This window comes from Diceros bicornis, chromosome 14, assembly GCF_020826845.1.
Source record: "Diceros bicornis minor isolate mBicDic1 chromosome 14, mDicBic1.mat.cur, whole genome shotgun sequence".
NCBI lineage: Eukaryota > Metazoa > Chordata > Mammalia > Perissodactyla > Rhinocerotidae > Diceros > Diceros bicornis.
Genome location: NC_080753.1, coordinates 29,304,614 through 29,436,195, shown reverse-complemented (window position 1 = coordinate 29,436,195; position 131,582 = coordinate 29,304,614). Strand labels below are relative to the sequence as shown.

At 48.6% G+C, this 131,582-nt stretch overlaps 4 protein-coding genes across 9 annotated transcripts in view; all 4 read left to right on the top strand.

The window, feature by feature from the left end:
• Positions 1-4,307, top strand: part of DEF6 (DEF6 guanine nucleotide exchange factor) — a 20,227-nt gene extending 15,920 nt beyond the window's left edge. The window contains exons 7-11 of the mRNA XM_058554529.1: positions 111-409; positions 1,484-1,650; positions 1,760-1,958; positions 3,434-3,524; positions 3,727-4,307. Of these exons, the coding sequence (XP_058410512.1) occupies positions 111-409; positions 1,484-1,650; positions 1,760-1,958; positions 3,434-3,524; positions 3,727-3,947 (977 nt within the window). The 3' untranslated portion in view covers positions 3,948-4,307. The remainder of the gene's footprint in view (positions 1-110; positions 410-1,483; positions 1,651-1,759; positions 1,959-3,433; positions 3,525-3,726) is intronic.
• Positions 4,308-14,155: 9,848 nt separating this feature from the next.
• PPARD (peroxisome proliferator activated receptor delta) lies at positions 14,156-90,738 on the top strand. Of its 5 annotated transcripts, XM_058554524.1 has the most exons (9): positions 14,170-14,262; positions 16,570-16,677; positions 18,287-18,370; positions 74,991-75,221; positions 84,143-84,297; positions 85,060-85,198; positions 86,809-87,011; positions 87,190-87,640; positions 88,422-90,738. In XM_058554524.1, exons 4-9 carry the CDS (start codon positions 75,092-75,094, stop codon positions 88,667-88,669), a joined length of 1,326 nt encoding a protein of 441 aa, XP_058410507.1. In that variant the 5' UTR covers positions 14,170-14,262; positions 16,570-16,677; positions 18,287-18,370; positions 74,991-75,091; the 3' UTR covers positions 88,670-90,738. The 5 variants fall into 5 exon arrangements, with proteins under 5 accessions (XP_058410508.1, XP_058410507.1, XP_058410510.1 ...); XM_058554525.1 differs by lacking the exon at positions 16,570-16,677 and having other exon boundaries at positions 14,156-14,262; XM_058554527.1 differs by lacking the exon at positions 18,287-18,370.
• Positions 90,739-110,587: 19,849 nt separating this feature from the next.
• FANCE (FA complementation group E) lies at positions 110,588-122,028 on the top strand. 2 transcript variants are annotated; one of them, XM_058554519.1, is made up of 10 exons: positions 110,588-110,999; positions 113,591-114,203; positions 114,771-114,815; positions 115,390-115,458; positions 115,752-115,895; positions 116,327-116,450; positions 116,671-116,749; positions 118,045-118,111; positions 119,509-119,634; positions 121,462-122,028. In XM_058554519.1, exons 1-10 carry the CDS (start codon positions 110,752-110,754, stop codon positions 121,561-121,563), a joined length of 1,617 nt encoding a protein of 538 aa, XP_058410502.1. In that variant the 5' UTR covers positions 110,588-110,751; the 3' UTR covers positions 121,564-122,028. The 2 variants fall into 2 exon arrangements, with proteins under 2 accessions (XP_058410502.1, XP_058410503.1); XM_058554520.1 differs by lacking the exon at positions 110,588-110,999 and adding an exon at positions 111,019-111,093.
• Positions 122,029-125,025: 2,997 nt separating this feature from the next.
• RPL10A (ribosomal protein L10a) lies at positions 125,026-127,917 on the top strand. Its single transcript, XM_058554521.1, has 6 exons — positions 125,026-125,045; positions 125,385-125,459; positions 125,548-125,628; positions 125,890-126,038; positions 126,937-127,109; positions 127,714-127,917. The coding sequence occupies exons 1-6, from the start codon at positions 125,041-125,043 to the stop codon at positions 127,882-127,884; spliced, it is 654 nt and encodes a 217-aa protein (XP_058410504.1). The 5' UTR covers positions 125,026-125,040; the 3' UTR covers positions 127,885-127,917.
• The last annotated feature ends 3,665 nt before the right edge of the window (positions 127,918-131,582 follow it).

The window sequence follows — 131,582 nt, the reverse complement described above, 5'->3', positions numbered from 1 at the left end:
TAGAGACTGGACTCGAGCAACTCCTAAGGCCCCTTTCTGGCGGTGGGCCACCTCGAGGTCTCCCCTGCCCCCAGCTACCCGCTGCTGACGCCCTCCCGTGCCCTCCGCAGCCATCCAGACGGCGATCCGGCTGCAGGCCGAGGGGAAGACGTCGCTGCACAAGGACCTGAAGCAGAAGCGGCGCGAGCAGCGGGAGCAGCGGGAGAGGCGCCGGGCAGCCAAGGAGGAGGAGCTGCTGAGGTTGCAGCAGCTGCAGGAGGAGAAGGAGCGGAAGCTCCAGGAGCTGGAGCTGCTGCAGGAGGCGCAGCGGCAGGCCGAGCGCCTGCTGCAGGAGGAAGAGGAGCGGCGCCGCAGCCAGCACCGCGAGCTGCAGCAGGCGCTCGAGGGCCAATTGCGCGAGGCGGAGCAGGTGGGGCCCGCACCCGGGGCAGAGGCGGTGGGCGGAGCGATACTGACAGGCCAGGCCTGGGAACAGAGGGCCTGGGGGCGGGGCCTGGGCCGAGGGCGGAGCCTGTGGCAAAGGCGCGTGTGTGGAGGCGGGGCTTGGAATGAGGGACTGCTGGGACAAAAGCCGTGGGCGTGAAAGATAGGTGTGGGACCCGGCCTATGCCAGTGGCGGGACCTGTGCAATAAGGAAGGGGTGGGAGGTGCAGGAACCTGGCCAAGGGATGGCTTGAGATGAGAGACGGTGTGGGGCGGGGCCTGAGCCGCCGGATGGGTGGGGCCAGAGCTGAGTGCTGGGTGTAGAGTGGGGCCTGGTTCCGAGACCTTGGCTGGGGGCGGGCCTTCGACAGACGAGCCGCAAAAGAACTCGGGATTGGGGATGGGTTTGGACTAAAACTGGACTCGGTTGGACTAGAGTTGATCTGAGTTTACAGTGAAACCAGTTTGAGGAATACAGGATGGGAGGAAGGTGGGAAGAATGTGGAGGCAGACTAGGCCTGTAGAGGCAATTAGATTTAGGATTTAAGAGATCTAGAGATCTCTTTAGAGATCCGGAGTTAGGAGACATGTGGATTGAATCCCAGCTCTGCCTCTTAGGAGCCCTGTGATCTCAGGCAAGTTAGCCTCTTAGCAAGTTACTGTGCCTCAATTACATATCAGTGACATGTTGATGCTAACAGAACTTTGCTCATAGAGGTATGGTGAGGATCAAATGAGGAAACATTTTTAGTTGTTATAACAATTATTTTAGTCACTCCCTTTCTAGTACCAGCCATAATAATGATTGTTAAGGCTGGTACTAGAAAGGGGGTGACTTGAGCCCCTTTCCACCGTGTAACATCTGTTCGCTGATCATTGTCTGACCTAGTCAGGCTCTCAGAAAGGAATCAGATCAGGAAACCCTGACATGAAGGAACCCTCCAGACCCTCACCCAGAGATAGCTATTTGGGCCAGCCTAGCAGAGCCCTGGGAAAGGGCAGCGTACCTGCCACCTCCCTCTGCCTTGCCCCCATTGACCCGGCTGTGCGTCCCGCACAGGCCCGGGCCTCCATGCAGGCTGAGATGGAGCTGAAGAAGGAGGAGGCTGCCCGGCAGCGACAGCGCATCCAGGAGCTGGAGGAGATGCAGCAGAGGCTTCAGGAGGCCCTGCAACTGGAGGTGAAAGCTCGGCGGGACGAGGAGGCGGTGCGCCTCGCCCAGACCAGGTAGGACTGAGGGGCCCCTTCTGGTTCCCCTCCCTGACTTCCCTACCGTCCCATTGCTGAGCACCTGCAAGGTGCGTTGGCTCTGGAGATGACAGTGCACGCCCGGCAGACTGCTGGAGGAGGAGGAGGAGAAGCTGAAGCAGCTGCTGCAGCTGAAGGAGGAGCAGGAGCGCTACATTGAGCGGGCGCAGCAGGAGAAGCAAGAGCTGCAGCAGGAGATGGCGCTGCAGAGCCGCTCCCTGCAGCAGGCGCAGCAGCAGCTGGAGGAGGTGCGGCAGAACAGGCAGAGGGCCGACGAGGACGTGGAGGTGAGGTCTGGAGTGGGAGATGATGGAGGCTGGCGGGGTCAGCGTGTTAACGTGCAGACTCTGGAGCCTTCCCTCAAACCCTGGCTGTATCATCTCCTGGCTGTGGGACCTCGGGCAAATTGCTGAACCTCTCTGAGTTTCAAGTCCCTCATCTGGGAAAGGGGACTGATCATAGCATTGTTGATTAGACAGACATAGCATTGAAGATTAGACAAGATAATACGTGATATTTAGTATGTAGTGAGCGCTGAAGAAACATTAGCTGCTATTTTTATCATTATTATTAATCTGGGCAAAATTTTTCCTCCTCTTCTAAGCCCCTATCTTGCTATCCCTGTCCTTTGGCTTCACTCCTTGGAGCCCAAATCTCCATAGAAGAGAGGTTCCTTTTTTAAAAAAAATTTTTTTTTCTTTTTTGTGAGGAAGATCAGCCCTGAGCTAACATCTGCCAATCCTCCTCTTTTTGCTGAGAAAGACTGGCCCTGGGCTAACATCCGTGCCCATCTTCCTCTACTTTATATGGGACGCTGCCACAGCATGGCTTGACAAGCAGTGTGTCAGTGCGTGCCCGGGATCCGAACCTGCGAACCCCAGGCCACCGAGGTGGAGCATGCACACTTAACCACTAAGCCACTGGGCCGGCCCTAAAAAAATTTTTTTAATGTTTTGTTTAGTAATATTGATTATTTTATTTTGCTTTGTTGGCTTACACAGTCATTGTAAAAAATTCAAACACACAAAGACATGACATAGAAAGAGAAAGTTCCTCTATGATTCCCCCACCCTACAACCACTGCTAATGACTGGGTGAACACTGGAGCAGAGGTTTGTGCATTAGGTCCTGGAGAGGGGGTGTGGTGCAGTGGTTTAGAGCTCAGTGTGTGTCCCTGGGCAAGTCACTGACCCTCTTTTGCACTTGTTTGTTGTTAACTTTTGCTCTGGAGGTTAAATAAGATAATAAATATATTTAGCACCTCTTGGCTGCTTAGTGAATGGAAACTATACTTATGATTTTTTTTTGGTGAGGAAGAGTTTCTCTGAGCTAACATCTGTTGCCAATCTTCCTCTTTTTTAGCTTGAGGGAGATTAGCCCTGAGCTAACATCTGTGTCAATCGTCCTCTATTTTGTATGTGGGTTGCTGCCACAGCATGGCCTGCCAAATGGTGTAGGTCGGCACCCAGGATCCAAACCCGTGAACCTGGGCTGCCGCAGTGAGCACGCAGGACTCAACCACTACATCACGGGGCCGGCCCTAATTATGATTATTTTTGACTCTTTGGGGGTTCACGACTCCCCTGAACTTGGTTGCCAAGTCTATTTTATGAACATACTCTTTATGAACATACATGAGTTTTTCTGGGGAGATGATCAATAGACTTTGTCAGATTCTAAGGGGCCTGTGAACGGGAAAAGGTCAAGACACCCTGTCTTGAGTGGTGACTCTGACCCACTCCCCCTGGCCCTGCCCCCACAGGCTGCCCAGCGGAAGTTGCGCCAGGCCAGCACCAATGTGAAACACTGGAATGTCCAGGTGAACCGGCTCATGCATCCAATTGAGCCTGGAGGTGAGAAGGGGTAGACCCTGGAGCTTTCCGTGGAGTGGGGAGGGAGGGAGCAGGGAGAAAGGGGTACCTCCACATCTACAGAGCCAGCCTAGGACTGAAGGTCAGGAGGTTGTCCCTCCCCCCCAGGGCTGAGGCAAGGCCCCTCAACCTCTCTCCTGCGCAGTGCCTGTCTCCTTACTCATGCCTGCCTTTTCTCTGCCAGACAAACGGCCCACCACCAGCAGCTCCTTCACCGGCTTCCAGCCCTCTCTACTTGCCCGCCGTGACTCCTCCCTAAAGCGCCTGACCCGCTGGGGATCCCAGGGCAACAGGACGCCCTCGCCCAGCAGCAGTGAACAGAAGTCCCTCAATGGTGGGGATGAGGCTCCCGTCTCGGCTTCCAGCCCTCAGGAAGATAAACTGGACCCAGCACCAGAAAATTAGCCTCTGCTAGCCCCTTTTCCCCCAACCTCATGCCCACCAGGACCTGGCCACAGCTGGCCTGTGGGTGACACCAGCCCCTGCAGAAGAAGGAGCTGAGGTCCTGGTGCCAGGGACCCAGGGCCTCCAACCATTAAACAGTCCAGAATGGAACCTTCATTTTTCGCACCAGCCCCAGGCCCCAGACCACTGAGGCTGTCTGGGATATTGATCCTTGAGAACTTGACCTGGTGCCTTAACTCTAAGGACCCTGTGCCCTGGACTGGGAAAGACAGTAAACAAGCAAGCCAGGGGCCATCTGCCCCTAGACTGCCACCAAGTTGTGGAGGCACATTCCCAAATAAAAACTGCTCTTGGAATGAATTATTGGTCAGTCTGCTGTCCATCTCTCCTGTCATTTCCTCTCTTCCTCCCTCAAGTCCAGTGATAGGTCCCAGAAGGAGTAAGGTGTAGTGCAGTGGCTGGGAAAGGACACTCTGCCACTTACTAACTAGGTGACTTTGGTCAGTCTTCTTCACCTCTCTGTGCTTTAGTTCCTGTGTTGATAAAATCAGGATAATATTACCTACCTCATAGGGTTCTTGTGAGGATTAAATGCTTGGCACATGAGCAATCACTATTATTTGTATCACCCAAAAGTGTTTATTGAGTATCTAGTCTATGCCTTGAAGTTTCCCAGGTTGTTTAATTCTCATGGCAACCCTGAGAGGGGATATTATTATTATTATTCTCATTTTACATGTGGAGAAACTGAGGCTCAGAGAGGTCAGGTAACTTGCCCAGAACCTTCCAAACTTGCTTCTCTTCCCATATTATCTGACTCACTGATCTTATTACCTAAGACAGAGATCTGGGAATGTAGGATGACTTGCTCCCTCCATCTCATCTCCATGCAAAACCCATCATCAAATCCAGTAGACTCTCTTTCATACTCTCACATCTATCCCTCCCTCTCGATCCCCATGGCTACTACCATGGCTAAGGCCTTTGTATCCTCTACCTGCATGTGCCTCTTTGACTCCTTCTCCATCTTGCCCCATATCTAATCAGTTTCCAAGTCTGATTGATTGGATTTTCTTGGTCACTGTCAAATCTACCCCCTTGGGGCCATGTCTCATGGCCACTGCCTTACTCTGGCCCTCATCATTCCCAACTGTATAAGAGCAATAACCGGGTGTCCTTGGTAACTCTTCTCCCTATAGCTGCCTGAATGGGTTTTCTAAAATACAGATCTGTTCTTGACTCTTCCCACTTTCCAGTCTCTCAGTGGTACCCTGGACAGTCAAGTTCACATTCCCGTATGTGGCATACGAGACTCGTGATGATCTGGCCCAGGAGGGCCTCCTATGCTTCTGCTTTATGGATTTACTAGCGGTTCCCTCCTTTTTCTTCCTTGGGGCTTGCACACTGGCTGTCCTTTCCACCTTACTTCACGTAACAGCCGCTCGAGTTCCTTGAGAGCAGGGATATATCTTCTTCAACTTATGTCGCCAGTGCCTAGCACAGTGCTTGGCTCTTAGTAGGCATGCAACAAATGTTTGTTGAATGAATTCATGAAGGAACAAATTCTAAAATGAATGAGCATCACCCAGCTTAAAAGTGATGAAGTAGCTAAGATTCAAACTCAAGTCCATTCATTTATTCAACAAATTATTTATTAAGCTCCTATGTCACGTATTGTGCTAGGTGCTGGCTATATGGCACAGAACAAAACAGACAGGGTCCCTGCCCTCCTGGAGCTTATGTGCTATCTGATATCAAAGTTCATATCTTTTGCAAGTACACCAAACTTTATTGCAGGGAACTTCATTATTTAAAGTGTCATGATGGGCCGGCCTGGTGGCATAGCAGTTAAGTTTGCACTCTCTGCTTCGGCGGCCCAGGGTTCAGAGGTTCGGATCCCTGGCGCAGACTGATGCACCGCTTGCCAAGCCATGCTGTGGCGGCATCCCATGTAAAGTAGAGGAAGATGGTCACGGATGTTAGCCCAGGGCCAATCTTCCTCAGCAAAAAAGAGGAGGATTGGCAACAGGTGTTAGTTTAGGGCTACTCTTCCTTAGCAAAAAAAAATAAATAAATAAAAATATATAAATAAAGTGTCATGATGGGGCTGACTGGTGGCGTAGTGTTTAAGTTCGCGTGCTCCGCTTCAGTGGCCCGGGGTTCACAGGCTTGAATGCCGGGCGCAGAGGCACGCACCGCTCATCAAGCCATGCTGTGGCAGCATCCCACATACGAAATAGAGGAAGATGGGCCCAGATGTTAGCTCAGGGCCAATCTTCCTCACCAAAAAGGAAAAAAAAAAGTGTCATGAAACAAAGCTGCAAGTATAACTTGATACATATTTCAGGGATGGGGAGTGAGGTTCAAACTCTAAGTGCAGTAGGAATTCAGAAAAAAGGGAAGCATTGGGTAGGAGCTGGCATTTGAGATGGCCCTTAAAATTTTTAATAAATAAGAAAGGATAGTAGGAGAACATGGGGACAACACAAGTAGAAAGAAGCATAATACATTTATGGGCACAAGAAGTTTGGACTTTGGATATTGGATGAGAGGATCAATGGTCCTCTAATTGGAGTGGGGTATCTCTAGGGTACAAGTTTTAAGAAAATCAATTTGTAGATCCTCAATTCCCAAGTGTTCTCTATACTGTAGGAGATCAAGATTTCGTCACCCTGAAATCTATCTCTTTACCTTGATTGTTTTCTCTGAGGGACATTTGACCTCCCCCACTAACTGCGTAAAGAATTTGACATGGTGGCTCCTTCCTGGAACAGATCTTCTATCATGATGGCTGTAAAGATAATGTAGGATAAATGTTACAATAGGAAAGGCACCAACAAGCCCATCTTATCGGAAGTTCTGTCTCTCTGGCCACATTCTCTGGATGGCCCTGCAAGGAGTTGCCAGACAAACATTTACATTTATAAGGGAAATCTCCATTTGTAAAGGTATCTCCCTCTCTGTTTTGGGAAGAGGGGGGGATGGCCTCATTTTTAGAAGCTTATCAATGTGGAAGGTGAGGCCTTAAATCTGCATAATAACCTTACTCTTGTTTACTGTGCTTTAGTGGTAATCTCCTGTGACTCCCCCCCCCCACCCCCAGCAACATCCTCCTTTGTCATTGGCTGAACAGGGTATTTAAGACGAGAATTTCTGCTATTGTGTTGAGAAACGCAGTGTCCCTGCTTTCTCCCATGTATACATGTTATTAAACTTGGTATTATTTTCTCCTGCTAACCTGTCTTGTTAATTATTTGGCCAGCCATAAGAACCTTAAGGGAAAGGGCAGAGGGAGATTCTCCCTCTTCCCCCGACAATACCAAATCTGCTTTCCTCTTTTGCAATTTCTCCTTCCCTGCTTTCAGTAACAAGGCTCACCACTCACCATCCACCATCTTTCAATAGTGGACAACCCAGAGGGGTAAAACTCCTGGAACACTGTTGAAATGCTGGTGTAGGACTGTGGGTGCTGAGAAAGTGAATGGCTGAAAAGCTGGGCAACAAATTCTTTTTGTTTTCAAGTTAGAAGTTTTCCAAATCTTTGCTTTCAAAACGTGGAAGGACTTAAATCACATTGTCAGCTGAAAAAATCATTAACAATATTTTTTTATAATAGATCTCTGTGATTTTTTTTGGCAAACAACTCAGAATTAGATGCCATTGCTACTGTATATCAAAACTCTCTCAATTCTCATCTACTTACTTATGTGAAGAAAGTTTCTCAGCTTAAAAATGAAAAAATAGGACTAGAATTGATGCTGAATGCTATCTCATTCTAGTGTCGGAAGAGAGGGAGAATCTCCGTCTGCCCTTTTCCTTAAGGTTCTTATGGCTGGCCAAATAATTAACAAGACAGGTTAGCAGGAGAAAATAATACCAAGTTTAATAACATGTATACATGGGAGAAAGCAGGGACACTGCGTTTCTCAACACAGTAGCAGAAATTCTTGTCTTAAATACCATGTTCAACCAAAGACAAAGGAGGATGTTGGGGGTGGGGGTGTCAGTTACAGGAGATTATCACTAAAGCACTGTAAACAAGAGGAAAGTTTATTATGCAGTTTTAAGGCCTCACCTTCCACATTGATAAGTTTCTAGAAATGAGGTCATCCCCCCTCTTCCCAATACAGAGAGGGAGATACCTTTACAAATGGAGACTTCTCTTGTAAATGATTGGCAGCTCCTCGCAGGGCCATCCAGAGAATGTGACCAGAGAGACAGAACTTCCGATAAGATGGGCTTGTTGGTGCCTTTTCTATTGTAACCTCTATCCTACATTATCTTTATAGCCGTCATGATAATAACTCCTTCCTGAAACAGATCTTTTGTTTTAAATTCTTTAGGCACTTTGGGAGGGGAAACTCAAATATTCTTCCTGAGTTCTCTGAGTCCTTCTTGTCTTCAGCTGGAAATAATCCGCATACCAGAGTGGTGCCTCCTGGGCTAGCTTGCCCTGAGCACCATCACTAGCAATAAGTGATATTCAACTACAAACATGAACTACCTGGGGGAAAAAAGTAGCTCATCCATTTCGTTAAGAAATACATTTCCAATGTATTTTTTGTGTTTATGTATAATATTTATAAAAATCATAATATTCATGTTGTTTTGATCAATTGGATATTACTAATATTTATAATGGCCACTCAAATCAGAAGAAAATGTCTCATTTAGAGCTTTATAGTTACATAACACAAAAATTTTTTGAATTTCAACTTATATATGTATTTTGGCTGCAGAGATGTATGATATGATGATCAATAAAAGACTTTCCAGCATATATGTTACATTAAGATTAGATTTTTGAGGGGAAAGGGGAATGGAAACACAAATACAAGGAGAAAAGAGAAAATGTAAAATGTTTGACTGCTAAAGAAGAGTTTGTTCATGTATTTTGTGTGTGTGTGTGTGAGGAAGATCAGCCCTGAGCTAACATCCGTGCTAATCCTCCTCTTTTTGCTGAGGAAGACCCGCTCTGAGCTAACATCTATTGCCAATCTTCCTTCTTTTTTTTTTTTTCCCCTTTTTCTCCCCAAAGCCCCAGTAGGTAGTTGTACATCCTTCTAGTTGCTGTATGTGGGACGCGGCCTCAGCATGGCTGGAGAAGCAGTGCGTTGGTGCGCGCCCGGGATCTGAACCCAGGCCGCCAGCAGCGGAGCGCCGGCACTTAACCGCTAAGCCACGGGGCCGGCCCATGTTCATGTATTTTTTTTTTTAATATAATTTTATTTATTTATTTTTTTCCCCCAAAGCCCCAGTAGATAGTTGTATGTCATAGTTGCACATCCTTCTAGTTGCTGTATGTGGGACGCGGCCTCAGCATGGCCGGAGAAGCAGTGCATTGGTGCGCGCCCGGGATCCGAACCTGGGTCGCCAGCAGCAGAGCGGGCTCACTTAACCGCTAAGCCATGGGGCCGGCCCTGTTCATGTATTTTTAAGATGAATGATGGTGAGCGTCAAATCACTCTGGGATTTAAGTCTTATTTGATACATTTAAAAGGGTAATATAGCAGTTTTATATTAAAATGTATTTATAAAAGAGTAGAAATTACATCCATCCTCTGCAACTACTAAGTTTTAAACTAATGATGAAAAGTATTAGATGTCACCTTAAAGATGTGCAAGGAGCTGTATAGTTCTTATATATTTTTTTAGGAGTAGGGGGGCAAAAAATGAAGGACCTACTATGAAGGACCCATACTAGAAAGGTAGAACGAGGCCTCATTAGAGACATTCTTGGAAGCTAGGTAGACTTTAGACTTGAAGTGGCAAGCCAACCAACCCCTAAGCCTGTTGCCTCACCCGTAATGGGGACCCGTAAATGGGGTCCATTTCAAGCTTTTATTTTTTTATTTTTATTTTTTTAATAAATTTTTTTTAATTTATTTTTTCCCCCAAAGCCCCAGTAGATAGTTGCATGTCATAGCTGCACATCCTTCCAGTCGCTGCATGTGGGAGGCGGCCTCAGCATGGCCGGAGAAGCGGTGCGTCCGTGCGCGCCCGGGATCCGGACCCCAGGCCGCCAGCAGCAGAGCGCGCACACTTAACCGCTAAGCCACGGGGCCGGCTCCACTTCAAGCTTTTAAATGTTCCATGATGGGACACAGGGAGGCGCTGACGGTTGGGGTGTGAGCTAGTGAAAGGAAGATCACCCTGATGCCTGGATGCAATGCACAGTGAGACTGGCACGAGAAGCTGTCAGTCTTGGAGGACATTACTAGGGGGCAGGAGAAGATAGTTTCCAGTCTTTCAATACCAGGATTAGAAAGCAACCCCTCTGGGGGCCGGCCAGGTGGCGTAGTGGTTAAGTGCGCGGGCTCGGCATCCCCGGCCGGAGGTTCGCAAGTCAGGACCCGGGCGCGCACCTACGCCCTGCTGGTCAAGCCATGCTGTGGCAGCGTCCCATATAAAGTACAGGAAGATGGGCATGGATGCTGGCCCAGGGCCAATCTTCCTCAGCAAAAAGAGGATTGGCAACAGATTTTAGCTCAGGGCTCATCTTCCTCACACACACACAAAAAGTAACTCCTCTGTCCTTTCCAACATCCTGAACAAAGAAGAATGGATGCAATCTCCGATGCCCTCAGAGATACCCATAAACTCTGGGGGTCAAGTGGAAAGCACAGCCGTTGTGGTCCCAGGTCATCCGCCTGTGGATTGAAGGTGAGGAAGGCTGGGGAAGTGGGGCGACCGGCTGGAGGGCAAGAGGCTTGTCGCAAACTGTTGCCGGGATATGCAAGGAGCCTCCTCCTCAAGCACAGCGTCTACCCAGGCAGAAGAGGAGTCAGCTGCAAGTTGCCTCTCCGGCTCCTGCCGTAGGTGAGACCTGGATGAGGAGGCTGATTTCGGGAGGCTGAGCAGGTCGCCACCTGCTGGCGGGAGCCTGAAATGGCTGTGGAGGAGGTTGGAATCTAATTCAAAGTAGATTTAGCCTTACCCCACACTGTAAGTTATCGTTCAAGTTACACTGTAATTGGGCATCAGAGCAGGTTTGGGCAGCTGAGCTTGCTGGCTGCTTTGGCAAGGGTTGCAGAGGCTTGGCAGGGACCAACTTTTCCCACTTGGAGCTGTGCCTGTGGGCAAATCTGGTCAAAATGAAGATTGGGGGAAGCTGTATTAGTCTGGGTTTTTGATTCAAGTAACAGAAACTGATTTAAGTAAAAAAAAAGAATTTATTGGGGCCGGCCTGGTGGCATAGCGGTTAAGTTCGGGCACTCTGCTTCCGGGGCCTGCGGACTGCAGGTTCCGACCCCGGGCGCAAACACACGCACCGCTTCTCAAGCCATGCTGTGGCAGCGTCCCATATACAGTAGAGGAAGATGGGCACAGATGTTAGCCCAGGGCCGGTCTTCCTCAGCAAAAAGAGGAGGATTGGCAACAGATGTTAGCTCAGGGCTAATCTTCCTCCTCCTGCACCCCACTCCCAAAAAGGAATTTATTAATAGAGTATAGAGGAGCTGCTTAAATAATTGGGAGGACGAGAGAGCCAGCTTGGAGGCTGTATAGTCAGGAACGACACCCCAAATCAGGGCACACAACAGTTCTTATGAAGACACCCCAGCTGCCACCTCTGGGTATAGATGCTGCTGTTTCCATGGCTAATATCACCAGTGCTGGATGCTGCTCCTACAACTGCTGCTTCTTACAACCGGAAATCAGGTGGAGCTGCTGCTCTGTCACTTACCTGAATGAATTATGTGTGGTCCCTAGGTCTTCCTCTTCCCGGCATCTGATTGGTGGAGCCTGGTCATGTGGCTATGCTCTCGCTGCAAAGGAGGCCGGAAGCAAACGCCTGACATTTTCAGCCTCTACAGTGGAAGAAGAGTTTGGGGAATTGGGAGATTCCCCAAATATAGGAAGGGGATTCCAAAGTTAGATGGCTCAAAGCAAGGAAAGCCTTGAAGGAGATGGATATACATAAAATGGCACATTCTGAAGCCAGCAATCTGGGTGGTAAAGGAAACCATAATCATTTTATGTGAGGAACTAGGGATGTTGTAGCTTGAAGAAGAAAAAATATAAGAGAATGGGGGGGTCAAACATCAGAAGGGCTTCTGTATGGAAAACAATGTCACTTAGTTTACCTCCAAGGGATAGAACTAAGACTATTGAATAGGAGCACCAGAGGATATAAATTTTTGTTCAATATAAGGAAGACTTTTCTTTTTTGTTCTTAAAAAACAAACCATATTTTCATTATGAAAAAAGTTCAGAATAAAAATATAGAAAGATAATTACTCACAGAACCACAACCCAAAGATATGTGCTTATAACATTAGTCAGTTTCCTTCCAGTTTTTAATGCTAAATGTTGTTTTCCAAATGGTATACATATTTATATATTCTATACATATCGTCAGATTCTGCCTTTTTCCACTGAATATCAGATCATAACATTTTTTTCATATTTTCACCAACTCTTTGTAGGCATCGTTTTTAATGGCTGCATAATATTCCATCAGGAGCATACAGCATAATTTACCTAAACATTTCTCTGTTGTTGGACAGTTAGGTTATCTCCAGTTTTTTGTAGTTTTAAATAATAATGCAATGAGAAATGGAATTATGGGGTCTGAGCATTAAATATATTTATTAAATGTTATATTAAATATTATATATATCATTTTTAATATAAAAACGAAATGAAGTGAAATATGTAATATCCTAGTGCTCCCAGAATTTCTTTTAGGGAGGGAGCTGTCTTTATTAGGGGAAATAAGCCCCTTAGGGGAGAAAGTGCTTCAGGGCATGAGTGCTGGCAGGAACCCTAGCAATAAAGAGAAACAGTTAAGATGTCTCTTTCCGCCTGGAAAGCAAGAGGAATTTGTTTTTTCTCCAGAGAGAATGGGATAAAAGAAAGAACGGTGGGGCAGGGAGGAGAGTTAGTGATTTGGAAAAGGCCGGTCCCTAAGGAGTGAAGCGCCAATTAGAAAACTTCACTGGGGGGTGTGGAAAGGACTTTAAAGAATGTCTGATGTGTGAGTTTAAGCTGTTTGCAATGCATCGTGTGACTCTGCCCCAGGGCCCAGATCATCATAATGTCTTCTATATCCATGAATGTTTGGTGTGGGAAGAGGCGTGGGCAGTGCTCAGGAAGGGCTGAGTTTCATCTCTACATTTCCGAACTGTGGAACTGCAACAGCCCAGCCTGGCAGAATCAGGAGCCCAGAGGCAGAGATGTTTAGGAGAATAAAAATCCCCAGAAATTTGCAGAAATCTTAGGGGAGGCTTTGACTTCCACAATCCATTCTTATTTCAATCTCAAAGGGCAAGGAGGTTGATGTCTGAATTACAAAAGTAATGCAAATTCATTTCAAGTAGTAGGAAAAAAAGAGAAGCAGAAAAAAAAATTCACTCTAGTTCTACCGTCCAGATATCTGAGAGCGTGACCTGAGGAGTGGTATGCGCGCAAGAGGTGAGAAGTAATCTTTACTTTAAAGATGGTGGAAAGGAGGGAGTTACCCATTGATCATACACCTGTGAGTCAGGTTTTGTTCATCGCCAGATGACAAACCCAGCTGCTAAGTGCCTTTTTATGATATATCTGAAGGGACAGGTTGGAGTAACAGGTCCCTTCCAGGTCCTAACGACCTGGGTTAAGAAGCGAGAACAGAATTTTCTGCAAAAGTACGGAAGATGCTCCACTGGAGGATTGCACCATTTAGGTGGGCAATCGTATTAGATAAGTACATGGGAAGATAGGTAAGAAGTCCAGAACCATAAACTTCTAGTTGCAAAAGCCTCTTGAGGGAGGAAAGCTCTTTTATTAAAATTACAGGCAGCGCGGTCTCCTCCAGTGGAGTCTGGAGACCCGGGTTCTAGCCTCATCACTGCTTCTCAGTGCAAGTCACGCACCTTCTCTGGGACTGTTTCTTCACTGGAAGGATGAGGAGGCTCGATTAGATGACCTCTAAGTTCCCTTCTAGCTTTAAATTTCCTGTTGTGATACTTGCCAGACTTGTTTTACTGGCCCCAGCGCTCCCTCCCAGCTCCTCCGTCAGCCGCCGCGCCCGCATCCGGCACCAGAGGGCGCTGCAGGCGGGCCAAGGGCAGTGTGCGGTGGGCGGAGTGGCAGAATCAGGGGTCTCCAGGAGGCACGGTGATTGGCCGCGGCCGGGCGGAAAGGGGCGTGGAGGAGGTGGGGCGAGCTGCGCGGTGACGTCGCGCTGGCGGGGCGGGGCCGGGGCTGGGCCGCGCAGCGTGTGACGCCGCGGCGGTCGCGGAGCTGGGATTAATGGGAAAAGTTTTGGCAGCAGCCGGAGGGTCCTGCGGAGCCTGCGGGACGGCGGAGGTGGCGTGGGAGGTGGCCAGGACAGGTCCGTCCGGGTCGGGGGAAGCGGGTAGGCGAGCAGCAGAGGGAAGCGGTGGGCCCGGGCTGAGGCGGCCACCAGGGCTGAGGCGCAAGGCCCGGCGGGGAGTGGGGTGGGGGAGAGGCAGGGGTCCGGACCGAGCCGCTGCCGCTTCCCGGCGCTCCGACCGGAGCCGGTCAGCGCTCGTCCGTTGCTGTCCTGGTGCCCCGCCCCGCTGCCCCTGCGCCCCCGGCCGTTTGGACCCCCATCGCTGTTTGTCCTCCCCCAGGCGACTCTGTGCCCCCTCTTGGGCCTCGTGGCTCCATCATCTCCCACCTCTGTGTTCTGAGAGCCGGGTCTTAGGCTCGGGGTCCTCTCCCACTCCCCTTGCCTCTGACCTCTTCCTTCATCTCTTCTCTGGTGTCCCCAAATCCATTGCCCTGTCTACCCAGGGTCTCCTTGGGGATCTTCTCTGGCCCCCTCGTTATCCTTGTGTCCTGCCTTCGTCCTCCCATCCTTGCCCTCTCAGTCTTTGCTGTCTTTTCCCATCCCTGTCCCCTCCTTCCCCCCCGTTGCCTGACCCCTCTCGGTATTACCGCTCCCCATCGTCTTCCTCGCAGTGGTATTAGGCTTTTTCAGCCCCTTGCCTGCAGTCCCTGTCTACCTCAGCCGCTCCTGTCCTGGCTCCTCCCGGAGGTCGTGTTTTTGCCCCTTCTTCTGATTTCCTTGTTATCAGCCCTATCCCCTGCATTCCTGTCACCCACCTCCCCTTCCCTCCCAGTTGCTTGTCTCTGCTTCAGGGAGAAGCATTAGCTCCACACGCTTCTCTGCTTTCCCTTGGCTTGCAGTTGAGAAGCCCGTGGGGTGGGGTAGGGTGGGGTGGAGATGTTCAGCTTCTGATTGAAGTAAGGGGCTGAATGTGGTAAATAGCAGGTATGTCTGTGTGGGGGAATTTGGTGGGGTGTTGCATCAGGAATGATGTCCAATTTGTAGACCATTCTTCCGATCACAGCTTTAATACTTCCCCTTTATGGGTCTGTTGATTTCCAGGAACTCTTAGGGAGAGACCGGCTGCTGAGTTGGGTGTGTGCCAGGGGTAGAGCTGGAGGCCTCGTCCAACTCTTTTCCCCTTCCAGGAAACAGGGCTCTGTGTCTTTCCTCTCTGGATGTTTCGAATACATTTAAACCCTGATACCTTAGTCTGTCTCAGCACTCATTCCCACCCTCCACCCTATGCCCCATCCCCAAGAGCTAAGAGAAGTCTCCAGAAGCTATGCCCCAGAGAATGCCTTTGGTCCTCAACCGTTTTCCTCTGTACTAGCTCCAGAACATTTTTTTCCTTTTGAGTTTTGAAATAGATTGCCAGCTGATAGCCCTGGGGCTGGCAGGTGTCTGTCCCTTTTATTATTGGTGGCTTGCACCAGGTGCTGATTTTCCCTTGTGCATCTCTGACCACTGAATGTGTCAGGGCCTCTTATGTCAGTCACTGGGTAGGTTCTCTTGAAGGTTCTCCCTCTTTTTCCCTTGGGAGCTTAATTTCCTGTGGATCCAAGAGGGAGGATGACACGGAAGTTCTGTTCCCTTTGCCCAGGTGTATCATGGGGCGTCAGGTCGATATCTGCCTGGGCAGGTTGTGGGGCTGCATTAGTTAGTCCGTGTGAGGAACCTGAGTTGCTTCCAGTCACGGAGATCATCCTCTCTGGGGCTGGAGAGCCCACCACCTTTGTGATGTGTCTGGGTGTTTAATCTTCTTGCCAGGCAGAAAGTTCTTTTCAGATGCCTTCAATTTGAGCTCCTTTATTTGGCGCAGGTCCCCTAGAGAGATCTTCAGGAAATAACATATCCTCTGTTTCTGCCCAATCTGATCTTGGAGGATTCTGACAGCGTGACCCACTCTCAAGTTTAGAATTGAAGGCCTGTTGTTTCACCTGGCTCTGGGTTTCTAGGTCTCCTCTTTTGAGGATCGTGCTCTCTGTCTTTGAGCCAGAATTGCACACAGAATTGGCAACCTTCAGGAGCTGTGGTGGAGAGCCAACTGAACCAGCTAGACCAGACTTTAAAGTTTTGGAATACTCTTATGCACTGAGCCTTGTCTGTGAAAGGAATAGGATCATGGATGGCTGAGCCAGTCCCCTCTCTACTCACCCCTGAGCCCCATCCTAAGCAGCACTTGAGGGGGATTTGGGTAGAATGGACCAAAAGGAGTTTTAATAGGTCATTCTGATGAAGTTCAGGGTGTGTGTTTGGTGGTAATTTAGTTCAGTCTCTGGCTGCCCAGGACTTCACCTGACTCGTGAGCAGTTTGCTTCTCTTCTGTCTTTGCTTACCCGTTAGGAGTACTCTCCACTGAGGCGGCGAGTGAGAAGGGCTTGAGAAGAGGTCAAGCCCAGTGCTTGTGGAGCAGCTTGGGCACCAGCAGCCCTGGCCGGATAGTTTCTTGCGGTTTGTCAACTCCCTTGTCTTCTGCATAGGTGGTGATGATTGTCGGTTACCAAGTTCCCATTCAGTGATTTTTGCAGCGCCTGGGTCAGCCCGCCTCTCTTTTTCAAAGGTGTGGGCAGATAGGCCCCTGATGTTACTCTACGGATGGTGTAGCCCATCAACTCCTTAGTTTAACAAACCGCTCTTCTGTTTGGCTGCCTTTCTCCTTGCCTCTCCACCACTGCTTGCCTCCATCTTTGGGGTATGCCTCAGCCCACTCAAGAATAATTGCCTTATTCAACCTTCTAGCACACCTGTGGTCCTTCAGGTCCCTTCCCCAAGGTGAGAGGACAGCCAGTGTGGGGCACTGGCCTGGGAAGCTAGCAGGCCTCTGGATACAATGCAACTGTCCTGGCTGTTGTGCGGCTGTTCTCAGAGCCTGTAGATCCTGGCATGTCCTGGGACAGTGCAGCTCCAGTCTCTCAGGAGGAATTGGACCTGTCCCTTCTAAAGGCTTCAGCTGTATCCTGTCACCAAGAACCACCTCCTTGGGTGTTCCCTACCAGGCTGGGAAGCTAAACTGGGGCCCTCCTTCACTCCCTTGGTAGGTCCTGGAAGTGCCAGGAGCTGCCCCACTGCTCAACATTGTCCACGATGGGAACACTCTCTTCTTCCTCCCTACCCAGTATCTCCATGGACTTTGCTCTGCCAGGCTCTTGCTTGTGTCGTGTCAGAAGTTCTGTGCGTGATGCCCTTGTCTGTGCCATGTTGTCCCAGATTGCCCATTGGCTGCTTCTTGCAGATGGTTTGATGCCCCTGAGCATTTTTCTGTGCCTTTGGATCTAGGAGGAGGAGCTCCTTGCAGCAACTGGCTCCCACGGCATCAGAGGAGAGCTGGGCACTTGCTTGAGCTTGGCAGGGAGGAAATGGCTCCTTGCATCAGGTTTCAGACATGTAGGTCTTCTTCCTTGGCAGATGATTCCTGGCCTTCATAACTCAGAGGCTGGTGATTAGGGTGTGACTCCAGTCCTGTCTCCATGGGGCTTTGGTCAAGGAATCAAGCATGACTCAGGGCATCTCCATTTGTGAGCTGCCACCCATGGTGGGTGTTGGGCTCCAGCTCCTTCACCTTGCCAGCTCCTTCTGCCCTACCCTAGTAAGATCAGCAAAGCCATTGTCTGCATACTTGAAAATGAAGAGACTACTTCCAGGATTGGGAAATATTTGCTGACTCAGGCTCAGAATAACAACATCTCAGGGTGTGTGTGTGAGGGACAGAGGAAGAGCCAGTTTGTCTTAGGAGCACTCTTTGAGCCCTAGTGTTTTTTTGTTTTTTTTAATTTTTTAAATATATTTATTGTTTTTCCCCCAAAGCTCCAGTAGATAGTTGTATGTCATAGCTGCACATCCTTCCTGTTGTTGTATGTGGGACACGACCTCAACATGGCCGGAGAAGTGGTGCTTCAGTGCGCACCTGGGATCCAAACCCGGGCCGCCAGCAGTGGAGTACATGCACTTAACCGCTAAGCCACGGGGCCGGCCTTAGTGTTTAATTATAACTTATTAGAGCTGCTTTTCTGACCCCTGGTGCCTCTCGGCTAAAGATGTTGGGTTTTTTTCAATCCTGCAGTGTTGCGTGGTGTTTTGGGCATGCACGTGGTACTCACGCAGTGGCTTCTGCTCGCCAACAGATGAGGACAGATGCACCAAAGAGGTAATCCCATTTTCCTTACCCAGAGGCCTCTGACAACTGATGGACATGTCTCAGATTTAGGATCCTGGCCCAGAAGACGAAGTAATGTCACTAGGGCTGAGTCCCAGATCCCAGGTGGCTGTCATAGCACCTGGTACTCATCACACACATAGCGGGCACTTATTAAATAATTATTATTATTTAATTTTATTTATTTATTTATTTTTTTACCCCCAAAGCCCCAGTAGATAGTTGTATGTCATTGCTGCACATCCTTCTAGTTGCTGTATGTGGGATGCGGCCTCAGCGTGGCCGGAGAAGCGGTGCATTGGTGCGCGCCAGGGATCCGAACCTGGGCCGCCAGCAGCAGAGCGCGCGCACTTAACCGCTAAGCCACGGGGCTGGCCCATATTAAATAATTATTGAATGTCAGTGGCTTACATAGTTTTTTCTGGAGCATTGAGATTTTTACCTAAACATAAACTCCACAAGGGCAGGGACTTATTTTGTTTCCTGTTGTGTCTAGGATGGTACCTGGCACAGAGGAGATGCTAAATAAATATTTGTGGAGTGAATAAATGAACAGACTTTCTTCTTTGCCCATATGAGTGCCAGGCCACAAAGATGGTGTCCATCATTCTCTTTCATTTGTGCAACAGACATTCTTGAGTGCCGACTGTGCCAGGCACAGTACTAGGCACTTGGGAAATGATGATAGTAAAAACACAGATTCAGTCCCTGTCACATGGGTCTGTAGTTTACTGGCGTGTATGAGAGCTGGGCATAATACACAGAATTGTTTCTTCTATCTCTGATGGGGTAGCAGGTCCTCACCAGAGTGTGAACAATGCTCTGGGCTTCCCATTACTGTTTCCCTGTTTGTTCTCAGGATGCCTGGCAGGTTTTGTAATCTCTCAGAAGAGGAGCTCCAGGAATTCGATGTTCATTGTTCCTCCTATTTGGGAGGCCAGGCTATGGTGGGGTCTCTGCTAGGGGCCAGGGGAAACGTGGGGCTCCTGTCTCATTTGTTTTAATCTCTGAAGTTCAGTGATTTCAGTAGCTGTTTATGGGCTTCACTTCCCTTTCTCTGCCTTTAACACCTTGTGGGTTTTCCTGTTGCCAAATAGGGTGCTGAGCCCATGTGTCTGTCAGTCTGTTGGAGTCAGGTTGTTTGTGGATCTTGCAGGAAGTCCTCAGGCAGGGGCCCCTCCTGTTCTTAAACCAATACCAAGTCCTTTCCCCTGAAGGAAATGTGAAGGAGGAAGAAGGGGAGTTTGGGAGGGTCTGAGGTTCCCTGAGAGGGGGTGAGGTAGAGTTCCCCCGGAGCAGAAGAGCTCGAGTTGGTTTGCTTTGTCATGTGTTTCAGCAGCAGCTAGCTACAGTGGTAGCAGTTGTGCGTGTCCAGGGGTCAGTTGTCCGGTTCGTACCTGAACTCTGAGTTCCCAGTCCCAGCCAGAAGTTTTCTTTCTTAGTTTCCCCTGACAAAGATGAGGCTATAGCTTTGTCAGATTGTTTAGTGTTAATCTCAGAAAACTGGGGGATTGCCATCTTAGTCTTTCCATTTGAGGCACTTGTGTGGGCCAGGTGCTGTGACAGATGTTTCAGATGTGGTCCTTGGCTGCCCCTGCCCCATGTGTGTGGAACCTAGTTGGGGAGAGAAGACATATGCACAAAAACATTTTTAAAATGTTAGAGAGCTGGTGGGTACTAAGAATATGGTGCTGTACAGGGGTACTCACTTAGAGGAGCAAGTCATCACTGAGGATTTGCTTTGTCCCTAAAGAAACTGGGTTTCAGATTGGGCCTTGAATGTAAGCTGGTTAATTTTGAAGTCAGCTTTCGAATATTGTAAAACAGTGATTCTCAAACTTTTTGTCCTCAAGACCCCTTTACACTCTTGAAAATTATTAAGGTCCCCAAGAACTTTTGTTTACCGTATTAGAAATTAAAACTGAGGAATTTTAAAAAATCACTAGTTTGTTAATTCATTTAATATAATAATAATAAACCCATTACATTGATCATAAATGACATTTTTACTGAAAAATAGCTGTTTTTCAGAACAACAAAGTTGAGAGAAAGAGGGGGACAAATTAGAGAATGGTAGGGAGAGGGAGAAAGAGGGGGGAAAAGAAGGGGGTCAAGGGGGAAAACAGCAAAAAGAATTTTTTTTTTTAATATTTATAATTTTATTTATTTTTTTTTTTCCCTAAAGCCCCAGTAGATAGTTGTATGTCACAGCTGCACGTCCTTCTAGCTGCTGCATGTGGGACGCGGCCCCAGCATGGCCGGAGAAGCTGTGCATCGGTGTGCGCCCGGGATCCAAACCCGGGTCGCCAGCAGCCAAGCGCCCGCACTTAACCGCTAAGCCAGGGGGCCAGCCCTAAAAGAATTTGAAGGAGGTCGAGATTGGAGGAACTGCTTGAGACGGAGAGAAGACTCTATAAGACTACAGCGTTAGCAAAGAGCTGGCTCCTTTTGTGGTTCCCTGGGGCCCTGGCTTCTGGGTTTTAGCACCGCTGTCCTTGCCCTGTGTCTGGAGCTCTTTCTCTCTGAGAAGAGGCCATGGGAAGAGCTGGAGTGGATTTGGGGTTGGGCAAACCTGGGTGTGACTCTTAGCTCTAGTGTATGGGTTCGTGACTTAGTGATTAAAATGAGCCTCAGTAAGTGCTGGTTTGTCCTCTTTCTACTGAGTTTGGTCCTCAGGTGGTGAGCTCAGGGAGAAAGCCTTTCTGAACCATTTCCTTCCCTGGTTTACAGGCTGTGGCACCAGGAGCCCAGCCTCAGAAAAGGGGAGTCTTCATCTTCTGTTAAACAGTTTTGGCGTTCTGGGAAGTACGTTGCCGGCACCCCTTCTTTTCTTTTGAGCCCAATCTTAAAAGCCTAACTTCTACCCAGCCTTGTTGTCATCTCAGCAGCTCTCCTGAGACCATTACTTAATTCTCCACAGCTATTAGTGACATAGCTTTGAAAGAGCTCTCTCAATGAAGAGGTTACTGAAGGGAGAGACTCCCCCGTGTTATGGGAAAACCACCTCTTGCTTAAGTTTATTTCTATATTATTATACTAATAGATATTTAAAAACAGATTTTCATTGCTTTCATTTGTAAGCTGCTCTAACTCCTTGATCCTTATCACTACTTTTGGCACTTCCCTTATCCAAGAGTTGTGACCTCAGAGGCACAGAGTTCCTTGGCTCCCACTCTGATGGAAGTGTGAGCCAACTTTACTCTCCCAACAGCAGCATTAGCCAAGCAGGCTGCCCTGCATACATAGCAGTCTGCTGGCCCACTCTCTCACAAACAGGCCATCCTTGAGTTTGCCAGAACCCAGAGCTCTACTCATCATCCCCTTTTCCAAACAAGCAAGCAAGGTTGGTTTTCCTCAGTTTCCCTTAATTGCCTAAAACATTTCCTTGTTCATAACTCTCACTTTCCTTTCTTCGCCTCCAGTTCTGTTTCCTCTAGCACAGGGTTTCTCAGCGCCAGCACTAATAGCAAGCATTTACAGTAAGAGAAAGACCCAGATCCAGGATGCTGCCAAGACTCCCAATCTGACTCTTCTTTCCTGTGGACCAGATGTCTGAACTGTGTTTCTTCCAAACTCTTGGAGTATCTTTGTTAGGTTGGGTAGTGGCCCCCAAAGATATCCAGGCTGTAACCCCTGGGACCTGTGGGTGCTACCATATATGGCAAAATGGACTTTGTAGATGTGATTAAGTTAAGAATCCTGTTAAGGAGAGATTATCATGGATTGTCTGAGTAGGCCCTAAGTGCAATTGCAAGTGTCCTTTTAGGAGGAAAGCAAAGGGAGATGTGATACAGAAGAAGGCAGTGTGACTACTACAGCAAGATGCTACATTGCTGGCTCTGAAGATGGAGGAAGAGGCCAAGGAATTCAAAGAATGCAGCTCTAGAAGCTGGAAAAGGCAAGGAAACAAATGCTCCCCTAGAACCTCTGGAGGAAGCCCGGCCCTGCCAATACCTTGGTTTTGGCCCAGTAAAACTTATTTTGGGCTTTTGACCTCCAGAGCTGTTAGAGAATAAATGTTTTGTTTTAAGTCACTAAGTTTGCGGTAATTGGTTACAATGGCAACAGGAAACTACTACAGGGCTCATCCGCCTCCAAGCAAAGGTGATGACTTGGCTGATCCTTGTTCTTATTTTGAGGCAATCTTAGAGCATCCCTTTCATGGCAGTTGGAGATTCTAGGTCCACCCTTTTTCCAGACTAATATTTGAGACAATATGCTCTTTGGGGGAACCTTTTAGGGAGTTCTTGGGAGCAAAAGAGAAGGCCTCGGATAGTATCTGATCTTTGCTTTTGGAACTCACCCCATGCCTTCAATCAGATCAGTAATAAAGGGTTTCTTTTAGACTCTTGAGCATCCAGGATTAGTTTGAATCTGGCTCTAATTCCATCTTCCCCTCCACTCTTCTTCCTTCCATTCATTCAGTAGGCGTTTACTGGGTACCTCCTATGTGCTGGGCACTGTTCTAGGCTCTGGGGATGAAGGAGTGAACAAAGCAGATAAAAAATCTCCTGCTCTCATGGGGATTGTGGTAGGGAAAGGGGAGGGAGCCAGAATTAAGTAAATCACATGTCAGATGGTGGTAAATGCTGTATCGAAAAATAAAGCAGGAAAGAGGTTGTGGCAGTTTTAAATAGAGAGCTTGGGGAAGGCCTCACTGAGAAGGTAAGATTTGAGCTGAAAGAGGAGAGTGAGCCATGTGTGGGGAGAATCTTATAGGCAGAGGGAAGCAAATGCAAAGGCCCTGCGACAGGAACACGGCTGGTGTTTTTGAGCAATAGTCAGGGCGCCAATGTGGCTGTAGCGGAGTGAGGGAGGAAGAGAACAGAAGGAGATGAGGTCAGAGACATGATTGGGAGCCAGATCACCATTGACCCTGAAGTACTAGAAAATCTCTTGCTTCACGTGGCCTCTTGCCCCTCCCTCCCATCTTTCCTTTCTCCCTCCTCACACCACCACTCTGTCTTTATGCCTGTGTTCCTCAGTTCCTTTCTGTAGAATATTTGTCACATCATACCTACCTAGGGAATATCAGCAGGTAAACATAGTCAGCTTAAAATATTAGATGAGGGGGGAAAAAAGCAACCTCCTCTTTCTGAATCATGAAAGCAGTTCCACTGTCAGTGGTGGTGTGGAGCTATATACCCACAAATTCAGGGTGGCTGCTCATATCAGGCAGTTCTGGGATGGTTTCTGGGGGTCCTCACTTCCATCACCCTCCTCCTCAGCCCCACGAGGACCTCCAGGCCCCCAAGCTTGCCACTTCTTTCCAGTCCACCCCTCCTGGTCTTCACAGTGCGGGTCCCACAGTTTCCCACCTGAAATGCTTTCTTAACAGTCCTCCGTCTCCCTACCCTTCCCTCCCAGGAGCAGCACCACAGCCTCCCTTCTTCCCCATTCCCCGCCCCGGGTGGCTGGGGGCTGTCGGAGACAAAGAAAGCACACGAGCTGGGTCCACTGCACATTTATGGTTTTCACCTGGGCTCTTGGCACTCACAGACCTCCCATTCCTGGGAGTGGCCATTCCAGACCTCAGGACTCTGCCTCCTCCAGGTCCTCACATTGTTGCTTGGATTTCTAAGAATGAGATCCCCAAAGGTCAAGTAAGCCCGGCTTGAAAAGTCACTCCCTAGATAGTGACCCCATGACAGTTGTAGTGCTATGGTATGTTTCTAAAACGATAGTCTTGTCAGTGGACCATGGTAAGATTCTTTGTCATCTGGGGGCCAGGTACACATTGTCGCCACAGATTAAATCCTCCATGCCTGTGTCCCTGCCCCAATGTTATAGTCCTAGGTGACTCTGCCTAGAACCTGCTTTAAATAATGGCAGCAAATATATTGTCATTGAAAAATAAAAATTCTTTGGTAATAAACAAATTGATAATATTTCTATCTACCAAGTGAAAATCACTAGGTAAATAAATTCCCAAACTGCATAATGCATCCAGTCAAAATTGTATTAATCCAGCCCTGTTTATACTAGATTACAGTGTGTGATGCCTGTGACTTTTCTTTTTGGCATCTTAACACCCCAGTGTATTTACAACATCTCCTTAACAATTTCCCTTTCATATCCTTCAGTGTGTCACCTTTTAGAAAAATATTTAGTCTGTTTTCTAGCCATTTCCCTGACCTAGTAGGCATATCTGCACCCAGAGCAGGGCCTGCCTCTCTTCTCTGCAAGCCTGGCGTAGCCTTGTCTTCTCCCGCACCACCAGGACCATCTGTTGTTTTTTTTTTTATTTCCCCCCAAAGCCCCAGTAGATAGTTGTAGGTCATAGCTGCACGTCCTTCTGGTTGCTGTATGTGGGACGCGGCCTCAGCATGGCCGGAGAAGCAGTGCGTCGGTGCGCGCCCAGGATCAAACCTGGGCTGCCAGCAGCGGAGCTCACGCACTTAACCGCTAAGCCACCGGGCCGGCCCGGACCATCTGTTTTTGATTCACTTTTGTACCCCCACCCTGAGCACAGTATAGATAACCAAGGAGTACCTCTCTCGAGCTGGTTTAGCACTCCCAGAGCTTTTCCCTATATGCTGCTTTCTCTCTGTGGACTGCAGCCTGAACCTTGCCCTCTTTTCTGCTTTTCCATGTTCACTAGAAAGAACTGGTCCATCCATCTGATGTTCTGTATGAGTCAGAGACCTCGTTTAGTCACAAGGGAGCAGCCTGCAATGCATGGTCACATCCTCAGTCCCAAGGGGTGTTCATTAGCCATGATCAGAGATCATTTCCCCAGAAATGGGCTCTTTGATGGGGAAGTGCCTTGTGCAGAGGTGTTCACTAAGCACTTGTCGGATGGAAGGGTGACTGTATGGCTAGCCTAAGTGGCCTTTTTCCCACAGAGTGGCCCTGGCTCTAGCCTACACCAGAGCCCTGTCTGGGAAGTCATTTCATGGGGCAGCAGTGAGACATCTATAGAAGGAAACTGAAGCTGACATGTTCACTCCAGGACCCCTTTCCCAGTTGTTTCCCCTCCCTTTGGTTGAAGCTCAGTGGAGACAGCTGAGATTTTTGGCTTTGGCAGAGTCTTTCCCAGTTGCCTCCTTCTCCCCTCTTCCTCCACTGTGGGTCTGGTAAGGCTCCCTTCTCACACCTCTAGCTTGGCACCTGTCGTGGTGTATTATGGTGGAGTTAACGCCTGTGTTCTGGGCTCTGCTCTTGGACTGTGAGTTCTTCAAGAGCGGGGCTCACCTGTGTCTAATCCCCTTTTCATTCTCAACAGAAGCCAGTAGATACCCAGTAGCTGAGTAGAATATGGCTGTCATGTGTTGAATGCACTGTGCTATTCACTTTACATGCATCACCTTGTTTAATCCACACAACCCTGAGAGGTAGGACTCATTCCATTTTTACAGATGAGGATGCTGAGGCTCAGACTGGTTAGGAAAATTGCCTAAAGCTGCACAACTAATAAGTGGCAGAGCTGGGATTTGAACCCAGATGATTAAAGCCCATGTCTTTGGTCATCACACAGTAGGGCCTCCCCACAGAGGGATGGCTGGCTGCATCTAATTCTTCCAGCTTGAAAATTACCTGCTTGACTGGCCAGACTGGTATTGACTTCAGTGAACACTCCCTGCTTTCGAGCAGAGCAGAGTCTCTTATTGGTCACTGAGCAGAAGCAAAATGTTGGCCCCCTGCGGAGTCTCATTCCAGGTCAGTGGGCAGAGGAGGCCCTGAGAGTGGCTGTGCCTAGTGGCTCCCTGGATCTGCTTCAAGGCAGTGAGCAACCCCTTAGAACCATAAGAAATAACCAGCCAGCTGGTGGGCCAGGTACGTAGGGTGGGAGGGACTTGTAGGAGAAAAAAACCAGTCTCTGTTCCAAGTGATTAATCCACCTGCTTTCAGTCTGGTGAAGGGAGAGGAGAAGGAGAAGATGGCGTAGATGTGCACGTAGGGAGAGAAAGAAGGAAGGGAAATTGCCTTTATTCAGATTCTCCCATGGGGCAGGTGTTACTCCATAGATGAGCTCACTTGCCCTAACACCAGCCTGCAAGAAGTGGGTATTGGTATTCCCATGTAACAGATGAGGAGGTATAGGATCAGAGTGGTTAAACAACTTGCGTGAGTCACACAGCTGACAAATGACAGCTGGGGTTTGAGCCCTTTGGAGCCCCTGTTCTCAGTTTAGTAACTCTGCTCTTCCTGCTCATGTCACCTTAGCCTGGCCTTTCCAGGCATGTGCAAATGTGTGCAAGTATGCATCTGCAGGCTGTGAGCAGAGGCTGAGGGAGAATCAGGGCTCTTGGTACCTGTCTTGCTCAGCAACACAAGCCCTACCTAGACCAGCAGGAGTTACTGGGCTCAAACCAGCAATGGCATTACGTTTTTCTCCTTTCTTGCACCTTTCCATCCCTGGTTTATTTTGAGAGAGCTGTATTTATTTCTGCTGCCACTTCCTGGCTAGAGGCAGGGGTTGGAGTACAGGGAAGGCATAGGTGGCATTTCAGCGGTGGCCTTGGCCGAGCTCTGGGGACTATGCCCACCTTCCTTGATGGTCCTTCCTCAGGCCAGCTGTCGGCCCAGGGATCCTGGGCAGAGGGACAGCTGTACTCTTCATTTCTTTGGCTTCTCAGAAGGGAATGAACAGAACAGGAAGTAGCATGTGGCACTCTTTGTATTTCTAGCTCACTGGCTATTTCTGAGGATAAGAACTTTGAGGGAATATGGGGCAGTGGTTAAGAGCCAGGCTGTGTGGGACTAAATTCTGGTTCTGCTAGTGGCCTTGGGCAAGGCACTTTATCCCATTTGGCTTCCTCGTCTGTAACAGGAGAGATAACTATAGACCCTCCCTACCCCTCAGAGATAACTGGAGGATTCAGAGAGCTCATCCATGTGAAGGCACAGGGGAGGTGCTCATTGAGTGCTGATTGTTTTATCTCTAGCTCATCTCTGGACCTTTATCGCTGCACCCAGCACCATAGAGGGGTGCCAGTAAATGTTGGTTGGACTGAACAGAACTTCAAGACTATTTGTCTTCCTCTTTGTATGTGCGTGTTGGCTGGAGCAGGTATTGACTCCAGTTGCTGATTGCCTGCAGGACCCCACAGGGTAATTCCCGTGGCAGCTGCCTGCAGTCTACCCCCGCCAGCCCCTGCATGGGCCCTGGAAGAGGCAGCCAGGTGAGGTGAGGAGTCTTCCAGCCTGAAGATTTCAGTAGCCTCCAGGTCAAGTTTTTACCTTTGCACCTTTCTGAGGCTCTGGGTTTTGGATATGAGCTCTGGAGGGGTCGGGGTCCTGTGTGCCATGGGTGCAGACACTGCCAGATGGTTCTGGGTAGTTGGGACCAAGGTTTTGGAGGAAGGGCTTGCCGCCAGCAAGCTGCTTATCTAGCTAGCAACAGTGAAAGACACCTTTGGAAACTTGTATTTGGGGGCTTAGAATTATTCAAGTGCCACCAATGGCCAGGATTGTGGGAATTTGGAAAGCTGTCTTTTTTAGAATGTGGAGCTGACACTCGGGCACAAGAATTTCCATGTGTGTGGTTTTTAATTCATTTTAAAATGTTTTAATTATATAACTATGCTTATTTATTGTAGACAATTAGAAAAGACAAGCACTGAGAAGAAAATAGAAGTCATACGTAATCATACCATCCATAGTGACTGCCGTAAATTTTGGTCTGTTATGTTCTTTCAGATTTACTATGACTGTGTATACCTATTTTTTTTCTTTCAAAAATGGGACGTTGTTTGACATTCAGTTTTATGACTTGCCTTTCCCATTTTTCGAGTGGTTTCATTATGATTGTTTGCTCTCTGACCTTTCCTGCCCTTTGTGAGTGAGCAAAGAAAGGCATTTTGCCCAAAGAGAAGCATTTGGGAAGAGCCGTTTGGTTGTTCATTGGTGTAGTTGCTTAAAAGGTGGAGGGCAGAGAGGTGCACGAAGTCTGTCTCTGCCTCTCCCCATCCGTGTTCGCCTGTGCCTGCCCCCACCCCGCTGCCATCTGCTCTCCCTACGCTCCCCTCTGCCTTTTTTTTTCTTCCATACAAACCCTGAAAAAGATACCGCCTCCAGTCTGAAGGTTTCTTTCCACGGCTTTTACGGAGAAACCTCTCGGGGGCTTGGAAAAAAGGTACGCAGAGAGGAGATGGGAAGGGTCATGCCTGGGCTGGGGGTGGGGTCTTGGGAGGAATGACAAAGAGGAGGGCCTGAGTCTCTGGCTCTGTCTTGAAGCAGTGAGAAGAAACTGGGTGATGTGTTGCGGGGGTAGGTCAGGTAGCAGGTGATTGCGGGGACTTCTTGCTCAGTCAGCAAGCAAGCTGACTGGGAAGAGGCCTGGAGAATAAGGGGCCTGGATATGGGTTAGAAAAAGAGGAGAAAGAAATAAGTCTTGATGGGATACACTCCTCCACTCAGGCCCTGCTCTTTCCATGAACTTCTGCCTCGTGTGCTTTCCCTACCTGGCAGTGCCCAGACCAGGTGGTTTGACAGATCTGGTATACCCAGCCACCATGTGCTACTGACACCTGTGTGCCATGGGTGCTCCACGGCTCCTCCCTGGGCAGTAGGCAGGGATCTGAGCATGGTAGTCAGGCATCGGGAAGATATTCCCAGCATCCTCAGGATCGACGGCTCAGATTCCATTCTAGAAAAACAGCTCAGAGCCAAGGAGAAAATTGAAGATGGGATATTCCGGGAGGAAGAAGCTATGCGCAAAATAAAATGGGATCTCTGGCGATAGGTGAGGAGAAGGCCTATCTGAGCCCTGAAGGTGAGTGAGACTTGGCATCTCAGCTTTTTTCTGGGCCACTCTGGTCTGCACACAGGCTGGTGTTGCGTGGCGGGGCCAGGAATTCACACTTATGAACAGGATGATTTCCATAAGCCATGTGTTCCTGTGGGCCTGACTGGATCGTACTTGTTTTTCTGTCGATCCCAGTCCTGGCTAGACCTGGCAGATATTCTCTGGACGGCAGAGCAGGTTAGCTTCCTGTATGTCCCCTCAAAGCCCACACTGCTCCTCTCCCTTCCTCCACTCCTAAGCTATAATTAAGTTCCTACGTGAAACTGTATCCCTCAGCTGACACACGCTTGTAACCGTAGTCCTGGCCATTGGGCAGCTCATCTGGGGTGACTCCTGGGGCTGGTGTGTCAGCCTCCAGATGGTCTTGGGTAGGTCTGAGTAGGTGGTGGAGACCTGCCAGGAAGGGGGTTGGTCCTGTGAGGCAGGGGCAGGCCTTGCCCAGGAGTCAGAAAGTGGGAAGTCAGGAGATGATGGGCTGGTGAGCAGCCAGGGAGTGCCAGGGGACACAGAAGTGGAGGAGGACAGGCAGTCTTGTAGGGCAGGAGGGCGTGGACAGGGACAAGCTTCTGAGTCACTGAGCCACGAGGCAGAATGTGAGTGATTTATATTATGTTCTGTATTTTTCTGTAACATTTTAAATTTTATTTATTTATTTTTTCCCCCAAAGCCCCAGTAGATAGTTGTATGTCATAGTTGCACATCCTTCTAGTTGCGGTATGTGGGACGCAGCCTCAGCATGGCCGGAGAAGTGGTACGGTCGGTGTGCGCCCGGGATCCGAACCCGGGCCGCCAGCAGCGGAGCGCGAGCACTTAACCCCTAAGCCATGGGGCCGGCCCTGTAGCATTTTAAAATTGAGATATACTTCACACGATATAAATTCACTACTTTAAAATGTACACTTCAGTGGTTTTTGGTATATTTACTATGTTATACAACCATCGCCATTATCTACTTCCAGAACATTTCCATCACCCTGAAAACAAACCCTATACCTATTAGTAGTTAGTACCAATACCACCCTCTCCATATCCATCCCCTGGCAACCACTAATCTACTATCCTTCCCTATGGATTTCCCTATTTTGGACATTTTGTATAAATGGAATCATACAGTATGTGGCCTTTTGTGTCTGGCTTCTTTCACTTAGCATAATGTTTACAAGGTTCATCCATATTGTAGCATGTAATGGTACTTCATTCCTTTTTATGGCTAAATAATATTCCACTGTATGGGTAATAGATTTTGTTTATCCATTCATCATTTGATGGACATTTGGATCATTTCCATTTTTTGGCTGCAGTGAACATTCATTTACAGGCTTTTGTGCGGACACATGCTTTAAGTTCTTTTGAGAATATACCTCGGACTGGAATTGCTGGATCATATGGTAACTTGGTGTTTAACATTATGAGGAACTACCAAATTGTTTTCCAAAGTGGCTGCACCATGCCCTCACTCATTTATTTGTTTGTTTGTGTTTATTGGCTATTTATTTATTTTTAATTATAAAATATACATAACATAAAATTTAACATTTTAACCATTTTTTAAACGTATAGTTCAGTGACATTAAGTACATTCACATTTTTGTACAACCATCACCACCATCCATCTCCATAACTTTTTTATATCTTGCAAAAATGAAACTCTGTATGCACTAAATAATAATTCCTCGTTTCCCTCTCCCCCAGCCCCTGGCAACCACCATTCTACTTTCTGTCTCTGTGAATTTGACTTCTCTAGGTATATCATATGAGTGAAATCATATAGTATTTGTCTTTTTGTGACTGGCTTGTTTCACTTAACATAATGTCTTCGAGGTTCATTCATATTGTAGCATGTGCCAGAATTTCCTTTCTTTTTAAGGCTGAATAATATTCCATTGTATGTATATACCACATCTTGTTTATCCATTCATCTGTTGATGATCCATTCATCTGTTGCTTTTACCTTTTGGCTATTGTGAATGTGCTGCTGTAAACATGGATGTACAAATATCTGTTCTTGTCCCTGCTTTCAATTCTGTTGTACTCAGAAGTAGAATTGCTGGGTCATATGGTAATTCTATTTTTAATTTTTTAAGGAACCACCGTACTGTTTTCCATAGCAGCTGTACCATTTTACATCCCCACCCATGTACAATGGTTATCATGCCCTCATGCTTGATTGAGTGTAGAATCCTTAGAATTTTGGGGTCATTGCTCCATGTTTCAATATGAACAATGAAGTTAGTTGGATTCTAGGTCCTTTGTAAGTAATCTGTTTTTTCCTCTCTGAAAGATGTAAGGATTTTCTTTATTCTTGGAGTTCAGACATATCACCAGGATATCTAGATATTTGTCTTCTTTCTTTACTTCCTGCAGGGCCCTTAATTGCTGAAGACAAGTCTTTTGGGGTCCAGGAAATTTTCAATGTCTCTATCCTCTGCTTCTAGGACTTTTATTAGACAGACTTCGGACTTTTGGACTTCTTGGTTCATTGCTAGTGTGTAGAAATACAATTGGTTTTTATATATTGATCTTGTATCCTTCAACCTTACTGAACTTATTAGTTCTAATAGGTTTTTTATAGTGGATTTCTTAGGATTTTCTCTGTATGAGATCTTGTCATCTGCTAATAGTTTTACTTTTTCCTTTTCAATCCTGATAACATTTATTTCTTTTTCTCACCTAATTGTCCTGGCTAGAATCTCCAGTACAGTAGTGAATAGAAGTAGTGAGAGTGGACATCCTTGTCTTGTTCCAGATCTTAGGGGGAAAGCTTTCAGTCTTTCAAAGCTGTTCATTTTTGAATAGATAATTCTTGACATGCTACAAAGTTCAGAAGGAATTCCCTCTTTCCCTCCCTTGTCTCTCAGCTGCCTGTTTGCCCCTCGTGGAGGCAGCCCTCTTAGCCACCTTCACTTATGAGCCTGCACCTTTATCTTTTCTGTCATTACGTCAGTACTTTCCAGGCAGATGGCTATCTGCTATACTCACTGGTCTGCCCCTTGCTTCACGTATTGAATGTTGTCCATCTTTGCATACCAGTACCTCTGGAGCTTCCTCATTCTTTTTCACTGCTCCCTCACCTGTTATTGTATGGGTGTGCCATTCTCCTATTTGTTCATGGTTGGGCAGGTGATTTCCAGTCTTTTGCTGCAATGAGTAACCTGGACGCGTATCATTTTGCACACAGATAAACAGATTGATAATGATACAGTGCGACAGAGGCAGTGATGGAGCTATGTGTGGGAACATCGTGGGGAGGAGGGGAAGGTTTCCAGAGGAGACTAGTTGATGGAGCCTTAAGAAAGGCTTGGGGTGAGCATTGGCATCTGAGGTGGGCCTTGCAGGCTGGGCAGAATTTGCAGCAGGCTGAGATGTTGTGGGAAGGGCAAGTGTGAGTAAAGGAGCAACAGCTCAGATGTGATTGTGGCGTAAAACGACATTTATGATCTTGCAGTTTCTGTGGGTCAGGAGGCAATTACACAAGGGCGTGAATACCAGGAGGCAGGTATTATTGTGAGCCTCTTTAGAAGGTTGCCTCCAATAGGAAGTTGCAGTGAGGCTGGGATTGGCCGGAGCGGGCCAGGGCGGCAGGATAGAGCCATTATTGTAGATAATCTTCCACTCTTGGCTGAGAAGTTGGGCTTGATGTGAGAATGGTGGGAGCCACTGAAGGCCTTTGAGCAGGAGAATAATGTGACAGCTATCACCTAGGACAGTTAATCTGCTAGCATCATACTAGAGGGGTCAAAATGGAGAGAGACATACAGGTAAAGACTTAGATTAGGAGATGTCTGTATTAATCTAGGTGAAAAGTTTCTGGCCTGTAGTAACAGTGGCTATGTATTGGGCACCTTTTCTGTACTATGTACTTTGGCTGTGTTTTCTCTTATCTTCGAAACAGCCACAAAAAGAAGGAATTGCTGATTTATATTCAGTTTTCAGCTGAGGAAACTATGCCTCAGAGAGGTTAAGAAACTCATGTTGGGTCCACAGCTAGTAACTTGCAGAGCAGCACTCAGGTCTGCCTGGCCTTGAGGGCTGTGCCTTTTGGTGGTGGTAGGAGTGGAAAGTTGGGGGTGACTGGGGAGGCAAGGTCTTGGCCATTCCCTGGAAGCTGAAGGGAGATGGAGGAGTCTGAGGGGTTGACTTTTTGAACCTAGGTGGCTGGGACAAAGATGACCCTGTAGCAGGAACAAGAGAGGCCAGAGGGGACACTGGTAGCGTAGGGGAAGGTGAGTCATCCTGGAACATTGGGCACTTGTTGGCGGGGCCCTTCCCAATTATAGAGGGATCATAAATAGTTCCTGTACTTTGTATATGAAGATGTACCCGTGGCCAAAAAGGGCTATAAAAGTGGGAGCTTTTTGGTGAAAGGGTACTGTGGGGTTGTTGTTTGTTTGAACACTGAGTTTACATGTTCCCTCAGCAGCCTGTACACTGTATGGCGGGGCCTCTGCCACGTTCTGCTGGTCAGAGCAGTCACTGGGCCAGCCCAGATTCAAGGAGGGGAACTAGACTCCACATCTTGATGGGAGGAGTGGCAAAGGGATTGTAGCTACCTTTGATCCACAGACAGCCAGTAATGGAGAGCTGGGATTTGAACCCAGATCTGTGTGACCCAGACCCAGGGCTCTTTCTGCCACTCCACCCTGCGTCCCTTTCTGCCTCTGACTCCTTGGGGGCTGCAAAGCTTGCTGGCCCATGTGTGTGGCTAGAGGAAATTGATTTTTATTTTGGCCTCCCAGAGTGGAAGTTGCACTAGTTACCCCCTTTTCACGGGTTAGCTTCCAAGATCACTGGGCCTGAGAGAACCTTCCAAAATAGGCTTTGTCCTATGGATTTGCTAGCTGTCCCCCAGGCTTCAGCACTGATTGCAGACGTGCATGGAATTTCCCCATGGAGTTTCCCTTTCTGCACTTAGCTTTTTGATCCACAGCACTGGCCCTGTGGGATCCTTGGGGCAGTGCAGCCAGATGTTCAGGCTGGCCCTGTTGCAAGTGTCCCAGATGGTGTCTAGTCCAGTGATTCCCAAACATCACTCAGCTGGGAGATTTGCCAGGGAGTTTTGGAAAAGATGTAGATTCTGGGCCTTACCTCAGGCCTCTTGAATTATAATTTCCAGGAATGAAGTCCAGGAATCTGCATTTCAAAGCTCCCCATTGACTTGAGGGGGCAGCCTGGTTGGAGAAGCACTGACTTCTCAGAAAGGTGCCTTTGAAGTCACTGATCAGAGGAGATCACATAGGGCCTGAGAATGATTGTCCTGAGGACCTCATACTTTACAACCGGAAACTGACTCCTGAAAGTGACCAGGCGTTTTCAGACTGCATCTGCTCAAATCTTGGATATTCTTTTGCATTCTTGGTAGTATCTGAGCCTTATGGTGACTGCTGTTTTTTTTTTAAGTGTTTGCGGAGGAGATTGCAAGCTTTGCCAGCAGTCAAGAGATCCTTCTTAACCAGGACTTACTTGGTCTGATTTATCTGGAATACAAAATTCCTTTGCTTAGCTGTCTGGTTATCTTTGATGCAAAGTATATGACAACCCTAGATGCAGTCATGTGCCGCGTAATGACATTTCATTCAATGACGACTGCATATATGATGGTGGTCCCATGAGATTAGTACCATATAGCCTAGGTGTGTAGTAGGCTATACCGCCTAGGTCTGTGTAAGTACACTCTACGATGTTTGCACAACGACAGAATCGCCTAACGACGTATTTCTTGGATGCATCTCTGTCATTAAGTGACGCATGACTGTAGATCCAGCATAGCACAACAATTGGACCTTTCTAGTTCTGTTCCTTGGACCTTCTTTAGCTCCATTTGTAGATTTTAAAACCCTGGCTGATTTCTTTTGTCAGTTAAACAAACTAATGTGTACAGTTTAGAATATTTGGAAAATACTGACATATAACTATCTTCTGGGGCTTTGGGGGGCAGGGAGGAAGGAGTATTGGCAATAGACGTTAGCTCAGAGCCGGTCTTCCTCAGCAAAAAGAGGAGGATTAGCACGGATGTTAGCTCAGGGCTGATCTTCCTCACACACACACAAAAAAGAATATTTGGAAAATACAGAGAAATATAAAGAAGAAAATAAAAATTACCTAGAACCTTCCTCTCAGAGAATCACCATAGTTAATATTTTGGTGGATATTCTTTCATGCCTTCTCTCTCTCCTATACAACATACAAACATTCACACACCCTCTTTGTGAAAATATATTGAGGGCTGGCCCCGTGGCTTAGCGGTTAAGTGCGCGCGCTCCGCTACTGGCGGCTTGGGTTCGGATCCCAGACGTGCACCGACGCACCGCTTCTCCGGCCATGCTGAGGCCGCGTCCCACATACAGCAACTAGAAGGATATGCAGCAATGACATACAACTATCTACTGGGGCTTTGGGGGGAAAATAAATAAATAAATAAAGTCTTAAAAAAAAAGAAAAGAAAAAAAATATCTTGAAGTCGTCGTGATACTGTTATTGAGCAGCTTTATTGAGATATCATTCAAATGCCATAAAGTTCACCCATTTAAAATGTACGATTTGATGGTTTTTAGTATATTTGCAGAGTTGTGCAACCATTACCATAGTCTAATTTTAGAACCTTTTCATCATCCTAAAAGGAAATCTTGTATCCATTAGCATTCACTCCCCATTCTCTCTGCTCCCTCCAGCCCTAGGCAACCACGCTAATCTACTTTCTGTTTCCACAGATTTGCCTGTTCTGGACATTTCATATGAATGGGGTCATACAATATGTGGTCTTTTGTGCTTGGCTTCTTTCACTGAACTTAATTGTAATACTGTTTTGAAACCTGCTTTAAGCATTTATATCATTAGCAATTTGAATATAGTTTTTAAGCATGCATTATTTTTTTAAATTTTATTTATTTATTTATTTTTCCCCCAAAGCCCCAGTAGATAACAATCTATGGGGCTATGTCATAGCTGCACATCCTTCTAGTTGCTGTATGTGGGATGTGACCTCGGCATGGCCGGAGAAGCGGTGTGTCGGTGTGCGCCCGGGATCTGAACCCTGGCTGCGAGCAGCGGAGTGCGAGCACTTAACCGCTAAGCCACGGGGCCGGCCCTAAGCATGCATTTTTAACAGCAGAGCAGTATTCCATCTTATGAGTCTGTCTGAGCTTATTTCACCAGTCCTGCTGATGGACATTTAGGTTATTTCTCATCTTTTCCTATTATATCTAATGTTTCCTGTACTCAGAAATTATCTTGTTTGTTAATGTATTGGTTAATTTTCTGAATCCCTGACTAGAACAGAAGCTCTTTGAGGGCAGACACCTTGTCTGTCTTGTTAGCGTTGTCTCCCCATTACCTGGCCTAGTTTCTGGCACTTAGTAGGTATTTGGTTTTAAGTGTGTGTGTGTATATGTATAATTTTGAATGAATCAAAATGTAAGGATATTGATAAATTTAGCCAAATTGCCAAATTCCAGAGAGTTATACTCCTTTTTTTTTTTTTTTTGGTGAAGAAGATCAGCCCTGAGCTAACATCCGTGCTAATCTTCCTCTTTTTTTTTTTTTTTTTTTTTTTTTTTTTTTTTTTATTTGTGAGGAGATCAGCCCTGAGCTAACATCCGCCAATCCTCCTCTTTTTTTTGCTGAGGAAGACGGCCCTGGGCTAACATCGGTGCCTATCTTCCTCCACTTTATATGGGACGCCGCCACAGCATGGCTTACCAAGCAGTGCGTCGGTGCGCGCCCGGGATCCGAACCAGCGAACCCCGGGCCGCCGCAGCGGAGCGCGCGCACTTAACCGCTTGCGCCACCGGGCCGGCCCCAATCTTCCTCTTTTTGCTGAGGAAGACCGGCTCTGAACTAACATCTATTGCCAATCCTCCTCCTTTTTTTTTTTCCCCCCAAAGCCCCAGTAGATAGTTGTATGTCATAATTGCACATCCTTCTAGTTGCTGTATGTGGGACACAGCCTCAGCATGGCCGGAGAAGCGGTGCGTTGGTGCGCGCCCAGGATCCGAACCCGGGCCGCCAGTGGCGGAGCACGTGCACTTAACCACTAAGCCACGGGGCCGGCCCGAGAGTTATACTCTTTACCCCCTCTCTGCAGTATATGAGAGTGCCTGACTCCTTGCCCCCTTGAATCTGAGTTAATTTATAAAGGAAGTTTTGAAATATAACACTCTGTGACCTGTGAACCAGTTAGTTTGGAAGTCGATACTCACATGCCCCTTTCCGTGGGCCACAAAAGTCCTGCCTGTTGGGTAAGATGGTGGTGTCTGGGAGCTCTGACATCCTGGGTCCTCACTGTGGCCCTGTGGTACTGCATCATTTCCTGTTGCCCTTAGAGAGGCTGTGTGGTATTCTCTGGCCACTTACCCTGTTGCATGTGGACATGTTGGGGAGTGAGTAAAGTTGAGTTAGTCAAGTGTGTGTAAGATGTTGGTTCCAGCTGCTGATTGAAATGAAATTTGAAGTCATCAGGAGAGATGTCACCCTGGAAGTTGTGTGTCTTCAAAAATAGAAATGCAGAAATACTCCCAGGAAGTCTGATGCAGTCGGCCCAGTCCGCCCCCTCTGAAGGTGGTGGGCACCCACACTGCTGGTAAACACTGCCCGAGTCACCCACTGGCTGCAGTCCCTACTCCTCTCCACACATTTCCTGTCTGGGAAAGCCTGCTGCCTGCCCATGATGAAGAGCTGCCCCAGAGAGTCACGAGGGATGCAGGGCAGGTCCCCCCCCCCCCCCCCCCGGTCCTGGCAGCAGCCTCTCGCTCATAGTTTCACAGCAATTCTTTTCTCTAAACGTGAGTTGTGGCATCTGCTTGTTTTTTAGATAAGTATGTGGAATATACACTTGGGATTTGAAGGAAGAGCTGGATGGCCAAGGTAGTGCTTGTGTGTGGCCGAGAGCTCATGTGTCCCTGTGTGGGGTCAGTTAAGGCCCTGGAAATTCACCTTCTCCAACAACAGCTGACTGGTTATCCTTTTATTCATCTCTCTCATGGTTTTCATACCACATTCCCCTTGGAGTTTGCTCCAAGCCTTCCTCCACTCACCCCCATCCCTCTGATAAGATGTTGCCTCTTTTATTTCTTGTGAGGAAGATCAGCCCTGAGCTAACATCCGTTGCCAATCCTCCTCTTTTTGCTGAGGAAGATTGGCCCTGGGCTAACATCCGTGCCCATCTTCCTCTACTTTATATGGGACGCCGCCACAGCATGGCTTGACAAGCGGTGCGTCGGTCTGCGCCCAGGATCTGAACCCGTGAATCCCGGCCTGCTGAAGCAGAGCGCATGAACTTAACTGCTACGCCACCAGGCCGGCCCCAAGATGTTGCCTCGTAACTGCAGAGATCTCAAGCCTCACAGATGCTTTAATTTCTTTCTTTGCTTCTCAAAAATCTCTCCTGTGTTTAGTCTGTTACGTAATTGTTCATTGTTTTAGTATTACTTCAGAAGTTACCAAGCGCCTGCTCTATGCGTAGTACCTTATTAGACTCTGGAAATATGCAGCGGAAAGAGACTGGCCCTGCCCTCTGGGAGGTGAAATATCTCTCTTCTCCCTTGGCCTGGTTTCCCTTCCTGTCTGACTGCGCCTTTGCTGCCCTGGTTCCTCTTCCTCTTTTCCTGCCTGAGTGTGAGCATTCTGGGGCCTTCTGCCCTTTCTCTGCTTCTCTCACCCTCTCCCTCAACATGCTTGGCCCTTCCTGTGGCTCTGACCTTCTCTTGTAGATACAGGTACTGGACTTCCTCCCCAGAATCCTTCTCTGCTGAAAGCGGGGCCCACATGTCCACCTGCCTGCTGGAGCGCTCAGTTTTCAAGGCAGAGCTCACCCTTGACTCCCCTTTTCCCACATCTCCATTTCTGTTCATAATACGCCATTCTCTCGGTTCTTGGAAGCCTTATGACAGCTTGAACTTCTCTCTCTTCTGCGATCCACAGGTGTCCCTCCTCTTCTCTCGGGTTTGTCCCCACCCTTCTGATTTCACTGCCTGGAGTGGGTTGGATGGTAACTGCTCAAAAAATAAGTCCACGTGCTAATCCCCAAAACCTATGAATGTGATGCTCTTTGGAAAAAGGTTCTTTGCAGGATTCTTCCCTGTGCTGCGTCTGTGTGCAAACCTGTGTTTGTTGGCTTCCCCTCTGGGCCTGGGCTTGTTGGTCCCTCGGCCTGAAATACGGACAGTGTTTCCAGTTTATAGTGATGACCTGTTCATGACTCCATTTGATCTTTCCAAGTCCAAAGGCAGGGTTCACTGCCTTCCTCTCCCCACTAACTCCTAGGTCAGGAGATGTGCAAGGCTGTGTGCACAGCAGCCACAAGTATGGTCCTCGGAGGTGGGTCTGGGTTTGAATCCGGGTTTTCTCACTCATTAACCGAGGGCCTTTGACAGATTATGAACCCCTCTGAGCTTCAGTTTCCTCTTCTGAAAATGAGGCTAATGGATTGTTGTGAGGATTAGATTATGTAGTGTCTAGGACTATGCATGACACTGTTTGCTTTATAATTGGAGAGATTCGTTCAGCCTATACATTGAGTATCCCAAGCTTGGACAAGCTAAGAGCTCTGACTCAAATCCAGCCTCTCCCTCTGTCATCCTGCCTCAGCTCTCCTCATCTGTCCCCTGTGCTTGGTGCTGGCCGTGGCAGGGGGCTGTGATGATGGCTTACAGAGTTGGTGGTTTAGGCGAGTAAATAGAACATGTACATACGCGAGGTGGTATGACAAAGCAGTTAAGAGTGTAGACTCTGGAGTTAGACGTGGGTTCAAATTCAGGCTCTGTGACTCTACCTCAGTGACCTTGGGAAAGTTTTTGCCTCTCCGAGCCTCAGTTTCCTCATCTGTAAAATGGGAATAACAATGCTATATACCTTATAGGGTAATTGGGAGAATTAAATGAAAGAATGCTCATAAAACATTCAGCACGTGCCTTTCTGTAAGCACTTAATAAATATCACTAGAAATGACCAGCTTCCACTGTGGAGAGTGGTAAGTGTGTTGAGGCCGGAGCCACTAGGCAGCACAACTGCAGGAATGGTGGTGGCCCTGGAATTATGTAACAAGGGTACATGGAGAAAGAACATTTCCAATGTTGCCTCCTCTGTGAGCTTGTGATTCTTCCCCTGAACTGCACAGAGGAGTCTGCAGTTCTTTGAACTCCAGAGCTCTTGGATTTCTCTTGTGGGGCTTGTTGTCTTGTATTATGTTTATCTTTTATCCACTGTACACTCCCTGAGAGCAGGATTGGGCATTGGGTGACTATTTGGTTACTTGAATGGAACCTTGGGATTCAGCAGTGGGGGTGGTCAACCCGCTGGTAGCAAACCATAGGGACCCTGCGGCTCCTGGCCCCCGCTTCTGGTGAGTCTGTTTCTCCTGTGGCTGCACAGATACAAGATTCCTCCTTCCAAAGAGCTTTCCACTCTGTACACAGGACCCGAAGTGGCTCCGGAAGCCTGAGGCACTGCCACTCTTGGAGTCTGTCACCACCTTGCTCACCAGCCAGCAAGAGCAGAGCTTGGATGAGCCAGGCGTGGATGGGCTATGTGGGCTTACTGCCACGGTCATGATAAGTCCTGGGGCTGGGGCTTGGGGTTTGATTGCTTTTCAGATTTTTTTTTTTAGCAAGAAACAAGAATTATTTACATTCTTGGGGCCAGCCTTGTGGCCTAGTGGTTAAGTTTGGTGTGCTCCACAAACCAAACTTTGGTGGCCTGGGTTTGGTTCCGGGCTCAGACCTACACCACTCGTTAGCAGACATGCTGTGGTGGCAACCCGTGTACAAAATAGAGGAAGATTGGCATGGATGTTAGCTCAGGGTGAATCTTCCTCAAGTGAAAAGAGGAAGATTGGCAACAGGTGTTAGCAAAAAACGCATTGTTCTATAACATTGAATCAAAAGTATAAATAAATTAAAAAAAAAAAAGAATTATTTATATTCTTATTACTGAGTGTTGTTAAGAATCTTCTCTTGAAACCCCTGGAGTAACCCACTGACCTTGTGACTGTCTCTGTAACTGCTTATGGGACATCTTCACCTGGGGGTCTCCTGAGCTCCTGAAACTCAATATGCCCCAAAATGATCCCTTATATTTTTGCCAGACCTGCTCTTGCCACAGTCCCCACCTTAATGGGAGCGTCCCCATCCCCCTGGTTACCTGATGGTCACCCTCCATTTCTCTTGTCTCCCAGTGCCGCTTTTAATCTGTCACCAGGTCTTGTTGGTTCTTCTTAATATTCCTCCTGCTTTTTGCCTCAAAGTCGGATGACGCTAGTGCTACCTTGGCTTGTGCTTGTTTGCCTTATGTTTTCAACCTTTCTGTGTCATCATGTTTTAGGAGTTTCTTTCATATACAGAATGTGGCTGGATTTAAATTTTTAAATCAAGTCAGAAAATCTGTCTTAAATGAGTTTATTTACATTTTTGGGGTTTGGCAAATATATTGTCATGTTTTTGAGTACTTTCCATATACCTTCCTTTTTTGCCTATTTTTCTCCTTTCCTGCCTTCTGTTAGATTGAGTTTTCTTTATTCTCTCTACTGGTTTGAAAATTATACATCTTATTTCTATTCTTACTCCCACATTTTCTCTTCTTTTCCCCCATGTTTTTCCTTTGAAAAAAACATGAAATATTACAGTTAACATCTGTATTCTTTTTTACTTAGGTTTAGTTAATACATTTCTATCTCCATATAGTTTAGAACTGTTTGAAAGTAAGTGTGGATTTGTTTTTCATTTTCTTGCTCAGGATTTGGTGTGCTACTTCCATCTGAAGACTCACTTTTTAAAAAAAACTTTTTATTTTAGAATAATTTTAGATAGTTTCTGTATCCCTTCACCCAGTTCCCCCTAATGTTAACATCTTACATTTAATTCTTTTTTAAATTCTGGGGAATTCTCGGTCATTATGTCTTTGATTCTCTCCCATTTTCTCTACTCTGGACTTCTGGAATTCCTCTCAGACATATGTCAACCGTTCTACCATCCAAGTCTCTGTATCTGTTTTTTCTGTGCTGCTTTATCTCTCTCTCTCTCTCTCTCTGTTTTTTTTTTTTTTTTTTTTGTGGGGAAGATCAGCCCTGAGCTAACATCCATGCCAATCCTCCTGTTTTTGCTGAGGAAGACTGGCCCTGGGCTAACATCCGTGCCCATCTTCCTTCACTTTAGATGGGACGCCGCCACAGCGTGGCCTGACAAGCGGTGCATCGGTGCGCACCCAGGATCCAAACCTGGGCCACCAGCAGCAGAGCGCATGCACTTAACTGCTACACCACAGGGCTGGCCCCAGCTTTATCTCTTTAATCATCTGAATTTTCTCATTTTGTAGTCTCTTTTAGATTGTTTTATTATTTCTGATTCTTGGGATGCTCTTGGGATTCTTGGGATTCTCTTTTTGTATCTGGTGCTTATCCCTCTTGTTGGTTTATTGCCTTGTGTGGTTTGTGACTTTAGGCTGTGAGCTCACCTTCAGGAAGGACTCTATTTTACCGGCAAGTTTTGTGGCCTGGGTTGTGAAAGTATCCCTAAGAGCAGTTTGCTTCTGGTGGGGCCATAGGTGTTTCAGTGGTCCTGGCGCAGTTTCTATGTTCATTTCTCAGTTTAGCACCCTTCACCACTCCATTAGTATAAAATTGGATTCATATTCATGGATGGGGTGAGCTTAGTAGTTTAGTTTCTTATGGGTGATTGGCCACCCCTTCACAGAGCCTTGGAGAAGTGGCCAGCTTGTTGTTTTCTTATACTGGGCAGCCCTTTGAGGCTCTCATCTTGTTATTGGGGCTCAAAGCCACAGCCAGGCATTAAAACCACTTCATATGTGGGTTCAAAAGTCCACAGGTCATTTTGGTGTCAATTCCACTTACTCTTCATGTTTCAATTTTTCTTGTCATTCTGGCACGTAGGGTATTTCTCTTTCTTTCACGTTTGGCTGTATGTTTAAGGATATCGTTTGTTTTATCTTGTATTTCTTTGTGACTGTAGTGGGAAGGGAAAGCTCTTTCGCATTAATTCAGTCCACTATATTGCTCAAAGTTCAAGTCCAAACCCTTAGCATAGTGTATGAAGCCCTTCATGATCCGGCCCTTGTCCACCTCTCCTGTGTACACTTAGCTCTTAAATTTTACACTTCAGCAAATTGAACTATTTGCACACCATGTACTGTAATATTTAAAAGCGCAGGTTTTTGACTCCAGCTGTGTGGTTTGGAACCTATCTTCATCCTTTAGTAACTTGTGATTTTGGACAAGTTACTTATCCTATCTGTGCCTCAGTTTTCTCATCTGTAAAATGGCGGCATCTGACATATAGTAACCTAATCCCCGTTAGCTCCCTCCATGGTTGCTGTCTGAGGCTTCTGCACCTTTAAACATGCTTGTTCCTCCCAGGAAGTGCCTGTCTCTCCTTGACTGCCTTCCTTGATCCCTCTCAACAGAGTGGCCTTTGCTCTTTCTGTGCTCAGGGTCTTTCTATAGTAATTACCACTCCGTGGGTCGCTGCTTGTTTACATGTCTCCTTTCCTTACCAGACTCTTGTGTTTTTTGGTACTTGAAGCTTCTGGCATTGTACCTGTCACTTGGTGGCTACTAGGTGTTGCCTTTTGAGTTGAATTGCATTGAATTTCTCTGGTTGAACAGAGGCAAGGGCTTGGAGTGGTATGAGACACAGATGCACAAACTTCCCCGGAGAGAGAGCAGGGAAGTTTGTATTTTTGGCAAGTTTTGTGCCAAGTTGACGGAAGTGTGGCTGGGACACAAGATAGCAATTCTCAGTCTAGCTGAGGATGCCAGAGACTTACAGCAAGCCAGTGGCCAGATAAAGCCACTAAATCCTGCAAATTAAAGTGGTTTCTGGCCTTAAGAATGCGTTCTATCTCCAAACTCAGCTTCTCTGAGTGCCAGGCAACGAAATGCAAACTAATGATAATCCATAGTGAACCCTAAAAACCTTTACTTTTAGAATCAGGCTGCACTTCTGAAAGGGACATTGCTTTAGGAGTGGATGATTCTGCGTGCAGAAGCCTCCAAGGAGACCAGGGTGTTAGAGCCCAATAGCCTGGTGTTTAGACCTAAGTGTCGCCCACGGCCATGACTGCCCATCGCTTCCAGCCCCGTTAGTTTCTACCACTGAGATTTCAACAGCTAAAAAGGGCTGATTGGATAAGCCCCGGGCAGAGCTAGGCAGGGCCTATGCCATCCCTCCTCAGCTTTGCCTGAATTCTCTGGACTCGTGGGACTCTGTCACAGGAATAGTCTCAGAAGAGAGGGGAGCTTGATCTCTGAAGACCCCCAGAGGGTATCCGTCAGACATCGCTCAGGTGGGAGTGTTGACCAGTGACAGCACTGACTCTCAGTCCCCTTGGCTGGGATTTCGGGAATCAGCGTCAGCTGAGAGGTAGGCACAGGGCTAGGGGCTGGCAGACAGCTTCGGCCAACACGCGATTCTCACTGATTCTTTCCTGATGACTCTCAGTCTGTAGTCGTGAATTAAGCACCTGTGTGTTCACTGCTGTGCTGGGTGCTATTGCTGAAGATACCAAAATAGTAATGACACAGTCCTCCTCAGAGAGGACAGCTTGTCATCTAGTTGGAGAGGATTCCTGGCACACAGGAAGCTGCCGCCAACCGTGCAAGACAGTAATTCTGTGTGATGCTGCTGTGTGCAAATCTGCCCCTGACAGCCTGGCGCTTTGCTCACAGGAGCTGTTCTCTCTCTGAGGTTTAGACCATCAGTTTGTTTTTTCTTGGCTGATTCACCAGTGCTGTTACAGACTGGTCTAGGATTACTAGGACCACCCTTTATGTTTCTGAGAAATAAAGATTGTCTTTATGATCTTCTCCTTTCTTCCATTTCTCTAAATAATGACAGGTTAACTTTACAGTGTCACTTGCTGCTCTCCAAGTTCTCGTGGGAGTAGGTCACCAGCAGTTGCTGCTTTTGAGGCATCAAGGTTTTCCCTGTGGACTCTCGGATTGTTTCCTTGCCTTTTCTAGTCTGACTCCATTTTTCTAGGAGAGTACATCTCGGAGTGATTGCTGAATCAAGATCTCTGGGAGTGGGCCTTGGAATCTGTTATTGAAGATTGGAGGAAATGTGAGCAAGTTGAGATGTGAACCAGTTAGGGATGGGGACTCCAAGTGGGTTAGGTGGTCTGTAGTCTCAGGCAGTTGTAGAAGCTCCACTAGGTCATAAAAGACCCAGGCTTCTTCCTGTTCCCTGCTCTGTCATTCTTAGGATGTGGCTGTTGTTCTCTTTGTCCAAAATGGCTGCCGTGGATCCAGCTATCACATCCACTTTCCAGGCAGTAGGATAGAGAAAGAGAGAGAGAAGGATGATGTCCCTCCCCCTCCCTTTTAAGGATACTTCAAGAAAGCCTTCTGTCTCTACCACTTTTTGTGACTGAAGGGAAGTTATTTAACATCTCAGAGCCACAATTACCTCATTTGTAAAATGGGCATGACAATAACCTCAGAAGGATGAGGATTAGAGAGAATGCGTATAGAGTGCCTGGCAAGATGCCCAGCCCACAGTGAGTACTCTCTAAATGGTGACTGCTGCTGCAGCGCACCTTGACACCGTTGCCTTTCCCTTCTCTCCCCTATTCCGTCTCTCCATGGTCTCTACCCTGCCCCTCATCTTCCCCTTTCCTTTTGCCCTCTGTTTCTACCTTGCTTTCCCCCAGCATACCCTCTCTTCTCTGCCCCTCATTTTCCTGCCTCCATCCTTCATCGTCTTTATCCTCTACTTCTCCGCCTTGTACCACCTCTTCCTTGTGTTGCTTCCATCCCTCCATCTTCCTGCTGTCCCTAATTAATGGCAAGTTATCATTATATTACAAGGACCAGAGATTAGAGGTAGTGACCGGCCTTTGGACTGCAAATCGGTGATGAGCAATTTAAGGAAGCTAAGTTTAATTGGCTTATTCATGAATCAGTTAAGAATTACATTTGGCAGCTAGTAAGCAGAGACCAGAAATAGCAGTGGCTTAAGGCAGTAGAATTTTATTCTCTGTCAGGTTTTTAAAAGAAATCTGGGGAGGGCCGGCCCAGTGGCTTAGCGGTTAAGTGCGCGCGCTCCACTACTGGCGGCCCGGGTTCGGATCCCGGGCGCACACCGATGCACCACTTCTCAGGCCATGCTGAGGCCACGTCCCACATACAGCGACTAGTAGGATGTATGACTATGACATACAACTATCTACTGGGGCTTTGGGAAAAAAAAGAGGAGGATTGGCAATAGATGTTAGCTCAGGGCCAGTCTTCCTCAGCAAAAAGAGGAGGATTAGCACGGATGTTAGCTCAGGGCTGATCTTCCTCACCAAAAAAAAAAAAAAAGAAAAGAAAAAGAAAGAAAGAAATCCGGGGAGACCGTCTAGGGCTGGTCTCTCTGTTCTGTCATCCTTAGTGCCTGGCTTCCAACCCTGGAGTTGTGTCATGTGGTCTAAGATGGCTGCTGGAGCTCCAGCCATCATGTCAGGTTTCCAGGAATAAGGACAGGGGAGACAAAAAGGACGTATGCTAGCTATCTGTCTCCCTCTTAGGGAGCTTTCCTGGAAGTCCCACCCAATAACTTCCACTTCCCCTTCTTGGTCTCCTATAGCTGCAAGGCAGGCTAAGAAGTTTTTCAGCCAGAGACATGGCTGCCTAAAATAAAATTGGGATTCTGGAACTAAGGGAAAAGGAGAGAGTAGGTACAGTGTAAACAATTTGCAGCGTCTGCCACCATTCATTCAGCATGCATTTAGCACCTACTATCTGCTGGTTATTAGGACCAGTCAAGGAGTCCCCTTTCCAGAGGGGAGACACGGATGAGTAAACAAGTACCGTACAGAGCGAGGGTGGTCGAGGAAGAGGGGTAGGGTGGAGGACGTCATGAGGAAGCCCACCTCACACACCTGCCAGGGTTCTTCTCTGCCGTTGAGTTCCTCCGTGCCCTCTCCTCTGCTGTCTCCCTTTTGTCGTCATCGTCCGTGCGGTTGGAGTTGTTTTTGCCCCTTCATTCTGACCCCAGCAATAGCCCCTAGAACCCGAGGTAGTGGGAGCAGTTCGCAGCTTAGTGGAGCCTCTGGCTTGGGAGCCATGTGTTTGAAGAGCCGCGTCTCAGGCCCATAGGCAATTAGAGGCTAGTGGCAGGAGTGTCTCCTGTTTCTGGACATGCCATGACACTTGCAAGAGACGTTGCTCCAGGAACGGGGTCGTCGTTGGGAGGGGTGTTCCCTACCGGGCACCTGGCATCAGCTACGCTGAGCTGTCCCTGGCAGCTTGTCGTAAAATGAAACCTTTACGGTAGTAAAATCCTTCTCCTGGTCCTGTCAAATAGATAAGAATGTTTTGTCCGTGTTGATTATTTGGAATCTCAGGATGCTATAGTTAATCATATGTGAAAAATACAGCTTCTACTTACTATAAAATTTCTGTACTATTAAACATTGATATTCCTTCTTGGAACTCAAAGGGAATTTTAGGAATAATTTATGGGACCTGCAGTGTCTTTGCTTTGGATCTCAGTAACACCTGTTGCCCTCTCCTCTCCTCCACCCCTCGCCAAGTTGCCTTCTGAAAGTCAGGGAGGCAATGGAAAGCTTGCTGCAAAGATTTTTTTAAAAAGGCATATCCCAACCCTTAAGGATTTAATCTTTCAGGGAAGACTGAAGGGTTAAAAGGTTGTTAGTTCTGACCCAGTACACTTAAAGCCAGTACACTCCTTCTGAGTTTGGACTGTGACCTCCGGCAAGTTACTTAACTCTCCGGTCTTTCACTTGCTTATCTGTCCAATTGTAATCATGGTTGTTATAGGGATTAAGAGGCAGGTGGGAAGCACCTGGTACATGTCAGTTATTATTATTACTGCTCTTCCTCACTGTGGTTGGACCTATAGATTGGGGCCAGAGTGTGGGAGGCATTGGATGCCACATTAAGGAGTTGGATTTTATTCTTTGAGCACAGAGAGCTGCAGATTTGTAGGCAGGGATGTGACATATCGTGTCTGGGCTTAGCACTGTCACGAGCAGGAGTAGGGAGGCTGGACTGGAGCAAGGGAGTGTCTCGAGGCAGTCCAGGTGAGGGGCAGGGAGAGCCGGGACAGCAGCAGTCAAGGAAAGGGGACAACGGGTGGTTGAAAGGTCACTAGTGAGGAAGGACCTAATGACGGCATTTCAGCCTGTATGACTAGGGGATGGTGTCCCATTGACTGGTACAAGGAACATTGGAGGAGGGGCAGGTGGAGGTAGCAGGAGAGGAAAGAGGCACATGGTGATCAGTTCAGCAAACAGGAGACTGTTGCAGTAACTCAGAGGAGAAACGATAAGGGTAAGTCAGGGAGATATTTCACACTTGGATGAGCAGTACGTGGTTCATTTGGTACTTGGACTGTTTGGATCTTGTGGGGACATTGGGGGATTAGAGGATAGCTTTAAGGAGTCTAACTTCAAGGTTGAGACCCCAACCAAGAGTTCAACCCAACATAAATCAGGAAGGCAATAATGGAACCCACCTCCACCTCACTGTCGACCTGGCAGCTGGAGTTTGTTGGTTGATCCTAAAGATCCTGTGACTCCTCAGGGTCAAGGGTGAGGCTTCAGAATGGGCAGCCCTGAGATGAGAGAGACAGAGACAGACAAGCCCTTGCAGAAGGGTTGCTGCAGTTTTCTCCCCCGACTTCCAGCATGTGGCTCTTTCTGGCTCCAGAAAGCCCTGCCTTGTGCTATATAGAGCTCTTAGAGCTGGGAAGACCCACAGCCGCTGGAGGCCCTTGTCCTTCTGCCTTCTCCCGACCTTGGTTTTGCATAGTTGTCAGGAGATGGGGAAGCCAGGCCTCTCCCAGACTCAGATCAGTTTGAGCCACATGGCAGGATGGACAACGTTGACCTACAAGGGTCCCAGACCCCTTGCTCCCCCTTTGGCCCTAGGCTCTCTGCTCCCTGCTTTTGGCCACCAAATGAAAGGTGGAATTGCATCATTTGTTGCTCCTTATGAGGCCCCAGGGGTTACTCTGGGTGAGCTCACAGGCTGTTTTCATCTCTCCCGCTTTGACTTGTGCTGAATTTCTGCCTCTGGGTCTGTTGCAATATCTGCCTGGCTTCTGGGGCCTGCCCAGTTTACCATCAGGATGAACTCTACTCATTTTAGTTATTTTTATGTTAAAATGCTTATTAATATAAAAATAACATGTAGACAGATGAAAAAGTTACATGACAAAAAGAGGCTGGACCCAGGACCTCCAGTCCTACTCCCCAGGGGTGAAGCTGAGAGTGATCAGTTTCCTGTGTATTCTTCCTTCCAAAATTTTTCCATGCACATACTCATGTGGATACTCTGTGTATTTTTCCTCTTCCTGCTCCTATCCCCTGTGGCGGTGGGCAGCACACTGAATTGACACCTATCTCTTTTCACTTAAGTATATCTTGGGAATCTTTCCACGATAGCACGTATAGATCCATTGCATTCTTTTTTTAAACCTTTTTTGTACATATGATATATGTATTGTCTAACCAATAATTTTCCAGCAAACGTTCGTGTAAGTAGACATTAAAATGCCTTAGATTTGTCAAGTGAGCTGTGGCTTATAAAACATCTTCACAACTGTTTTTTGTGATCCTCATAGCCCGATGAGGCAGACACACCAGAAGAAAGTTCTTGTAGCTCAGGATATTCTGTGAACAGTAAGGAGTTGAGAGGTCGGTGCTCGTTTAATGAAGTGTAAACAGGGTATCTCCTTGGCGAGACTCAGATTATTTGGGGAGCGGGATGTAGAGGTGCACACACATCTCCCAGAAAGAGCGTGTGAAGCAGCATCTGCGGAGTGAATGTGGCGGGCAACAGGCATTGTGGGGGCTGGAAAGGGAGAGTTTCCCAAAAAGGGATGGAACTTGAACCAAATCTTTAAAAAAGATTGGGAAGAGGGGTTAGGAATGAGACAAAAGAGAGGGCGTTTCAGGCAGGATAGCAGCATGGGCAGAGGCACGGAGATGCAAACAGGTGGCAGAAGTTCAAGGTTCCCTGCGCACTCTTCCTTCCACCACCAGCCTAGTCTAATCATTCAGTCAGCAGATGTTTAAATGCCTGCCCTGTGCACAGCACTTTTGGGGTCCAGGAACAACTCAGTGCCTGCCCTCCATGGGCTCTCACACTCTAGCCAAGAGATGCTGGATGTATAGCAGGCAAGACTAATTGATGGTGATTGAGGTCAGAATAGTGGTCACCTCTTATTGGGGACATTGACTGGGAAGGGGTATGAAGAACCTTCTGGGGTGCTGGGAATGTTTGCTGTCTTGAGCTGGGTGATGATTTTGTGCTAGTATGTAAATGTAAGACTTCACGGAGCTACGTACTTAAGATCAATGCAGACTGCACCCTCTAACCGTGGGTGTGTTATACCCCATTATAAAGCAAGCAAGCAAGCAAATAAATAAATGGCACATCCCTAGAATAAATAAATATGTAAAATACAATAGCAAGAAAAAGTGGAAAGGGCTATGCCTGGGGAAATACAGGGACTTTAGGAGCGCGTTGCGGGAGGCTATCTGAGGAAGAGATTTGAAGGGTGAGAAGGCGTTAGTCAGGTTAAGAAGGGGTTGAGGTGCTTGGGTGGAAGGAACAGCCTATGCTAAGGCTCAGAGGCAGGAGAGCCTGGTGTGCTGGAAAGTTCAGGGTAGACAGAGTGTAGAGTTTTGAAGGGATGAGAGACAAGATTTCAGATCCTCGCCTTCTCTCACTGTGTTGTTTCAAAACCTCCTAGTGGGTCTCTGCCTCTCTCTGCTCTTACAGGCTTTGGAACCAAAGCAGCTGTCTGATTCTGCCCTCCTCCTTGCCTCAGAGTTAAGTCCACCCTTAGTAACTAGGAGGTCAAGGCCGACCACGTTCTGGCCCCTTATCTGTCCTTCAGAGAACTGGCTGCTCCAGCCAAAGGGACAGTTCGCTGTTCCCAGATATGCTCTGCGTTCTCGGCCACCTTGCCTGGCTCTGCTTGGCCTTCCCTGGGAGTATCTTTCCCAACCTTCTGGCCCGGCTGAAAGAAGGGCCATAACACCTACTCCAAAATCATCCCTGCTTCTCCCAAGTTGGAAATATTTCTTCCCCCGAAGTGTCCGCCTCATGTGCAGCCTCTCACACAGCTCTTTGTACACTCGCTCTCTTCAAGGTCAGTCTCTGCCTTACTTCTCTTGGCATCTCCCCCTGGAGGAGTCTAGGTTGGTGCTGTCGTTCATAGTCAATACCCAAATCAATCCCATAAATGATTTTTTTAGTTACGTGGGGATCTGGCTGGCGATGGATGGCAGCTTGCCATGGGGGTCATAGAAAGGCTGCCTGGGAAAGTATCAAGTCTCTGGTGCTTCCAAATTCCCAACAGTTGTTAACTTTCAGGATTCAGAAACAAGGAATAGAATTTCCTGGGAATTCCCAAAATCATAGATTATTCTATAGCTTTCATAACACTTTATGAGTTTTTAAATAAGAATGAGAGACTATAATAAAGTGTGAATTATTTTTCTGTGATAAAAGTTTCAGAGGTTTTTCTGTAAAAGAAGAAAAAAGATATAGTAGTAAATGCATGGTTTATTATTATTTTTAGGAACAATATATTGTGACAAGATTATATATATTTTATTAACATGTAAAAAAGATCTCTACCTAATATAGATATTTTATAATAGAAAATGTTAAAGGAAGAGAACATTAATATAAAATGAATGCCAAATACAAATCATTTAGTGATTTAAGGATAATACCACAAATATTTAATATTTAAGTTATTCTTAAAGTGAAATAAAAAAAATTTTTTTTTAGGGGCCAGCCCCCTGGCCGAGTGGTTCAAGTTCTGCACGCTCCACTTTGGCTGCCCAGGTTCATGGGTTTTGATTCTAGGCACGGACCTACACCACTCACCAGCCATGCTGTGGTGGCCTCCCATATATAAAATAGAAGAAGATTGGCACAAATGTTAGCTCAGGGCTGATCTTCCTCAAGCAAAAAAAAGAATTTATTTTTAAATTTTCAGACACAAAAATTCACCCTTTTTGATGTATAGTTTTTTGAGTTTTGGCAAATTCATTGTCATTAACCATTGCCATAATCTAGATAAAGAACTGTGCCATCACCCTTTAAAAATAATAACATTCTCTTGTGCTCCTCCTGTGTAGTCAAACCTTTCCATATCATTAACCCCTGATCTGTTCTCTGTTCCTATAGTTTTGCCTTTTCCAGAACATCATATAAATGGAATCATAAACTGTGCAGCCTTTTGAGTCTTTCACTTAGCATAATGTATTGAAATTTATCCATGTTGTTGCATGTATCAGTAGTTTGTTCCTTTTTATTTTTGAATAGTATTCCATTGTAAGGTTGTACCACAATTTGTTTATTCATTCTTCGGTTGAGGGACATTTAGCTTGTTTCCAGTTTTTGGCAATTTTGAATAAACATTCATATACTGGTTTGAACATAGGTTTTCATTTCACTTAGGTAAAAACCTAGGAGTGTGATTGCTGGATCTATGGTAAGAATATGTTTAACTACCAAACTGTTTTCCAAAATGGCTGTGCCATTTTGCATCCCTTCCAGCAATGTATGAGAGTTCCAGTTTCTCCAACCCTATGAGCATTTGGTATTGTCAGTTTTTGTTTTGGCCGTTCTAATAGGTATGTAGTGGTATCTCATGGTTTTAATTAGTTTTTCCTAATGACTAAGGATGTTGAGCATCTTTCTCATGTGCTTATTTGTCATCTGTATATTTTCTTTGGTGAAGTATCTGTGCAAATCTTTTGCCCCTTCTTAATTGGGATGTTTGTTTTCTTATTGCTGAGTTTTCGGAGTTCTTTATATATTTTAGATAGAAGTCCTTTGTCAGATTTGTGATTTGCAGATATTTTCTCCCAGTCATTGGCTTGTCTTTTCATTCTCTTAATGGTGTCTTTTGAAGAGAAGTCCTTTTTTTTTTTTGGAGTATTGGCCCTGAGATAACATCTGTTGCCAATCTTCCTCTTTTTCTTTTTTCTCCCCAAAGCCCCAGACATAGTTGTATATCCTAGTTGTAGGTCCTTCTAGTTCTTCTGCGTGGGATGCTGCCTCAGCATGGCTTGATAAGTGGTGAGTAGGTCTGCACACAGGATCTGAACCTGCGAACCCTGGGCCGCCAAAGTAGAACTCTCCAGCCTAAACGCTGTGCCACTGGGCCAGCCCCCAGAAGTCCTTAATTTTGATGAAGTTCAATTTATCAATTTGTTTTTAATGAATTGTGCTTTTGATGTCATATCTAAGAACTCTGCCTAACCCAAGGTCATGAAGATTTTCTCCTATGTTTTCTTCTAAAAGTTTACAGTTTTTTATTTTCCATTTAGATTTGTGATTCATTTTTATATAAGGTATAAGGTAATTTTTATATAAGGTATAAAGTATAGGTCAAAATTCTTTTTTATTTTTGCATTTGAGTTGTTTCTTTTTTTTGTTTTTTTGTGAGGAAGATCAGCCCTGAGCTAACATCCATGCTAATCCTCCTCTTTTTGCTGAGGAAGACCGGCTCTGAGCTAACATCTATTGCCAATCCTCCTCCTGTTTTTTTTTTTTCCCCAAAGCCCGGGTAGATAGTTGTATGTCATAGTTGCACATCCTTCTAGTTGCTGTATGTGGGACGCGGCCTCGCCGGAGAAGCGGTGCGTCGGTGTGCGCCCGGGATCCGAACCCGGGCTGCCAGTAGCGGAGCGCACGCACTTAACCACTAAGCCACAGGGTTAGCCCCACATTTGAGTTGTTTCAGTTGTTTCATCTTCATTTGTTGAGTTCTCTCTATTGAATTGCCATTCGCTTTTGTCAAAAAATGATTGGTCATATTTGTGTAGGTCTGAAATGAAATTTTAAAATATGCAAAACATTAATTGCCCTTTCTGATAATCTTGATCTTTGTTTCATGACAAATTTTCAGATATAGAAAAATTTCTTTTATTTTGCGTTGATCTTAGTTGAATTATTAAACATGTGTCCAAAAGTATCTTCAAGTTGAGCACAAGGCACGTGTTGTTTTGTATAAACTCATTTCCTTTTTTAGTCATGAAAACATTTTGTGTGCTTGGCCCAATTTTGGTTTTGCCGTTGCTTTTACTAATCAATGCTGCTTTTACCCATTCAGATTTTGGATCAGTTTCTGATTTTGTGTCTTAGAATTCTGTAATATTCACGTCTTTTCTTTCTATTTCTCCTGTAGCAAATAGTCAAATGCTACAAAATGCCAGTGAATATTATTGGGTAGTATTTGAATAACTTAACACATGGATTTCCAAACAAAGTTAACAGCACTATACAGAATCACATGTCAGAATTGCCGGTATAAGGACATATTTTGCTTCCAAACTTGTTTCTTAGAATACTACTTGTAGGATTTGTGTATACTATATATATAAATGTATTAATACATATTTGCAAGAATGACTCACCATTAGCTGCAGACAGGGCATAAACACAGACTTATAACATGGCAACAGCTACAAGCAAGACTTGATTAGATTCTGACCACTTCTCTCCTGTGTGCTTCTGTCCTGGTTCCTAGAGATGTCAGCCTTAACTTTCAACTCTGCACCTTAGTTTCTTGCTCTTGTTTTGGACTTGGAGTCAGTGGATTCCTTCAAATCAGTAACATCTCTAGGTTGATTGTTAAGCTTTAATTCTCACCAGTGTTATAATACTTTGTGCTGTTTTCCCAATTTTTCAATTGATGTTTCTCAGGCTTTGGGATTCAGTAAACCGGATACATTTCTCAAGAAATGTTGGAAAGAAAGTTTTGCATGGAAACACTAGTTAAGAGATGTCACAAGGCAGGACTTGAGGAAAGCCAAGTGTTGTAGGGTTCCCTGGCGGGTAAGTTCCACAGGGCAGCCGCTGTCTCTCGTCCATCACAACGTCTTTGGGACCCAGCTTGGAGCCTGACCCACGGAAGGTGCTCCATGAAAGTTGGTGGCTGAGCAAATAACTTTCCAACCAATGGCTGTTTGGAAGCAGTGTGTAAATAACTTTGGCTAACAAAGATGGCTCAGGATCCGACTGAGTCTTTGGCTCAGAGCCATGGGGTGAGCTGAAGGCAGAACAACTCTTTTCCTCTCTGTTTTTTATTTAATAAAAAAGTCAAAGCTACAAAAAAGTTGAAAGGAAAATACAGTGAACTTCTGTATTTCCTGCACTAATATTCACCAAATGCTAACAATTTGTTACGTTTGCTTGACATTGTGTCATAGATTGTCCACAGTCCATGTTTGTTGGATCGTTTCCTTGTGATTAGATCGGTGTTAGCATTTTTGGTGGGAACCCCTGTTGCTTCACCTCAGGAGGCATGATGGGGCCAGTTACACCCAGTAAAGGTGATGCTGATAGCTTTAATTACCTGGTTAAGTTGGTGTCTGTGAAGGCTACTTTTGTTTTAAGGCAGAGGACTTTGGAAGGAACTTTTCACTGACTTTTGGGAATAGCTGACAGCCATTTTGAAAAGAGACTGAAAAAAAAGAAAAGAAACTGTTTCTCTGTCAGTTGTAGCTGCTATTGGGAAACATCTTGGTGTAGTTAAAAAGGTCCTGGGAGCCAGGAAACGGGGATTTGGGCCCAAGCTCTACAACCATCTATCCCCATGATTGTAGACAGGTTACATCATCTCTCTGGGCTGAGCAATTGTACGTAGAAGGAACTAGACTCAGAGAGGAGAAGCAGTTTGCCCAAGGCTGCTCAGCTTAGTGAGTGGCAGAGCTAGGATTCAAACCCAGTTCTGTTTGGGCCAAAGCCCTGCCCTTGCTGTTGTGCCGAGCTGCCTCCTCCGAAGTGGTTGGTCATCATTATAGTCTCACCAAGCCCTAGGCGCTAGTGCTGGGAGCCAAACAGAACACCAACCCTTGTAGGATCTGAAGTGGGAGAGAAGGTACATCTCTCTCACCCAGGTTCCTCTCCTGCACGAGGCAGGCTGTTTGGTTGGTTGGAAGGCCTGGGCACCTCAGGCAAGCTGGTAGGCGGGCTGTTGGACAGTCTTCGGTGACCTTTGGAATAAATGCTTTCGTGCATGTGTTACAAAGGTGAGCTGCTGGCACCGTTTCAGCCCACGCCTGCCCAGACAGGGAAGTACAAGAGTCATGTACCTGGCCCTGGCCCATGTTTTGGATCCCCAAACTGGCCTGTGAATCCCAAGGGCGATCCAGATGGATGGAGGAAGGTACTGCCACAGTGTCCCTGGGTTTCTGGGGGGAGGGAGACAGGAAATATTAAGAGGGGAAAAGTGTGCAGAGCCTTGCCAAGCAGGTCGCTGTGGGTGGGGAGACACCGCCTGTGTGCTCTGGGTGCCCCAGGATTTGGGTGGAGGTTCTAGAGGAAGCAGGCAGAAAGGAGGGCCGTGGCAGCGACTCAGGAGTGCTCCAGGCCTGCTCCTGCCAGCCTTCTGCTCTGGTGGCCCACCAGCCCACCCACCTGTCATCTTCCCAGTTAGCAGCTCTCCCCAAGGCAAGTAGCACCTGAGTACTTGGTGAGTAGTGTCTGTTCCCCATGCTATCCTGGTATCCTTCCCCAGAGCAGTTGTTTTGGGGAAAACAGTGGCTCTGGCTCAATCAGGATGTGGTTTGTCAAGGCCATGTTGTCCTATTGCTGTAGAGCTAAGAGTCCAGGAGAGTCAGCCTTCCCACGTTCCAGCTGCTTCTCCCTGCATTGTTTATCCTCACAGGCCTCCAGGGAAGGGGCTGAATTCAGGGCCAGGGCCAAAGTGGCCTGACAAGGAGCAGGCTGTGCTGTGTGGGCCCTGAGAGGAATCCTGGGGAGTCCTGCCCTTGGTTCATGGCCTCCTCAGGCCTTGCATCTTGGAGAGACCCCCAGGGCTCTGGCAGCCAGGTAGGCAGGGGCAGAGGGTGCCCCTCGGGAGAGAGAACCCCAGAGGGAAAGAGTGTTTACAGACGGACTCCCACAGACGGACTCCCCATCTTCACTGGTTGGACATTCAGGAAACAGTAGCAGTGCTTTACTTGATTCTTTCGAGGAGGAGCCCCTTCTCCCTCCCTTCAGACAGGACTGAAATCCCATACTAGGGGCCTGACGTGACCCCAATGTGTGAGGCCTTCCGCTCTCTCAATGAATTCCCTGAGTGTCGTCACTAAGTCACTCCCGCCTCAGCATTTCCCCATCTCCCCGCATACCCTTCCTCCTGGCTCTGAGGCCTGAAGAGTGAGATTGCAGTTTCTTGACCAGCTTTCTCGCTGAGCGCTCTTGCAGGCTGTCCTGCAGGCATAAAATCCAGAAGCTGCTGTCAGAACGATAGGAGAATTGGCAGGTGAGGGCTTGGGCCACTTTTCTGACTCTCCAAGGTGCTTTAAGGTTTAAAAAGTCTGTTCTAGGCTCCCTGAGATTTGAATACTCTTGTTTTAGTTGTCCATTCACTCCCTCACCTCTGGTTTTCCCTTTCCTCTTTTGGGGACTTCATGCTTTTCAAATATTTGTTAACTTGGCCCTTATCTGAGACTTTAGAAAGCAACCACTTGAAAAAGGAAAGGGAGAACAGAAAGTGAGTACTAAAGTCTTTTTATTTTATTTATTTATTTATTTTTTTTTGGTGAGGAAGATTGGCCCTGAGCTAACCTCTGTTGCCAATCTTCCTCTATTTTATATGTGGGTCACCCCACAGCGTGGCTTGATGAGCGATGTATAGGTCCGCGCCCGGGAACCCACCAACCCTTGGCCGCTGAAGCAGAGTGTGTAAACTTAACCACTACGCCACCAGGCCAGCCCTAAGTCTTTGAGATCCAACACCAGGGGAGCTTTGCTTCCTCTGGTGTCAACATTCACCTTTAGTTCCTGAGCTGGTTTCACTCAAGTGAGATCCAGAGTTTTTGTTATGGACAAAGCAGGAAGTTTCTGAAGGAGACTCCTGACTCTTCTACTCAGCTTCCGTTGCAAAAGACATTGATGCTTGTTTTAAAAACAGTTGCAACTACAAACATGTAAAAACTATTAATCTACCCCCCAGCACACTCCTCCTTCCTCCCCTCCCATTCCAGACTGTTTTCCCCTCACAATTGTTTATGTTGTTGGGCAAGTGTGTGTTAGCTCTGTGTTGTTGTCTTAAACAAAATGGGCATGAGGCAGATGTGCAGTTCCGCCACTTGCTGTTTCCTCCCATACGGCCATCCTGCCATGGCTCCACATCTGTGCCACCTGCTGCTCTTGAGGGTCTGCAGAAAATTCCATGACATGAATGTGCCAGAATGTTACATCTCGAAAGAGATTCTTGAGCCTTTTCTGCTTCATCTTGCTGCTCTCTAAAATAATGATATCTCATGTTTGTATCATGCTTTTTAAAACCTTTTTTTTCTTACTAAACACAGCACATATTCATTACAGAAAATTTAGAAAAGTCAGATAAACAATAACAGAAAAAATAAAAATCGCCCCTAGGAGGGGCCAGCCCTGTGGCGTAGTGGTTAAGTGCGCACGCTCCGCTTCGGCGGCCCGGGGTTCCCAGGTTTGGATCCTGGGTGTGTACCAACGCACCGCTTGTCAAACCATGCTGTGGTGGCGTCCCATATAAAGTGGAGGAAGGTGGGCATGGATGTTAGCCCAGGGCCAGTCTTCCTCAGCAAAAAGAGGAGGATTGGCATCGGATGTTAGCTCAGGGCTGATCTTCCTCACACAAAAAATAATTACCCCTAAGAGATACCCATCCTTAACATTTTGGCATATAAATTGTATAATACAAATGTTTTTCACATTTAATATCTCATTCGAGTCTTGCTGCCTCCATTAGGGAATACATCTGCGTGTTAGTCCCATCTCAGAGATGGGAAAACTGAGCCACAGAGAGCTTAGAAGGTTGCCCAGAGGTACAGAGCGTAGTAATGACAGAGCTGGGATATACTTATCATGCAGCACTAATGCACTTTCCACCATATCCCACTATCTTCTCACCTCCCGATAGAGAGGAGGGGTGCTGGGGGTCTGGATTTCAGCAAGGCCTGGGCAGTCCTTGTAATTTGTTGAATTGCCTTGTCCAAAAGTTAATAAACAGATGGCACCTAGAGGAAAGCATCTCATGACACTTTGGCCCCTCATTGACTTAGGAGAAAAGATAGAAGATGTGCTCCTCGGATTTAAAGTATTCCAATGCATTAGCTTCATCTTGATTATTGGAGTTTTAGGAGCTACACGTTAAGAGGGCATGATAAACTAAGGAAGAAGAGAGATGGGGAAACTGGCAAGTGACAGATGCTGCAGTGACTGAGAGGTTTCACCTGGAGATGATGGCTTTGAGGAGAAAAAAGCTGCGGGCTGAGACTTGGTGACCAGAGGCCAGGCAGGACAGGGCTAGGGGTGGAAGTTAGTTGGAGGGAGGGTTCACTCACCAGGATACGGAAGACTTTTTTGCAGTAGAGGAGCGCAGGAATGGAAGCGAGGGACAATACAGTAGAGTGGGTGAGAGGGCCCACCCTGAAGGCAGACTGGGTCCTGGCTCTGCATCCTGGCTCGGGTCGTGAAAATTCCTTTACACTCCTTGCTCCGGTTTTCTCATCTGTAATTGGGGATGATAATAGTACCTGCTTCGTAGTCCTCACTTGTGAAGCCTAAGTGAATCACTATACGTAAGGAGCTTACAGTAATGCGTGGCTCAGAGAAACGCTATGTACTTTGTAGTTCAAGCAGAATTTGAGTAGGCTCCCCGTAAGAAGAATGTAGGAGATTTTCTGCGTGCATTCGGCTGTGACCTGCTTCCCCAGCCTTTTCTGGTCCCTGCCACCCTGGTTTGCTCGTGTCTCGCTCCACCTCCCTCTCCTGGACCTGAGATCCTGCATTTCCCCCAGCTGGAACACCCTACTCTTCAGTCTGCCCACTCCCCAATTTTATTTTCTTCTCTGAACTCTTTTAAGTGTTTTCTCTAATGAGCGTATTTGACTGTTAAGGTCATTTCTGGATGACCCAGCTCTCCTCCACCTTGAACCTTCCCTGAGGCCTCCAGCAGAGGCCATTTCCTCCTCCTCAGCGCTCAGCCACCCTCCTCCTCTTCTCCCACTTGTGTACAGCCTTCCCTGTGGTAGTTGCAGGTACTGGTCTTATCTTCCTCCCTTTCTGGAGTGTAAACAATTTAAAGGCACCTAAGGATTTGTCACCACCTCCCCACCCCCTACCCTGAGGCGAGCTGAGGCTGGGGAATGACCAAGGCCTCCTTCCATTGAGTACTATTCTTGCAGTCTGCTCAGTGAGAGGATTTTAGAGTCAAAAGGGGGATAGAAGCGCCCAACACTCCCTCCCCATGGAGAATATGAAGCCCAGAAAAATGAACCACCTCCTCTAAGGTCACCTGGCAGATTAGCCAAAGAGCCAGCCCAGACCACAGCTAGGCTCCTCAGCCAGCTGTTTCTGGACTCCCTGGTTTCCTCTCCATTGCATTTCTACCAATTTATCATAATCCTGATGAGCTCCTCTTTTGACTGGAAAGGTCTGGAGAGCAGAGTTGGATGCCCCTGGAAAACTGAAGCCCAGGGACAAATGATCTGTACGGGGCTGCTTCAGGCTGGGGCCATGAACAGAAATCTTTTTTCCAGTTATAAAAGGTTGTTCATTTATTCAACAAATATTTATTGAGCAGTTACTATCTGCCAGTCACTCCTCTAAGACATGAGGATCAACGTGAGTCTAACAGATGAAAATCTCTGCCTTGTGGGGTTTATATTCTTTTGAGGAGAGACAAGCAGTAAACAAATGAGAAAAAAAATACACACACCTATATGTGTGTGTGTGTATACATATATGTATACACACACGCACATACATACTATTCCAGATAGTGGTAAGAGCTGCAGAAAAAATTAAAGCAGAGAAGGGAAATGGAGTACCCGAGAGTGGGCTGGGGTAGTTTTAAATAGGATGGTCAGGTGAACTGTCACATTTGAGCAAAGCCGTAAGGAGATGAGGCAGCAAGCCACGTAGATAGATACCTGGGGGAAGAACATTTTCAGCTGGAGGGAATAGCTGCAAAGGCCCTGAGGCAAGATATGCCTGCTGTGCTCAGGACCAGCAAGGAGGCCATGTGCCTGGTGCATAGTATACCAGGAGAGGAGTAGTAGGCAGGAGCACCAGTTCCAGAAGGCCTTGCAGGCCAGTGTAAAACTGGACAGGAAGCTCCTGGAGGGATTTGATCACAGGAGGGACAGAATCTGACTTAAAAGGATCACTCTGACTGGTGTGTGGAGAGTAGTGGGGTGAAGCCAGAAGCAGAGAAGCCAGTTAGGAGGCTGTTGCAATAATCCAGGCAAGAAATGATGTTGGCTTCTCCCAGGGTCATAGCAGTGGAGGTGGTGAGAAGTGATTAGATTCTGGGTATTTATTAAAGGCAGAGCCATCAGATTGGGTGACTCCAGCATATTGGCCTGGCCAACTAGAAGGTTGGAGTTGCCATTTACTGAGATAGGAAAGACCTTGGAGGGAAGGCCAAGGGTTTGGTTTTGGATGTGTTAGCCTTGTGATACCATTGGGCATCCATGTGGAGATTTCAGAGAAGCTGGGACTGGAGAAATAAATATGGGAGTCATCAATGTATTGAAGGTATCAAAAGCCACGAGCCAGCGTAAGATCATGCAGGGAGGGAGCGTAGATGGAGAATGAAAGAGACCTTTAGAGATTGGGAAGAAAATTGCTGACTGGGACCAGCAAAGGAGATTGGTAAGGAGCAGCCAGTGAGGTCAGAGGAAAACCTGGGAGCCAAGTGAAGAAGAGGTGTTAAGGAGGAAGGATCCAACAGTGTTCACATGATCTGATGGGTCAAGTAAGATGAAGATAATACATGCTCGGTACAGAAAGTTTAAAAAGTACAGCAACATAAAAACAATAACCTACCACTTTGTTCATACAGGGAAACTTCTCATTTTTTTCTCTACTCATTTTTATGGGAATTATGCTGTATAGTTTTGTATTCAGCTGTTTTTCACTTAACAAGCTATTAAATATTCTATGGAAACCTGAGTTTAGTGGCTGGATAATACTCCATTTTCTGAGGGTGCCCTAATTTATTTAACAATTCCTTTATTACTGGGCGTTGAGTCATTTCTGTTATTTTTCATTATTATTAATGTTTTTCATTATTATAAAAATTGATTTCGTTATTATAAACAACACTGCATTGAACAGCCCAGTACATTTTCCTGTGAGCGGAATTACAAGGTCAAAGGACATGTACACTTTTGGATGAGGCTTGAACTTGGGAGCCAGTTTCTCCTGGAGAGCTGACTGATCCTGGCTTAGCTGTAAGGTTCTTCTGTGTCTCTTCTCCCCTTGGGGAGGTTCAGAAGTCACTCAGCGCTGCTGACCCGTGTTTCTGCCCTCCCCCCTCCAACTGTGAGTCCCATTTCTCCTGGGCCAGTCAGAGTTTCCTTCCCTCTTACTAGGCCTGACCACTCCCTTGGTGCACTGCCCCTTTCCTTGCCACCAGCCTCTGTCCCTTCACCCAGTTTGTGCGTATGGCCAGCAGGAGTTAGTTAGAGCTTCCCTCAGTGGGTCATTGTAGTGTTAAAATGAAATAACCCATTGTAGGTGCTTAACACACTTTAGTCCTGTTCGCCCTCCTGTCACTGGGTCAATTAGATGAGATTATGTACATGAAGGTGCTTCCTGAACTTTAAAGGGGTGGCCGATGTCCTAGTCTTAGTTGTTTAAAAAGAAGAGGGTGTGAGTAGTGGTGTCTAGTCCGTGGCCTGTAGCCACGTAGCTAGCTCGTAGAGCAGGGCCACTGATCCACAGGTTGGTGTGCTGCTCTCGAGAGCTGTGTGTCAGAAGTTGGGGGACTTGGATGGAATCGTCAGGCCCAGGAATGTGCCTGTTCATATCAGTTGGCCTCCTGCCAAGCAGTGCCAGATGCCACGTCTGCTCCCCAGATATGTGTGTGCCCTAGCTGGGAATCACTCAGACCAGAACAGTGCTGGGAGGCTGGAGCCAGGGGAGGTCAGAGCAGGCAGGGGCCTCGGAGATCCTCTGATCTGACATTTTACTCAGTGAGGGCACGGGTGGGGTGGTGGAGAGGCACTCAGCATTGCCTCATGCCTTGATTCCTCAGCCTGGATCCTTCCAGGAACAGGACAGGCAGCTGCTTCCTAGACCCAGCCTTCCAGGGCTCTAAGAGGTGGCCTTCTTCCTCCTGCCGATGCCCCAGCTGGGTTTACTGTGACCCTGGCCTCTCAGAGCCCTGCTGAAATCATCTCCATTCTGCCCTCCACAGCAGACAGAGGAATTCTTTTTTAAATGCAGCTCTGATCCTGCCCATCCTCTTCATAACCTTCCCAGGCTCTCTACTGCTCTTCAGATAAACAGTCACATCCTTAACTTGCCCATTGAGGCCCCAAGTGATGTCCAGTCTCAGCTAGACCAGCCTCCCTGCCCTCTCAGCACACCAGCCACACGGCCCTTCTTTCTACCCCTCGGAGGGTCCATGCCGTCCTCCTCCTTCCTCGGGCCTCTTCACATCACTCTTCCCCCATTGTCCTGTAACCCTACAAGCCTGCTTCTCCATCAGAGTCCGTGTTCTCAGGAACACCTCCCCTGACCACCCACACTAGGCTAGTGCGCTCTGAGTGTGCCCCCACTGCACTCAGCGTTTGTCCTTCAGAGCCCTCGTCATCGTTCACAGTTATGTATTTGTGTTGGTTTCTTGAGTGATGTAGCCTGGCACATGATGCTAGGTGCTTAACAAACATTGGTTGAACGAGTGAATGAAAGCAGCTGGCAGGGACCAGAAGAAGAGTGGTGAGGCATTGATGCCATCAGCAGGCATGAGCACCTGAGGTCCTCAGATGCGAAGCAGTCTGGAAAGGTCCCCTGGTGTGGCCCTCTGCCTGCTGGCACAACCACCCTTACCTCTGAAGCCTTCTCTGAGTGGTGATGGTCCTCAGCACCCTTAAATCTTCTGGTAGGAGAGATCTGGATCTCTTCTGGAACCTGGGCAGGCCTTTCTTTTACTTCATCAGTCTCTCTCAGCCTGCTAATTCAGTTTTCTTTCTTCAAAACACTTTTTAAAATGTTTTTCCCTTTTCCCCCCATCATAAAAGTATCTCATGCTCTTTGTAAAGAATTTGGAGAACACAGAAAAGTGGAATTAAGAAAATAAAAATCACCTATACCACTACCCCAGTGAGAAAAGAACCATTAACATTTTGGGCCATGTCTTTCCAGTTTTGTTTCTATGCATTATGTACATGTTTTGACATCACTGAGATTCTATTGTTTGTGAAAACTGTAGATATTTGGTATCTCCTTAGCCTTTAGTGGCTACACTCAGAGGCAGCTGGGCCGGGAGAGTTGATGGCTGGTGCCTCTCCCCTTCTGCGGGCGGGCGGGCACACTCAGGGCCCCGTGCTGATCCCGGGTTCAGAGCCCTCTTTCCCACTCAGATCTCTTCTCCGAGCACATTTTCAGTAGCTCCCTGAAGCCCGCTTTACCTTTTGTTTTAGTTTAGCTCCACTCCACGGGGTTTAGGGACTCTCTTGGTGGAAATGGAAGAATTAGAGAGTGTGAGGAGCTCCATGTAATCCCCCGAGGCGAGCCAGCAGTAATGATAGTCGCAGCAGCCGCAGTGCCTATTGGTTGGGCATTTACTATGTATCCAGCACTGTCAAGCAGTTGCTGTTTGGTTATTTAATCTTCACGATGACTGCTCGGGTTAGGTGGTAGTATGCCACTCTCCTGGCTGTCTTTTCTCTGGTTCCAGCACCCTTTCAACAAAACCAGCCCCAGGCCACTCCTGGGGGTTGGCTTCAGGTGACCTGCTGGGGTGAATCCATTTCAGCAAGAAGGCCACACAGGCCTCTCTTGTGCCCTGAGGGAATGGAGTGACCTGAATTGGCAAATGGGGAGCTCCACGGAGAGCTCTGTGGAGTTGCTGGTCTGGAAAACCAGGGCACTGGGTCAGCACCCGGGTTAATAATTGATTGGAAAGCTTGGAAGAGAACCAGCCAAGCCCATTCTCCTATGGCCTCCCTCACTGCTGCTCCTGAAAGCACTTGCCGGGGACATGGGGCAACCTCTGGCCTTTATCTGGAGGCTGCTGACCCTCCTCCCCCTGTAGTGGGGGGAAGGAGGAAATGATAGCAGCTGGGTCAGCTGCACTGGCGGGGGACAAGAAGTGAAGGAGAGTTTGGGCCCATCTCCCTGAACAAAGAAACACGGGCCCAGAATAGGAGCTCCATGTCAGTTCTCTCTTCTCACAGTTGACTGTAAGGCAGAGAATTGGGAGATTCGGGGTTTGTTCAGGTCTCTGGAATTCCAGCAGGCGAGCACATTTCTAGACCTGGAATATCTCTTGCTCCGTATAATCCCCTAAGACGAGCCAACAGTGATGTTAGTAACAGCAGCCACAGTCCCTATTGGTTGGACATTTGCTATGTGTCCAGCACTGTTAAGCAGTTGCTGTGTGATTATTTAATCCTCATGATGACTGCTCAGGTTAGGTGGTAGTATCCCAATTTTAGGGCTGAGAAACTCTGAGGGGAACTCTTAGTCTTCTCCTGACTGCAGAGGGAGGGGCAGAGGCAGGGTTTGAACCCAGGCCTGGTACAGAAGCCCGTGAAATTAACTTCTATGGAGTATTGCATCTCCAGGGCAATACATGAAAACTGATACAGTGGCAAATGCTACAACTGAAAACAGTCTGACTACAGTGAATGTGTTTAGTCTGTTATTCATTCGACAAGTGTATGCTGAGCACCCACTAAATGCCAGGCACTGTGCCAGGTGCTGGGGACCTACCCTAGCAAGACAGAGGGCTTTGTCTGGGAAACTGATAACGTGGGAAGGCCAGACCAGTGAGCAGACATTGCAGTTGGAGCAGTAATCGCAGGTTTGGAGGGCCTGGGTCTGGGTTGTGGCAGGAAGGAACAGAATGGGGCTAGTCAAGGAGCTTCCTAAAGGAGGGAGGTGCAGGTGGGTCTTGAAGGAGGCTAGGCTTTAGCTAGTGGAGGGGGTAGCATTCCAGGCGAGGCTAGTGCGAGCCTCCGTGTTCAGGGGGTGATGCTGGAACACGGGGCGAGTGGGATGGGGCTGGAGAAGGAGCCAGGGACCAGAGCCTGTGACTGTCTTGAGCACACAGCAGTCATTTTCTGGCAGGGAGGATCCAGAAGGGCTGTGACCAGGGTGTTCCTGACAGAAACAGTTGGGGACTGGCAGCTAGACAAAGGATTCAGGGGTGATGGCTCCAGACTGAGGCTAAGAGCAGCTTCCAGATCCAACAGGGTGGAGACATACCAGCTTTTGGTCCAGTCTTACCCAGCACCACATGCGAGGCACACAACGTAGTAATTAAGACCTGAGCTAACCTTCCTGAACTCAAATCCTGCTCCTCTAGTTACTGTGTGACCTTAAGCCAGTTACTCTCCTTCTCTGTGCTGCAGTTTCCTCATCAGTTACATGGGGATAATAATAGTACCTGACTCGTAGGGTTGTTGTGAGTATTAGATGTGTCGGTATGCACAGAGCCTGGTGTGTAGTAAGCCCTCAGAGAATGGAAGCTGGTAGCGTTGTGGTGGAGGTGGGGAGCCTGAGGCTTGGAGCTGTGACCCAGCTTGGGTTCTGGTGCAGGGAGAGGCCTTTCAGGCTGTGCCACAGGTGGATAGGCCCCTGGCACACTGACTGACCCCACTCAGAGCATACAGCCTGCCGGTGGGCGTCAGGGAATGAATCTCCATTTCCTGATAATGACTAGACCTGATGGGAAGGAGTAGGGCCCCAGGTGGCTTGCTAGCTTGGGCCGGGTCGCAGACCAGGCCTCTCTAGAGCTCTGGGTCATTTGGGTTAAGCTCCTAACTATCCCTCTGCCCATGAAATTTACCTGCCCAATGGGAAATGGACGGAGTCGTGCCCCTCATCCCACTGTAGCTCCCGGGAGGCCTGAATTTCTTCTTGGGCCAAGAGAGTGGGTGTTGGAATGGGAGCACTGGGGCTGCTTGCACAGCAGGCTTGTGTGTGTGTGTGTATACACACAATGCACATGTGTGTGCATGCCAGAATCAGAGTCGTCCAGGCATTTGTTTTGTAAGAAATTCTCTTGCAGAGACTCCATCTTTTGTCCATGAGCAGCAGAGCAGCCCCCCTCGTTCTGGCTGCAGGACCCTTGTGCTGTGTGGGGACAGCACCAGCCTCTTAAGTGGGGCAAAGCTGTGGCACAATCAGAGGGTTTCTGGCTCTGGCACAGTGCTGGGGGCTGGCAGTAGCGAAAACCAGGGTTTCTCGGCCGCATAAAAGTTAACCTAGTACCAGAGTGTGCTATTTTGAGTGCTGGGGCTGAAGAAGGGAAGAGGAGACTAGGGTTCGTTGCAAGGAGAGTGGTGGGTGGGGTGGCAGCTACTGTGAAAATCCAGCCTCTGGGCCTCTGCCCAGGGGTGTGGGGAGAGGGCCTGGGGGTCAGAGTAGCTCCTGGCTGGGCAAGCTGAGAACCGTGGTGGGGCGGGGGCAGCCTTGGCTGCTGGGTAGGTGGGGAGACCTCAGCTGTAAATGGAACACTTGGGACTGTGTGAAAATGGATGGCTTCTGGCAAAATGCAGGGATGGGCCACAGCACAGCGGTTCCATCTAAATATGAAACAGCACAAGGGATGTGTGTGGGATTTAGAACTACCAGACTGCAGCTCCCGTCTTCCTTCGGCTGGGGTCCTTAAGGAGTCATAGCCAGAAGAGACAGCTCCGGGCTGGAGAGGAACATCCTCCTGGAATCCAGGAACCCTGGCCCCATATCCAAAATTCTAGCCAGAGCCCAGAACCACGTCTGATTTCAAGAGGCAACCACTTGCAGCCCCAGATACTGAGAACAGTTCCTCTGGTCACGGTGAAATAACCTTCTCCAGCTGGTATGTGGAAGCGGAAGCTGAGGCTCAGGGCTGTGTAAGGTGGCCCAGTGCACATAGCTCCTCGGGCCAGGCCAGGCTTGCACCCCACGGTGTTTGATACCCTGTGGCCTTCTGCTTCATCCTCGTGTGTGTTCTCCGAGAGACACCATGTCAGGTTCCACAAGCCTAGGCTTTTTGTCACTTTCCTCATCTGCTCAGGGGAGCTCGCAAGGCTTGCCTTATGGGGGCTCATGAGGATTGCGCAGAGCCTGTCTGTCCTGTGCCCAGCAGGTACCTGATGGGTAGTGGGAGCTCAGTCAGCTCCTCCCCCTCCTTCCAGGATTCAGTCCTGACGATGAACTCTGTCCTGTCTCCCCAGGGTCACTCAGAGGATCAGAGAATATGAGGGAATGTGTGAGAAAATATTTTGTCAGGTGTCTATACAAGGCAGTGTTGTCGTTTTTCCTCCTGTTTCTACCTGCTAAGGGGGACTGTAAATCCTCATGTCCCTCTCTGCCCAGCTCTCATCACCACAGCCTGGTGTGCATTTCCCGTGTCCACTGACACCCAAGCTACACGGATCCCAAAACAGTTTGTTCTAATCAGCCTCATAACACTTATCCCTCTGGTCAGTGCCACCACTGTGCTCAGGGCTCTTAGAAGTCACATTGTATGACCCTTCTGTCACCATGCTGCCTGTCCTCATGATGCTCCTCCTCAGGTATCTCCTGTAGCCCCTTCAGCCATAGGCCTGGTTGAGGGTCTCTCACCCCTCACCTGCCCTGCCTCCTCCACCTCGAGACTTTTCTGTCCTGGAGCATGAAGAATCAATGTCTCTGGTCCTTGTTATTTGGATAACAGCTCGTTTTTTTAGAGTTGAATGCATGCCACACAGCAGTCACAGAGTGCTATGGTGATCATCAGGGTCCTTTTCCCAGTGTTGTCACCAACCTCCTCCTGACAATCCCACTCTCCTCTTTAGCTAAGTGTCCTTATATCCTGTTAGTTCAGTTAGGATTGTGTTCAGCTGCATGCAACTGAAATCTGGCAAATGGTCCCTTGTATAACAGGTGTTTAATTTTTCACCTAATAAATAGTCTGGAGATAGGCATTTCAGGGCTAGTTCAGCAGCTCTGTGATGCCGTAGTGACCAGGCTCCTTCTAACTTTCTGCCCCACCCCTTTAACCTGTCTTCTCGTGCTCAGAAGGTAGCTGTTACACCCCCAGGCACACTATTCCTATTCCAGGCTCCAAGGGGGAAGGGTAAAAATTTGTCTCTTTTATCAGGAAAGAATAGTATTTTCAGAAGGCCCTCCCAGTAGATTTCTCTTTACATATTGTTGGTCAGAATTATGTGACATGAACCCTGTACCTATGAGATAACTTGGCAAATTAAGGGTTTAGCTAGGCAGGTGGCTGATCCAAAGAAAATTGGGACTCAGTAAGAAAGAAGGGAGAATGGTATTGGGTAGACGACTGAGAGTGACTGCCCCGGACTGGCACTTGTAGTCAGAGCTGTGTGGCGGGAACTGAACCTCTGAGCGTTTCCTTTGCTCTAGTGCTGGTGATTCCCTAGTTTAATGGCCAGGAATGATCAGGGATTGATCCTTGAGGAACTGATTTGTGCTGACCAAACTCAGATCCCTGTGAGGGGACAACTCACGCAGTGTGAAGGAGTGAAGCCGCCTAGGGAGTGACAGCAGGAAGTAGTGGAGACGGTGCCAGTGGTAAGCACATGCCTGGGTAAAGGGGTGGCTGCTGCTCAGGTCCTGGGGTGGGTGCCAGGGGCATGCAGGCACCCAGTGGCCAGGTAGGCCCAGTTTTCAATAGAAGCCAGAAAGCCAGATTGTTTTTTAAGCTTATTTTTTTTAACTCTATTTTGAAAAAAGTCTAGTGTGGTTACTGAAATATTGCAAAGATCATACAGAGTTCCCATATACCCTTCATCCAGCTTCCCTAATGTCAGCATCTTAAATGTCATACACTTAAGAAATCTAAGAAATGAACGCTGAAACAATACTATTAACTAAACCAAGCAGACTTTTTTCGGAACTTACCGTTTTTTCCGCTACTATCCTCTTTCTGTTCCAGGATCCAATCCACCATCCTGTGTTGCATTTAGTTGTTATGTCTCCATAGTATCCTGTCTGTGAGACTGTTCTCAGTCAGAAAGCTAGAGTTTTACAAGACTTCTCTTAAGTTTTCCTATTCTACTGTAATAATTTGGAAATTATACATTCTATTTGTGGTATCTTAGTGATTATCTTTGAAATTTTTCCGTGTATGTTTGACTGAACTACAAAGTTTATCAGGGCTGGCCCCGTGGCTTAGCGGTTAAGTGCGTGCACTCTGCTGCTGGCAGCCCGGGTTCGGATCCCGGGCGCGCACCGACGCACCGCTTCTCCGGCCATGCTGAGGCCGCGTCCCACATACAGCAACTAGAAGGATGTGCAGCTATGACATACAACTATCTACTAGGGCTTTGGGGGAAAAAATAAATAAAATAAAAAAATTAAAAAAAATAATAAAGTTTATCAGCATCTCCAGCTGTCTCCTGAAAAATCAAAGGACTTGAGCAGTTGAATGCTGATCACTCCCTCTCATCTTTTACGTTATTGCTTGTTAAGTTTTGCCTTTTAATTTTATTCAAATTTAAATTATTTTTAGAATAGGTAACGTGCCTATAGTTCTGAATTTAAAAGGTACAGTGAAAAATGTCTCTCCTATCAGTGACCCAGACACTCCCTCCCCAAATGCAGCCAGTGCTCCCAGTTCTTATGTAGCCCTCCAAAGCTATCTTACACATATACAAGCAAACACAGCTTCAGTATATCTTTTTTGCATGGAGTATAGCTCTCTTCACTTCATTATGTAAATTGCTCTCTCCATTATATTTTAGAGATACTTCCATATCAGTCCATAAACATCATCATTCTTATTGGTGGCTGCATAGAATTCCATGTTTCCATATCATAATTTATTTAGTAAGTTCCCTGTTAATGGACATTTAGCTTGTTCCCCACCTCATACTAGTTAAATAATACTGTAGTGAATAACCTTGTACTAATACTTTATGTCATTTTGCTTAAGTGGAAGTATAGCTGTAGGGTACAACCTAGAAGTGGTATTTCTGGGTCAAAGGGAATGTGCACCTGTAATTTAGATAGTCGTAGCCCAATTATCATCTTTAGAGGTTGTACCAATTTACCCTTCTACCTTTCCATCAATGTGTGGGATTATTTCTCCATATGCTTAGCAAAAACGTGTTAGCATTTGGGGCCCACCCGGTGGTATAGTGGTTAAGTTCGTGTGCTCTGCTTCGGCGGCCCAGGGTTCACAGGTTTGGATCCCGGGCGCAGACCTACGCACTGCTTATTAAGCCATGCTGTGGCAGGTGTCCCACGTATAAAGTGGAGGAAGATGGGCACAGATGTTAGCTTAGGGCTAATCTTCCTCGCCAAAAAAAAAGTGTTAGCATTTGTTTTAATCTGATTGTAAAAAGTATTATTTCATTGTTGTTTTAATTTGTGTTTCTCTTTTTATGAATGATGTTGAGCATCTTTCCAAATGTATATACCTTTTCTGTATACATTTTTCATATCCCAGGCCCATTTTTCTATTAGATTGCTAGTCTTTTACTTATTAATTGTAGGAAATATTTTAGGGAAACTAGCCCTTTGATGAGAGTTGCAAATATTTTTCCCAGTTTATTATCTGTTTTTTCTCTTACGATGGTTTTTTACCATGTAGAAAGTTTATATTTTTATATAATGAAACTTATTAATCTTTTACCCATCATCTTTATTTTTTTTTTTTAAAGATTTTATTTATTTATTTTTTCCTCCCAAAGCCCCAGTAGATAGTTGTATGTCATAGCTGCACATCCTTCTAGTTGCTGTATGTGGGACTCGGCCTCAGGATGGACGGAGAAGTGGTGCCTCGGTGCGCGCCCGGGATCCGAACCCGGGCCACCAGCATCGGAGCGCACGCAGTTAACCACCAAGCCACGGGGCCGGCCCAACCCATCATCTTTTAACCCATAAAGTTTTTATGAGTTTAGTGTTAGGCTTCGCTCTTCCGCACCTCAAGACTACTTTTATAGTTTATGTATTTTTTTTAATAGTTTATCTATTTTTGTTTTAACTTGAAATTTTAAAATTTATTTAGCCCTTGGCTTGGTATAAGGTGTGAGGTAGGGATCCAGCTTAATTTTTCCCGATGGCTACTTGGTTGTCCCAATACCATTTATTGAAGAATCCATCTTTTCCTTTTGATTTGAAGTGCTGTCTTTATAACATATTAAAATTTCATGTGTGTTTGCATCTATTTATGGACTCTGTATTCTCTTTTATTGATTGTCTATTCATGTGCCTGTACCACACTGTTTTAATTATTGTAGCGTTACTATAATTCTTTTTATTCCTCTCCAGCTAATTCCCTATGATGTTTGCCAGAGTGCTTCTACCCAGCCTCTTTGCTTTCTTCAAGTCCCATCTTGACTCTTAGTAGACAACTGTCCCTCCTACTTTATTAACTAAAAAGAGTGGGGCCATTCTGGGTGAGCTTTAACCCTCCCCAACTGCTATGATACTTCTTTATATTTTCCTCATCCGGCATCCTTGAATTATTCCCCTCCCATCAATCATCCTGCCTCAGCTTCCCCGTTGATCTTCAGACTGCCTTTCTTTGCAGACCTCTCCTCCATCCACAGCTTACTTGAGTCTCCTCTAGTCCAAAAAACCTTTTCCTGGCATTACTGCTTTCTCAGGCCAGCATCCTCTTGTACGTTCCTTTCCTTGACATATTAACCAAAAAATTAGTCTCCATTCACTGTCGTGGCTTCCTCACTACCACTTATTCTTTAGAGCCCAGGTTTCCATCCCAACCACTTGGCAGAAACTTGTCTCACAAGATCATTGATGACCTCACAGTCACTGAATCTAGGGGTCATGTGTCAGTTTATCACCCTTAAACTCTGTAGCATTTGAGACAGTTGACCTCTGCCCCCTGAAACAGCCCTTCCCTTGGCTCTGAGACGCCCTGCTGTCCCAAGTCTCTCCTGCCTCTGGCCACTGCCCTGTTGTCTGCTCTGGTGCCTCTTCCTCTGTCCTTCCTTGACATGTCACTCTCTCTTTTGGTGAACTGAATCCTTTCCTGTGGCTGTCACATCAACAAAGATGCCCTTAAGTCTACAGATTCCCAGCTCCCCTGCTCTTAGACTCTGGGGCTGAATTTCCAAACTGCCTTTAGGAGACCAACTAAGAGGTTACTGTGTCAGTCCAAACGAGGGAAGATGAAAGCCTGCTGAAAAGGAATGATTACAGGGAATCATTTACTATCAGCTGCAAGTTGCTTTGCTATGGAGCAGTGGTTCTCAAGCTTGGCTGCACGTTACAGTCACCAGGGGAATTAAAAATAAATATCCTGAGCCAGCCCTGATGGCCTAGTGGTTAAAGTTCAGCGCTCACCGCTCCGGCGGCCAGGGTTCATTTCCCAGGCGTGGAACCACACCACCCGTCTGTCAGTTGCCTGCTGTGGCGGCGGCTCACATAGAAGAACTAGAACGACTTACAACTAGGATATATAGCCATGTACTAGTGCTTTTTGGGGAGGGAGGAAAAAAAGAGGAGGATTGGCAATAGATGTTAGCTCAGGGCGAATCTTTCCCTGCAAGTAAATAAATAAATAAATAAAATAAAATAAAGATCTCAATGCCCAAGCTGCTCCCGAAACCCAGTCAAATGAGAATCTCTGGGGATGGACCCAGACATCCATATTTTTAAAAACTCCCCAGTGATTCCAGTGTACAGCCACCTTTGCAAGCCTAGAGTGGGGTAAGAGAGAGGGAAGAGTCTCAGCTGACTCCCGCTTTCTGGCTTTGATAAGTAGGTAGATGGGCGTGTGGGTCACTATAATAGGGATTCCCAGAGGAAGGGCAGGTTTGGGGGAAGATGATGGGTTCTGTTTGGATAGATTTAGTTTGAGCTGCCTATGGGACATCCAAGAGGAGTCTCACAGATGCTTGAATCTCCCTAAAGCAGGTCTTTTCTGCTCCTGATCCTTCCGCCAGGCCTGCACTGCTGCAGGACGGAGTCCAGTCGCTCCCAGCACCAGGGCAGTTGAAGTGCACATGCTTGGATACAGCTCACCTTCCCAGCCTTCCCTCCAAATTGTCTCTCCTATATCACCCCACTCCCTAGCCAACAGGACTCCTCACCATTCCCTGTTGTGCTGCCTCTGAGTCTTTTCTTTTGCTGTATCACCAGGACAAGTTCCATACTATCTCTGGTCAAAATCCACCCCACTCTCAAGGCATCTCCCATAGCACCTCATGATCTTACCTCCTCTGTCTGTGGGATTTGTGGACAATATTTTACTTGCTGAGGGTTGGAGCTGCCTCCTACTGGGTGATATGGGCATGGGGGTCATCGCCCAGTAAGCCTACTTGGAAAGATTCCTGGACAGAGTGCATCTCCCCTTGCCTGATGGCTGTGCCATTGAGGATCTAGTTGCAGATCTGCTGTCAACTGTGAACACAGCGTAGCAGGGGCTCATGTCTTTTTTTCCACACCCAAACACAGAAAGGATAGGACTCACTCCCTTCAAGAACTCTGGCTTGGGAGAGCAGTGATTCTTGGGTCTGAGTGCTGGTGGGTTCAGGATGGGAGTTGGGAGGCGTGTTACATATTGGGATCTCCTGGGGGACTGGAGAGTTCTAAAAAGCCCCTCAGGCCATTCTGATGTGGCTCCTGTTGACTCAGGAGGCTCAAGAGCAGGATGCAGCAGAGGAGGCAGGGAAAGGTGGCACAGTGGTATCTCACCCTCTCTGGTTAATGGAGACTGCTCTTACTCCAAAGACCTGCTGCAGGAGCCAAGTTGACAAAGGGTGGGAGGGGAAGTGACTTGAGATGCAAAGAGTGGAGGTGATGGGATAGCACTGCAGGGATGAGGCTTTCCTGCTCTGAAGGAGCAGGGGAACCCCCTTCATCCTGTCCCCTGGATGGTAGCCCTCAAGCATGCCCCACTCCCATCACCCTCTCCACCTCCTCTCTGCCTCCCCCAACTTCTTCCTGTCTTCCCCTTTTCCCAGGCTGATGGGAACTGCCCTGTAGAGGTCCATCTGCGTTCAGACCTAGATGATGCCAGAGCTATGACCGGGCCTGCAGGCGTAGCGCCGAGGGGAAATCAGCCATGGAGCAGCCACCGGAGGAAGCCCCTGAGGTCCGGGAAGAAGAGGAGAAAGAGGAAGTGGCAGAAGCAGAAAGAGCCCCAGAGCTCAATGGGGGACCAGAGCATTCATTTCCTTCTAGCAGCTATGCAGGTGAGGAGGGGCTGGCAGGGGATGTGGGCAGAGGAGGCACAACTGGGCGGAACAGGGAACCTGGCCTTCTGCAGACAACATCCTGGGGGTGCAGAGTAGCAGAGAGGTTAAGGATGGGAGCTAGACAGCCTAGGTTCACACCCCTGCTCTGTTGCTCATCAGCTGCAGGGTCTTGGACAAGTTGCACCACTTCTTTCTGTAAAACAGACAGGGATCCTAGGGGCTGTGGACGTGGGCTTTTGTGAGAATTAAATGAGTTAGCATTTGTAACACATGTCACTGTCATTATTATTCCCACCACCACTACCACAGGGCATCTGGGACCAGTCTGCATTAGCAACCCACTAGAAAAATCAGCTGTACCTGTGATTGTTATGATCAGTCAAAATTTACAACTCAGTTGATCTTGTGCTAATTATACACATCATCGGCTACATTGTAGTTAGGCGTAAATGCTAAGCAGTTAGTATGAATGACTGTAATTAATAATACTTTTGTGCAGCCAGACAGTTTTTAGCTTCTTTTGTCTCACTTGTTGGTTCTCTTTTGTTTATCTGCTATCAGCAACAGTGTAAACATTTTTCTCTGGTACCCTGTACTGTTCTGTCCCCATATTCATCATCATCATCATCATGCTATGTCCACCTTCAGGGACACTCAGAATCCATTCCTCAGCCCCTGGCCTTCCCTGTTGCTAGTGCCGCCCCTTCCCTGCTTCCTGCCCCATCCCCCAGCTTCTCTCCTCCCTCCACCTAAGTGCCAGCACATCCAGCTGATCCTTGCTCCCTTCCCTCAGAAGGAACTAGGATCATGAGAGGATGTACTGCCAGGGGAACATCCTGATCTTGCTGCTGGTTTCAGCTGAAGGAGATCCTGGCCACAGGTGGTGATTCAGGGCAGAAAAGTAGGCCCATCCCACAAAGATGGGCTGTGGAGAGGAGGTAGATGGTGTCAGAGTTAAGGCAGGGCGGGGGCTGTTGAGGTAGGACAGGCTCCTGCCTGGGCCTGCAGCAGAGAGGCCCAAAGTCTTGAGCTGTGCTGCTTTGAACCTGCAAAGCAAGTCCTGGGATTTTGCAGACCTTCTTCCTCTTCAGGGTATGTGGTGGAGTAGGATGAAGGGAGAGCCTTCTGATCCCACCCAGACCCCCAGGAATGCCCAAAGTAGGTTTGGTGTGATTTGAGGGCCCAAGAGAAGGTATCCCCCATCCCCCAGGGTAACCTACTCCCTGTTGGGTGGCTGATGGCTGGAATGGCTTTGGAGACCCAGCCTTTCTCAAAAGAGAGGAATGGTTAACCAGGTGTGATTCATCACTCAGCACTAATATACATACCGTTCTGACCTTGAGACAGGTGAGGAGGGTTAGGAAGCAGAGGGAAGACACTGGGGGCTGAGAATGAGCAAGGACACCAAGGAGTGAGGACACACACGGAGGACACCAAGGGGAGTAAAAGGGGAAGAGAGGGCCATGATTTGTGGGGTTTGTGACCTAACTGTCTGCCCAGGCCCACCCCATGCCTACATCTGGGCTCAAGGCATTTAGAAGTTCCCTGCAGAGTAATGTCCCATATTGGGATTTCCTGCACACCCTTGTGGGGACCATATCCCCAAGTAATACTGCTGTTCATGTGCAGACCAGAGCGTGGTGCGTGGGCACACAAGCAGGGCGAGGTGGGCATGGTGGTGGCATCTCAGGGAGCTTTATCAGTAGGATTCAGGGCACATGGAGAGATGTCTAGGACAGAATTTACCCAGCCACCCTTACAGTGCTATATGTATGATGTGGTCATTTAATAGATTCTGTTTATCGATAAATCGGTGAAGTGGAGGTAGAAACACTTCCTTGTTCATAATTGAAACAGGAGGGAGTTGTTTAACATAATCACTATGTGTTAAAGCCATAGTATGTAAAAAGTTCCCACAAATTCTACAAGACAAGCCACCCAACAGAAAAATAGAAATGAGCAGTTCATAGTAGGACAAATACAAATGGCCAGAAAACACCAAGTGTTTTTCAGTCTACTCACTGATCAAAGAAGGTGTCTTCAGGTGAGATGTCACTTAGCCTGTTCAACTGGCAGAGAGGACTGTGTTGGCCAGAGGGTGAGGACGTGGCCTTCCAGCCACTGAGAGTGGAACACTTCAGTGTGCATTCCTTTGGCCCTGCAGTCTCCCCCAGGAATGAATCCCGTGTAAATACTTGCTCAGTGTGCACTCAGATTTCCACACTCTTTTACTGCAGCACTGTTCACAAAAGCAAAAGACTGGAAGGCGCCCATCTGTGGGAAATTGGTTGTGTAAACTGTGGGAGTGCCATACTGTGGAATGCTCTGTAGTCATTAAAAAGAATAAGGTAGATCTCTATATACGGACAGGGAAATAAGTTCCTGACAAATTGGGGATCCCATTGTTCAAAAATCCCATGTATCATAGAAGGCCCTGGAAAGAGTATACACAAAGGACTAGTGGGGCTAACTCAGGGGGTGGGATCATGGGTGGAGAGGATCTCTCATAAGATGCTGCATGCCCTTATGGATTTTTCTCAGCAAGCCTGCAGGACCCTCATAATTTAAAAAGCAAATGCATTGCTTTTCTTTAAAAGGTTAAAATAAATTTACTGTTTTTTTTTTAAAAAAAAAAAAAGGCCAGCAGGTAAGGGGCCCTGGAGACAGAGCCTCATGCTGTGTTGGGGACCACACAGACCAGAGCAGGAAGCCCAGGTCTGCCACTCTGAGCTGTGGCCCTCACCAATGCCTTCATCTCTCCAGTCTCAGTCTCCTCACTTTTAAAGGCTGCATCCTGCCCACCTCAGGGCCTGCCAGGAGAGGAGTAAATGGTGGTATCTGACACCACGGATGTATTAGCACCTGCTGGTTCCTTGCCCTGCCCCATGAGTCTATGACTTTGGCCTCTGGAGTCCCCTCAGGAACCTATGCATGGCGTGCAGCCTTGAGCCCTGAAACAGCAGGAAGGCTGCACAGTTTGCTTTCCTCTGACCCTCCCGAGGTTCTGCAGTGATTCTGTGCGTCTCTCTACAGAGCTCAACACCTGCCACGCAGCTCCTCCTCACCCCAGGGAGGCAGACAGAACTGGCCTCACCATTAGCACTCGGCTATAAGGAAACTCACATGCCGGGCTGGGGCAGGGGCAGGGGCAGCTGGAGCCAATGCTCACATCCCACTCCTGTCCTCCTCCTTTCCTGCTTCAGTGATGAACATCCCAGTCACAACCAAGAAAGAGGTCAGAGGTCTTAGTGTGGGGCCGAGGAAGATAAAGTGTCCTTCCTCCTGGCCCTGGTGCCTCTTCTCACTTAGCAAGCACTTGGTGGGTGTCCAGGCAGGGGCTGGTCATTTAGCAGAGGACAAGGCTGCGTGCCTGCCCTGAGGAGCCCACAGTCCAGATGAACAGGACAACGGAAGTAAGGAGGCTGCTTGGTAACCCAACCCCAGAGTCTGGCAGAATTGGCCCTGACTTCAGAAGCTCTTTGCCTGTGGGGCTCTGCCAGCAAAGTAAATAGACAGGGCTGGCCCTTCCTGGCCACCCTCACAGCTATGACAACAGCATACCTCCAGCGATGGAGACGAGATATGCAGGAGAGCTCTCAACCACACACAAGTGACGTGAATAAGGTCAGGAGTGTCTGTTTCCTGAACTTGTCGTCAAAGTTGGTACAACTAATACTTCACTCTCTGGGTGACGGGCTAGTGTTTATGCTGAGTCCAAACATTCGAATAACGGCATGCAGTCATCCTCAGCAGTGCCGTGTCTCCTTGTTTATCATCATCGTGAATTATCAATTAGTAGTAATAAACACACATGTATCAATGGGAAGTTGTAGAGTGCAGTGGGTGAGAGCTCAGTCCTAGGGGTTGGGTGGTTCTAGGTTATAATTCTCATTCTGCCACTGTGTTAGTCAAGGTTCGCGAGAGAAATGGAACCAATAGGATGTGGTGAGAGAGAGAGATTTATTTTACGGAGTTGGCTCATGCACTTATGAGGGCGGGCAAGTTGAAATTCTGCTGGACAGGCCAGCAGGCTGGAGACCCAGGGAAGCTGATGTTGTAGCTCAAGTTCAAAGGCAGTCTGGAGGCAGAATTCCTTCTTCCTTAGGGAGGCCTTGGTCTTTTTTTCTTAAGGCTTCAACTGATTGGCTGAGGCCTACTCACATTATGGAGAGTAACGATTTAAATGTTAATCACATCTAAAAAATACCTTTACAGCAACATCTAGACTGGTGTTTGACAAAAAACTGGGTACCATGGGCACCATGGCCTGGCCAAGTTGACACAAAATTAACCATCAGAGCCACTGTCAGCATGTTATTTAACCTTCTGAGCCCCAGTTTCCTCGCCGGTAAGATGGGGGTAAGAAGACCTGCTCGAAGGGTTGTTTTGAGGTTCACAGGAGATTAGTGGTGTAAAGTATCTAGTAGAGTGCCCAGTGCACAGTAGGCATGCACTAAAAAAGAGGTGTTATTGGTACAAACACACAGCCTTTGCAGGGAAGTCAGGTTTAGGTTCAGGTCCCAGTCCCACCATGTATTAGACAGGTGACCTTGGGCAGATCCTTTAACCTCACCCATCCTCCGTTTCCTCATCTTTAAATGGTGGCACTTACTGTCTTCCAAGGTGATGTGAAATGCTGCTACCAAGCATAAAGACACTAACATGCTTTGCACTTAGTAGGGGCTTGATGAACGCTGGTTCTTTCCCCTTCCCCTCCCTGGGGTGGGAGAGGTAGGTCCTGTCATGTTTGGGAGGTCAGGCAGGGTGCGGCTAGAGGCAGTTCAGAGGCAGGGCTCACGGCCCAGATGATGGCCGTCAGGTGAGCAGGTGTATTTCCTGAGAGCAGAGGAGGGCCGGGTGAGAGGACTGTGCTGGGCTGGCCTGGGAGAACGGCTCTGCAGGCGGATAGCCCTCAGACGGCAAGCGCAGTATCTCTTCCAACCAGCATGCCTGAGGGGCACCAAGGCGGGCCTCTGGGTATGGGGGAGGGCCTCTCAGAACCGCAGTATCCCACCGGGAGGTGGTGGGACCTTTAGAACCCAGTCCCTAGAAAGGGGAACATTCTGCCGTCATTACTTTTGGGTAGGATGTGATGATGATTTGAGGATAAACTCTTAAGCCAGGTGGTCAATCAGGAAGAAACAGAACCTTTATCTTTGGAAAACCCACCCCCAAACTACCACCCCTCCAGTATCCCCAATATACATGCACTCCACAACAAAACCTAGCTCTGTAGGATGTATACGCTTCTGCCCACCCAGCCCCTCAGCTCCCCTGCCTCTCTCTGCTCATGTCAGTTATTTGTGTTTTCTTATTTCCCTCAAATAGGCAGGGCGTGCCCTTGTCCCATTACCCTGCCACCACCAGGCCCACCGGCCTGCTCTCAAGTTCGGCAGCCTACGCCTCTTCACCACTGAGGGGCAGGACATCTCCCAGGGCTCCTGCACTGCCCTGGGCCTGGCTCTCCCCAGTCCAGTTGGCAGCTCTTCCTGGCTGGGGCCCCTTCAGGACACTCACCCTGGGTTTCTCCTCACAATCCATACTCTGGCTGCCTTGGTGGCTAGTGGGGCTTGGGCATCTTGGCTTCTTCTAGGTTTCCCAGTGGTCCTGACACCCTGAACCGAGGGCCAACAGCAGGCCAGGATAAGCGAGAGGAGGCTAGGTCTTGTTCTAGGGGCTCTCCAGGCCTCATGAGCAGAGTTTGGGTTTGGGTTTCTGTGAAGCTGTGGAGGAAGAGGGACAAACAACCAGAGGAAGGAAGAGCGTGGTCTCTGCCTGTGTGGGGCACACAGCTTGGAAAACTGCAGAATTGCACTTTCTAATAAGCATCATCCTAACTTCAATGGGGATTTACATGGCACTCCCAAGGTCCAAGAACTTTTTCTATGTTAACTCCTTTACTTCTCACTGTGGCTCTCTGAGACAGATACTGTTGTCATCCCGTTTTACAGAGGAGGAAATAGGCCCAGAGGGCAGAGCTGGGTTTTGAGCCCGGGACTCCGATTTGAACTCAGGCCTCATGGCTCCTGAGTCACATTCTTACCCCCCATGCCTGCTGGTTCTGAGCACCTGGAAGCCGACTTGGAGGTCATCCAGAGCCCTCATCTATGAGCCCAGAGAGGGAGTAGTCACCTTCCCTGACAGCCTCATACCCAGGTGATGGCTCCTTCACAGTCCTGCACTGCTCTGCCTGCCCTCGGCCGGTGCTGCCGCTCACTACGTTGTGGTCGAGTTTCCTTACCTCGTTTAGTTGAAGGCAGGGTCTGGGTCCTGCCCTGCACACAGCAGGCGCTCATCAAATGTCTGTTGAATGAAAAGAGAGGGTAGCAGGGCCGGCCCGGTGGTTTGGATCCCGGCCACGGACCTACACACTGCTTATCAAGCCATGTTGTGGCAGGCGTCCCACATATAAAGTAGAGGAAGATGGGCACAGATGTTAGCCCAGGGCCACTCTTCCTCAGCTAAAAGAGAAGGATTGGTAATGGATGTTAGCTCAGGGCTCACCTTCCTCACCAAAAAAAAAAAGAATAGCATTGCCACATGCAGTGCCAACAGCAGCCAAATGACCCGACACCTGCCAGGCCTGCAGGGCCATGAGGGAGTATGAGGAGGGCACCACCAAGAGGTGGGAGCAGTCTGAGGTGATTGGTCACTGTGGATAAGACTCGGTGGGGCAGGTGGGCTTTGAGATCCAAGGGTGCGTGATTAGAGACGTGCCAAGTCTAGCAGAGGAGGCAGACGTGCAAGCCACAAAAACAACACTGCTTACAAGAAGTGCTACAAAGCGAATGTGTATACAAACCACACAGATCTGAGGAGGAAGTGCCGGAAACCCTCCCTGCTCAGCATCAGAGCAGGTGTCTACAAAGGGTGTTTACACGTTATCTCCTTCTCTCCCAACAACTGATAATGTGAGTTCGATTCCCCCTATTATAATGCCTCCAGGAGTGGCGGATCCTGCCCAGCCCCTCCAGCCAGTTGCTGAGGCCGGGATGCCCAGGCAGCCTGAGTCACTGAGGCTTATTCTACAGAGTCCCTGTGTGCCTGCTCAGCCTCCAGCAGCAGTGCCCTGGTGGACAGTTCCTGCCCTGTGGCCCTTACATTCTAGTGAGGGGTGCCCAACACTCCGTAAACACACATAGACTATGAGGTGGTGACAGAAGCTACTGAGAAGATCAAAGCAGCTTTGCGCTCTCAGGCTACAGGCACCCCCGCAGCACCATACCCAGGAAACGGAGGGAGCCCACTCTCCCCCATCTGTGCGCTCAGGGGGCTGTTACACCCCATTTGGAATGACTGAAGGTTGGGATCTGAGGCTCTGGGACAGGATAGGCCATTTTAGGAACCAGGGACTTGTCACCTCTACCCTCACCAGCCCAGGAGGGGAGCAGGCTGCTGGGTCCACTCCTGTGATCTGGTGCTTTTGCTCCACTTTCTGTGGCTGGGATGGAATCTGGCTGGAGGCTTTCCTGCTGTCATGCCTAGGACCCGAGGTGGGGCTGGGGGAGTGAGTAGGAGGGTGTGGGAGGAGTGGAGTGTGCTTGGGTCTGGGGGCCTTACTCCATGGTAGGGTAATCAAGATCTTTTGCAGAGTGACCTGTGTTGTAGCGAGTTGGGAATGCAGGCCTAGAAAAGGTTAGAGTGGGCTGCCGTCCCGCTCTAAGCCACTGATTCTCTGGGTTGGGGATTTGGCCCCTGCCCCTGAGGAGGTTGCTCGGTCATCAGGGAAAAGAGCAGAGAATAGCAGATTGGCAGCCAGCATGGCAGAAGCAGGACACGTGGCACATGGGGTCATGCAGCTGACAGTGGGCTGGGAGTCAGGACACTGGAGCTCAGTGTAGGTCTCCTATAAGGAAAGGGCTCATTTCTGAGTGTCCAAAGGAGAGACTCCCAGCGCTTCTTGCTAAGTCATCTGACGGCATGTGTACCCTGAAGTCGTTGCCTTGGCCAACACTCTCAACACCTAACTCAAACATCTGTACATTTTTGTTTGTTTGTTTTGTGAAGAAGATAAGCCATGCCAATCCTCGTCTTTTTGCTGAGGAAGACTGGCCTTGGGCTAACATCCGTGCCCATCTTGCTCCACTTTTCGTGGGACGCCACCACAGCATGGCCTGACAAGCAGTGTGTCGGTGCACATCCGGGATCCGAACCCGGGCCACCAGCAGCGGAGCGCGTGCACTTAACTGCTACGCCACGGGGCTGGCCCCAAACATCTGTACATCTAATAAAAAAAAACTTGGGGAAATTCAGTATGCTGCTCAGTCAACGTGACTGATACCTACACTCTACTGAAGCAAGAAGTTTCGTGGGAATGAATTTGAGCTTCTTGAGAGATCCTTTACAGCATCTCTGGAGTCCATGCAAGAATTGAATCTCGGGCCGGGGGGGGGTGGCTCTGCAGATGTCTGCACTTCTGCAGTCTCCACAAAACACATTTCATACAACCCCGTGTTGGCCCACACAGTGGAGCCTCTTAAGCCAGGAGAGCCACTTCCTAAGGACTGTCTAAAGAGATTCTGTCTGCTTTCTTCCTCTTGCTCCCCTCCCAAAACACAGCCATCCCCTGACACCCTCTCCTCAATGGTGAGTTCAGCCCAGGAAGGCTCTGACTTACCCCAGATAGTAATAGCTGCCACTTCCAGAACACCTGCCCTGTGTCAGGTCTGGGGGAAGTGCCTTGGAAACTTTTCACCCAGAGAAGCTGTCATTAACCCCATGCTCTAGATGAAGAAACTGATCCTCAGAAAGGTTGATTCCCTGAGGCCACATAGCTCTTAAGTGGCTGAGCCGAGGGCTGTGTGATTCAGAAACATGGGCTCCTCCCACTACCTGTGCTGCCCCATAGGCTCTAGTCACCTCCCCTGGCCCCTAGGCCTGGCAGAATGTGAAGCCACCCTTGTGTTGTGTGTGTGCAGACCTCTCCCGGAGCTCCTCGCCACCCTCACTGCTGGACCAGCTGCAAATGGGCTGTGACGGGGCGTCATGTGGCAGCCTCAACATGGAGTGCCGCGTGTGTGGGGACAAGGCATCAGGCTTCCACTACGGTGTTCACGCGTGCGAGGGGTGCAAGGTATGGGCAGTGGGGGGTGCTGGCTGGCCACTGGGCTGTGGTCACATGGTGAGTTGACCTACCAGAAAGGCTTTCCCTGATGCAGGGCAGGGCCCCTACAATACCCACTGGGAGATTCCCACCTGGGAGGCAGCCAGGCCCTGGGGCCCATTCCAGGCTCTGGGTCCTGCTGGAGAGGAGGGGTCCCTTTGTCAGGCCTGCCCTGCTGGGCGCGTGCTGTGCTGACATGGCCACTCACCTGGACTCTCTGGGCTGCTGGCGCCCCCTGGGGACCTGCCTCAAGAAGACAGGCAGGACAGAATGAGGGTCTTGGGCTGAGCTGGCTTCCTGAGGTGAGGGTTTTCTGTGCCTCAAGGCCTGAGGGGGGCTCTTTGGAAAAAAAAGGAAATGTTACATTTCTTTTTCCATTGGTGCTTTTGGGTTCTTCCTCCTAACTGCACGCCTCTCAAAATTTCACTATTAAACCATTACCTAGAAAATACACAGAACCAGATACATTTATGAATAAATCAAGTTAGCTACAATACAATTTTATGTTAACAAACTAACAAGCATTTGAAATAAATATGGCATATTATTTTAATTATTTCAAAAGTTTTTTAGAGTTACTTTCCTACTCTTTCGCTCCAAAAGAATTTCCTCTATTACTTCCAAATTTCAGGAATTTTTACGTTTTTATGCATAATTGGGCCCTCTGGCAGAGCAGGATTCTTAACCACTCCCTTCCTTGTGGCTTTTCCTCCCCTGTTCACTGTCCTTCAGGGATTCTTCCGTCGGACGATCCGCATGAAGCTAGAGTATGAGAAGTGCGAGCGGAGCTGCAAGATCCAGAAGAAGAACCGCAACAAGTGCCAGTACTGCCGCTTCCAGAAATGCCTGGCGCTGGGCATGTCGCATAATGGTGAGAGCCCAGCGGGCAAGGCACAGGGGCTGTGGCTCCACACGGCCTGAAGCCAGGCTTCAGGGAGCCCAGAAGGGGGTGCCCTCAGAGCAGTGCTGGCATACAGGAAGCACTGCGTAAGTATCAGATGTTGCCCTCGCTCATCTGGACCCTGAGTCTTGGAGCCAGCGCAAGCTGGCCTCAGATCTGCCTTCCCCACACTGCCCAGTATCCCCCACGGGTCCCAGGCCGGGAGCAGGCTCCACCTGTCTGTAACTGAGGCTCGCCCTCTCTGGCCCAGAAGGGAACTGGGAATTGACCCCAGCTCCAGTGGTGTTGGAAATACCACTCCCAGAACCTCAAGCCTGTCTCAGATGACCTGACACAGCATGAAAAGCCCCTATCAAGGCCTGGGATCCCCTCAGCCCTTCTTGGTTATTGAGGGTGGGCAGGAGCCAGTAAGTGACCACCTGTGTCAGCTGCCAGGAGCCAGGTGGGAGTTTCCTGGAGGCCAGCCGCTCCTGGGAGACAGAGCCTGCCCTGCCCTGTGCTCCAGCCCTCCTGCAGTCTTGTCTTCAGACCCCATAAAGTAGGATTTTGCAAAGCCCACCTGCCTCCTCTTTACTCCTCTAGGTCAGACCCCCAGAGGACAGGGGAGAGCCTCTTGTTTAGATGTGTCTACCCATGGACACCCTAACTGTCTTATATCATAGAGGGTGGCAGGATCTGAGTGCTCCATCCGCAGCTTTTCCTAGGTGATAGGGTCTGGCAGTGTGGGGTTTGATCCCTCTGCCAGTGCATATCTGCCTGGCCCCATTCGGTGGGGTGAGGGGATTTCTTAGGAGATCTCAGGGCTGACTGAATTCTTCTTCTCACTTCTTCTCTGAGAGAAGCCAGATTCGTGTCCTGTTCCATTACTAATTACTACAGTTTTTGAGTACTTACTGTGTGAATACTCTTATTTAATTGTTCTGACAATCCAGTGAGATTTAAGTATTAGCCCCATTTTTCTTAAGAAAAAAGGTAAAGTAGCCTGCCCAAAGTCACATGGCTAGTCAGCTGCCAAGCTGGAACTCAAGCACGGGCCTTTGACACCAGAGACTGTCTCCCTCCCTGCCACAGTGCACCACCTCCCAGCCAGAGTGGTCAGTCACTCTGTGAGTTAAGGCCTTCGTGTGCCGGGCACTGTGAACAAGACAGAATCCCTATCCTCCTGGAGCTTCCCTTCTGGAGGGGTTCCCCGACAGTCTAACTTGCTGGCGCTAGAGCTTCTGAGGGCCCTGGGCTCAAAAAGTGTATCTCCAGGGGGCCGGCCCGATGGTGTAGTGGTTAAGTTCATGTACTCTGCTTCTGCGGCCTAGGATTCGCAGGTTCAGATCCCAGGCACGGACCTACGCACTGCTCATCAAGCCATGAAGACAGGCACAGATGTTAGCTCAGGGCTAATCTTCCTCAGCAAGAAGAGGAAGATTGGCAACGGATGTTAGTTCAGGGCTGATCTTCCTCACCCCCCCCCAAAAAAAAAGTGGGTCTCCGTTTTTGGCCTGTGTACCTATAGAGGGACAAGGAGGTTAGAGGTGCTGGCTCCTGCCTGGTCTCCTCGATGACTGTCCCCCCGCTTCCCCATGCAGCCATCCGCTTTGGCCGGATGCCAGAGGCCGAGAAGAGGAAGCTGGTGGCGGGGCTGACAGCAAGTGAGGGGAGTCAGCACAACCCCCAGGTGGCTGACCTGAAGGCCTTCTCCAAGCACATCTACAATGCCTACCTGAAAAACTTCAATATGACCAAAAAGAAGGCCCGCGGCATCCTCACCGGCAAGGCCAGCCACTCAGCGGTGAGTGTTACTGCTTGGCCTGGCAGCATCCCGGGCTCTGGGCCCCACTGCCACCTGCCCGGCTCCTGGGAAAACCAAGCCTCCTTCCTCCCCTACCTTCCTGGTACAAGCAGGGGTATGGGGAGCACATGGGCGGGAGTGCCCCAAGGCCTGGCCTCTAATGGGGCCTGGTTTTCAGCCCTTTGTGATCCACGACATCGAGACATTGTGGCAGGCAGAGAAAGGCCTGGTGTGGAAGCAGCTCGTGAATGGCCTGCCACCCTACAAGGAGATCAGCGTGCATGTCTTCTACCGCTGCCAGTGCACCACAGTAGAGACTGTGCGTGAGCTCACCGAGTTCGCCAAGAGCATCCCCAGCTTCAGCAACCTCTTCCTCAACGACCAGGTGACCCTTCTCAAGTATGGCGTGCATGAGGCCATCTTCGCCATGCTGGCTTCCATCATCAACAAGGATGGGCTGCTGGTGGCCAATGGCACTGGTTTTGTCACCCGTGAGTTCCTGCGCAGCCTCCGAAAGCCCTTCAATGACATCATTGAGCCCAAGTTCGAGTTTGCTGTCAAGTTCAATGCCCTGGAACTTGATGACAGTGACCTGGCCCTCTTCATTGCGGCCATCATTCTGTGCGGAGGTAAGTGAGGGTGGGGCAGGTGGGCCAGCCCCACACAGCCAGCCCTCCTGGGGGTCGGGCTCTCACTGCAGGGTGCGCAGCCTAACTTCGGACAGCGTGGGGCAGTGTCCATGTGGTGATGGCAGTAGAATGTGCAAGGCACTCAGGGTACACACAGGGCAAGCTCCATCTTATGTAGATGGAGTTGAGATAGAAAAAAGACTGAAAGGAAATATACCAACATGTTGATGGGGGTTATTTCTGGTGGTGGAGAGTTTTTCTGTATTTTACCTGCAGTTTTCAAATTCCAACACAATAAATATAATGATCATGCTAACAGTGGCATAGAGCTTACTTCATGCCAGGCACTGTTCTAGTACCTTTTCCGAGATAATTCATTTGATCCTGACAACTCTTTGTGGGAAGTACTTCTGTTATCCCCATTTTACAGATAAGGAAACTGAAGTCCAGAGAGGCCGAGTGACCTTCCCCTAGCCTCATCCCTAGTCTGTGGTAGAGACAGGATTTGAATCCAGGCAGTGAGTCTCTTAACCACAGTACTATACTGCCTAGTCAGGAAAAGAAACAAAACAAAGGAGGTGGGCCAGGAGCAGAGGTGGGGGGACTAGAACACTCAGTGGGGTGGTCACTGACAGGACAGGGCTTGGGTCTGTCACAGCCAGGAGGCCTGCTGTCCCCTGGCCAAGTCACCCACATGAGGTGTGGGAGGGGAGCTCTCCTGCCCTTCTGAGACCTCACGTGTGCCTGCTCCCTCCTATACCCCTGCCCTGTGTCCCCACAGACCGGCCAGGCCTCATGAACGTGCCACAGGTGGAGGCCATCCAGGACACCATCCTGCGTGCCCTTGAGTTCCACCTGCAGGCCAACCACCCCGACGCCCAGTACCTCTTCCCCAAGCTGCTGCAGAAGATGGCTGACCTGCGGCAGCTGGTCACCGAGCACGCTCAGATGATGCAGCGGATCAAGAAGACCGAGACGGAGACCTCACTGCATCCCCTGCTCCAGGAGATCTACAAGGACATGTACTGAGGGATGCGCCTAGGGCCTCCCAGCGGGCCTCCAGGAGACTGAGACTCAGGAGCAGGCGGACAGAGCTGGCACAGGCGCCACCCACGGGATTTTCCTTTGACCAGCCCCTGAGCACTCCGCATGGCTCCCAAGCAGTGGGATCACACACACCCGTGCGCTCAGACACACGGCCTCTCGCTCCCTGTGTTCCCTTCCTTTGTCTCTCTCTTTCTTAGTTCCTCTTTCTTCTCTAATCTCTTTGCTCTTTCTCTTCCTTTCTCTCTGTAGGTTTCCTTTCCCTCTTCCCTCCTCCCTTTCTCTCTCCATCCCCATATCTGTCCCTCTTTCTCTTTCTGTGAGACAGTTTGTATTATTTCACCAGCAGCATAGAACAGGACCTCTGCTTTTGCCCCCTGTCCCCCAGAGCAGGAGGAAGTGGGGCCTGCCCTCTGCACTAACAGTCACCTGCAAGGGTAGGGGCCTCACCTCTGCCCCTGTCTTCATATCAAAAGACTCGAGCCATCCAAAGAAACACTAAGCTCTCTGGGCCCGGCTTCCTGGGGAAGCCGAGCAGGGCCTGGGCTGACTGCAGCAGCAGCCCCTAGTCCCTGGGTCCCTGCCCCGAGGGCCAGGACGCCTTCCCTAGACTGTCATGCCCTCCTGAGGCTGAGGCTGGCACCCCCGACCCAGCCGATGCCACTCCAGCAGCACGCCCCAGCCCCACTGATACCCAGCGCTCTTTCTGTTCTTTTCATGGGTCTTCCAGGCCAGTGTTGCTGATGGCCCCCTGCGCTGGCCGCTGAGGGACACCCCGCCGCCTGGAAGGAGGTGGGGTTCCCTCCAGGTGGCGGCCTCCATGCCCCCATTAAAGATGAGTGAGTCTCAAGGGAGGCGGAGGTTGGTAGGGAAGGCAGCCAGCAGTACACCTAATTCTAACCCCAGGCTTTGGGGTCAGCCCCCATCATACTCTCCTACCCCCTGCAGCAGCCACCAAGTCCTGCCTACATTGTGTCAGCACCACAGCTCCCATCTCTCCACTCAGTGCCAGGGCCTGGCCTCAAACGTGACGCTCCTTTCTCCAGCCAGGCGGCGCTGGCACTGGCTCCAGCCCAGCTGACGCTCACACCCCACACACACGCCCATGCACACTCCATGTAGCTGCCTCTCCAGCACACACCACAGGCACTTTACCTGCAGGCCCCCCCGCCCCGAGGCAGGTGGGCGCCCAGAGGGGCCTACAGGTGGACGGGCAGAGCTGTGACCCTGTCCCCAGGGCTAGGGCAGATCCCTTGGTGGGCAGAGGTGTCCTGCTGAGTCAGCCAAGCACCTGCTCACTGGAGGGGGTGCCAGGGGTAAACTGATCCTATTCATTGTGACGTCCATTTGTCCCGGCAGTTCTGCTCCCCTCCTTACCCCTGTATTCGGCCCAGCGGGTCCCCCGGAACTCTCCCTGCACAGCCTCTGGGGACCGGGGACCTTGGCGGGCCCAGTCCCACTCCTCTGGCCCCTTCCCCTACCCTCCCTCTCCTCCCAAGTGAAGTGCACTTGCCTCAGAGGAGTGGCTGAAGGGTAGCGTGAGTGCTGTGTCTGAGCAGGAGGGTAGAGAGCCCGCCCAGGCTGCTCTTCCAGAGAGCAGGCTGGCTGGGGTCTCTGAGAAAGGTAGTGGAAGACGAGTGGTTAGAGCCCAGGCTTCCTGGCTCCTGTCTGGTCCTCCTTCCCAAGGGGCCTTTCCATCTGCCCCTGCCAGTGCTGTGGTTTCTGTGCCTCCTGTGCCCCAGAACCACTCTCTGTTGGCAGGATTCTTCCCTCTCCCCTCCCACCCTCTGCTGACCAGGGAGTTGGCTTGGGTGCATCCTTTGGCCAGCGCTGTGAAGAAAGAGATGCTGTGCCTGACCTGCCCCTCCCCGCCACACGCCCGTCCGCATCCCCCACCCAGGTCTGATGCTGAGAATATAGCTCTTCTCAGTGTCTGAACAATCTCCAAAATTGAAATGTATATTTTTGCTAGGAGCCCCAGCTTCCTGTGTTTTTAATATAAATAGTGTACACAGACTGACAGAACTTTAAATAAATGGAAATTAAATATTTAAGAGTTGATTTGGGCTGACTCAGTTCTTTACGTGTTTTTCCTGAGGGCCGATAGGATTCCCCCCCCCATATCCGGTGCACAGAGGGAGAAAATTGGTTGGGCAAATAAGACTTTGGGGTGCTGGCCGGGAGGGTCAGTTCTGGCTTGTGGGAACTGCCCATCGTCCCCCTCACCTCCTGCTCTGCTCCCACTCTTCACTCAGCAAGGGTTGTCGAGGACTGAGAGATGCCTTTCCTACCCTGCAAGGAGAATTTGGGGTGCGAGGGGGAGAAGATACACCCTGGATACACCAGGGATGGGTATGAGTGAGGTCTGGGAGGTTCTCAGACGGATCCTGGAGGAGGTGACTCCCTCTGGCAGGGGGGCCTTGCAAAGCCAAAGCCTGTCTGTCATTCGCTGTCAGCTTTTTGCCACCCTCACAAGAGATCAGGGCTTTCCTCTCCTTAGCCAACACCCCAGTTTTCTCCTTTACTTCCAGGGGTGCTATCTTCACAGAGGCTCCAGGCGAGCCCAGCCCTTGGCAGCCAGTGGGCTTGGCTGCAGTGTGAGAGGTTCAGGGTATGTCTTAGCACTTTCTAGCCGGGAAAACCACCACCACTAAATATTTCGAAGTGGAGAATTTACTACAGGGAATTGTTACAAAAGTATTGAAAGGACTGAAAGATCCAAAGGGAGAAAACTGAGGTCATCCAGACATTAGTAACCGGGAAGCCACTCTCCCCCCGACCCCCGGGCGGGATGGGAAAATGGTATCTAGAGGCCACCATCCCTGGAACACCCACTGATCCTGCAGAAAGACAGCTGCCTGTTGATTTGACTGTAGAATTAGAGTCCACGCACACTGTACCCCTGGGGCTGCCAGGGTGCTCGCGACCACCACCACTGCTGCTACCCCTGGGACCTCATCACTTGAGCAAGAAGCCTGGAGTTTGAACTCAGCTGCTCCTACCAGAAGTACCGTCAGAGTTAGGGGGAAGAGGGGCGGTTTCTCCCTTCTCCCTGTCTTCCAGTCTGTTGCCCAGTTCCATTAAAAAAATAACTGTAAGGGAGTCTAGGAAGTGTAGTTTGCAGACTTCCAGCCCTTGAGGTATAGAGGAGCGCCTAGAAGAGTAGGGATGGAGCCAAGAGCCAGCGAATAACTAGCACCAAGTACAAACACCAGCCCCAGCTGAGCTGTCTCAGGTAGGCTCACAGCTTAAGGTGATGGTCAAGTCTGACACTTGCCTCCCTGTTTTCTCTTTGGCTGGACAGAGCAATCTGAACTTTGTCAAGTCTCATATGGTTCATGTCAGCCAGGAGAGTGACAGTCGCAGGGGAATAGGAGGAAAAGGGGAGGAATACTTAGCACAGGGGCATCTCTGAAACTGATAGCCTTGCTTATGATGGAATCTTATGGTTTGCTTGGTTTATGTTTCTCACCTCCCTATCTTCCCACACCATCAGGTGGGAGAAAAATATTGAAGACTGTGGCTCAGTCGTTAAAGGCCAGTCCTCTCCCCATCACTAACGAGGTAAGAGTATAGGATACCAAATAACTAGATATAACTCAGTTCGGAGAGGTGAAGCTAAGTGTCCTTACCACTTTCTATTTACCTGGCTTCTGGCCCTGCAAAGAGACAGCATCGTGTTACTCCGGCCCCTTGTTATTACTATCACTGAGTGATACTCTTTATTAGGCACCTATTTTGTGCCAGACATACATACATCACCTCCAATCCTCAACCACAACCCTATAAGGTAAATATTATCACCTGCCGTTTTACAGGTGAGGAAGCACAATGAGAGAGTTTGGGGAGTGTGCATGGGGTTGCTCAGCCAGGATGAGGCATAGCCAGTATTGATCCAGGGCCTTAGGATCTCTGCTTTTTACTCATGAGCAATACCCTGGAGACAATCGTTGGTCACCTGGTCTCTTTTTAATGATGCTCAGGACAAATGAATCACATATTTAGACTAAAAAAGAAGAAAGCAATCTTAAGAGAATTAGAAGACACTATCTTTGCAATAATTCTATAAAACTCTTCTGAAATAAAAAGTTTATTTAAAAAAAAAAAGAAAGAAGTAGGATCCCAAGGTGGTAATATCCCTGGGGAGCCTGGAAGAAGCAGATGCAAAATCTTTCTGGAGGACAGATACAAGCAGTACAGAATTCCCACAAAATTACAAACACGAAGAAACAAGGCTGCATGAAAATAAACAGACAAAACAGTCAGTGAAATTAGAGCCCTAGGGCTCCAAAAAATATGATTGTTGATTATAGGAGAGAAATAAGTTTTATATTATTAAAAATATAAAGAAGAAATCAAAACCACAAGAAAGGAATAATTTGCTTTAAAAAAAAAAAACATTTTTAAAGAAATACCTGGAACTTCCAGAAAAAAGAAAAAAATGAGTTAAAAAACAGATCAGACACAGCCAAAGAGGTCGTTTTTGCACCTCAAGAAAGATCTGTAGAAATTATCCAAAAGATAGCACAGGAAAACTAAGAGAGAAACTGTGGAAAGGAAGAGTAGCAATAGAAATTCTCATATACCAAAGGGGGTAGAAGTTGGTATAATCAACTTGAAATCCAATTTGGCAAAATCTAGTGAAGTTAAAATGTGCCTGTGGATGTGGGGTATCACCCAGGTTCCACCCCTCACAACCCAGGCAGGAATTTCCATGGCTGCTGGGAGAATTGGCTGCTGAGCTCACAGCTGTGTTCATCTCAGGAAACGGCCCTTACAGAAGGGAGCTGCTTTTCCCGGGACAAGCACACCACCTCCTCAGGGGCAGCCTGCAGCCAACATCGGGGTATGAGGCCAAGCCTCTTTGCCCCCATTTGGGACAACTTGAAGGATCATCCCAGCTCCAGAGCTGAGGCTCCTGTTGTAACTACATTGCAGTTTAACTTCTCTCTCTACCCAATCCTGCTCCCTTCAATTCCTCACAGGTGTTCTTGCAAAGAACACTCCCCATGAGTGTTCTGCAAGTAAACCTCCAAATCTATTTCCTGGAGAAGCTTGACACAATACCCTAGAGTGAAACCCAACAATTTACACCAAGACTTGTGTACACGTTCATCGCAGCAATAGCAAAAATTTGGAAGCAACAAAAATGTTCATCAACAGGAAAATGGATAAACTTGACATATTTATACAGTGTCAAAAAAAAAAAGAACTAGAAGAAACACATGGGAAAGTTTTTTATATAATCTTGAAGTAGATAGATCTTTCAAAAGTCTATTGTAAAATGTTTTTGTCACAATTTAAATCAACCATGTTAGGGCCGGCCCCATGGCTTAGCAGTTAAGTGCGTGCGCTCCGCTGCTGGCCACCTGGATTCGGATCCCGGGCGCGCACTGACGCACTGCTTCTCCAGCCATGCTGAGGCCGCATCCCACATACAGCAACTAGAAGGATGTGCAGCCAGGACATACAACTATATACTGGGGCTTTGGGGGGGAAAAAAATCAACCATGTTAAAAAATTTGTGACATAATCAAACAGCTAATTTCCTTAATATATAAAGAGTACCTACAAATCAATGAGTAAAAAGGTCAACAACCCAATAGAAAAATGGGCAAAGGATATAAACAGAAAAGGTAATGTCTCTTAAACATATGAAAAGATGCTTAATCTCACTCATAGTAAGAGAAATATAAACTATGAAATATAAATTAAAATTTTTTTTTTACTTACCAAATTAACAAATACTAACAAGTTTGATCACGCTGTGTTGGCAAGGGTGTGCAGAAACAGACACTCTCATACTGTTGATGGGAGTATAAACTGGCACAGCTTCCACAGAGGGCAGACTGGCAGCACCTATAAAAAAATTTTTTTAATAATTTTGATCCAGCAAAAGTACAAGAAATAACAAAGATGTCCAACACTATTGGTTTCCCAATCTAGTGTCTCAATTTAGTGATAGACACAGGAAGTTGTTTAAATTCAATTTAAAAATCTCTCCTTTAACTTTTAAGTGAATTCCTCTTATTTGGTCTTTTTTTAACTTTCCCAACTTATCTCCCACATGGGGCAGTGCAGTCTAGTGGAGAGAGCACGAGCTTTGGAGGAGTAAGATGGGAATTAAGGGGATCTTAGGAATAGTCAGAGTTGGAAGGGCTCTTACTCTCAATGGCCCCAGCCCGTTGTTCTCCCCACTGCAGGCTCTGAATATACCAGGTGTTTACACTGCCCAAGAGAGAGGCTCTGATTGGCTGGTTTGCTACCATCCAATTTGGAATGTCCTTGTTGGACAGAGCTCCAGGCAACCTCCCTCCTGGCCCCTCTCATGGTGGCCCTTGCTGAGGCATTGACATTCTTCTAATTTCTTGTGATCAGGATAGCAAGCTGGCTTCATTGACAAACTCAGACCAGGCCACGGTGACTTTTTGCAGAAAGAACATCTTGGGCCTGAAGGCAGGTCCCCAGAGCCTCCTGGATCCGTTCAGTACATGGCCACTCTGGAACAGGCCTCCCTGCGCCCCATGTCTGGCTCACACCACCTCCTGGAGGCTCCAAAGGCTCCCAGCCCACCCTCTGATCTCTTCACCAACCTCAGCTCCACATATGGGGTTCACGCAGTCCTGGGGGTGGGGGAGGCTCCCCTCTGGCCTCCTCAGTTACAAATTCCTCTCATATATCACAAGCTACTTCTGCAGTCCCAGGATCCCAGCCTCCCAGGTCCTTGGTTCTCAGTCCCAGGTCCTCATGGCCCCCTCCCAAGTCACCCTGCACTCCTGGATCCTTAAAGTTCTTAAACCATCCCCCAATTTCTTTCAGTAGTCACCTAGGGATCTCTGAGGGCCTTCAGGCCCCACCCCACCCACATCCTGGAGCCTGGACTGAGCAGCTCAAGCCCCAGGCTCCCAGCCGTCCTGCCTCCACCTTCCTTCCCTCCTGCCTGCAGGCCTGGGGCCATGGCAAGGGCCAGGCCTGGCAGAGGAGCCCCTCCTCTTTTTGGCCCTGCCCGGAGAGGGAGGGATAAAGGAGCGCCAGAGCAGCCCTGCCTGATTCTCATCAGGGGCTGAAGCAGGGATGGATCCTGGAGCGCCTGATGGCAGCGGCCGTGGTGGGGAGAGCAGCCCCCACTCCCAGCAGCCATACAGGTAGGGGTCTTGGTCTCACGGGAACACAGGGAACGTGGGAGAAAATTCTTTGGGGTTTGGCCTGGCCATTAGAAGCCTAGTCTCTAAGAATTTGGGGTGCATCTAGGGCAGGAGGGACTTCCTTGCCCTCTACCCCAATGTTGGAAGGGTCTAGATGTCATCTCCCACTCCCTCATAGTCCAGAGAAGACTGAGACCAGAGGGGGAAAACACATACCACAGTTGCACAGCTGAGTCAGGGCTAGCTCCAGGGTCTCACGATTTAGGGCAAGGATTCCCCACTTGCCTTCTTTCTCTTCCATCCAACAAAGGCTTCTCTGCCCGGAAACACCAAACAGCTCCCTGCAGGTGGGATCTGGTCTCCTGGTCGCCTTTGTAGCCCCAGCGCTTAGCATCGTGCCAGGTGTTCATAGGTGTTTGAATGGAAACATTTTGGGTTGAACATCACACCCTGAGAGAGTTGTCTCAGGGCACGCTAGCTCACCGTCAGATTTTCACACCTTTGCACAAATTCGTTTTGCCAACAGCTGGAAGAGATCAGTTCCCCAGAGAGAACTGAAGTTTGGGTAAAGGAGGGATAACTGGATCTTAGGGTCGCAGTGTGAAGTGGTTTTCCCAGGCTGGGAAGAAAGGCAGCCAGGTAGCAAGAGGGAGGCAAAAAAAACAAAGAAAAAAATGAAAGGAGGTTTTTAATGGTTCATTCCTGAGCTTTGTGCAGGGCCAGGAGGGTGGCAGCCTAGATTGAGCTTGGGCACTTGAGTTTTAAAAACCCGGGTCAGGGGGTTCATTTGGCAGCCTCCGCCTCCCGCCTTACTGTCCCCAGCCCTACCTTCCTCAGTCCCTGTCCTACCCCTACCCCCTAGTAGTCCCGTTCTGATTCCCCAGGCTCACTGCTCAGGGGGCTGCTGCTCCAGCCCTCCAGGCACCGAGCCCCTTCTGCTGCCTCCCCAGGACTGGATTACCTGTGACCTCTGGCTGCTCTGTCCCCACCCCTGGGCCTCAGAACCTGGCCTGAGAAATTCCCCCAATTCAGCAGCCCTCACTCCTGACAAGTCAATCTTGGTTAACTAGAGAACTATTGGGCTGAGTGAGGACACCTGGGCCATAGTCCCAGCTCTTCTTCCGAGCCCTGGGCCAGCGACTTCAGCTCTTTGAGCCTCAGATTTTGAAAACAAAAAAGGACTCCTGACTTTTTTTTAACAAGTTTTTTTTTCTTGAGGAATATTGGCCCTGTGCTAACATCTGTTGCCAATCTTTCCTCTTTTTTCGTTTTTCTCCCCAAAGCCCCAGTACGTAGTTGTGTATCGTAGTTGTAGAGTTGTAGCTCTTCTATGTGGGATGCTGCCTCAGCATGGCTTGATGAGCTGTGAGGAGGTCCGGGCCCAGGATCCGAACCAGTGAACCCCGGGCCATTGAAGCAGAATGCGGGAACTTAACTGCTACTCCACAAGGCTGGCCCCAACTCCCAACTTTTAAGGCTTTTTTGAGGATTCAATTTGACATTTCTCCAAACAAAATGTTTTATTGGTGTGTAGGTGGACGGCCTAAACAAACAACAGCAGAAACAAGGTGAAGCGATGCTGGGTTGAATTAAACAGGTTCCTTTGTATGACTTATCAGAGCCCTTAATGTGTTCATGTACAATAAGCAATATACAACACGACTCTAAGAAAAGACAGGAGGAAGAGTTTCTCAAATCCATTTGATCACAAAGCCTCTAGCCCCTTTTCTCGTGGCTCATCTAATGGGCTGAGAGCACCCTGGACATGCTGGAAATCTCTGTCACTGGACCTCTCAGCTTGTGAAGGAGCTAGCGTGGTGGCCTCTCTAGGCAGTCCTGGAGGTCGGCCTCACTGATGGTCTTTGGGGAAAGGCCAAGCTTTCCCAGCTCATCTCCCCTCCCAGAGGCTTCCCACTGGTAGACTGGGGGCAGGAGCCCTGCAAGCCCTTCCTCTGAGGGTTACTGGCTCCTCCTCTCAGGGCTCCCTCTACCCTTCTAGGGTGACTCTCGTCTCCACCCCACCCCTCCACCCCTCACCCCACTCTCCCCAACTTTCCTGTCACCCACTAATCTGGTCCCTACCACAACCCAACCTCCTGTCTACTCCCCCTTCAACTCCCACACCAGGTGAGACATCTGCCAACATTTTCACTTGTAAATCTCCTAAAAAAAAGTTGAAGAACCATGTATCCCCCTCCACACTCTATCTAATGTTTTTCATCATAAACATAAATTGTTGCAAAAGTTATAATTTCCAATGTATTGTAAATAGTCCCATTTTAAAATAAGATGATTACATGACTTTTTTACTTCCAAAAGAGATTTTTAAAAGATGTTTTTAAAGGGAGTTTATATCACTAAATCAAATACTTTTCACCATTTCTGCATCTTTCTTCTCCAAGCTTGGCACTTTAGGCAGGATTTTGAGGGATGTGTTCAAAGCCCTCAGCCCACAAGAACTTGCCCTCAATCTTCCTGCAGGAGGTTCTCAATTTTCCCAGCCGGACAGTGAGAAGTATTACAGGGCATCACAGGGTAGTGGGCTGGGACAGGCTGGAGCTCTGTGCAGAATCTCAATCCACAGTCTTTCAGGCTGCTTGCTTCGGGCCTGCCAATGAACTTATGGAGGTAGCTGACCCGAAAAAGCAGGTGAGCAGGTGGATTTGAATAAGTACATTATTCTTTTCATGTATTCAGGGGCATCTAAATACCAGAGAGTTTTAACATATAATGTCATCCATTTAAAAAATATATAAACAGACTCGTACAGTTTTACATAATTCCTTTTTCTCCTTGAATGCCCATTCTATTCCACTTCTCCCACAGAATTTTATCCTAACATATATATATATATATTTTTTTTTTTTTGCTGAGGAAGATTAGCCCTGAGCTAAAATCTGTGGCCAATCCTCCTCTTTTTGCTGAGGAAGATTGGCCCTGGGCTAACATCTGTGCCCATCTTCCTCTACTTTATATGTGGGACGCCTGCCACAGCATGGCTTGATAAGCAGTGCGTAGGTTGGCACCCAGGATCTGAACCTGTGAACCCCGGGCCGCCGAAGTGGAGCGAGTGCACGAACTTAACCGCCATGCCACCAGGCAGGCCCCCTAATATAAATGTTTTTATTCTCGGAAGTCTTTTACCGATCACAATATTATGTTCCTGCAACAAAAATATTTGAGAAACAAATTTAATTTTTTTCTAGATTTAGTTGTTAGTAGTACTCAAATGATCAAAACAACTTAAATATATTATACATTTTAATAATTACTGAATAACAAAAAATATTCTTTAGAAAATTTTCTCTTGAGGTAGATGGGACTGTTGCTTTTTTTCCTCCCCAGAAAAGCTCATGTATCCATGGATAAATAATATTTATTGCTAGAATAAGACAGGGTTCAACATCAATTTCTATTTTTAATTTTTATAAATGGGAGCACTGAGAAATCGTGTTCATATAAATAAGTGGATGGAAATGAAAGGTGATTTATTATAGTAGCAGCACTTAATTATTTGAATTTCCTCTGAATTAAATGCCAAAAATTACATAGTGGCCTATCATCCAAAAGTACTATTTATTGATCTTAACATTATGCCCCTGGCCCTCCCAACAGGCTTCCATAAAAATAACGACAGCAGCTGCTGTTATTATTATAAGTATATTATTATGTAATAATAATAATCATTGTAATAATGATTATTACTACTAGCACCTCCTCAAAGGCCTTCCCTGCCCACTCTGTCTGAAGTAACTCTCCACGCTGCCAGCCGTTTATTTCTGTCTGAGTCCTTTTCATGGTCTGCATTTGCCCTGGTTATCTGTGCCCTTGTTTTAGGGCCTGTACTAGGGGAGGCAAGTAAGGCAAGTTGTACAAAGTTGAATCCTGTCTATTTAAGCATAGTTCTTTTTTTGAGGATGATTGGCCCTGTGCTAACATCTGTTGCCCATCTTCCTCTTTTTTTTTTCTTTTGTCTCCCCAAAGCCCTAGTACGTAGTTTGTGTATCATAGTTGTAGAGTTGTAGCTCTTCTATGTGGGACGCCGCCTCCGCATGGCTTGATAAGCAGTGAGTAGGTCTGTGCCTAGGATCCAAACCGGCACACCCCGGGCCACCAAAGTGCAACCCGCGAACTTACCCGTTACACTACCAGACCAGCCCCTGAATCTTGTCTTTAATTAAGTTCGATATTTTGTTCTTCGTGAATTTGTTTTTTTGCATTAATTTTGATCTTAAAAAAAAATTGCTCTAGGGGCCAGCCCCGTGCCCTAGCGATTAAGTGTGCGCGCTCCACTGTGGCGGCCCCGCCCAGGATTCGGATCCCGGTCGCGCAGCAATGCACTGCTTGTCAAGCCGTCCTGTGGCGGCGTCCCATATAAAATGGAGGAAGATGGGCACGGATGTTAGCCCAGGGCCGGTCTTCCTCAGCAAAAAGAGGAGTATTGGCAACAGATGTTAGCTCAGGGCTAATCTTCCTAAAAAAAAAAAAAAAAATTCTCTAAAATATTATTTCTTATTACTGAGTTTTTTTGGCATCCTCTGAAATTTTGTGTCCAAGGCAAGGGCCTCACTTGCCTCCGCCTCGTCCTGGCCCTGGTTTCTTGGTTCTCTGCTCCATCACCTCAGTGGGAGCTCCACAGGCAGGTTCCACATCGTGCAGGGGCTCCATACGTTGCTGTAAATGAAGAGCCATGTGACCGTCAATCTGGCACCTTCACCAACAAGACCAGGTGTCTGTCGCCCATCTTTCCCCCCCCGCTGCCTGCTTCTCTGCCGGGGCCTCACTCTCGGACATTCTCAGGGGAATGGGACACTCTATGGCAGACTCTCATCTTGGGCTGGCAGTCTGTGTTCTCGTGAGGCTAGAATCCAGGCTCTGTCCCCGTCCCCGTCCCCGCTGCCCTGGCCACTACACGTGTGGGTTCGTCCCCACTCCAGGCAAGGAAGCACACGACAAGGGCAGAGGTCCTCTCTACCTCGTACCTGACCCAGAGCCCTGGATACGTAGTAGATTCTCAATAAACATTTGCCCAACTCCTCCTCGCCCCCCTTTCCACGTCACACCCTGACCCTCAAAAGCCCCAGTAGTAGTGATGATAAGGATGATAACAGCTCATATTTATTGAGGGCTTGCTATGTGCCAGGAACTTTACATACATCATCTCATTTAAGTTTGACATCACCCCATGACGTAGGTACTAATATTATCCCCATTTTACAAATGAAGAAACTGAGGCATGGAAAGGTTGTCCAAGCTCATACAACCAAGAAGTCGTGGGACCAGGGAGAACCGGCTGTATAATTTGTGGGACCTGGTGCAAAATGAAAATCAGGTCCCCTTGTTCAAAAATGTAATAATCTCAAGGTGGAAATAGCAGGGCGTTAAAGCAAGTGTGGGGCCTTGGTGTGACCACTCAGGTCCGTGCCCAAGAAGCCAGCCTTGGTACCAGGATTTGAACCCAGAGTTCTGACTCCTGAACCCACGAGACTCTGTGCTTAGAGGAAGTGACATAACCACTGTGAGTGACTGAGCACCTGCTTTGCACGTTGTGCAAAATCTTAAACAACCCTCTCAACAAGCCTGAGGTAACAGTGAGATGTTGCTACCCTCGTTTTTAAGGGTGAGGGAACCAAGCTTTAGGGCAGTTGAGTTACCCACCCAGGTTTACCCAGCAGGGCCGGGATTTGAACACAGGACCAACTCCGGAGCCTGTGTTCTTATATCACAGCCTCTCTCTAGAAGGATCACAAAGGCAGGCACTAAAGGGGGGCTAGGCGTGACTCCCACGATCTCTTAGGAACTTCGCCCAAGGGGCCTGTCGCTGGAGGCCCAGCTGCCGCTTGGCTCAAGCCCGGAAGGCGCCCCAGATCTGCAGATACTTCCAGAGAGGCTTTTGTTTCTACGGAGATCGATGCAGGCAAGCACCTCTTCTCCTCAAACGGGGTGTGGGGTGGGGGACGCAGGAGGAATCATCCCTTCATGGACCACGCCTCTTCGCAGAGCCTCTTCTCCCTCACAGCTCCAGGATCTAGGCTGAGCTAGCTCCGAGCCCTGGAGGGGCTATCCCCGTCTCCTCACCTTTCCCTTCCCTACTACAGCTATCGGCACCTGCAGCAGCCCCGCAGCCATCTGGAGTGGGGCCGCCGCCATTCGGAGCCACATGTCACCCTGCCAGGACCCTGGCTGGGGCTGACCCGCAGGGGCTCTGAGCCCACCTACCTGCCCTCTGTGGCTGTGGGTTGGGGCTGGACCGGGGCCTGCTGGGGCACAGAGCCTGGCCTGGACGGGTTGGCCAGCAAGGCCGAGGAGGTTGGTGCCAGTTCCTGGAAGTCCCTGTCGCCATCAGGTGAGTCATCAGGGGCACTGCAGGTGGGCGCAAGTGGGATCTGAGACCAGGGTTCCTGTTCTGCCTCTGAGCAAGCTTTATATTTTCTTCCACCCCTCTCCCTCCTCAAGATTGCCAGCTAGGTGGAAATTTTCCCCCGGCTCTGTTGCTGTCTCTTGTTCTAGAAGCAGAATGCCATGGTGGCATGGAATCAAATCACCTAATTTCAAATGCCAGCTCCACCACTTAGTAGCTGTGTGATTTTGGACAAGTCACTTAACCTCTCTGGGCTTCATTTCCTCATCTAAAAAGGGCACTGATAATAGTACCTACCGCACAGGGTCGTATGAGGTGTGATGAGTTCCTACATATGATGTGCTTAGGACAGTACCTGGTGCAGAGTAAATACTAAATGTTAGTGGTTTTTTAAAAATTATTGCTCTAATTCAGTGCTGTCCAACAGAAATATGTCACATATGTAGTTTTTGTAACAGCTTTATTGAGATATAATTCAAAACCCAAAAAATTTACCAACTTAAAGTGTACAATTCAATGTAACACTGTATAGAATATTCAAAGCTGTGCAAACATCACCACTATTTAATTTTAGAACATTTTCATCACCCCAAAAAGAAACCCATTAGCAGTCAGTCTCCGTCCACGCCCCCCTCGTAGCCACTGGCAACCACTAATCTCCTTTCTGTCTCTGTGGATTTGCCTATTCTGGACATTTCATATGAATGGAATCATGCAATATCTGGCCTTTTGTGTTTGGTTTCTTCTACTTTGCATAATATTTTCTAGGTTCATCCATGTTGTACCATGGAGTAGTACTTCATTCCTTTTTATGGTCAAATAATATTCTACTGTATGTATAACAAACATATATAACACATTTTGTTTTATTCATTCATCAGTTGATGGACATTTGGGTTGTTTTTGCTTTTTGGCTATTATGAATAATGTTGCTATGAGCATTCATGTACAAGTTTCTGTGTGGGCATATATTTTCATTTCTCTTGGGTACATACCTAGGAGTAGAATTGCTGGATCATATGGTAACTCTATGTTTAATATTTTGAGGAACTGCCGAAATGTTTCAAAGTGGTCGCACCATTTTACAATTCATATATGTAATTTAAAATTTTCTAGTAGCAACATTAAAGTAAAAAGCAAGGAATTAATTTTAATGGTATATTTTATTTAACCCAGTGTATCAAAAATTATATATCCAATATTATGGGTATTATCATTCCAACATGTAATCAATAGAAAGTTATTAATGAAATATTTTAGAATCTTTTATGGAACTAAGCTTCAAAATCTTGTGTGTATTTTATACTTACAGCACATCACAGTTTGGACTCCCTCCATTTCAGGTGCTCAATAGCCACATGTGGCGAGTGGCTGCCGTATTGACAGCACAGTTCTAAATAGCTGCATTTGACACTTATAATTCTGACTGGACTCTGAGCTACTCAGGGGCAGGACTTGGTACTTCTACAGGCTTGCATGCAGTAGATGCTCAGTAGATGCCCCACGATTGAGTAAATGAGTGAATGGATCCAGTTTTCTCTGACAGCTGCTGACAGCGATCGCAGCTTCTCCCAGGAGTCTCAGTCTAAGTCAGACCCTGTCCGGGAGGTCGTGGCCCCACTTCAGAGCCTGGACCTTGAGGGGCAGCAGGTAATGGGGGAGGGCGAGTGGCAGAGGATGCCATGCCGGACCTCTGGGATGCCCAGACCTGCTGGAGGAGGGCTCTGCGGTCCCCGGGGCTGTATTTGGGGTGGCGGTGTGTGTGGGAGAGATGTGCTCTGACCCCGCCTACGGCTGCAGAGGGAGCAGGACAGTCGGGACATCATGTGTGGCATCTGCATGGACAAAGTGTGGGACAAGCCAGAGGCTGAGCGGATCTTTGGCATCCTGCCCAACTGCACACACGCCCACTGCCTGGGCTGCCTGCGCACCTGGCGGAAGAGCCGACAGGACTTCCCGCTGGATGTCGTCAAGTCAGTGTCACAGAGGGGCCAACGGGGAAGGAGGGAAACACCCCAGAGGGGCATGGGCTTGGGGGCCAGCCTGTGGGCTTGTGACTATTCTTCTCCCACCTCCTACCCCACCCAACCTGGCAGGGCCTGTCCCCAGTGCCGCATCCATTCGAGCTACATCATCCCCCACAAATTCTGGGTGAACGAGGGGGCTGAGAAGGAACAACTCATCAGGAACTTCAAGGCTCGGACCAGGTGAGGCTGGTTGAGGGAACACGAGTCGGGGTTAGGAAAGAGAAGATAGCCCCGATCCATTCCAGCTGAGCCATGGTTCCCAGCCTGGGGTCCCCCAAGTCCTGGAAGTTCAGGGTGATGGAAATGGCAGGCGAGGGTGTGAGCTATTTCCACTATTTCAGAAAGCCCAGTAAATAATGGTGAGTAACTGAGACAGCAGCAAAAGAGCAAGGCCAAGTTTGTCTTCTAGCCTGACTCAGGATCAATGCAGGGTAACTCAGGTTCTCTCAGCATGAGGAGAAGCTCTGCTTGGCTTTTGATTTGTGATTTTTTTTTAATTTAATTTAATTGAGATCATATTGGCTTATAACATTGTGTAATTTCAGGTGTACATTATTATATATCAGTTTCTGAATAGTCTGAATTGTGCTCAGCACCAAGAGTCTAGTTTTTATCCGTCACCATACATATGTGCCCCTTTACCTCTTTCACCCTCCCCCACCCCCTTCCCCTCTGGTAACCACCAATCTGTTCTCCTTAGCCACGTGTTTGTTTATCTTCCACATATGAGTGAAATCATACGGTGTTTGTCTTTCTCTGTCTGGCTTATTTCACTTAGCATAACATCTGCAAGGTCCACCCATGTTATTGCAAATGGCACGATTCTGTCCTTTTTTATGGCTGAGTAGTATTCTATTGTATATATATACCACATCTTCTGTATCCATTCATCTGTTGATGGGCACTTGGGTTGCTTCCACATCTTGGCTATTGCGAATAACGCTGTGATGAACATAGGGATGCATAAGCCTCTTTGAATTGTTGATTTCAAGTTCTTTGGATAAATACCCAGTAGTGGGATAGCTGGATCATAGGGTATTTCTATTTTTAATTTTTTGAGAAATCTCCATACTGTTTTCCACGGAGGCTGCACCAGTTTGCATTCCCACCAGCACTATATGAGGGTTGCCTTTTCTCTACATCCTCTCCAACATTTGTTATTTTTTTGTCTTGTTAATTATAGCTATTCTGATGGGTGTAAGGTGATATCTCGTAGTTTTGATTTGCATTTCTCTAATAATTAGTGACGTTGGACATCTTTTCATGTGCCTGTTGGCCATCTATATATCTTATTTGGAAAAATGTCTGTTCATGTCCTCTGCCTATTTTTTGATCAGGTTGTTTGTTTTTGTTGTTGTTGAGTTGTATGAGTTCTTTATATATTGTGGAAATTAACCCCTTGTCAGATATATGATTTACAAATATTTTCTCCCAGTTGATGGGTTGTCTTTTCGTTTTGTTCATGGTTTCCTTTGCCTTGCAGAAGACTTTTAGTGTGATGTAGTCCCATTTGTTTATTTTTTCTTTTGTATCCCTTGCCTGAATAGACATGGTATTCAAAAAGATACTGCTAAGACTGATGTCAAAGAGTGTACTGCCTATATTGTCTTATAGGAGTTCTATGGTTTCAGGTCTTACATTCAGATCTTTTATCCATTTTAAGTTTTGTGTATGGTGCAAGGCAATGGTCTACTTTCATTCTGTTGCACATGGCTGTCCAGTTTTCCCAACACCAGTTATTGAAGAGACTTTCCTTTCTCCATTGTATGTTCTTGGCTCCTTTGTCTAAGATTAGCTGTCCATAGATGTGTAGGTTTATTTCTGGGCTTTCAGTTCTGTCCCATTGATCTGTGTGTCTATTTTTCTGCCAGTACCATGCTGTTTTGCTTACTATAGCTTTGTAGTATATTTTGAAGACAGGGATTGTGATACCTCCAGCTTTGTTCTTTTTTCTCAGGATTGCTTTGGCTTGATTTCTTTTTTTTTTTAAGCAGGAAATTAAATTGATATGAATACATGTTAGTTGCTTAGATCATCTTTGAAAACATTAGGTCCCTGAGAAGGAGACTAAAATGCAGCCTTTGGAGACAGGGAAAAGTTTGGTGGGTTTTAATCTCTTGGGGGAGGGTAGGCATTTATGCAAAATCTGGAAGTAGCTATAAGTCCAGGTTCTTAATTCCATTCTCCCAAAGGGTTTATTATACTTGGAATATGCAAATTATATTTGGATAAAGGGTAGGATAAAGAATGTCTTGTCTCTACCTGTGAGACATTCAACCTTGTTAGGAAGACACCTGGATTTTGCCTGTGAACTGTAATAGCTGCATCAACAAAGTCACTGAGAAAAAAACTTGGGGGAGTCTCACAGAGGGGGTAGTATTTGAGCTGGGTGTTGGAAGAGGAGTAGGAGCTCCTCAGGAGGAGAAAATATGAGTACTCCAGGCAGAGAGAGGTCGAAGCGGGGAAATACTGGCAGCTGGGGTACCAGAAGAGAGCGCCCAGGCCCAGGGATGACAGGAGACAATGTAGATGGAGGGTTTGTTATGTATGACAGAATTTGCACCTCATAAACTCCATGAAGTAGGGACACTTCCATGCTTACGCTGCAGAAGAAGAAACTGAGGCATGGTCTATGTGACTTAAGTGAGGAGGTGGGGTTTGAACCCAGGTGTTCTGAGTCATAGTGTGACTAGTAGGAATGGTAGGGAGGATATTAACTCAAGAGGAAGAAGGGCCAGATCTGGGTGGCCAACTGACCTTGAGGTTGAAAGGAAGATTTAAGATGACTAATGTTTCCAGCAGAAGTGGCCACAGGACTGGTGCTTCACAGGACAACTGGGTGAGGGAAGCTGATGGGAATTTGGATAGGTGGACAGTGGGGTTTCGTAGGCTATCTGCATGGAGGGGGTCCTGACTCTAGGTTTGGTCAAATGGGAGGAGGAGGAAGAGGAGAAGGGATAGTCGTTTAGAGGGATTCCCAAGCCTCCAACTTGGGTGGTCAGTAGGGTCCTGCATTCACACTGGGGCTGCAGGAAGTGGGGAAGACTCGTCTGTTGGAATTAAGCAGAGTGATAATGCAGGAAAAGGCTACAGACATGCGCTCTCTCCTCTTCTCCCTCTCATCTGTCTTTCTCTGCAAGAAGAAAGCTGGTCCTACTTAAGTGGATCATGCATTGCCCACAACCCCTCTTGTATCTTTCCCAGAGTGAAATCTGAAATCTCAGAAGTGGGAGACGTCTCACTCAGTTTCATTAACTAGCAATTACCAAATCACAAGACCACCCGTCAGAACAGGACATGGTTCTAGCTTGGTTACAGAGACACGTTTTAGGGTTATCTGCTCTCCCCTCTCCTTTGGGTAGTATTATTGAAACTTAGTTCAAAGAAGGAATGGAGAATCCCCCGGGGTCACAGCTGGCCCAGAGACTGTGGGAATTAGAGAAAGGCACTCCTTAAGACACTTTACTGCCATCTGCTGGAAAATAGTTGCAATAAATGTAAAATCTATACTATGATGCTTGCGGTGCCTTTGTGCTGTACAACCTACCCAACCTTGTGTGTCAGCCTTGACTGCCCCTTATTCCTGAGGCAACAGGGCTTGAAGGCGATGGTCTTCTCTCCTTCTGCCATCTCGTAGCCAGATCCGATGCCGGTTCTTCATGCGGGGGAATGGCCACTGCCCCTTCAAGTCTGACTGCATCTACCTGCACCAGCTCCCGGATGAGGCTCCGACCTCTGATCCTCCCTGGCCCGAGAGTATGCAGCTGCCCTCTGGGAGTGAGGTGGTAACAGCGGGGATATGGGGCAGGGGAGGCTGCTGGTCATGGTTGATAATTAATGTTTGTGACAAATGTAACCCTGTGTCTGATGTCTGTGATGATAATGGTGCCTGCTGAGATGTGGTGCCTTTGTGCTATGTACAACCTCCCCAACCTATGTGTCAGCCTTGATTCCCTTGTTCCTGGGGCCACTGGGGTTGAAGCTGATGGGTTTTCACTGATCTCTTTCTATACTCCCAGGTGCTGGGCCCAACAGCGTTCCTAGGGGGCACTGAGCCAGAGGATGAAGTGTTCTTCGCCGACTGTGTCCTGGCCATGGCCTTCTGGGGTTCAGAACTTCTACTGGATCCCAACAGTTCTTACCATGACCTCCTGTAACCAGGATCAGTGTGAGGGGGATGGGGCTGAGGGGCAGGGGTTGCTAGGTGGTAGGTCTTTTCTCTTTCAGGGCTTGGTGGGGGATGAAAGAAGTGAGCCCCCTCCCCCATGAACTGCAGCAGTGACACAGCTGGGGAACATGGGGAGATGTGGAGGCTCTTGAGAAAGAAGAGTTCTCACCCTCTTGCAGGGACTTGGTTTTTAACTTTGCTCATTTGTAGAAGGATTCTGAAAGAAAACCAATAAAATGCACTTAAGCCATCACTGCTGGTGTTGGAAGAGTGTCTGCTCATCGCCTAGGTGCACCCCCAACACCCACCCCAACCAAGGGTTGCTTCTGCCTTCAGTCTGTTGCAATATCACCCATCACTTAGCCTCTGGAAAACCTCACTTTATGCTCATAAGAGAATGAGAGTGGAAAGGACAAACAACATCTTAGTGTTATGAAAATAGTAATGATGTCACAGATCCCATGAATAGGTCTTGAGGATCCCCCACAGTTCTTGAAACATGCTTAGAACTTTCCTCCCTGCTCTCCTTCCCATTGGCCAGAATGCAGACCTTGGTGGGCATGAGCCAGAGCCACCACAGAGTAAAGCTGGTAGTTGAGGACGGGTAGGACATTGAAGCCCGTTGAGCATTCTTGGCCCTGCCCATCACTTGTCAGGGCCTGCTCCCCCAAAAGCTGGTCATTCGAACACCAAAAACATCTCCTATGAAGTTAGAATTGCTAACCTGAGATAGAGGTGCCTGGAAGAAACTTCTGTCCTGCTATTTTGGCCTTTGCAAAGTAGGCACTATCTAAGAAATACTCCTTAGTCTTTTCCAACAGCTCCTTTGAAATCATTTTTGAAAAAATGAAAATTTTGGCTCCAGTGGAAATCAGATCAAGCTCAAAATATTCCTGTGGCTTCCCATACTATTCAGAGTAAAAGCCAAAATCCTCTCTATGACCTCAAGGCCTCACAGATCGGGCCCAATTGCCTCTCTGACCTCATCTCCTATTACTCCCCACTCTGCAGCAAGTGTGTTCTGCTCCAGCCATGCTTCTGCCCCGGGACTTTTGCATATGCTGTTCCCTTGGCCTGAAATGGTCTCCTCACAGACCTCTACCTGCCTTGCTCCCTTATCTCCTTCAGGTTCATCTTGCCTGAACACCTGTTTAAAATTACCTCTCTCTATCTTTCTTCTCTGCTATATTCTTCTTGAAAGCACTCATCATAATCAAACCTTCTATTGTTTACTTATTCAGTTGTCTGTCTCTCCTCACTTGAGTATCAGCCATAATATTTGCTGTTTCCCTGTATCCCCAGCCCTAAGTGCTCAGTAAAGATTTATCGAAGGAATAGATGTGTGTGTGGCAGCAGAGCTGGGAAGATGGGAAATACAAGCTGGCACCCAAAGTAGGGTTTATGGGGTGCTGTGGGGATTTTCTCCCCTCTCCCTCTATTCCTATCCTCTGCAGCGATCCCTCCCTTCGCTGGAAGCCTGCCTCCTCCCGCAGACTTCCTTAAACCGAAACCCTGGGAGGTGGAGCTACCCCTGGCCCCTTATAAACAACCAGAGCAAGGCTGCTGATTGATCTTTGGGAGGAAGTTCACAGCAAGGTCTTTGGCCAGATAGTTGGCAGTAGGTTTTACTGCGACCCCATTCTCAGGGATATTTGTCCATCAAATATTTCTGGAGAAGACTGAAACCCAAATGATGGCAGTCGATGGCTGTAGAAGAGGTGACGTTCAAGTGGGGTAAATTGTGATCAAATCCTATCGCAAAGCCCGTGATCTACAAGCAACACGGGCGTCAGCTAAAATTAAATGATGCTTGTATCCTGAAGTACAAAAGTATCCCTGACATCCATTCTGCACCCACAGCCCCCTACTTCACGGAGCGGTGCAGGAAGGAAGGTTAGGATCTGCAGCCCACGGTCCGCCCCTCCATCAAGCCCCGCCCACCCCGGAATCTCGACCATGACCACGCCCACAAACACACGCCTTTCGTTGTGGCCCCGCCCCCGGTCTGTCCACGCCCAATCCACGGGTACGCACTCGGCCTTCGCCAAGCCCCACTACTCCGTTCCTCCTCCTCTCTGGCCAGGACGATTCCTGGCCCCGCCCCTTCCAGCCTGCCCTCACGCCCCGCTCCACGTCCGGCCCCGTCCCCGGCCCGCCTCCCCCGTCCTTCCCTGTGCGAGCGCGCGCTAATCTCGCGGGCTCTGGGTCCTGAAGTCGCGTCTCCCGGAGGGAGGGAATGTGGCGGGCGCCGGAGGGGTCAGCTGCCGCGTCGGGGCCGGCCCTGGAGTGCTCCTTCCTTTCCCCAGGCCTCGGAGCTGAGACCCGAAACCAGAGCGAGGGACAGCGCGGCCCCCCGGGTCCCCGGCATGGCGACCCCGGAGGCTGCGCCCGCTCAGGCTGAGGACGCGGGCCCGGCGCCCTGGGCGCGGCTGGAGGCCCCCGCCCGCCTCCTGCTGCAGGCGCTGCAAGCGGGGCCGGAGGGCGCGCGGCGCGGCCTGGGCGTGCTGCGGGCGCTGGGCAGCCGCGGCCGGGAGCCCGTCTGCTGGGGCCGCGTCCTCGAGGCGCTGTGCCGGGAGGAGCCCGTCGTGGAGGGCCCGGACTGTCGCCTGGAGCTGTAAGTCGCTGGTCGCGCGGCCCCGCACTTCATCCTCCACGGTCGCGGGAGGCAGGGGCCGGCGCCACCCCCTTTTCTAGATGGGGAGACCGAGGCACGTGAGGTTTATTAATTCCCCTCGGCGAGGCAGTCTCGGGCGCGCACCCGGTGAGGAGGGACATCCAGCAGGCCTGCCCTGAGCACCTGCTGTGTGCCGGCCAGTGCCGTACCCAGACGGGAGACACGCCTTCTGTTGGGTGTGAATGAAGAATTATAAGTCAGCGGACGCAAGTCGATTTTGATCGTATACTTCCATCTCTAAAAAAAATAGAACTCGTACCTCCAGTATAGGTACACTTATGTATAAGTGTACACGTGTTAAAATACGTTATAAAGTGTACAAAAATAGAAATGTAAAACGTGATAAATGACAGTAAACATCGAAGTGGCTTTATATTATCAAGTTCTCAACGCATAATATACATTGTAGGGCAAGATCACTTTCCTTAAGGATAGTGTCCTTGATAATTTCTAGTCGCATAGGTGAATTTGAACTTTTTTTTCTTCTTCCTTTTTTTTTTTTTTTTTTTTGCTGAGGAAGATTGCCCCTGAGCTAACATCTGTTGCCAGTCTTCCTCTTTTTGCTGAGGAAGATTGGCCTTGAGCTAACATCTGTGCCATCTTCTTCTACTTTATATGTGGGAGACTGCCACAGCATTGCTTGATGAGTGGTTTGTATGTCCGCACCCAGGATTAGGACCAGTGAACCCTGGCTGCTTAAGCAGAGCGCCCAGCTCAACCACTACGCCAGTGGGCCTGCCCCTGAAGTTTTTTTTTTTGACTTTTTATGTGGCTGACAAAGAATTCCTACTAGGAGCATAAGTGTCAGCTCTGCCATTTTCTTGTTTGGTGTGCTTCTGTTATTGGTATTCACTGCCTTTTCAGACATCCTTATAAGCCATTTTGTGAGTGTTCTGTTTGTTAAAAAAAAAAGATAATGCAGTATCCATAAATGTACTTAACTATCATAAAAACTGAAATACACATGGGCCGGCCCCGTGGCTTAGAGGTTAAGTGCGAGTGCTCCGCTGCTGGCGGCCAGGATTGGGATCCCGGGCGCGCACCGACACACTGCTTCTCCGGCCATGCTGAGGCCGTGTCCCACATACAGCAACTGGAAGGATGTGCAACTATGACGTACAACTATCTCCTGGGGCTTTGGGGAAAAAAAATAAATAAATAAAAATTAAAATACACAGAAAGTAAAAAAAAGTGAGTCAGATGCCGCCTTCAGCCTCTAGGGAGCTGAAGAGCGGGCCTTCCACTCTTCTTGGATACCCCTCCCTCAGAATTAGGCCGGAGACTGGAATATGGAGGGCCAGTCCGCATATTAAATATTTGTAATACTTAATTTCTTATGTTTTAGATAAGTAGGAATAGAAGTTCTAATATTTTCTTCCCACACTCCACTTTGGATTTCTTTCAAGAGATGGATCAGGAGAACTTTCTGAATCCCCAAATTGAGGCTGTAGAAATGTTTGTTCAGCTGTCTGGCCTTTTCTGAACAGAGTAAGCGGAGGAGGACTTAATCTACTTGGATAGCATTGTACTTCAGTGTAATTGGCTTCTTTTGTAATCCTATGTATTTTATTTTATACATTTGACACTTATTCTGATATGGGGGTCCATGCACAAAAAAGAGTTAAAAGCCCTTGGAGTAGGGTCTTCCCTACTTCTCTACTTTCAAATATCCTCCACCACGAATTCACCATCTTTTTAACTTTTACTCTCCTTTTCTCTCTCACTTAGTGTTTGTTTTCCACAAAGAAATAAAAGTCAAATTTCTTCTCTCTCACACATCCCAAGTGCCTCTGTGTGTGATGATGAACAGCCCTGCAAAATCATGTATAGAGAGGCACAGAGGGGTGATGAGTGGTGGGCCAGATGCACCCATGACTTGCTTGCCACACCGACAAGCCTCAGGTCACACAGCATCTGGATTCGTGCCTTTGCAACATTACGCATGGCTACATTGCTCTGTCCACAGCAGCCCTTTCTGATCTCTGGACACTTATTTTCAGAGTTAATTCCTTCAGTAAATGTGTACCAAGTGCTTGCTATGGGCGGTGCTGTGCTGGGTTCTGGGACACAGAGGAAGGAGACACTGCCTTTGCCTCTCAGGAACTCAGTTTGGTGAAAGGAACACCAGAGCTGGACAGATGTAACCCTGTGAGTTCCAGGGGTTGCCAAGGAGAACACAGGGCCACAGACTAAGCTTTGCACAGCATCCTGGAGTATTATTTTTACATAAAGTTTTGAAAAGGACTTTTATTCTTTTTTACATAAAATAAGCATGAATCTATTATAAAGTAGGTTCCAGCGTGAATTTTTGAGCTGAAATAGGAGACGTCAAAGAGCAGGGCCTAGCATAGCATAGACACTCAATGAACCTTGTTGAATGACTCGCGTGCTTTCCATCCACACTGCCTCGCGGGTACTGCCTCCCAGCCCCCTGTCTGTCCATTGCCATCTAGCCTCTGGCTCTACCCAGTCTGCCCCATGCTCCCTTCAGCAAGATGCTCGCAACTGCTCGCCCTCTCTCTGTTACCCAGGAAACCACTGCTGCTGCGATTGCCCCAGTTGTGCCAGAGGAACCTGATGACCCTGCTGATGGCTGTTCAGCCATCGCTGCCTGAGAGCGGGCTCCTCCCTGTGCTGCAGATTGCACAGCAGGACTCAAGCCCTGACCCTGATACCTGGCTTAGGGCCCTGGGAGAATTGCTGCAAAGGGATCTGGGTGCTGGAGTCTCCATTGAGGGAGCGTCCCCACTGTCGAAGAGGTGCCAGAGACAGCTCCGAGGCCTGTGTGGGCAGCTGGGCCAGGGGGACAGGAGGTTGAAGTTGCTTCCAGACCCTGAAGAGGAAGAAGAGGAGGAGGACAAGGGCTCCCAGCAGCCTGGGAAACGCAGAAAGGAGCCAGAGGAAGAACCTGCCAGTCCTGAGGAAGAGAGGGCCCCCAAAAGGTTCCGGTGTTTGGACAGGGAGGAAGAGGAAGGTCATGAGGAGGAGAGACCTGAACATGAAGCTTTGGAATCCCCGGCAGGTGGAGAAGGCGCATCACCCATTAAGAACCAGCCTGTCGGGGCTGAGCCCAGTGAGGCTGGTCAGAGTCTGGAGGATGCTGAGGGCCTGGCTGAGAGTTTGGAGTTGCCCAAAGCTATCCAGGTACTGGGGAGAGGAGGCTGGGTTTAGAGTGATCCTTCAGGAGTAGGAGGCTTATCCAGGGCGCAAGCCGTTTGGGACCCTGTTTCCCAGTTGGAGTGACTGTGGTCCATAGAGCAGGGGGAAGGAGGGTGGGGTTGAGGGAATGTAGTCTGCTCCACTGACTCTGAGGAGGGGGTGCGGAAGGGAGTTACTGGAGGTGGGAAGGCCTTGGCCTAATGATCTATAACGTGAGGTTACTGGGCGCTGGCAGAGGAAAGGCTCCAGAGCCACCCTTGCCACCCCATCTTATGGGGGTGGGAGAAATCATGCCAGTAACAGCCTGCCCTTCCAGCCCAAGGCCTGGGTCTACCCCAGTTAGGGTGGATGCAGAGAAGACAAGTCTAGGCAGCTGGATTCACACAGCCCTGTCTAGTTTGAGTTCTTAAGCACTTTTCAAGGCTCTCTTGAATCATCTTTGCCCACTAGCTCCTGCTGACCTGGGGCCTTCTCAGGAGAGGGAGCCAGGGCTGGGTTTGGGGCCACGCTGCGTGGGGAGGGACTTGGCAGTGACTGGACTCTCCTCTGCAGGACCAGGTTCCCAGGCTGCAGCATCTGCTCAAGACCTTCGGGGAGGTGACTGGCCTTACGCTCTTCACTAGAGCCCTTCTTCCACCTTCTGCCTGGACCTCAGCCACGCTCAGGGAGCCCCAGTGCAGTGAGGCACAGGCTGTTTGGGTGGGGGGTTGGAGTGAAGGTCTGAGGACAGTCACTGCAGGGGCTTTTCTTTTCTTTCTTTCTTTTTTTTTTTTTTTTCTGAGAAAGATCAGCCCTGAGCTAACATCCATGCCAATCCTCCTCTTGTTTTTTTGCTGAGGAAGACTGGCCCTGGGCTAACATCCGTGCCCATCTTCCTCCACTTTATATGGGACGCTGCCACAGCGTGGCTTGACAAGCAGTGCATCGGTGTGCGCCCGGGACCCGAACCCTGGGCCGCCACAGCGGAGCGCGCGCACTTAACCGCTACACCATGGGGCCGGCGCAGGGGCTTTTCTTGGCCCAAATATAGATATGTCATCTACCCCAGACAAGTTCCTCTCTGGCGGCACCTTCCAGGGTCCTCAGCCACCCACTCTGCCAGTTGAAGGGGTGGCCGCAGTGACTTGTCCCCATGGTTCTGCCAGCCCTAACATGGGATTTGCCTTCCCAGGGGTTGGAGGGGTTAGAGGGCACCTCCCCAGCTGAGCTGCAGCTCCTCCACGAATGCAGTCCTGGCCAGGTGAGTCCAGAAAGACTGCCTGACCCCAAGGAGACATCCCCTCTTCCCAGCCTTTTCCATTTAAGTTTTTGTGTTTCCCTGCCTTATGTGGGAATTTGGGGAGAGGGTTTTGTTGGGTTTTTTGGTCTCAGAGGCAGGGGTCTTTAGCCCTTGGTTCCTCCCTGTAGGCTAGCTCTCCCGGCCTCACCTTACCCTAGAGTATCCTTGCCCTACCCCTTCTGCTGCCCAGTTGGCTTGAGACAGCCTAGCAGAGACAGACCGAATGTCCCTGTGCCCTCCCTCCTACTCTGCAGATGGACGTGCTCTGTGCCCAGCTGCAGCTCCCCCAGCTCTCGGACACAGGTCTCCTGCAGCTCTGCACCTGGCTGCTGTCCCTTTCACCAGATCTTAGCCTCAGCAATGCTACTGTGCTGACCAGGAGCCTCTTTCTTGGACGGGTAGGCGCCTTGGGATGCACGCGAGTGCCAGCGACAATGAGGGAGAGAGTCTGAGCCCTTAGAGGGGTGGTACTTGGGAGACGAGATTCCCAGCCTTGGGCCCAGGCATGTGGCCTGTCCGGGCAGCCTGGGGCAAGGGAAGGGCATGGACCCCTGGGCCGTCTACCCACATGGTATCTAACTCACCCCTCTTGGGCCCCAGATCCTTCCAGATGCTGAAGGGATTTGGGATTTGGGATCAGGGATTTGGGAGCTGGGGAAGGGAGCTATGTGTCTTTTCCAATGGGTGGGTCCATCTTAGTCCTAGATAAGAGAAACTTTTTTTTTTCTGAACATTTATCACCATCTGAAATACAATGTATGTCTGATAAACATTTATTGAAGGGAAGAAGAAATGAATTAATTAATATTTTCCTCCCCATTGGCTGTAGATTCTCTCCCTGACTTCCTCAGCCTCCCGCCTGCTCACAACTGCCCTCACCACCTTCTGTGCCAAGTATACCTACCCCGTCTGCAGAGTCCTCCTTGGCCCCGTGCTCCAGGCCCCAGGAACAGGTAATTCTGGAACCAGCCCCAGGCCTGGTAGCTCTGCCCTCTCTGTTGCCAGCACCCTTCCCCCCAGGGTGGCCGGCAGGAGTTGGGTATTCAATGAGTAAAGATACCTGTTGCTTCCCTGACAATACCTCCTATAATGAGGGGCATTCTGCTCCCCACTAGTCCCATCCTCTCCTGCCATTTTCCCCTGGACTTCTGCCATCTGCTGTCCCCTACCCAGGTCCAGCTCAAATAGAGTTACTGTGTTGCCTTATGAAGGACGAGGCCCTGGAGCCAGACATGCAGGTTCTAATGCTGGGGTGAGTGTACAGCCCCCATGCTGCCCCCTCCCACCTCCTTCCCCTGGCCAAGCCTGCTCTTGGCATTCTGGAGTTGGAGCCAGCTGGGCACCAGGACCTGCACCCAAAAGACAGGCAGCGGCATAGCCGATGCCCCTGTCAGTGTTGCCTGACCCTGGCCCGTGCAAGTTGCTGTCCTGTGCACCTTTGCAAGCCCAGGGTTTCAGTCATCTGTGCCAGGTCCCTTGGGGAATGCAGAGAAGAGCCTGGCAAAAGTGGTTAAGGGCACTGGCTCTGGAGACAGACAGACATGGTTTCAAATCTCAACCTTGCCTTTTATTTAAATGTGTGAGTTCAAACAGGTTATTCCATCTCTCTGAGCCACCATTTCCTCATATGAAAAATGGGGAAAATAATTCACTCTATATGTGATAATGCATATAAAGACCTCAGCACAGTATTTGACACCTAGTAAGGGCTCAAATATTGTTAGTAAATTGGTGTTAAATTTGGGTATTAAAATTGGCGAGTCAAGATACAGACATAAGTAGAAACAATAAATAGGTAAGACCCCACTGGACACCAACATGAAGTATAAAATGCTAGGTATAATATGAGAAGAGGACAGTCTCAAAAATAATATCAGCCACCACTTATGGAGCACTTCGTCTATGCTTTAGATTCTTTATCTCAGTTAGTCTTCATGCAGTCCTGTGAGGTAGGTGCTGCTGCTGCCTTAGAGACGGAAAAACTGAAGCTCAGAGAGGTTAAGGGATGTGGCCAGAGGTCACATTGCCAGCCAATGATAAAGCCTGGGATCAAACCCAAATCTGTGCACCCAGGAAGCCACAGTGTTGCCGTGACATGCTGCCTTTCCACACAGTAGAACTGCAGGCGCAGCTGGAGTGGACGTCACTGTGTGTTGGGCCCTGCAGGGAAGGCTTGCCTCCTCCAGGAAGCCTTGTGTGTCGTCTCACTCCATCATCATCCTCTTCCTTGAGTCACCCTCACCTTTGGTACTCAGGATGCAGTCTCGACTCCTGGTTATTTTCCAGGGGACCTTTGTACATATCACTGCCAAATCCTTCATTGGCAGCTCCCAGGGTCCTTGGGTTGTGGCCTTCCCAGCACTGAGTATGGGCTCTGCAGCAGTGGCTACTGAGCGGCCACCAGCATCAGGGGCTGCTGACTACCTCCTCTGTTGGCTGGGGATCTTGGCTGTCCCCAGGGCCTTGCCCTGCCTTGGGGTAGCAGCAGTAGATATCCAGGCTTGGGTGGGAAAGCAGGCTTTTCTCACCGGGGCCTGTGCTTTGCAGACAGATCTTAGAGCTGCCCTGGAAGGAGCACACTTTCCTGGTGTTGCAGTCACTCCTGGAGCGGCAGGTGAGCAGCTCCCTTGGGGAGGAGTGGATGAGGAAGTGCTGCAGTGTTTGGATGGGTGTGGGGCTCCTGGGTTTCTGATCCCTTTGGTGATGGAGGGGAAAGCAGGACAGCTGCCCTATAGCAGGTACCCCAGGACAGGAGAGAGTCCTGGGGCTTGAAAGGCTGGGAGCAGAGAGCTGACTGCGTGGTAAATTCCAGCCCTACCTCTTACTGGTTGTGTGGCCTTTGGAAAGACTTTTTGATGCTTATGTGTAAGTTTAATTTATTTTTGAATAGGTAATAGATTCGTTATGTTTACAATTTTGAAAGCTCAAAAGGATGTAGTGAAAAATATTCCCCAGCCATCCAGATTCCCCTCCCCAGGACTAGTCAGTGTTACTAGTGTCAGGGGAACTCTCCCAGAGGTGATTTATATATGTAAGGACACAGTTTAAACTTAGTTTTCCCCTGCTTTTTACATAGATAGTAACACACCAAGCTGAGTGCTCGGTACTTTGCTTTTTTCACTTAACAGTATATTGTGGCAGTTTTTCCATATTGGTACCCGAAATTCTGCCTCCTTTGTTTATAACTTAGGAAGTTGACCTAACTTCTTTATGCCTCAGTTTCCTCATCTACAAAGGAGAGTGATGATAGCACCTACTGCGTAAGACTGGGGTGAGGTTTAAATGGGATAATTGGTGTCAAGTGCTCAGGAAGGTGCCTGATGCATAATACGTGCTTATTAAAGTATTATTATGAAGAGCTGTTATGCTGGCAGTACCCCTTGGGACCTCTCACTCCTTTATATCTTTAATCACTAAACCATGCTAGGGATTCTTGGCCTCCCCTTGGTCCTAGTCTGAGCCTTTGCAATGATAACCACCATTTTTTTTTTTTGTGCGGAAGATGAGCCCTGAGCTAACATCCATGCTAATCCTCCTCTTTTTGCTGAGGGAGACCGGCTCTGAGCTAACATCTATTGCTAGTCCTCCTCCTTTTTTCCCCCCAAAGCCCCAGGAGATACTTGTATGTCATAGTTGCACATCCTTCTAGTTGCTGTATGTGGGACACGGCCTCAGCATGGCCAGAGAAGCAGTGTGACGGTGTGCGCCCGGGATCCGAACCTGGGCCGCTGGTAGCGGAACGCACACGCTTAACCGCTAAGCCACGGGGCCGGCCCCTGATAACCACTATTTTATGAGACCTACGTGCCAGGCTTCGTGTGCATTATCGCATTTAATCCTTTTCACAGTCTTCAGAGTTACATATCATGAGCTCCATTTTATAGATGTTGAAACTGAGGCTTAGTTTGGCTAAGTGACTTGCCCAAGGTCACCTCGTTAGGAAGTGGTGGAATTGGGAATTGAATCCAGGGCCTTTTCTTGTGCTGCTGTCTCATCTCCCAATCTGTGCAGGTGGAAATGACCCCGGAGAACTTCAGTGTGTTGACAGAGAAGCTCTGTAAAGAGGGGCCAGCGGCTGCCACATCCATGGCCTATGCCAAGCTCATGCTGACAGTATTGACCAAGTATCAGACTAACGTGAGTGTTGATAGGGCCACGAGGGCTGGTCCTACTGCTCTGAGCCTGCCACGAGGGTGTGCAGATGTTTGCCAGGGGGAGAACCCTGAGTGTTAGCCAGGGAAACCACAAGTTCAAGCCCAGGACTGGGGAATGAGACTGCTTAGGAATCCAGCCAGCCAGCCAACACTGCTGTGGGCCAGATGCTATATGGGGCATTGGGAATCAACAGTGACCATAACGCAGTCCCTGTCCTTGACTTGACCCTCTCCCCCAATGCCGGGCTAGTGAGAGGGGAGAGAGGTGATAGACAGATCGTTGTAATATCTGGCAGGAGCCAGGTGAGAAGTGTGCACAGGGCATTTGAGGAAGAGGGGGCAACTAAACCTTGTTTGTGGTTGGGAATTGGGACGGGCTTCCTGACTCTTAAAGGGTGAGTGGTAGTCAAGGGGTGAAATGGAGGAAAGGGCATTCCAGGCAAAGGAAACAGTGGAAGCAGTGACCGTCTAAGGGGATCTACAGGTAGTTCATTGTAGCTGGGGCCTGGAAACATGCGAGTGGATGGTGGTAGGGGATGAGGTTACAGAGCTAAAACACTGAGAGCTAATACTTGCATGACCCCTGCATCTCAGGCACCATTCTAAGCCCTTTGTGGATGTTCACTCGCTAGTTTATTCCATGTTAGCCCTACGAGAAGATACTATTATTAGCTCCATTTTATAGATGAGGAAATTAAGACTCAGAGAGGTTAAAGTAACTTGCCCAAGGTCACATTGCCAGGCCATGGTAGCATCTTACGGAGGCCTCTGTAGGTTATGGGGAGGAGATTGGACTTTATCTTGAAGGACAGGTGTTCTTGGCTGTTGGCTCTTTACCTTTTTCTTGGGAGTCACAAGCCTGTTTGATGATTTGATGAAAGCTATAGATCTTCCCAGAAAATGAAAATCTGAACACACATCTTATGCACAATTTCAGGAGGCTCCTGGATCCTCTGGAGACCCTCTGTAGATCCTGGAAGAAGGGCCTCCAACATGAGGCATCGGGAGTTATCCCAGGGCCTTCACCTGGAGTGACTTGGTCAGATTTGCATTTTATAGAGAAGCCTCTGGCCTCTATAAGGAGTGGGGCTTGGAGAGTGAAGATAGAGGGCAGAGACTTTTCAGAATGTTGTAGTAGGGGCCGGCCTGGTGGCGCAAGCGGTTAAGTGCGCACGTTCCGCTGCGGCGGCCCGGGGGTTCGCCGGTTCGGATCCTGGGTGTGCACCGACGCACCGCTTGTTAAGCCATGCTGTGGCGGCGTCCCATATAAAGTGGAGGAAGATGGGCATGGATGTTAGCCCAGGGCCAGTCTTCCTCAGCAAAAAAAGAGGAGGATTGGCATTGGATGTTAGCTCAGGGCTGGTCCTCCTCACAAAAAAAAAAAAAAAAAATGTTGTAGCAACAGGTCAGGGAAGAAAAAGTGTGGCCCAGTAGGAAGGTGGCAGCTGCAGTGGAGTGTGTCTGAACCTCAGTTTCCTCATCTGTAAAATGGGAGGGTTGTGAGGATTATATGAAGTAATGCATATAAAGTGCTGCCACATAGCATAGAAGCCCCCAATAATTGTCAGCTGTTACTAATGTGGCTGACTTAGTAGGTTGTGCAGTTAGTATTTGACCCCAGCTCCACCTGAATCCAAAGATGGTGCTTCACCCTGGTGAAACAATGAGGTTAGCCTGCTCGGGAGTCGTCTGCTCCTTCCATCGTCCTTGAGTCCTAGATTCCTCTCTCCTCCCTCAACAGCCTAGGGGCAGAGGGGACAGGGCAGGGGTCAGCTGCTGGAGGCCTGACATGATTCTTCCTTCTCCCCAGATCACTGAGACCCAGAGGCTGGGCCTGGCCGCAGCCCTAGAGCTCAACGCCACTTTCCTGAGGAAGTCTCTGCAGGCTGCCCTGAGACATCTGGCCCCCTGACCATCCACCAAGGGGCCACCCTCCTGGAGCTTCCTCACCAGTTTTCTGAAGGACACTTCTGCCCTCAGCACCTCACCCTGACCCCTTGCCTTTGGGTAAAGGCTGAGCCTGCCGTCCCAGGAATCAACTGCCTCCCTGCTCCAGGCGGCAGAGGGGCCGTCTTGGCCTCCCAGCCAGCAGGGAGGGTCCTGGGCTAAGGGGGCTGGATGAGTCCAAGGACTGCTGACTCTGGGCTCGCTCCTGTCATTTCTGCCTCAGGCTGCAGGGACAGAAACTTTCCGATAGGCCTCAGTAGGGTCAAAGCAAACCCAGAGTAGACAGATGATGCTCCAGGAGCCCTGGGGGACCTGTGTGCTCAGCACACTCTTATGCTCAAGTGTATGTTATGATCCTCTGTGTTCTTGTTTCTGACTTGAATAATAGTTTATCAATAGTATTTAATAAAAAGCAGGAAGTTCAATAATGTCTTATTAGAAGCAGTGCCTGTCTCCCTATTAACTCTGGATATTTGTTGAAAACCAACACACACTACCACCTCTCCTTGCCCCCACCTGCTCAGTGACAAGGGGCATCTTTTTCCTGGTGAAATGTTCTGTGAGGGGGAGTTGGTAGAGTTCTGAAGTTCTTTCATTCTTGTTCTGTGGGCCGGATACTGTGTGATACCACCCACCCAAGACCTATCAAAATAGTTGAGTAGGTGAGGCGTGCACCCACCACTGGGGAGGGGGGTTGAAGGTGGGAGTGTCTCAGTCTGGAGTTGGGGAAGGCTTTGGGGCAGATGGCGTTTCAGGAGGGGTCTGAGGCTCTCCTGGGGTTCCTGTAGGCAGAGAGGAGGATGGGGCCTGTTGGACAGAGGAAAGGACAGAAAGGGTGTGCATGTCTGTTTTATATTCCCATAGCACCTACCTAGGTGCCTTGTTCATAGTAAACACTTAACAGGGCAACTGAGGGTTTTGCAGTTGTTTGGATTGTGGCGCAGTGACTGGCGCGAGATGGAGGTGAATGTGGCGGCAGAAGATAGTTGAGACGGTCCCCGGGAGCGGGCGAGGCTTGGAAGAAGCTGGGAGGCAGCAGCAGAACCACGAAGTATGGTCTCAGTCCCGGGCCAACCAGTTTCCAAAACACTCCTACTGGTTGGATCTCAGGCTGTTTGTTCTCTTCGACCTGGTGATGGTTTTCTTTGTGTATCTTTTGCCCTGATTGTGTATCATTTGCCTGATATCTAAAGAAATTGGCTCCTGGAGTGGATTCTGAAAATGACTACAAATTTCTTGAACAAAGAAGATAGGACTGTGCAACAGAGGAATTTCAGAATCTCAGAGACCTTCTTTTCATTTTATACATTCTGTTACTCATTTTTGGGACTATATTAAATGGGTGGTGATCTCACCCATTCATAGCTTAAAACGAGACTCTTTGATTCCTATTTAAAAACGTTTTTCAAACATTTGATTGCTTTACAGGGGCTGAATGTAAAAGTATTTATACATAAAAGTTTAGTGTATTCATTAAGAAATACAGTAATGTCTTTAACATTTTAAGGGTTGGCTGAGGTTTAGTATGATGCAAATAATATGGTGAAATAATAGGTGAAGTATTTAAAAATAAGTTACTCGAAAGCAAGGGGAGGATTTTGAGAAAAGGAGTTAAAAGCTATACAGAAAATGCAGGCCCACAATGTATTGGCTGTAAGTACCAGTTTAATTTTTAGATTCTGCAAGCCTCTGTTACGATTGCCAGATTGATACAATCCTAGAGAAAGTGTATAATATCCAGTATTGGAAAGCTGGCATGCATGTCCTCTTACCTGGATGCTTCCCCTCCCTTCTCTTCCTTTTAAGCTCTTGAACTCCGTAAAATAGGCCTGTGTGTTTCAAACCTATTTTTTATTATTTTAGCTGCATTAAGAATGCTGGTGGGCGGGCCGGCCCCGTGGCTTAGCGGTTAAGTGGCCCCGTGGCTTAGCGGTTAAGTGCGCGCGCTCCGCTGCTGGTGGCCTGGGTTCGGATCCCGGGCACGCACTAACGCACCGCTTCTCTGGCCACGCTGAGGCCACGTCCCACATACAGCAACCAGAAGGATGTACAGCTATGACATACAACTATCTACTGGGGCTTTGGGGGAAAATAAAAATAAATAAAAAATATTTTTAAAAAAATGCTGGTGGGCAAAAGGTTTATTTTTATAAGGTCTGTAACTTAAATACTTCAGCAAAGTCAGCATATTTACTCATTCAGCAAACATTTGAGCACTTACTGTAGCCCAGGTACAGTGGTGAACAAAACAAAAATCCTTGCCTTCATGGAGCTTACATTCTTGTTTTTTTCATCTAAATATTTGAGTTAACAAGAATTTACATTCTAGGAGTGCTCAGCGAGGTCAGGAAGGTCACACTCCCAAAGCAGCTACTATAAGCCCTTCAGAAACCATTCCTATTATATAACATATTCCTTTATATAACAGATGTTAGAAATGGGCTCTGGCCATTGAAATTGGTGACATTTGATATATGTGAATTGCCTAAATATTTGGGAGGTATTCCCCTCCCTTAGAAACAGAGCAGAGATCTGATAAACTCTACATCCTGTACCTTTTAGAATGGCACTTAGGGTGAGAGTGAAGCGGGGATTGATTTTGGAGGATTTTAACTGCTGAATGCCAACTAAACAGTTATGCCTTCAGGGTACTGTTGCATCTGGCTGAAGAGAACCCTTGGGGCAAAGGTTGAGGCATCTGGAGAAACACAGAACTGGGGTTTCATTGAGTATACCAAACAGATTGTATGAACTGTTTCTGTGCTGCTTGCTAATAATTTTGTCGAATAAATTTTTACTGTATAGCCAAAAAACACTTAATGATGTTATTGATGTTACTGAATCAACTATCAGGTGAAAGTTCATTCCAGTACCTTCCCAGCTCTTCCCCATTGCTGGCTTTGAGGAGCCAGGAACAAAAATTTCTTGACATTTTCCTTCTCACAACTTCCTCGGAAGCCGTGAGCCGCTGTTAGAGCAAGATAATGAGGGAGAGAGGTCAGGAGTAAAGCCTGCTTAGGAGAACTGAAGCAGGTGCCGAGCGCAGGCGGACGTGGGCAAGAAGGGGTTTGCAGGAATTGCATGCTCCCAGAGGCCATCACAGTGTGGTACCCAGTACGTGTGACTACTGAAGCTCGAGCCCTGGACCCAGCCTCTTCCCTAAAGGCCTAGCAGCATCTGATGCGAATGGGGATATTCTCAGGTGGCGCGAGGCGCCATGGACTGTAGCCTCTCAGGCGGTCCTCGCGTGGGTCTAGCGGTGCAGCGCGCGGCAGCGCCCTCCAGCGGCCGGAGACGGCAGCGCTCTCCGGCATTGAGGAAGCCGACGTGCTCAGGCTGGAAGTCACAGGAACAAGGCATGTCTCGCGAGAACGAAGTCCCTATTTGAGCGCATGCGCGTACTACACTAATCTCTTTTCCGGTTGTTGTGGGGTGAGGTATCATGAGGTGAGCGGCGTTTAGGGTGCTATCCGCAGTCATCCTGGCTTCTGGGCCCCCCTGTGGGGAGGGAGACCCTGCGGGCGGAATCGGGGGGTCCTTGCTCCTGCTTCGCTGTGAGGCATTTCTGGCCAGGCGTCGGCCTGGCGTTCGAGTTCGCGCGCCAAGCCCGGCCGGCAGTAGGGTCCCTCTTCTCCGGGGTTGCATCAGGTTCTCGGACCCAAATGGCCCGACTTGGTGTCCGGAATCCCCATGGAGTGGGTCGTGAGCCATCGCCTCGTCTCGGAGCCCGAGGGTGTTGGTCCGCGGCCCCCGCGCCTGAGCGCTCGTCCTCCTCCTCTCCCGCAGCAGCAAAGTGTCCCGCGACACCCTGTACGAGGCGGTGCGGGAAGTCCTGCACGGGAACCAGCGCAAGCGCCGGAAGTGAGCGGGGGCCGGGCGGGAGTGGGGGGCCGCCGCGGGGGCCCGGGCCGGGGGTGCGGGGCCGCCTGACTTTGTGACTTGCCCCAAGGTTTTTGGAGACGGTGGAGCTGCAGATCAGCCTGAAGAACTATGACCCCCAGAAGGACAAACGCTTCTCGGGCACCGTCAGGTTGGCACCGTTTTGCCCCACCCGGCCTCCGGGCCCCCTGCTCCCGGCGGGCGCGGCGGGACGGACCCCCACCCTGGGTCTTGAAACAAGAGGGGAGGCGTGGGGAGGCCTCGGCCGAGCCCGCCGGCTAGTTTGAGAAGCCAGACTAGCTGTTGGTGAGTGGACGCTCTGGGTAAGGCTCAGTGTGCCGCGGTCCCAGGCCCTTCACCTGCCCTCGGGACCCCGGGCGCGGCCTGACCTGCTCTGTCCCCCAAAACGCAGGCTTAAGTCCACTCCCCGCCCCAAGTTCTCCGTGTGTGTGCTGGGGGACCAGCAGCACTGTGACGAGGCCAAGGCTGTGGATATCCCCCACATGGACATCGAGGCGCTGAAGAAACTCAACAAGAACAAGAAACTGGTTAAGAAGCTGGGTGAGTGTGGGTGGGGTGCGGGGCGGCAGGAGTGGTCGAAAAGTGGTTTTTCTGTGGTTTGGATTTTGAAATGATGAGAGGGGTAGAATCGTGATTGAAGGGATCTGCTGTGGTTGGTTGACTTGAGGGGTGTTGCGGCTTTGTAAAGGTTCTATTTTTTTATCTGCTTTGAAGATTGAACTTTATAAGGGAAGGAGGCTAAGCAGTGGTTCTTTCTAAACAACTGAGATCTGCCAAGTTGACTAGTGGTGCTAGTGTGTTCTGAGTTGGAATTTCTACTTCATGCTCCAGTTATTTTTTTTTATTTTATGTGGTCTGAGCATCAAGATGCCCAGTTGTCATGTAGCTAGAAAGTAGGAAGGCAGAATTTGAACCCAGGCAGTCTGTTTGTTTGTTTGCTTTTGTGAGGAAGATCAGCCCTGAGCTAACATCCGATGCCAATCCTCCTCTTTTTGCTGAGGAAGACTGGCCCTGGGCTAACATCCGTGCCCATCTTCCTCTACTTTATATGGGACGCCACCACAGCATGGCTTCACAAGCGGTGCCTCAGTGCGGGCCTGGGATCCGAACCCGGGAACCCCGGGCCGCTGAAGCGGAGCACGAGCACTTAACCGCTTGTGCCGCAGGTCCGGCCCAAACCCAGGCAGTCTTAAACAGAGGGTGCGTTTTCCATTGCAACATGAATGGTGGGTCAGCCTGGGCTTCTGGTACCAGGTTTCATGTGACTGTTGCTCCAGTAAAAGTTTGGAGGATGGAGAAAATCGAACTGGAACCACGAGAGGATTAAAAAGACTTGGTACCTGGAAAGGGATAGATTGTGCTGGTTAGAGCCCTGTTTGGAGGTCTGCCTTCAGAGACCAGGTCCTAAAAGCATCCAATGGCTTCACTCTTTTACTAGCCAAGAAGTATGACGCCTTTTTGGCTTCAGAGTCTCTGATCAAGCAAATCCCACGAATCCTGGGCCCAGGCCTGAATAAGGCTGGCAAGTTCCCTTCCTTGCTGACCCACAACGAGAACATGGTGGCCAAAGTTGATGAAGTGAAGTCCACGATCAAGTTCCAGATGAAGAAGGTAAAGAGGTCTGGCTGGTTGCTGGCTGGTGATGGTGGTCGTGTGCTGAAGTTTACCCATATTGTCCAAATGGGAGCCCTGGTTTTCGTGTCTGTGTACACTTAGAACATGTGACAGTCACTGAGCAGGATTGAAGCTTAGCTTTTCTTTCTTCTTTTTTTTTTTTTGTGAGGAAGATCAGCCCTGTGCTAACATCCATGCTAATCTTCCTCTTTTTGCTGAGGAAGACTGGCTCTGAGCTAACATCTATTGCCAGTCCTCCTCCTTTTTTTCCCACAAAGCCCCAGTAGATAGTTGTATGTCGTAGTTGCACATCCTTCCAGTTGCTGTACGTGGGACGCAGCCTCAGCGTGGCAGGAGAAGCAGTGCGTTGGTGTGCACCCGGGATCCGAACCCGGGCCGCCAGTAGCAGAGCGCACACTTAACCGCTATGGGGCCGGCCCTGAAGCTTTTCAAATAGCCCTGGTCTTTCTCACCTGGGGCCAAAGCACTGCTGATTAGGTCACTGGAGGGATGGGCCATCTGGCTTGTAGGTGGTGGGCCCACTCTCCCATGTTCTCTTCCATCTAACCATCAACCTGATTTGACCTTCGTCTCCCCACAGGTACTGTGTTTGGCAGTGGCCGTTGGCCACGTGAAGATGACAGATGACGAGCTTGTGTACAACATCCACTTGGCTGTCAATTTTCTGGTATCATTGCTCAAGAAGAATTGGCAGAACGTCAGGGCTTTATACATCAAGAGCACCATGGGCAAGCCCCAGCGCCTGTACTAAGGCAGAGCTCAATAAACTCCAGTGCCACCATTACCTGTCTGCCTGTGACTGGGGGCCGGGGGGGGTGCTCTGAGCTGATGTTGCAGTGCAGCACCGTGCCAATGACTGCGGTTTCTGGCATCCCAGTGATAGGTGATCATTTTACCCATACTGCAAACCAGGAAGGGCATTCTTTCTGCTTTCAAAATTGTGCTAATTCAGATCTCTTGGATACTTGTAACGTGTGATACAGTAGGGCTGCCAACCGAGGTTGAAGGTTTTCTAATCACCCTGAGAGGGGCAGATCAGGGCTAGGACTCAGTCCATCCTCCTGGACTACTGCTGCCGCTTACTAGTGGAAAGAGGGAGGACACTGACTCAGCCTTTGGAAGCACACAACCTGTAGCCTGAAGTTTCTGTGTATGTCAGGGTTGTTTTGAGGAAGATTTGACCTGAGCTAACATCTGTTGCTCATCTTCCTCGTTTTTTCCTTTTTTCTCCCAAAGGCCCAGTAAATAGTTGGATGTCATAGTCATACATCCTTCTAGTTGTTGTATGTGGGACCCTGCCTCAGCATGACTTGACTGGTTTGCAGGTCCGCAGCCAGGATCTGAACCGGTGAACCCTGGGCCAGTAAAGCGGAGTGTGCAAACTTAACTGCTATGCTACCAGGCCACCCCCTGTCAGGGGTTCTTAATGTCGGCTTTTTTGGGGTTTTTTCTAAATCAAGCATTTGGGGTCTTGGTCTATAGGGATCACAAGGAAAGTTGGTCCAAATGGAGACTGGGTTACAGTGGTCCTGGGATCAGTTTCTTTGATGGTTCAGATGACAGTGGTCCACAGACCCTGAGGAATTGGCCTAGTATTTGCTTGCCTGACCCCAAATTGAAGACTGTTCAGAGTAGTAAATTAGTGGGTAAGATGTTTAGGAAAAGGCAAGTAGACTACAATATTGTAATTTATGGGCCCTGTTGATGTTTTCTAGGGGAGTTTAGTAAGTGGGTGGAATTGGACTGTGGAAACTTCCAGGCCTTTTGCCCCCACCAGGCAGGCTCTGCCCCCTCCCTGGCCTGAGGAACTTCCGTGTTGCAGTTCTTGCCTCCAGCACCCAGTACTGGAAAGGTGGCTTTTGGTGAGGTGGGAAATAACCTGTGTAACCTTTGCCTGGAATCTGCTTCATTTAACTTGGGTAAATAAAGGAATCAGTTCATCCCTCTGCTCTTTAGTGGAGCTGAAAGGCTAATCCAAAACATAAATAAAAATGCTGCACCTTCTCCAAACAAGCTTTATCTGGCCTTCAACCGGGAAGAGTACAAGGTTTTTACCAAAAATCTTGAACTTTTTTTTGCCATTTCAGCTTTTAAGTTATTAATAACTAACTTTGCAGGTAAGATAGCTACAATCTATTCTCGTGAGCAATGAATTTTCGTTCTCAAGGTAACAGTCCTAGCTTGCTCCTTCCTCTGGTCTGTTCCCACAGTATTAGGAAGGAGTACAGGCATACCTCATTTTATTGCACTCCACAATTTGAAGGTTTGTGGCAATCTTCGGTCACGCAAGTCTATCAGTCAGCGCCATTTTTCCAACAGCATTTGATCTCTTTGTGTCTCAGTCACATTTTGGCAATTATCACAATAAAACTTTTCCATTATTACTGTATTTGTTGTGGTGATGTGTGATCAGTGATCCTCGATGCACGATTGTAATTACTTGGGGGCAGCACAAACCATGCCCATATAAGATGGCGAACTTAATCCATAAATGTGTGTGCTGAGTGCTCCCTCTCCTCCAGCCGTCCTATTCCCTGAGTCACAATACATACAATCTGTAACCAGAAGAAAAAAGGCAATACCTAAAATAAGTTAAAATGTATGGTGCTTTGATGACTAGAAGACGGTAATACCAAAAAAATAAAAAGTGTGAATACGTTTTATGACCTGCCTCTGTCAGAAAGCTGCTTACAAGGTGCTGAATACAGCAAGAGAAAACAGGTGTGAGAGCCATGAGGCAGAGGCAGAAAACAAGTGAAAGTCGCACATGCTTGCCAAGGTGGGCCCCTGCTGCACCTCTGGTGCCAATCCCGAGGACCTTGGTGGGTGCACAGGTCTGCTCTGAGATAAAAGCAAACCACCTTCATGAGCCTAGGACCAGAAAGACGTTTGTGTTCGCACCAGCAGCGGTGCTGACAGCGTCGCCGTAGTGGAGCCAAGAGTTTCCAAGGACATTTCTCATGACCTCAGATATATACTCAACAATTTGCTGGGTACAAGAAGACCAGCCATGTGATTGTCTGTTGGCTGAGGCCCTGACATTGCCTGAGTTTAAATCCCAGCTCTGCCACTCAGGAGCCATGTGAGCCTGTTGAGTGAGTCTGTTAACGTCTCTAAAACTCTTCCCCTGCACCAAGCCCCAGTAGATAGTTGTATGTCATAGCTGCACATCCTTCTAGTTGCTGTATGTGGGACACGGCCTCAGCATGGCCGGAGGAGCGGTGCGTCGGTGCACGCCCGGGATCCGAACCCGGGCCGCCAGTGGCAGAGCGCGTGCACTTAACTGCTAAGCCACAGGGCAGCCCTCTAAAACTCTTGTTTTCGCCTCTGAAAGTGCGGATGATGAAGGTACCTACCCAAAAGATAGCAGTACCAACTTCAAAGCATTATGTGCTTTGCATAGTGCCAGGGACTTAGTACTCAATTAAATGGCAGTTATAGAATGGTAATTACGCATAGCTACATACATGTATGTAGCAGACCTGGTACACAAAGGTTTGTTTCTGGTTCAGTGGGGTTTAGGATGACAGATTGAGTGGAGGCAATCCTGAGGACAACACCTCATCAATGGTGCTGATGAATGGGGAGAACAGGGTGCCTTCAAAAATCAGTCCCACCCTTCCATTCGAAATGAGCCGAGGATTAAAATCCTTAAAAAATAGTTTTGGAGACTCTAAGGCAAGATAAATGGGTATGTTTTAGAAATACTTGGGGGGCCGACCCCGTGGCGTAGTGGCTAAGTGCGCGCACTCCGCTGCTGGTGGCCTGGGTTCAGATCCCTGGCGCGCACCGAGGCATCGCTTGTCAGGCCAGGCTGTGGCGGCATCCCATATAAAGTGGAAGAAGATGGGCACGGATGTTAGCCCAGGGCCAGTCTTCCTCAGCAAAAAGAGGAGGATTGGCATGGATGTTAGCTCAGGGCTGATCTTCCTCACACACACACAAAAAAGAAATACTTGGGAACTTGAGTCTTCCCAGATTATTGATTTGAATCACCTGAATTTAAATCAAACCCACTCCACTTTATGAATCTATTAAGCCTGATGTATTGGAGTAGGAGTCCTTAAAAACCAACTCTGCATTAAACAAACACTGACCCACCACTTTCTGCTGGGCTCTGGAGAAGCTGCTTAGAGCCGTGCTGCCTGCCCTCGAGAGGCCCACAGGACCACAATAAAGAAGAAAGGAAACAGTAGGCGGCAGAACGGGAGAGCCAACGAGAACACGTGTGGGGACAGACTGATTTGATTGTCAATAAGGGTTGAGCTATTTTAATCAAACCCCAGCCTCTAGGATGGTTAGTCTAAAGCTTGGTAGGCACCCGAGTTAGAATTCAGGGTTCAGATCTCCAGAGCCCCAATTCTCCAGCATTTGTGCCACAGGGAAATAAAGAGCCCGCACGAGGGCCGGCCCCGCGGTTTAGCGGTTAAGTGCGCGCGCTCCGCTACT

What these genes read in the sequence shown, in the direction of transcription:
- PPARD (XM_058554525.1), top strand. Translation starts at nt 75,092, where the DNA reads ATGGAGCAGCCACCGGAGGAAGCCCCTGAGGTCCGGGAAGAAGAGGAG. An exon ending in GCAAGGCCAGCCACTCAGCG is followed by an intron (nt 87,012 to 87,189) that starts GTGAGTGTTACT and finishes CCTGGTTTTCAG; the next exon opens with CCCTTTGTGATCCACGACAT. An exon ending in GGCCATCATTCTGTGCGGAG is followed by an intron (nt 87,641 to 88,421) that starts GTAAGTGAGGGT and finishes GTGTCCCCACAG; the next exon opens with ACCGGCCAGGCCTCATGAAC.
- FANCE (XM_058554519.1), top strand. Translation starts at nt 110,752, where the DNA reads ATGGCGACCCCGGAGGCTGCGCCCGCTCAGGCTGAGGACGCGGGCCCG. An exon ending in ACGAATGCAGTCCTGGCCAG is followed by an intron (nt 115,459 to 115,751) that starts GTGAGTCCAGAA and finishes CCTACTCTGCAG; the next exon opens with ATGGACGTGCTCTGTGCCCA. An exon ending in GCTCCAGGCCCCAGGAACAG is followed by an intron (nt 116,451 to 116,670) that starts GTAATTCTGGAA and finishes TCCCCTACCCAG; the next exon opens with GTCCAGCTCAAATAGAGTTA.
- RPL10A (XM_058554521.1), top strand. An exon ending in AACCAGCGCAAGCGCCGGAA is followed by an intron (nt 125,460 to 125,547) that starts GTGAGCGGGGGC and finishes ACTTGCCCCAAG; the next exon opens with GTTTTTGGAGACGGTGGAGC. An exon ending in CGCTTCTCGGGCACCGTCAG is followed by an intron (nt 125,629 to 125,889) that starts GTTGGCACCGTT and finishes CCCAAAACGCAG; the next exon opens with GCTTAAGTCCACTCCCCGCC.